General features: G+C 37.0%; 9 protein-coding genes, 1 long non-coding RNA gene and 1 pseudogene across 19 annotated transcripts; 3 read left to right on the top strand and 8 right to left on the bottom strand.

The window, feature by feature from the left end:
- The first annotated feature begins 5980 nt into the window (after positions 1-5980).
- On the top strand, positions 5981-14357 carry LOC103701969 (putative phospholipid-transporting ATPase 9). Of its 4 annotated transcripts, XM_008784204.4 has the most exons (12): positions 5981-7382; positions 8316-9664; positions 9777-9887; positions 10034-10310; positions 10404-10492; positions 10601-10709; positions 12128-12331; positions 12433-12558; positions 12726-12824; positions 12907-13098; positions 13349-13939; positions 14026-14357. In XM_008784204.4, the coding sequence occupies exons 1-12, from the start codon at positions 6996-6998 to the stop codon at positions 14065-14067; spliced, it is 3576 nt and encodes a 1191-aa protein (XP_008782426.2). In that variant the 5' UTR covers positions 5981-6995; the 3' UTR covers positions 14068-14357. The 4 variants fall into 4 exon arrangements, with proteins under 4 accessions (XP_008782426.2, XP_008782425.2, XP_017697041.2 ...); XM_008784203.4 differs by having other exon boundaries at positions 13349-14357; XM_017841552.3 differs by having other exon boundaries at positions 7068-7382; positions 8465-9664; positions 13349-14357.
- A 691-nt stretch (positions 14358-15048) lies between these two features.
- LOC113462401 lies at positions 15049-15635 on the bottom strand. The gene is made up of 2 exons (XR_003384663.2): positions 15374-15635; positions 15049-15248 (listed from the first exon to the last, which is right to left on the bottom strand). It is a non-coding gene; the product is annotated as an uncharacterized LOC113462401 (long non-coding RNA).
- Positions 15636-16525: 890 nt separating this feature from the next.
- LOC103701970 lies at positions 16526-23094 on the top strand (annotated as a pseudogene).
- Positions 23095-23873: 779 nt separating this feature from the next.
- Positions 23874-29028, bottom strand: LOC103701971 (39S ribosomal protein L41-A, mitochondrial-like). Of its 3 annotated transcripts, none has more exons than XM_008784207.4 (4): positions 28871-29028; positions 27047-27194; positions 26010-26074; positions 23874-24269 (listed from the first exon to the last, which is right to left on the bottom strand). In XM_008784207.4, exons 2-4 carry the CDS (start codon positions 27189-27191, stop codon positions 24180-24182), a joined length of 300 nt encoding a protein of 99 aa, XP_008782429.1. In that variant the 5' UTR covers positions 27192-27194; positions 28871-29028; the 3' UTR covers positions 23874-24179. The 3 variants fall into 3 exon arrangements, with proteins under 3 accessions (XP_008782429.1, XP_008782428.1, XP_008782430.1); XM_008784206.4 differs by having other exon boundaries at positions 27047-27203; positions 28871-29006; XM_008784208.4 differs by having other exon boundaries at positions 27047-27200; positions 28871-28987.
- Positions 29029-30014: 986 nt separating this feature from the next.
- Positions 30015-33156, bottom strand: LOC120110980. The gene has a single exon (XM_039127067.1). The coding sequence runs from the start codon at positions 31641-31643 to the stop codon at positions 31266-31268; it is 378 nt and encodes a 125-aa protein (XP_038982995.1). The 5' UTR covers positions 31644-33156; the 3' UTR covers positions 30015-31265.
- A 258-nt stretch (positions 33157-33414) lies between these two features.
- On the bottom strand, positions 33415-40582 carry LOC103701972 (proline-rich receptor-like protein kinase PERK8). The gene is made up of 8 exons (XM_026802570.2): positions 38754-40582; positions 38146-38559; positions 37934-38020; positions 37752-37822; positions 37583-37659; positions 37313-37460; positions 33908-34069; positions 33415-33821 (listed from the first exon to the last, which is right to left on the bottom strand). The coding sequence occupies exons 1-8, from the start codon at positions 39754-39756 to the stop codon at positions 33621-33623; spliced, it is 2163 nt and encodes a 720-aa protein (XP_026658371.2). The 5' UTR covers positions 39757-40582; the 3' UTR covers positions 33415-33620.
- A 6886-nt stretch (positions 40583-47468) lies between these two features.
- Positions 47469-75088, top strand: LOC103701973 (ubiquitin-like-specific protease 1D). The gene is made up of 13 exons (XM_017841534.3): positions 47469-47835; positions 48620-48671; positions 52211-52305; positions 52384-52661; positions 56442-56490; positions 59707-59780; positions 59905-59934; positions 63060-63162; positions 64667-64761; positions 66792-66914; positions 72309-72423; positions 73777-73884; positions 73970-75088. The coding sequence occupies exons 1-13, from the start codon at positions 47518-47520 to the stop codon at positions 74123-74125; spliced, it is 1596 nt and encodes a 531-aa protein (XP_017697023.3). The 5' UTR covers positions 47469-47517; the 3' UTR covers positions 74126-75088.
- A 740-nt stretch (positions 75089-75828) lies between these two features.
- LOC103701974 (serine/threonine-protein kinase STY13-like) lies at positions 75829-83568 on the bottom strand. Its single transcript, XM_008784214.4, has 6 exons — positions 82691-83568; positions 80325-80446; positions 77807-78003; positions 77450-77624; positions 76500-76634; positions 75829-76422 (listed from the first exon to the last, which is right to left on the bottom strand). The coding sequence occupies exons 1-6, from the start codon at positions 82926-82928 to the stop codon at positions 76213-76215; spliced, it is 1077 nt and encodes a 358-aa protein (XP_008782436.1). The 5' UTR covers positions 82929-83568; the 3' UTR covers positions 75829-76212.
- Positions 83569-86334: 2766 nt separating this feature from the next.
- On the bottom strand, positions 86335-98529 carry LOC103702057 (deoxynucleoside triphosphate triphosphohydrolase SAMHD1 homolog). Of its 5 annotated transcripts, none has more exons than XM_039127064.1 (19): positions 98052-98529; positions 96744-96781; positions 96631-96653; positions 95303-95409; positions 95153-95204; positions 94995-95061; positions 94078-94168; positions 93069-93107; positions 92894-92961; positions 92731-92796; positions 91215-91270; positions 91021-91094; positions 89359-89451; positions 89160-89261; positions 88419-88499; positions 88247-88338; positions 88133-88148; positions 86835-86945; positions 86335-86742 (listed from the first exon to the last, which is right to left on the bottom strand). In XM_039127064.1, the coding sequence occupies exons 1-19, from the start codon at positions 98208-98210 to the stop codon at positions 86641-86643; spliced, it is 1437 nt and encodes a 478-aa protein (XP_038982992.1). In that variant the 5' UTR covers positions 98211-98529; the 3' UTR covers positions 86335-86640. The 5 variants fall into 5 exon arrangements, with proteins under 5 accessions (XP_038982992.1, XP_038982993.1, XP_038982990.1 ...); XM_039127065.1 differs by having other exon boundaries at positions 94995-95079; positions 95303-95385; positions 98052-98528; XM_039127062.1 differs by having other exon boundaries at positions 94995-95079; positions 98052-98527.
- A 4201-nt stretch (positions 98530-102730) lies between these two features.
- LOC103701975 lies at positions 102731-110997 on the bottom strand. The gene is made up of 5 exons (XM_008784216.4): positions 110678-110997; positions 109450-110167; positions 109162-109359; positions 103930-104021; positions 102731-103811 (listed from the first exon to the last, which is right to left on the bottom strand). The coding sequence occupies exons 2-5, from the start codon at positions 110158-110160 to the stop codon at positions 103112-103114; spliced, it is 1701 nt and encodes a 566-aa protein (XP_008782438.1). The 5' UTR covers positions 110161-110167; positions 110678-110997; the 3' UTR covers positions 102731-103111.
- A 1370-nt stretch (positions 110998-112367) lies between these two features.
- LOC103701976 (transcription factor bHLH167-like) lies at positions 112368-115544 on the bottom strand. The gene is made up of 3 exons (XM_008784217.4): positions 115176-115544; positions 113327-113665; positions 112368-112775 (listed from the first exon to the last, which is right to left on the bottom strand). Exons 1-3 carry the CDS (start codon positions 115326-115328, stop codon positions 112707-112709), a joined length of 561 nt encoding a protein of 186 aa, XP_008782439.2. The 5' UTR covers positions 115329-115544; the 3' UTR covers positions 112368-112706.
- Positions 115545-120082: the final 4538 nt, after the last annotated feature.

Below are 120082 nucleotides of genomic sequence, written 5' to 3'. Positions count from 1 at the left end.
ACAAAACGAAAGGAAAGATAATTTATGTGCTAGCCAAGCATTTCCAAGAATGCTGGTTGGGTTCATTGTCTTGATGATTTTGATGGGCTATCCATACTGTTTTATTTTAACCCATGGTTGGTGTCGCTGGCTTGGTTTTTCTTTTTAATACATGGTCACTAAGCCAGTGCCCATCAAAGCAATATGGTAATCCATGACTCATTGGGAACCCACAATTTGGGTCAATGACATTGCTAAATTCTTTATTCAAACGTTGTTGATGGGTAGCTATTTTTTCTATGTCCATTGATGTCATTCATTCACATACAGAACAATAATTAATAATAAAGGAGAGATGGTGGCTTGGGGGACCGCCAACCAATCCGAAGGGCGTCCAAAAAATAAAAGTTCTCCAGTAAAGTGCCAATCCATAGCTAGAAAAGATAAGAGAGCATCTGCTTAAATGAACGCCATTTGTCATTTAATGAGTTGTTCCTCCTTGAGACTACAATTTCTAAAAGCAACTTGGGATGTGGCTGCCTTTGCTGTTGAACAACGCAATAAATGACGCAGCTAACCATCTGGCTTACTCAAAAGTTGACACTATTTTAACAATGCTAAGATGCAGCTGTCTTTATTCAAGATTTACTTCATGCAACCAAAGAGATTGAGGCACGAAGGAGATGTGCGTGGCCTGGACTGGAGCACGGCATTCAATGGTGAGGCTCCAAATGGCAGTTTTCCGTCGGACAGAGCAAAGGCATACCTCTCCACAGGCCAAACCAAACCTATCGGGATTCCCAAGTTTTCCAATCCGAAGCCAAGGATTGGAAGGTGAAACTTTCTGGTTGTCAAGTGATCAGCTTAGCATTGTAATGAAGGGCATTTTGATAAGACTGGCTTCAGCCATGAGCCATGCACGTATCTTGTGAAATTAGATACTTTTCTTTTGCATGGCCATTATCAGTGAGCAAGAAGATTTTGTAATGTGCTCATGGATGATCAACTCGAGCTCATGACGAGACACCGCGGAAGCTAGATATATGCTGTGAGGTGGCAGGATTTATCAAAAAAAAAAGAAGAAAAAGGTAGCCCAAGGGCAATCTCATGTATGGACATATACACAAGCAAACAATTATGTAGGAATTAGTTGTTATTATCCACTATCTTATGTTTTCCTCAAATTAGTTGGCTAATAGCATGATAAAACATAATTATTTTTGATCTATTTATGTGGTTGCCCTCATGATAGGTTTTTACATAGACATGCAAATTTTATGATTATTAATAATATAAAAGAGAGTTTAAGTTAATGTCTCATTAGATATGCCAATTAAAGCCCTCACTAAACCCCACCCAAACACAATCCAACCAACGAATTGAAAAATTTATTCTCTTCCAATGTTTCTTTCTTGTGATCCAAGCCATTAAATTCTAAGCAAATAATGTCATATCTTGCCACTGTTTTGATACCAATTCCTTAAAGCAGACTCCCACGCAAGAGGTCCATCGATCTTGACCGCCCAACGTTCTTTCTTCAACGAGCTGAAATGAGATGAGCAACAGATCAGTTGAATGACAGTTAGCAGAAGCCAGTGGTAGAAGAGTTTGAGAAAAATATGAATACTCTGTTGCATCTTGCAAAGATATCCAATTTAATCATGTAATTTTGACTTTTCCAAAACTTTTGTATTCCTGTGTGTGAAAGTGGACACCTATAAAACATCTGAATGCATTTAGCAAATAAACTCCAATAATAAGGAGACCTAATTATGTCATCCTACATAATTTTTTTTATGCTAACCTATCATAGGACTCTTCAGACGAGCGTTACCTTGATGTTAGGTGCCCCACCCATCCACCAAAACTACAACTTCAATGCCCTCACTTTCGAGACATCATACATCACACAAAAATATTGCAGACCATGACATCATGTCTATGTGACTTCCATTGTCTTCCCTTTAATTTGTCTACTAACCGAAAAAAATCATATGAGATGGACACTAGAGAAAGAAATATGGGACGGACTTCTTATTTTACCATATTTTCTTTAATGCGTCTCTTAAAGAAGAAACTTAAAAAATTGAAGACTCCTCTTGCTAAAACATTTGTCAGCCCTATGATTAAAAAAAAAGTGTGGGATCCTCGTTCTTCATCATTATCAAAATTTGCTTTTTATCAGTACATACTATATATTCGGATGATACACATAAAGGAAATTAATCATTTAGCAAGTCAATACACACTTCTAGATAAATCAATATATAATTTTCAGAATATAGTGTTTATCAGTACGTAGTACACGGCCAGGTGATGCATACTGGAAAAATTAGACGGCTAGAAACTTGTGTCCTATATACTGATACTAATGAATATCATGTTATGAAAACTGTGTTTCGATTTATTTAGAAGTGTGCATTGACTTGCTAGATGATTAATTTGCTTTGTGTGTATCACCTGGCTATGTAGAATGCATTGATAAAAAAATATCTTGAAAACTATGTATTGATTTATCTGGAGGTATGTATTGGATCACTGGTGGGTATATATCAAATAGGCTTGCAATATGTATCAGAATGTCGAGGAGTATGCATCATCTGGCAATGTAGTATATAGTAATAAATATGATATTCTATAAACTATATATCCTTAGATATCACGAAGGCACTAAAGAGCATTTAACCGAATCGGCGACCATTGATTCGTTAGATATGCCCACTCTTTCAACTCGTTCCAAAAAAAAGGGATTCAGTATAATAAGTTTTTGATATTCAACATTTGTTTGGAGATGTGTATTGGGTTACTTGATGACTAATTTGCTAGATATATAGCACCGGGTTACGTACTATATATACTATGTTCTGAAGATTATGTATCGATTTACCTAAAAGTATATATTAACTTACAAGATGATTAATTTGCTTGGTGTGTATTACCTGGCCAAGTAGTGTATACTAATAAAAAGTACGTTTTAAAAATGAGAAAGAAAGAGAATGCCATCCTTTTTTTGTAATCACGAGTTCGACTACTCCATTAGCAAGAGAAGCCTTTGACTTTTAAGTATTTTAATGGAGATGGACACTAGAAAAAATGTGGCAAAATAGGAAGTCCACCCTATATTTCTTTCTCTGATGCCTACCACATATGATTTTTGTTCACTATCAACACAAGGCAATGAAAAAAAAGGTACACTGTAGACACTTGATTAGGAGAGTAAATCCATGCAATGGAGTGGTACAAGTTGGAAAATGGATCTAAGTCTAACAACCTGCGGGATCACAAGTGAATCCAGATATCCTGCTACTAACATCATTTCCGAGTTGGATCAGAGAATGCTCAAGAAATTTAGGTTTTCTCATGCATGCAAGATTTAAAGAACCAAAGGCAACCTACTGCCACTCTTTGAATAGGTAAGTCTCAAGGAAAGAATCCTTTCCCCTCCCTACAACCACCTCTCTTTTTTTTTTTGTCCATGGTGGGGTACAGATTGGTGATGGGGGGAAGGATATTCCTCTCCTGAAGTCTGAAGGGAATGGTATACCTTACCCATTGCAAGCCCAAGGTGGCTTCTTCTCTTGTCAATTTGGGGTTTTGTTTTGCCTGGGGATTATCCGGAAATTTGAGGGCTGGAAAGTTGAGGTTGCCTCCCATGAAAGTTAAATATGGTTCTCTCAGAAGACTTCTCACCTTACATGATCCCATCACCAGACCTTATCTATTCCAGTGTTCTATTTGGTGCTTTCTATATGACCCAATAACATACTGATGGTGATATTTTACCTCTTCACCATCAAGGGGGGGAACTTCTGTTAAAAACAACAACAAAAAAATATATCTATATATATTATTATTGTACTGAAGCAGGAAGTATTGATGTTATTTGATTAACGAGGGTAGGTGCAATTGAACAAATGTGAATCTAGATGAATAAGAAAGTTGGGAGCATCAAAAACTTTGTACTGAAGTAGGAAGTGTGCTGCTTGAGTTTCAGCTGGTTATTGACATGAGTGTTGACCAAAATATTGGAGCTAACATTTTTCAAAGGTGGCACGTTGGAGATAAGATTGTGCGCATATAATATATATCCTATATATCAAATTTATTCCTGTATCTTGATAGCAGACTTAATTTATACTAGTTACAATCATAAGATATGCTAATATAATTATCATTTTTGATATATTTTAAATTTAAATTGTACCAGAAATATTAATCATACTGGCATATATTGTGATTATAGTATGCATGAATCAAATCTATTATCAATTTATTCAAACCAGCTATCACATCTAGATGACCTAGATATGCTTCATATCAAACTATTACAATGAAATAATGGCTATTATTTGCTCGAATTAGTGCTTAATTGCTTTTCTATTGAGTTTTAAATTTAAAAGCATTACTTTACCATGCTTTTGAGAACTAGAAAGTATTATTTCAGTTATCATTCATATTTAGATTTTAAAACTTTTACTTTAACATACAAATTTATATTTAAACTTATTACTTTGTAACATTCTCTCCCTTTCTAAATGTTACAAGTCTGATTTTTGGGAGCTAAATTTGTGAACAACGTTGCATAAGATCGGGTAAAAGGGGCAAAAAAAAAAAAAAGGGAAAAAAATTCCAAAGCAACCCCACCACTTCCAAGTTCCAACCCTCACGAGAAGCCGACAAAGTTTCTACCTCATTATTCCCTTTCTGGCCCTCCCCAACGACTCCACGTTCCCCCGGCCGTTGGCTTTAGCTCGCCACGTGGTGTCCCACAACCAATCCCAAGTCGTACTTCTACAAGCTCCTTTCAGTCTGTGCTTCGAGAAGACCCGCGATATTCCCAATACGCCCTCGCGATATTCCTGGAATAACGAGAGAAAGGTGAATAAAGGGGGTATTCTGGGAACAGCACTTGGGGGGTCTTTTGGTCCAAATCGATTTATAGCCACGAGGGTCATAAGAAGTCTATGTATGGTGGATAAAGATTCATGACCCACGTTAAGGGCATTCTCTGCATAAAAATTTGTTCTTTTTTTTTTTTTTGTATTGATTTAGTCCATAGCTTTGTACTTAATGAGTGGAAAACTAGATGGACTCAATAATAAGTGTGTTTATATTTAAGCAACTTGTTACCATGTTTGACCCCAACACACAAGCCAACCTCTTTTCCCCTCCTTGGCGCCACCTTTCCTGTTCCAACTTCCATGTTCCAAATATCCAATTGTATAATCAATAAAAAAATTATTTTTTTTTGTTTTAGTCCATAGTTTTGTACTTAATGAGTGGAAACTAGATGGACTCAATAATAAGTGTGTTTATATTTAAGCAACTTGTTACCATGTTTGACCCCAACCTACAAGCCAACCTCTTTTCCCCTCCTTGGTGCCACCTTTCCTGTTCCAACTTCCATGTTCCAAATATCCTTCTATAATCAATAAAAAAATTTTTTTTGTGTGTGTGTATGGATTTAGTCCATAGTTTTGTACTTAATGAGGGGAAAACTAGACGGACTCAATAATAAGTGTATTTATATTTAAGCAACTTGTTCCCATGTTTGAACTCCAACCCACAAGCCACGCTCTTTCCCCCTCCTTGGCGCCACCTTTCCAGGAAAAAAAATTAATTACTTTCAGATATCTTTCTTAATATGAATTTACCTGTGCAAGTTCTGGGTGGGGCCTGGGTTGCAACCAACCAAGATGTTCTTCGCATGTTGTCTCTATGGATAGGTAAATTGATATTTTCTTGGACAGGTGGCAATTAATGTATCATAATTCGCAATGCCTATTAAATACTTTGTCCATGCACAATATGAAAGGGATTGTTGCTGCTTGCAATCTAAACCAAGTTGATAAATATGTTACTGTCATTTTATTTTTTTTCAAAAATATCATTTTATATATATAGATTTACTCCTGATCTCCAGATTAAAGTTCAATTTTTATCCTAGATTCTACGCTTCTATTTAAGGTTAGGTTTTGCGTCTGGAGTCGTCTTCTCCTCTCCCTGTCCGACCCCAATTCAGACGTATGCCAAATATAAAAGCTAACATGCTCGCGCTCCCCCATCGCCTCCCACCGTCTGTTCTCCTGAGAAGCAGCTTCGAGAGAGAAGAGAGAGAAGAGGGAGAGAGGAGGGAGAAGGGGGAGAAAAAAAAAAGAAGGAAAAAGACCGAGCTTTTGGGCACCAAACGGCCGTGGCGGGCGGGGGGAAGTCGTCGGATTTGCTACGTTGGTGACATTGACGTTCTCGAACAGGGGATTCCTTTTTTCGCCCAAAGTTTCGACTTTTATTCGTTTTCTCGGGCTCCTGCATGAGATATCCGAGGGATTCTCCGGTCTCTTCTCGCTTGGGCTCGAGTCAAAGAGGAGACTTCGCGCTCGGTTTGGAGGTTCTGCGCGATGCCGCCTGCGTCAGCAAAGCTCTCAAAGATGGCTTGCTGCTTCCTTCTCCTACCTCTTAATAGCTTTTGAAAGACTCTGATGTCCGGAAGATAGAGAAAAATTGGATTTTTTTTGGGTTTTTCTCTCTTTTTGTCGGATTCCAGCTGTTTGTGGGACTTTGGATTTGAACGTGCGGTAAAGGTGGGATCTTTCGTTTCCTCTGGGCATTCTTTTGGTTTGTTCTGGGCTTGGTTCTTTTGTTTCTCTTTTAATCTTGGAGAGGCAAGCTCTGTTTTTCTTGTTATTCTTGCTGCTCGGGAGTGATTAGGCTTTGGAGTGCTTGAAAGGAGGAAGCTTTTGGAATTTTTCTATTGACCGAGGCTGTTTTTTTTTAAAAAAAAATTATGAAGTCCAGTATCTGCTATCCATTTGAGGATTTTCGGAGCTTCACTTGCTGAAGAGATTGTGATTTGCGATTTTTCCTTCTCCTTCTCCTTTAGTTTGCAATTCCGGGTCCCTGTATTTAGTTGGCTTGATTGGAGATTAGATTGTTAACTTTCTATCTCCATTGTTTGGAAATTGGTAGTGATTGCATTTAAGGTGGCTTCACTGCTTGGGATTGGACAATAAGACAAGATGGCTAGAGGGAGAAGAAGGAAGTTTCATGTTAGTAAATTATACAGCTTTGCATGTGTTAGGCCGAAGTTTGAAGAAGACCACTCTCAGCTTGGAGGCCCGGGCTTCTCCCGAGTAGTCTCTGCCAATGACCCAGAAGATGCCATCAACCTAAGCTATGGATCTAACTATGTCTCTACCACCAAGTATACGTTAGCTACCTTCATTCCCAAGTCTTTGTTTGAGCAGTTCAGGAGGGTTGCTAACATATATTTCCTGATCTCGGGATGTCTCTCTTTCACCCCCTTGGCTCCTTACACTGCTTGGAGTGCAGTTTTTCCACTGATTGTGGTGATTGGAGCAACCATGGCAAAGGAGGCTGTTGAGGATTGGAGGCGCAGCCAGCAGGTAAATTTTTGGGCTCTTCTTGTTTAGGGGAAGAACTTGAATCTGGTATGATAATTATTGATGTGTGTGTGTGTATGTATGTATGTATGTATGCTTTCTTATTGACTTTTATGATCAATCTACAAAACTCTGCCATGTAAAATAAGAATTCTAGAGCTTGGTAACCATATCGTTAGATGATTGCAGATCTCCCTTCATTCTGAACTTTTTCCAACAATCTTTTTGGGTTTCCTGATGATTGACAAACAACCAAAGGAAATGCTGATATTATGAAAAATACTCGGTAATCATTACAGTAGTAGTAATAGTTGTATCACTGCATCTAGATATAGTTGCAGAAATTGGAACATTTTAGCCTTCTTAAAATTTGACGGAAGAGGTTTTAAAATAGATGTTTGACCCCATTGGTTGTTTAGGACCTGGAAAGCATTCAGTATCTAGTGAGTAGAAAGTTCCTTTCACTAAAAGAATATGAGTTTTCCTTTCTTGAAATGGTGGGAATGCTAAACGTTATCATGGATGCTGGCGTCTCAATGGTAGCAATTATGTTAGACTATGTCATCTGTATAAGTTTGGTTTTTCTGAAGGACATGAAAGTGAAATCAATATCTTTATAATTGTCCAACTGGACTTTTCTAATGATGAGTAATAATCTTCTATTGGTTGATCCAGACAAAGGAATACTGACATATTGTTACTTCTAAGAAAAAGGAAATTTGCTTACTTCATTTACAGATATTTAACTGATCATTATCATTTATATCGCTCTATTTTTAGTTCAGTTTTCTAAAAGATATATATATTTTTCCTTCTCCTAAACTGTATCTAAGTGTGGTATTATAATTTGGTTGCCAAAGAAGTGTAATTCTCTCATGTCGGCTTGCTTGTATATCTTAATTTAATGAACAATTCTGTGAAAAATCCCTTTTCCAGGATACTGAGGTGAACAATCGAAAGGTTAAAGTTCATCAAGGGGATGGTAATTTTGATTATACAGAATGGAAAAAATTGAGAGTTGGGAATATAGTGAAGGTGGATAAGGATGAATTCTTCCCTGCTGACCTTATTTTGCTTTCATCCAGTTATGAAAATGCAATTTGCTATGTCGAGACCATGAACCTTGATGGAGAAACAAATCTGAAATTGAAGCAATCATTGGAGGCAACTTCAATTTTTCAATCTGATTCTAGCTTCAAAGATTTTAAAGCAATAATCAGATGTGAAGACCCAAATGCAAGCCTCTATTCTTTTGTTGGAAGCATGGAACATGATGACAAGCAATACCCCCTCTCACCTCAGCAACTTCTTCTCAGGGACTCTAAGCTGCGCAACACTGATTACGTATATGGGGCTGTTATTTTCACAGGTCATGATACAAAAGTCATGCAAAATGCCACAAGCCCACCATCCAAAAGAAGCAAAATCGAAAGGAAAATGGATAAAATCATTTACCTCCTTCTGTCTGCTCTGGTCTTGATCTCAGCTGTTGGCTCGATTTTCTTTGGTATTGCAACCCATGATGACTTAGAAGATGGCAAGATGAAGAGATGGTATCTAAGACCGGATCAGTCTAAAATCTACTTTGATCCTAACCGAGCTCCTGCTGCAGCAGTACTGCACTTTTTGACGGCAATGATCCTGTATGGTTACTTCATCCCCATCTCCCTGTATGTATCCATAGAGATTGTCAAGGTGTTGCAGGCTATTTTCATCAACCAAGATATTCAAATGTATCATGAGGAATCAGACAAGCCTGCTCATGCTCGTACATCTAACTTGAATGAGGAACTTGGTCAAGTTGACACGATTCTCTCGGACAAGACGGGAACACTGACTTGCAATTCAATGGAGTTTATTAAATGCTCCATTGCTGGGACTGCTTATGGACACGGAGTTACAGAGGTTGAGAGAGCAATGACTAGAACAAAAGGAACCCCGTTGATTAATGAGTTAGACGATGAAGATCACGAAGAAAATCATGTGGATGCAAAATCTGCAATTAAAGGGTTTAATTTTGAGGACAGACGCATCATGAATCAGAATTGGGTTAATGAGCCTCATGCTGATGCCATTCAGAAATTTTTTCGGCTGTTGGCTATCTGCCATACTTGCATACCTGAAGCAGACAAAGACTCGGGGAAGATATCGTATGAAGCTGAGTCACCTGATGAGGCTGCCTTTGTTATTGCGGCAAGGGAACTAGGATTTGAATTTTACCAGAGGACACAGACAAGCATCTCTCTGCATGAACTGGATCCCATGTCGGGCAGGACAGTTGAAAGGTGAGAAATGTTTCATTCAACCTCTGCTTGATCAAACAGTTTCATGACCTGCTGGTAAGTTCTAATCAAACTTCAACTTATAGCCGAATGTTTTTCTCCTTTTTTCTTGCAGGTCATATAGGCTCTTAAATATCTTGGAGTTTAGTAGCTCTCGGAAGCGGATGTCTGTGATAGTTCAAGATGAGGAGGGGAAATTGCTACTACTCAGCAAAGGCGCTGACAGGTTTAAAAGTTACTACACCAATCTGCTTAGAAGTATAAGTTTAAAAGAAAACCAGGTTTCTCATTTCTCATGTTCTATTTTGAAAAAGATATGCAATCAAAATAACTTTTGTCTTTGCCCACTTTTTTTTACATGGATATAAACAGTGTAATGTTTGAAAGGCTTGCAAAGAATGGAAGGGAGTTCGAGGAAAAAACCAAGGAACACTTGAATGAGTATGCTGATGCAGGTTTAAGAACGTTAGTTCTTGCATATCGTGAACTTGATGAAGAAGAATACATGACTTTCAACAAAAAATTCATGGCGGCCAAGAATTTAGTTAGTGCTGATAGAGACGAAAAAATTGAGGAAGCTGCTGATATGATAGAGAGAGATTTGATTCTTCTTGGTGCCACTGCTGTTGAAGACAAACTGCAAGTCGGGGTGCGTAGAAGGTTCTCAAGGAATATAGTACATGTGAATCTTATAACCATCTTGTATATGCTAATGCTCACTTCTTCTAGAATGGGTCAATAGGTACCTGAGTGCATCGACAAACTTGCACAAGCTGGAATCAAGATTTGGGTACTTACTGGTGACAAGATGGAGACAGCCATCAATATAGGGTATTCCTTTGAAATACATATTTTCAGTTTCAAATGCTTGCTGTTTGTGGGTGTTTTTAATCTTGCTGGACACTATTCTTACCCAGTTAACTTTATGAATTTTTGCAGCTTCTCCTGTAGTCTACTAAGACAAGGAATGAATCAGATAATCATCACTTTGGAAACACCAGAAATTATAGGATTGGTGAAATCTGGGAACAAGGATGCCATTGCTAAGGTAAAAATTACGATTTATTGTTCTATTATCATGACAATATTTCTTATCAATGAGTAGTTCACCTTCTTATTCACTGAAAATAATCCTCATATCAGGGTATCTGAATCAGGACAACTTTAAGTGGTCAAGATACTATTTGAGTACCTAACTTGACAGCTCAAACTTCTAAACACTGAATGATAATCCTAATAACTAATAAAGATATAGAAGGAACATAAACAGTTTAAAGCTTAATTGCCAAAAGCAAGAGCAGGTATGACCAAGGTTCGCAATTCTGGTCTCAGTACCCGTTCCAGCACCATGTTGCTACAGTATCAGTACAGTTCATTTTGGTGTACCGACAGTAGGTTTTCCCCTGCACTAAATATTGGTTCAGCATGGGTACGGTGTTGCCCAGTATGTGCTAGTATGCACCGATATTGTGAACCTTGGATGTGATGGTGGCTTCTGCTGTAGGTGCAGCGAAACGGGTCTATCAGTAAAGATTAGCATGGGGAACATTAGGAAAGTGGGAGCATGGATGAGGAAACGTTAAGGAAGTGAGTATGCCGCCCTAAGACGAAGTTTTTAGCTAATAAGGCTTAAAGCTTGTCTCTTATGGCTGGAAATAGAAGTCAACAGTTGCTAAGTTGCTTGTTAAAGATTCTCCATTTCTTCAGCCTATATGTCTAAATGGTATCAGCTGATCATAAGTGTTAAAACAATGTGATTGAGAATATAACTGAAACACAGGGCAGTAGCACTGCGAATTAAACATCACGGGTGACTCCTTCACAACCACCTAGTTATGCCCAAACTTGTTTTATATGTTCAGTGCATGTTCTGAACTTCTGATGATATTCATTTCTTGGGACACTGACCAGATTTATCTCTACAGTTGCCATCATGATAGAATATCCAAAATCCGTGCTTGAATTACAAGCACTCAGAACAACTTTTGCATTTAAGACAATCTTTAGCTACAGTTCCGTATGTTAATATAGTACCATCTCTTGTAGGATGAGGTAGAGTTGGGGATGGAAGGTATATAAGTAATTTTAAATGTTAACAAATCATCTCAGTTAGATACTCCTGATTATCGACTGTATAAATATACTGTTCTTCCAGTTGTTTCTATGCTTTATTTATTCTCGATAGGCTACATGTAATGGGGAGGTTCATAAAATTGGAGAAAGTTTAGTGAATTTCCTTTCACTGCATTTTGATGACTATTATATAAAAGAAAAGATTAAAGATTAGTTTAACTGCCTTAGCACTATAGCACCTTGTCTAACCTCCTGATGAAAGTTAGAAATATTATTATTTGGACCTACATTTTAAAAGTTTTCTGTATTCTGATGCAACATTTCTCACCTGATTACTGAAGTTGCAAGCTCGGTCCTTACCAACATATTTACAGTTTGTTGTTGATACTTTAGGCATCAAAGGATAGTGTCATCCATCAGATAAGGGAGGGAAGGAAACTTATTAGTTCATCAAGTGCTGAATCATTTGCTTTGATCATTGATGGGAAGTCACTTACATATGCTTTGGAAGATGGTGTCAAGGACATGTTCTTGCAGCTGGCAATTGGCTGCGCATCAGTTATATGCTGCCGTTCGTCGCCCATACAGAAAGCCCTTGTGAGTTTTGGCAAAATTTTTAATAACATTATTGACCTTGGTTTCTCATCATTTAGTCATCCTCGCATTGAATCTAATGAAGGCATCATGGAATTGTCCAGGTCACACGACTTGTTAAAACTGGCACACGTAAAGTCACCTTAGCAATCGGTGACGGGGCCAATGATGTGGGCATGCTTCAAGAAGCAGATATAGGGGTTGGTATCAGTGGTGCTGAAGGAATGCAGGTCAGTCACATCAGAAAAAAATACTTGCAAACATATACGAGAATCTGATGCCAGACTGGACGTTTCTATCTGAAGCCTTTTTATTGTAATATTTTCTGTTGCACGAATTTCTGGTCTTCTTAGTATTAAAAATCTATTTTTTTTCCTGGAATGATGCTCAATTTCAGGCTGTAATGTCAAGTGATGTTGCCATTGCTCAGTTTAGATTTCTGGAGCGATTGCTACTTGTGCATGGGCATTGGTGTTATAGGAGGATCTCATCAATGGTATAGCCTCTGGACTTATAAATTTTATACTTGAATCTTCTTTGCAGCTGGTGTCTGACATGTTCCTCGCATTGCTTTGCAGATATGCTATTTCTTCTACAAGAACATCACATTTGGTCTCACCCTCTTCTTGTTTGAGGCATATGCATCATTCTCCGGTCAACCTGCATACAATGATTGGTTCATGTCATTCTATAATGTCTTCTTCACATCACTCCCTGTGATTGCTTTGGGAGTATTCGACCAGGATGTTTCTGCCCGATTTTGTCTCAAGGTCTGTCTTCAGCCCATCAGTCATAAATACATTTGTTTTCAATCAGATATATCTGTTTTCCCCAATTGTCCCCATGGTTTCACCAAAATATGAACTTTCGTCCCTGAAGAATGTAACCCAATATCCTATACACATGAGAATCAACAATACTTTGCTTCAATGAAGCATTCTAAACTTCCATAATTTCTTATCTGATATTTCATGCTTACTTTATGAACTAATCCTGAATTTGATCTCGGTTTCAATGCAGTTTCCCATGCTCTACCAAGAAGGCGTGCAAAATGTTCTCTTCAGCTGGACCCGCCTTCTTTCTTGGATGTTCAATGGCATCTTGAATGCAATCGCTATCTTGTTCTTCTGCACCAGTGCCTTCCAGCACCAGGCCTTCCGCAAAGGTGGCGAGGTCGTGGGCTTCGAAGTTCTCGGGGCCACCATGTACACTTGCGTGGTGTGGGTTGTGAACTGCCAAATGGCACTCTCTGTCAGCTACTTCACTTTGATACAGCACATCTTCATATGGGGCGGCGTTGCTCTTTGGTATCTCTTCCTCCTGGTCTATGGAGCCATCATCCCCACCATATCCACCACTGCCTTCATGGTATTCGTTGAGGCGCTGGCTCCTGCGCCTTCTTATTGGATTGTGACACTCTTCGTGGTGCTGGCTACTCTCATTCCCTACTTCGCCTTTGCTGCAATTCAGATGCGCTTCTTTCCAATGTACCATAACATGGTTCAGTGGATACGGTTGGAAGGGCGAGCAGATGATCCTGAGTACTGCCAGGTGGTGCGCCAGAGGTCGGTGAGACCAACGACAGTTGGGGTCTCTGCGCGCCTTGATAAGGTTAGTCAGTTAATAACAAGGAAAGTCCACCATGCAGTTCACTCGCTGTAAAAGCTTCTGTCGTCTGAGTCTCACTCCTTGTACAGTTACACTCTCGATCCGCTGCTTCTAAAAGAGGTTCATGTTGAACTCGCTGAGCAGCTCAAAGATGGTTCCTTAATGAAGGAAAGCAGGTTTGGAGTGAGATTGCTTCCCATGGAGGGACGGCATTGACTCAAGTTTTTACGTTCAGATGCAGGGTATCGCTGCAGTATAATTTGTTAGTCAGGTGACCAAAAGCAAAGTCCACAGAAGAGTTGTATATTTCAACCACTGGCCCCCTTTTTGGGTGCATTATTTTTTTTTTAAATTTTTGTGCCTTACAATAACCTCTATATAGTCACATAGTGGAAATACATATAGTTTCGTTTTCATCAAATTCCTCTCTTTTGCTGCTTATTGTTCCCAATATCACAGAAAGCTGCCTGCTTGTGAAGCCATATTATGAGAGCTTGGTCGAGGTAGACTGTAGAGCATGTTTATCTCATTAATACGATATTTTGGCACTTCTTGAAAGGAGAACATAGACAAGCTCAGAAAGTTTCATGGGGGAGGTGGCTATTGGAAACTAGCTTCTCCTCATCGAAGTAAGATAAAAATAAATTGAACTCTGGAAACTTTAGAGAAATATATGCTCCAAAAATTATATACCAAACAAAGACATTGTAGCATCTAGCCTCCAACAGTGGAGGAATTAAAATTTGTGCATAATGAGTGAAGGTTGAGACAGATTTTGGTCATTGGTCTGTGCTTGCTTAAAGAGATTAGAACCACAGATTTTCGGTTCAAGATGGAGTATTTTGATCTGCTAGAGTGGAGTGCCTAATGTTACATGGCATCTCAAATGATTGATGACCAACTTAAAATTTAGGTCTTCGCACAGGCAAGTGGCTCTTCACCCCTTAAAACTAACCACAGCCTTGATTTTTTAGGGCTGTTTTTCTCTTTCATGTTAGTTTAGCATTTGTTGGTCAAAAAACACTCGACAGACTGTATGCTTGCGAGCATGAGATGAAAAATTATGAGCAGTTTAAGAGGTTTCTCATCGAATCATGACAAACAAGATTCCAGGACTAGATGTTCATATACCTCCATAATACATTTAAACCTGCAATTCTGCCATTTGTTACTTCACAATTAAACTGAAAAGTTGCTGGTTATGTTCCAGCTAAAGATATGCCATGACAAGTTATTAATGTATTGCAGGGATGGGCATCCTATAATAAGGTTCACAAGTGGAGCCTGTTTTGATGGTGAAACAAGTTGCCTTCTGTTCATACGAGTGGAAAGGTGTCAATACTCAAAAGTAAAAGATTAAAGAAATTTGAATGATCATAAAGATCCTGCAATCAAAGATTGGTTTTTGGGTGGAATGGAGGAAGAAACGACCGCTACCGATTACTGCAATGAATGATCCGATCGGTCCGAGCCATGCACGTTGAGGCCCTGCAGGCATGGGCTCCTTGTAGTGTGGCAATGGTGTCGTCGGTGTTGCCGTCGAAGCCATCCTAAGATGCCGAAATGGAGCAAGAGAGGAGGAAGGGAAAGATGGGCAGAGAGAAGCTAAGGTCCATGTTGTTGGATAAAGTTCCTCTTTAGAAAATAAGGGACAATTTAGGTGGCAAGGCATTCTTCCTATATGACCTAGCCATCGGTGCCTGCATTGCACCTAAATTGAACCTAAATTGCTTGTGTTAATTACTTGTTTAAATAATGGAGATGTACATCTTTCTCAACTCGAGCACACTTTAGACATAGAATTGCTGTTGTTTTTCGAGATAGCAAGTACGTAGAGAAGCATATAGCTAAGATTTTACTTTTTTTTCTCATTTCTTTCCTTCTCTTTATATGTTCTCGATAGTGGTCTACGCCATCATGTAGAAGCAAACTCTCTCAATTTATGATCAATCTTTTCTTCAATAATCTTTTTATATATAGATAAATAAATATTTCACTGAGACGTTGGTCAATCAACGAAGCATAATAACTTTGTTGCGATGGTTCAAGTCGACAAACTTCTAGATATTTTTTGAATTCTAAATTTTTACCGTAATTAAATTGATTCGCAGCGTTCGCTAAACTGCATGCCTCTTTAGAATTTGAAACAGCCATTGTAATTCGACTGTTAGTGTGCTACCCTAGCAACTATTACTAGATGTAGTTAATAAAGTTTACTGTGACGTCATATCTTGAAATTGTAATATTATTATTTTTTTATTTTTAATATGTTTACATATTTTTAATTTCTAATACGATAGAAAAGGGCAATCATAATTGTGAACGTTGAAAACATCTTTCAAAACAAATGAAGATGCTGTACTCCAAGTACAACTAAACTGATGTGGCACTATATGCGCCACGTTTTTGATAGTCACATGAACAAGTCACTTATTAGCGTCTCTCTAGCATATAGTCATTCTTTCCCTGAAATAGAGATCAGCCCAGGTACTTAATGTACGGCACACGATAGAAGCCCATTAGAAAGATGCCACGTTTCCATTTTTTGACGTATAAATGGACCTGGAAAAGGACCTGGCATTCGCACCTTGCTCTTTTCCCTCATTCCCTCCCCTCTCGCCGCGCTGCGACGGACGTGAAAACCTAGGGTTTCCGAATGGCGCTTTCGGGGCGTCTCAGGTCTGCCCTCCCTTTCGTCCACCAGATCCTCAGAGCCGATGGAGGCTTTGGAAACCCTAACATCGCCGCCACCTCTGAGGTGAATCGAGCCAATATGGTTTTATGGCACTTCCACTTTCCCGCTTAAATGTTTTTTTTTTAAAAAAAATGATCACATGTTCTTGATTCGAGTGAGATCTTACTGTTTTCTTGGAAGAAATCTCTAAAATTAATTGACATTTGATTTCGAGGTTATTACACTTCATTTGATTGCTTCCTTTGCTCTGAACTTTGAAAAAATTATGATGATATTTCGGAATTTCAGATATTCTTCAATTTGTTATCTGTGATGGAATTTGACCGTCTGGCATTCCCCTATCGCAGTGTTTGAGGAACTTTGCGACTCAGGCAAAGTCAAACGAAGCAAACGTTAAGGTAAAGGAAATTCCTTTGGACATCCCTCATATTCTGTGATTGAAGACAAGGAAATATTCGGGTTGAGTTTTTCTAATGACTTTCTGATCTGTCTGTGTATTAACTTTATAAAAGAAGATTGATAAAGCTACTTTTGTGGATTGGATTGTTTTTTCTGAGTTCGTATACTGGTAGAATTATTTGGCACGTGTGTGTGTATACCTACGCGCAGACATAACCTTTTTAACCAGTATCATCACCTTTTATTTTACTCTTATCCAAATGATAAGTCTATTCAAGAACTGTTGATTTGACTCCAAGAAGCAGGGAAATGATATTCATAAGAAGTAACCAAGCATAAATGATGTAGTTTAAATAATCGGGAGGCATGTCTTTCCAGCAGCACCAACAATAAGAGAGAGAGAGAGAGAGAGAGAGAGAGAGAGAGAGAGAGAGAGAAGGGAGGAGGCTGGGGGAGAGGGTAGTCCATCTTTTGAAATCCATAAACTTGGTCACGCTTATATTGCGATTTATATTTTTTCCTCTTTGTCTATACTTTAAGATAAGTTAATATAGTGAAGACCTGTAAGACATGCAAAGCTTGAAGGAAACCAACCAATTTGATAGTATTTATAGATATTGTTGAGCTAAGTTGATATGGGAGTTGTTTCTTTGGATGCATAAGTACGTGCTCAAAGTATGCTAACATTTAGGATGAGCATTTGCAGAGTTCAGGAGCATAAATTGATTGTTTTTTTGTGAGTTAACAATTAACAATTAAACTAAAAGAGTAATTGTGTGTGTGACATTGCTTGAAAAAATTAGCACTTCTTGAAAGCGATTAGTTTGGTATTATGATCAGCAAAGTTCGCAATCTCGATACTATATTCCGTACTGATACTATGCTGGTATCATATCGATATGCCTAGTACGAGAGTCAGTTTAGCACACTAACTCTTAGTACGTCTGCTGAGTCTCAATTTGGCACCGATAGGGTATAGTATGGCTGGTACGGGGTGATATGCACTTGTATGACAAACCTTGATAATAAGAATGCTTTTTGCAAAAACAGAAATCAAAATGCTAGCCAATTTTTGGCTTATTCTTAAGTGTAACACCTACCTTGTTTCCATAAAAATAATAGGTCAATGTGGACCTAACCCAAATTCAACTTATGATTTGCTATGTCAAACAATTATGGTCTCTGAAAAAATTACAAGAATACAACAAGAGAACGACATTATGTGAATTTGTATTATGGTCTCTGAAATTTTATAGTCTCACTAGTTTTGACTAGTCTCACTTTCTTGTAAGTTTTATTTCTTGGTTTTTTCATGCTGATTTTTGCGTGCAATTACAGGTGCCATTGTCGTTATTTGGAGGTTCAGGAAACTATGCATCTGCTCCGTTTCTTGCAGCCTCCAAAGCAAATATGTTGGACAAGGTTGAATCTGAGGTTCTTGACATTGTTGAGGCATCCTAGAGGAGCCCTCTGTTCTCACAGTTCATCAAGGATTTGTCAGTACCTAGGGAGTCTAGGGTAAATGCTGTAAAAGAAGTATTTGCTGAAGCTGGTTTTTCAGATGTCACAAAGAATTTCTTGGGTATGTCCTAAATAAGTTTGCTTTTTCGAAATTGGTTTTCATTTAATGATTAATAGACAATTTTGGGGTGTAGGATGCAAATGTCTTTTCTATTTATGTGACATCATAACGAAACCTACAGCATGAGATGTGCTCGGTTAACTGGTGCTATGCTTCAAGGATTTTTTAGTTTTGCATAATTGGATGACATTGCCTGAACAGCTCTACATTATGTGTTGCTACCAGTCTTTTATCTGACATTTTGTGTACGGCATGTAGGTATTACTATGGCATGCGTTCGTGATCCAGGGATAGAATTGGGATGAGTTTTTAATATTTTTGTGATATTTTTCATCTGTGTCTGCTTATCCAGAGGGCATATGCCTGGTGCATCTGTTTAGATTCTGCGTCATATTCTAGTGATGTCTTAAGTTTTTCACAGATTATGTCTGCCCGAACTAATGGAAAGCTTAACCAATTTATGAAAACCATAATTACTTTTCCACTTTTTCTAGCCCACCCAACTAGTCTGGAATTAAGGCTTAGTTACGTATCAACTTTTTATTTACCAAAGCTTCCTTTTGTTATGCATGATTTCTGGAGCACTCTACCATCACAAAATGCTTTTCTCCAGCTTGGAAGTTGCTCTATGACTGTTATCATTCTGTTGATTTATATTTCTTTCATGCATAGGTAGATGACATACATGCTCTTATCCATCTTACATTCTTATTGTGCATATCCTCATGAATTATGTCATCTCATAATGCTCATATCATTTTTGAGATATTTATTTTATCACGTAAAATACCATATTTCTCAATTGTTGTATACTGTATATTATTTTTTTTGCCCAAAGTTCATGGGTGTGCAAGCATATTAGTATTACCCGTTGCCCTTTGGCTTATAACTGCAAGTTTTTATTTATAACCGCCTCCCCCCCGCCCCCCCAACCCCCAACCACCACCACCAAAAAAGAAAAACATTGACTCCCTTATCATTATATTGACATTCTAATTTTTGATTTCCTTTTTTGGATCTATACTAGCTGTCTTGGTTGATAATGGAAGACTTAGACATATAGGGCGTATTTCTTGTCACGCCCCCGCCTCTGCGAGGCACGTGAGGCACCTAGTGCCCACGTGGGGGCCACATGAGGGGGGAACACGGGGCTCCCCTGCCAGATATTGTCCGGTTCTGGGGCTTCACGCAAGCGTCCTTCACCCCTCCCCGGTTTTGTTTTCCACCCAAAACGCGTCTGCAGGATTAGGAGACACCCGCCTCATATGCCCAGGCTCTGGAACGAGTCTTTCCGATGTGGGACTATTGGGCCTCACACCCTTCCCACCATCGGACAAGAGTCGTCCTCGGCTCTGATACCAAATGTCACGCCCCCGCCTCTGCGAGGCACGTGAGGCACCTAGTGCCCACGTGGGGGCCACATGAGGGGGGACCACGGGGCTCCCCTGCCAGATATTGTCCGGTTCTGGGGCTTCACGCAAGCGTCCTTCACCCCTCCCCGGTTTTGTTTTCCACCCAAAACGCGTCTGCAGGATTAGGAGACACCCGCCTCATATGCCCAGGCTCTGGAACGAGTCTTTCCGATGTGGGACTATTGGGCCTCACATTTCTAAGAGATTTTTTGAATTGGCAATGGCTCACAAGGGTGAAGTGAAAGTGATTGTCACAACTGTTATTGTAAGTTCACCTCTTCCTTTTTTGCACTATTTATATGGATGATAGCTAATGTGAAGTTCATTTATCAAGGAAAAGTAGAATGATGAGACCCTAAGTGAAAATGAGTCAACAAAAAAGTATTCCTTGACCCTTTATTTTGCAAGCCACTGTTGGATTGAATAGCATGCTTTCTGACTGGCAATTACATTGTGCTGAAATATGTAAATATTTATGTAGAGTTTATGGTTATGTGTTTAATAGTTCTTGCTCGCATGCAAAATTAGGAATAGGAAGAAATCACATTTATTTTGACTTAAAAATGTTTTTTTTTATCCTATCTTTTCCCCCTTCTAGTAAGGTTGCTTATTGCTACAGGGTGTCCAACAAAATATGTGCTTCTAAGCTATTTTTTATAAATATATGTACACAGATGTGCATACGTATGCATGTTCATGTATGAGGTTTTCCACACCGGTTGTACTATTAACTTGTCTGAATTTGCAATCAGCCATTTTTCCCTTTTGGAGTGTGTCTGAGTGTTTTCATATGGCCTGGGCTGCTGCCCACGTGAATATATTGTTTTAAAACTTAGCTTGTAATCATGGTATCAAACAATCATGAACGTATAGGATACACTTGGGTGTTAAACTTGGCATGATTCATAAAATCAAATTCAAAATTTGGATTGGTATAGCATGCAGAGTTTGTGTACAGATTTGATCCAGTTTTATCAATTTCTTTCTGGCAAATTAGATTTAATTCTTGCTCTGGTTGGAGATGGGCCTGTCGGCCAATTTTCATCTTTACCTGTTGAGTCTGGTATGGTCAGGCAAAGTTTATTTTAGTTGGATCTAGTTTTGCATTACCCAGTTCCTAAATTAATTGGACAGTTGTGTCTAGGCTTGGAGCCAGTACCAGATTCCAGAGTTTAGATATCAAGACCATGTTGAGGTTGTGTAGTTTGGTTCCATCCTACCCGCTTGCACCTCTACTTGTTTGACTTCCTCAGAGACATCTGTACCCTTTTCAGGAGCAGTGTTGACATGAACATCATAAATCGGCTGGCACTTGTGTGTTCAGATCAATTTGGCCATTATGATGGCTGTGTGTGACATATGTAACATCAACCATTACTGCAATGGCGACAAATTAGCTATTTTGCCCATTATGAATTATACCTTTTCTCTTTCATTCTCCGCTGACTGATTATTTACTTTTCTGTCATGTTTTAAATTAAATAAATGGTTTATTATTTGTTATTCAATGTTCATGGTACCTTTGGGCCCACATTCTTGAGACTGGATAATAAATAGTTCTGTAGCTTCGTTGGTATAGGTTGGAGTCGGTATAACATGGATCAACATTCTTTTGGGAAAATGATGTAGAGAAGAGGAATAGGCGGCAGGGATGTAAGATGGTTGTAGAATTAAAGTAGAATAAGGTTTGCATTTCGTTGAATCATCTAGAGCTATAGACATTTAAGATGGGCAGTTAATATTGCTAAACTAAAAGAAGTGGAAAAAAGAGATCTCTCAGCCAATCCTTCAAGTCAATTGTTACAGCATAGTTGCCATTCATTCAAGATGTTCTTTTGATAGTCTTTTAAATTATACTTTCTAGTAGTTGAAATTTACTTTCTAGTAGTTGAAATTTTAGCTAAGTTAATTGTTTTCTGCATCTTGTTCGTAGCCACTTCCTACTGAAGAGGAAAAAGAACTGAAGCAAGTATTGCAAGAAATTCTTGGACAAGGGAAAACTGTAATTATTGAACAAAAGGTAACTCCTTGTTGCATAATGAATTGCTTATAATTTGCTTAGGTGAATTTTTGTAAAAGTTGGCCTTTCGAGATTCAAAGATTGGTTAATGGATTTCTTGATAGCTTCCCCCTTCCAAGGGATGCAGCCTCTTTGCTTTCAATTCTCTCTTTTCAGAAAAAAGAAAAAAACTTTTTCAAGTATCTCACGCTTTATCAATGTTCCCATATTGTATGCTCTGCTGCTGTTTGGACACGCTTGTAACTTTTGCCATCACCATGAGCATAACCGTATTTCGAAATTGTCTCATGTAGCAAATTATCATATTTACTCAAGGAAAATTGTGATACATTAGTTTAGGAAATTACTTTATTTTTCAAGAAAAAAAGATTGAAAAGGCATGTCCCTAGGACATTGAAACTGTTCCCATAAAGGCCTAAACTGAGCAAACACTTCAAAAAATAAAGGAGCAGCCGTTTCCCTCTCGAAGTTGGATGTTGAATGATCTTGGTGGCTATTGAGCATCCTAGTATTTTTTGTGTTTTCCCACGAGTTAGTTGTCTTTATCTTTATCTTTTGGTGTCATTTTTTTTGTTTTTGTATTATTACTAGCTGTATCCAGATGACTTTTGAGGTTTACTTGATTGACAATAAGTTGGTGCAGTAAAACTTCCTTCTCTTTATATATTGGCTTTGCAGATTGATCCCGGCATTCTTGGAGGTTTGGTGGTTGAATTCGGGCAGAAAGTATTTGACATGTCTATAAAGACCAGGGCAAAGCAAATGGAGAAGTTCTTGAGGGAACCAATTAATTTTGGCAGCTTAAGGTAACCCAGATTGGTAGCTCCTAGCACAACAACTTACCTGGTGGACCGTTCGATGGAATTCCTCCTCTGTTTCTCTGGTTGGAATAAAATTTTGAGAGAAGAGCTCTTACAGGGCGTGGCCCTATATAAATCTTTCCTTTTTTTTCCATTGCTTGTCTCTTCAAATTTAAGCTTTTAAAAAACTTATATTAAGAGCGGGCAATTTATATTTTTTTTTCAGTGAATGGATATATTTTTAGTTTTATTGTCGGCGTATTATTATGCTGTCCTAACACAGGCATGGTTCTTCGTTAATTTGGTGTGATTTGACACATCTTCATGTGTCGACGGCTTTTCCAGTGCGAGATGATGATGGCGATGATGATAGTGATGGCTCTCGCATAACGAAGCATTCTTTATGCCAAAAACTTTGTAATGAAAAAAATAAAAATAAAGGAGATTGTTCTTGGATAATTTGATTGGACCCGGTTAGCATTTGAGCGCAAAGTTATTCTGAGTGGCGCTAAACCGTTAACATGCGCTATCATACAAGTCCCAGAATCCGGTATTTTCTTCACACTCTGATTTGGTGGGCTGTGTGACGTTAAGCGCCAGTTCTCTTCTTGTATTTTTCCTTGAAAGTTGGTGAATAGCTGGTTGCATTTTTCTTGAAAGTTGGTGGCCCTCGCCCAAATCTATGACGAAGTATTGGACCCTCAAACTTTCATCTACCTGTCCTTTGATGATTCATTAAAACTTATCTTCATCTACCGATCCTATCATGATTTATTAATACTGAAGAATGTATGGATGAGATTTTATCGCAATGCTTGCCATGGATGAGGCAAGAAGCAGAGCCGGATAACAGAGCACCAAAATTTCTCATGAACGGTTGCATGATAGGATCAGGTGGCATCCAGGTGCCGAGCTCTAACTCAGTAAGGTGTAGTCTCATCATGAAGATTGCCCGGAAGGAACAACCACTGAAAATTTATTGAACAAAACCTGGGAGCCTGTGGATCAACTGCAACATTTTGGAACCACTGACACCAAATTAACCAACGTAATTGCCATTTAAGGTATGGAATCATGTGGCCATTTGAAGCGCACCATGGTATCTTTCTGTATATCGAAAATTGATAACCCTCCTTTCATCAATCAACAGGGCACTTCATTAGTGTGTTGTTGATGGCACAAAAGCCTAAACCCGAAGATGCCTAAAGAGCTTGAATCATTCTACAGAGAAAAGCAAGCCATCAACTTTAGTTCCACTCATTCAAGAATTTCTTCCATTGCCAAGCAATCATCCAGCCACAAAACGGGGGCAGGAACCACAGATATCAGATGCCCTTAGTTGGCAGTATCAGCGGACGCTGCCGAGTCAGCTGAGGTGGAAGTTGCAGTTGCATCCCTTGGGCATTGAGATACATAAGGCTTCAGCTGCACCAGTTTATATAGAAAAAATTAGAAAAAAAAATGGAAAAGATGAAGAGCGATAATTCAAAAGTTTTTTTGTCATAGGTTTAGCTGATTGTCACCAGTGCAGGTACAAGCTGAAGATGCTTTTACAAAATTTGTTTTACAAATGATATAAACTTCTGTATTTGCTTTCTAGCCGTATATATTCAACAGGTAACTATAGTATGGTTGCATGTAAGTGAATTGTCTCTTTACTGACATTAGTCTTATGTTAAAGGACGAATGTAACTTTAGTTGTGAAAAAAGAGTGGCCCACATGCTGCAACCTGGATTAAGGCCATAATTACCATAGGTTGTACAGTAATTGCAGACTTGCATCGGGCTATCGCTACTCACACTAGCCACTGTTCCTTTATTATACATTCCCTCGGTAACTCTAGTTGCTACGGTCTTATACCCTGAACTTTCATGCAGCTACAACTAAGTACAACCTCTAGCTAGGTGATTTGGCATTTAGAGGGAACAAAAGAGAGAATAGATGGAGGATCAGCTCATTTCCTTGGTAACTCTAGTTGCTACAGCCTTATACCCTGAACTTTCATGCAGCTACATCTGAGGACAACCTCTAGCCAGGTGATTTGGGATTTAGAGAAACGAAAGAGGGAAGAGTTGGAGGATCAGCTCAGAGACAGGCAGGAGAGGATGCCATGGGATCACAATGCTTGGGAGGGAGGGGAAGAGTCAGAAGACTAGAAGAGCATCAATTTGTTTCTTTGTAGAAACAGAAATATACCATTACCAGAAACAATTTAATCAAATACTTGGTGACAATTCAAGAAATGAAAAATGAGTATAGATATTATGGAACCATATAGTAAACGAGTACCACCAAGTGCTATGTTTGTGTTGTTTTAACCCTTGGTTGTGTTATGTATAATTCTAAAAACAAATCATACTTTTCTACCGCAGCTATCTTATCCTGAATTGTAAGCACAAGATCTTGCTCAGTTTCTAAAAATTTAAGATATTAACGTAAAACATAGTAAAAGTTTATGTTTCCTCCAAGTCCCTTTCAACACCTACATGCCTTTAATCTACTTAAAACTGCAAAGTTTGAATTCAAAAGATCAATTTTCACCAAAAAATTCAAAACAACATTAAAAATCTTTTTAGCCTTATATATGCCAATTTTGGTTGAAACCAGTCCATTCCGGCCAATATCTTTGTAGCTGGTAGAAACTTCCCGCTGAAACTAACAGTATAACTCAAGCAGGTTGGGACCAGTACTGTTTCAGATAGAACTTCAGAACTGGACATTGAATTAGTGTTATTGAACTACATTTAATCGTACTGCAAGGTACTATGCTATTTTGTTGGTACCTTACAATGTGTGTGTATGTATGTATATATGTATGTAGGTATGTATGTATGTATGTATAATAAACTAGTATGGCATGTCATGCTTTAGTCATATGCCATATCGAGTGTGTATTAAGATACATCATCACATATTATATACTATATGGCACAAGATAACAGTATATGACCACAAAAAAACAATACGTTATATTGAAAAGCCATATAATTACAAAAGGAAATCCATAGTATAGCACACAAATTAGCTTTTCTATAATAACCAACAAGTAATTTTTCTTTTCCCAACATGATCACTTGATCAGATACTTAATTAAAAATCAGATTACAGGCATCAACAAATGCTAATGCCATTATGAGTTATGATGCTAGAAAGGTAGAGGTTACCTTAAAGTCAGTCAAATCTGGGACCACATAACGCGGCAACTTTTCATCCATCACAACATACCCACCTGTTCAAATGATTGACTTCAAACAATCAAAATCACATTTTGCTAAATTTGACTCCAAATCAGACTTTGTCACAAACAAAGTTAGTGATTAGAGAAAGGAAAATAGTCTTAAAAAACATTTATGCTAAAATCTTACAGCTAGAGGTGCAATTGGGCCGAGCAGCTCCCGAGTTGCTCGAGCTTGACTTGGGTCCAAGCCCAGCTCGACTATTACTGAGCTCGAGTAGCTCGAATAATTTTTTAAGTTAAGCTCGAATAGCAAAACTCAACTCATAGGCTCGCAAGCCTAGTTGAGTATATATCTTTTTTAATAATATTAGATTTTATTTATACGATATTATTAATTTAATATTCTAATATAATATTATATATATATATATATATATTATCGGGCCTAACTCCTAACTTTTAACCATATTTTTTTAATTATGACGAAGGCTCAAATTCGAGCTCGAGCATGGCTCGGTTGATATTCGAGTCAAGTCGAGTCAATCTCAAGTTTTTTTTTTTTTTTTATCAAGTCAAGCTTAATTTGGACATTAAGGCTCCATAGATCTCGAGACGAGTTTCACGCCCAAGTGTTTTGAATCGAATTGAGCTTGAGCCTCTAGCTACTCGGCTCTGCTCGATTACACCCCTACTCACAACACCACTTAGCTTTAACTTTTACCAATAGGGCCAATTCCATTACTTGGGACCGGTATTGTTCATCAATTTTTAACCAACTCTCGACTTGGCTTTCACTATCTATGGAACTGGCGTGAAATTATTTGGCCTAACCAATTTTTTAGCAGATAGGAATGCAATGAATACTCGAAAACCAATGATCAAAAATACTACTAGATTTCTTTACAACATTACTTTGAAGGCATTCATGTTTGTTTACATACAAATTACATGGCACTGTTCCTCAATTTCCCCACAAGTTTGAGTAAATAAAGAGTGGGAATGAAGTCAGAAGATAGTGGTAACCTTTACGAGTGTGGAAACCAGTGGGCTTGCAATTCTTTCCCTTGTAATAGTCTCGAGGCCCTCTTTTCGAAGATAATATATTTAGTGATGAAGTTCGTTTCCTCCGCATAGCCCTCCCTAACCCTATGATCAATCCCAACGGCATTTTCTGATCCTCCTCCAACCAAAAGAAAAACACGACACAATTTTAGACATAAGAAAAAATTATGTAGTGGCAATAAATAGCATTAATGTAATATCAGTTTCTATATGAAACAAACTCAGAAGTTAATCCATGCAGGTAATAATGAATGCCAAATAGCAAAAAACACTTCATTGATAAACAGTAAGACTCGAGAACCAAGATGAACAGATACAGCTGTCAACCAACAAAAATGAAGAACGTAAAAAAAATTGAATGGCACATTGCTACTAAAATGTTTCACAAGGTTATGCTGAAGCAGAGTGCTTTTGTGGTCAAAACAAACTCTTGGTTGTTCTTTTTGTGCACGATGTGTCAAATCTTGGGCGCAAAAAAATAAAACTTAGTCCACATTTTTAATAAAATAAATGCAAAAGATGGTATGACCATCAAAATTCATTAACATCATGAACAGATTATATCAAAAGGGCAGCATAAAAAGGCCAAACAGGAAAAAGAAAAAGGGAAGGGGGTGGTGTGGAGAAATTATGAAGGTGGGGAAACAAACATGTTACAGCCGCTGTAACAGAGTTACATTGGACAAAAACCCTGAATTCTTCACCACCTTAATTATCTTGCCCTGCCCTTTTCCCTTAAGACTCGAGATCCACAAAGTGGTGGCCACTTCGTTAAAATTGACTTAAAGAAGGCATATAACTATGTGGAATTAGACTATCTTATCTCTGGTAGATGAATTTGGTTCTGGAGTCGCATCAGATTAGCTCATATTTTACTATTAATTAATAAAATTCTCCTAGTTTCTTTCAGATTTTGATGAAACTCATGACAAGGCCATCCATTCTCTTCTTCGTGTTTAAATTCCGAAGATGCCATGGTTCGAACAATGAACCAGGTAAGGGTTTTGCTAGTAGATTATTTAGGCTATGTTACAAAATGCAGATAATATGATTAATTTTTGCTGTCCATTAGTTGATGAAGGAATTTTTAAATATCTACCTGAAGCTATATGGGGCCAAAAGGGAAAATGATGCAAAACTAATTAATTGGAGTTAGTACAGCATTATGGAACTTATCATGGGCTAACTCATGATGCTGAAAAATTAAAGAACAGGAGTAGTTATAATTCCAGAATTAAGAAGTTCACACATAGTTTTGGCTATGTATAAAAAACGCTGCCTCCGTGGGGAACTCATGTCCTGATTACCACTATCCTATTCGCAGGTGCTACTTTTTCCTAATTGATTATGCCGGTATCAAGATTCCTAACTCCATGAAGGTTTTTTGTTTAAAGAAAAGAAAAGGAAGAAAAAGAAAAACGTTATCTTACTCGATATCAAAGAAGTGGTGGTGGAAGTTGTAAGTAGATGAAACATCCGTGAAGGCACAACATTGGCCATAAGGGAATGTAAATTGGCAAAATCAAGGTGGATTCTGGTGCAAGGAAAGGAATTTTCTACAACAAAGAAATCATCAACGCAAGAACTCGCTCCATCGGGAAATAGCCCGAAGGGCGGTGGGCCGCGACGACTAAGGTCGGGATGAGGGCCAGGCATAATAAGGGTTAGGGTTCCGGCGTGAAGAGGGTTAGGGTTGGCGCTTCGGCGGCGATGTTTCGCCGGAGTCCGACTTCGAAGGGAATAGGAAAGAAGTAGAAGGGGAAAAGGAGAGGGGGGGAGACTCACCGGAATCGGAGGAGGGATCGATCGGAAGCGTTGGCACGGGATCGGAGAGATGATGGGAGCGCCGGGTTTTGGAGGTTCTTGTTTTTTTTCTTCAAGGAAAGAAAAGAAAGAAGGGTCTGGAAGTTAAAAACGATGCGACTCATTATCAAACTTTTAACTTAGAAAAGGTTTTTTTTGAGAAAAAAAAAGAAGCTTGTATCAATTGGATTTTTTTGTATATTTTCTTTTTGTTTTGATCTTTTTAAAAAGTATCATGAAACGCATTTCTCTCTTAAAAAGCATGATGAAAGGCTTGAGCCAGAAAAGCCAATTGGTTCGAAAGGCTTTATTAGGACTCAATTGGTTCGAAAAATATTTTTTTACTAAAATATTTTCTAAAAATATAAATAATATTCGAAAGAAAAATATTGCATGTTTGATTCATTATGAAAAAATAGTGTGCTTTCTTGAAAAAATTATATAAAATACTTATCATATTTTTAATAAAAAAATTATTCTATTTTATCTTAAAAAAATATTTGAAAAAAATAATTTTCAGCTAATAAATATTAAACCTTTTCGTATCTCATATAACTTTTTTTAAATATAATAATTTTATTCTCATGAAAAAACTACTTTATTTTTTTTTTTTTTGTTGATCATGCTTTTTCTTCTTCTTCTCCCGCAAATCAAATAAATTCTAAATGAAAATAAATCGACTTGAAAAATTAGCCGCTTTTGGTTTTCTAATGCCTTGTGTAATATTTTTTTTGTTTTTTTCACCTCTCCCTAGACTGTTAGCCTCTTTTGGTTTTAGAATGCGTTGGGTAATGCGGTTGCTTTTCCATTACCTTTAATCATTGGTATTTGACTAATATGAGCTCTTTTTCTTGAGGAGACATCTTTCCCATGTCCTCGACGACTACAAGTTTTGTCACCATTTTCTTGAGAAGAAAAAAGAGTTGCAAGTTGCTCGAACTTTGAAAAATAGAATAGCTTATAGACTCTTCTTAATTCTTATAAAATAAAAAAAATTGCATTATATCAGTTTTTCTCAATTATAACGACACGTAAGATCATTAACATAGCAACATTACAGATGATTTGTCATAAAAAATGCATGCTTCTGTCAACATTTTAGTAGATAATTAGCTCATTTGTTATGTTGGTGCAACTGCAGGCAACTAATGACAGTGCTAAGTGGATATTCATATTATATTTCTATCAAATTGTGCTTATGAATGGAGACAAACATTATCCATGTTACTAATCTTAAGACAGCATAAACACTACTGAAACATATATAATTGCATCCCTCTCCTCAACACAAGTATTGCAATGTTCTTCCAAGTTTAAATCCTAAAATTTGCATGCCCATCATTTTTCCTAAAGACTAAACATGCAAGTTTTTCCGAAGAGATCGCGAAAAGTGTGATGCCTAAGAGAATTTCAACCAAAAAAAAACATAGAGAGAGGGAGAGAGAGATTATTGAGAAGTGGGAGTCTAATGGTGATTATCATGATAATAGTTTATAATTTAGAGATCATATTTCCTCAACTTGACTAGGGCATATAGGATTAAGATATAATATCTTAAAGAAATAAGATGGTTGAATGAGGTCCAATTTGGCACATATCTTTACAAATTGGTTGTTGAATTCTAAAATTTAGAGCAAAATCATACTCATTTTCATGTAAATAGTTTCTTTGCACTTGACAGATATTGAAACATATTAGACCATGCTTATAGAAATTGATTGACATATCTAATATTTGTTGCGATCTAATTATTCTTCACAAGCTAGCATATCGATCGACAGATTCTTCATGGGCATGGCATGTGCACTATGCTAGTATGCAATTACAGATAAAAAGACTATTCCCCCTTCAAGTCCATGATGTACATCCAATTTAATCTCTTGTGACAATCTTGAGCTGTCCTTTATATTTTTTTTTTCCCCTCTCTCTCTCTCTTTACATGGATTAGATTCAAGCTCATTTCCTACATCTAGTTTACCCAACTCACCCTCCCTTTTTACCTGCATGGCAATTTAGCTGTTGCAAGAGCCTGCCACCATCCTCAGCCCCACATTCAAAAAGCTATTATAGTTGAGCCTTCATAGATTCTAAGAAAGCCTAAACTTGAACCCAACCACGCACCTGAACGATGCCTGAGCATGCCACACTTGCACCTCATCATGCTCCTGAGCCATGTCCTGGTCTCACCAAAAAAACTCAAACTTATTGTGCCACCAAGATCATAAAAGCATCAGAAAATTCTTCGACTTCGAATGCCCTGCATTTCTAAATTGACTCAAGCAGTGAATTACAAATTGGAGTTGGCGTCGCAAAGGATTCATTCATATAAATAGATTTGGAATAGCTTCATGTACATGAAAACAAAGCCAATCTGACATCAACTTTCTGTGCCCCAAAAGCTGCCAAACCAGAACAGACCTTCTTCCTCAACAAACTCCTCCCACATCTTCTCAGATTCCAAGAAAGAACTCCTATCACCAACCCAACTCTTCCCTTCAATAATAACATCATTCACTCCTTGAACTCCTAATGCCTCTCCTCTCTCCAAGTCGTCGCTCTCTCCAATCACATATTCATATTTCTTCAGTCTCTTTCGGAGCTTTCGCAGCACGATCTTCTTCGACTTCACTGCCATTCTCTGCGGTAATCTGATGAAGAGGAACACCGTGATTTGGAGGAGCAAACAAGGGCAGCAACAGCATACCACCATGCAATCCACAGCGAATAGGCTGCAGTCTTCCAGGGTGTCGGACATTGGTTCTGGGAGATTGAAGGAGAGCAAGAAAAGAGAAAGAGGAAGAGAGGAGGGGATTGATGGAAAGCAATTGCTTAAAAAGTGTTAAGGTGGTGCAACAAGGAACACAACTTGTTGAAGCATAATGGCTTGTCGTGGAAGTGACTTAAGAGAGAGAAGCACGGCTTCAAGCATTGCTTTATTTGAAGAAAAAAAAGGTATTGCTTTATTTGACTCTTTTAAGCCAACCTGTTTGTCATCTGGAATGTTGGGTGTGGACATCACTAATAGATCCCAAAAAGAAAGAAAAAAAAAATAATGAGTGTGGATAATATAAATATGAGGAATGTTTCCTTAAGCTTCAAAGATGTCATTAACGGTTTAGTTTAACTAATAGATCAAAGAAGACATGAGATCGTACTAAGCTAACCATTAGATTTGAGTTTGCAAAAAACAAGATTTCCTCTCCACATTTTGACATGCTTGGTGTAAACTTATGCTGTCAAATTTGATAATGAAAGGTCATGCCGACCGTGGCGTTGTTGCGCAGGACTGCAAGAGCTCTATGGGGTGATCTTGGGTGAGTTAGGCCAAGTAAATATAAACCTAGCACAATCCAACTAATAAAATACCTAACTTTAATGTAATCTGACCTGAAAATGAACCCACTTGCCCAGTAACTAGTGTAATCAGGTCAGGTTGGCAACCTGCGAAATATGGTGTTAGCATCAGGTGGGAATCCCAACCACAACAATCATGGCTAGGTCCGAGTAATTGGTTTTGGCTTTCTTGCTAAAGGGACTTGGTTGCAGTGGCAAAAACAGCAATTGATGTTATGTGACTTCTAATGAAGGATCCATGTTGATGATGGGTCACTGAAGTGCATTACTGGACACAACAAATGTCAAATGAGGGATGATTGCAGGAATCTCAGAAATGAGACTTTAGGCTCGCAGGCTAGCAATAATCATGCAAGGAAGACAAACATGCAGGCTAGATATCCAACAATTGTAGTCAATAAAAAAGAACATCGAACCCAAAAGCTATGTCGGCGATTTATACGTTCGCATGTGAACTTGAAATCAAGTCTCCAGAAATTTATGAAAGCAAGTTGATGACAGGATGGATCTTTACTGTTATGCACTTTGAGATCTTGAGAAGGAGAAAAAATGATTATTTGAAGCCACATTCATATTTTGAGGCAACGATCAAGTTCTCAAGCAGAACATGAATTGCAGAAATAATATCAAGTAAAACAGGAGTGCGGTGACAGGTCTTATTGTAACAAGTGAAAATTCTCAAAAGTCTTGCAAGGAGTGAATGCCAAATGAAAATGATGATGTTATCAAAAGATGCTAGAGAAACTAATTGTTAAAGGGATCTTTTTTGCATAAACGTCATTCAAACTTTTGATAAAACACTAAATTTCACTTAAGCCTCTGATATTGCTGAAAATTCTCATGCCGCCAAAGTTGGAACTGTTTTACTGAAACACCAAGGGCTCAGTAAAGTCATAAGCTCCCAATCATACTCCACCGTAGCAGTCCGTACCAGCCGGTACAGGTCGGTATGTACCGGTCCGTCCTAGGACCGGTACCGGATCAGTGTGGAATCCGGTACCGATAACTTATCATTGGAGAACCGATATGGAACCAGTATATACCGGTCCGGACTGCCACCGATACGCCAACCGGTACCGGTATGACAGACCTTGATCCCAACACTATTATTCAGTTCAAGTTCTGGCAACTGCAGTTTGTAATACTTCAACTTTCAGAATGACAGTATAAAGAATTGAAGGAGAACAAATTACATATAGAATCATTAATAGTGCCTGGCTGTATGAAAAATTCAAAACCCAAAAATTCGTTTCACTATAGAAAGAATAGGGAACAAATCCATAAGGCATCCATCTCCGTTTCTGTATAAAAGAATAACTACACAAAAAGAGAAAAGGGGGGAAAAAGGTCACACCGTGAAGGCCAAAGAGTAACCTATTTACAACTCCGATCGACTCTTCCAACTAGCTTGGCTGAAACTAGTTTGGCTGAAATCAGTGCTGTAATCCGGGCTTCCAAATGCCATCCGCCGAAATAGTCTGATTTCTGATGATTGTGGCGCATTGAAGAGTTCGCTTTGACCCGGTTTCAGACCATTGCTAAGGTCAATGTCGGCTAAGCTATCAAGAACTCTCACCACCTGAGAGATAAGACTAGATTAAAATAGCATGAAGAAAATTGATGAAGTTCTTTTCGCAATGAGATTTTTTTTCTTCTGTTGTTTACCTTACTCATTCGAGGCCTCATTGCTGCCGAATGACGGACACATGCTGCTGCTGCTTCAATCATACGAAACATCTCAATTTGGTTATAGTTATTTCCAAGCCTAGGATCGGATAATTCTTCAAACTCTCCCGTTTCAAGTGCATGGCTAAGCAACGGTCGTGCCTGGAATATCAAGTTTGCAGTTAATTAAGCCAGAGATTATCATTTTGAAAAATGATATAACAAAGCACAAGTTAGAGAATCTGATGAAAGTAGATTACTATCCAAGTAATCCACAGTGGAAATGAAAAATAACATGTTTGGGCAGGACAATCGATGAGCAGTATTTCCGTTGGAGTGGAGAATAGGTGTCAGATTTTTCACATGATGTGCTTCCACAGATTTGTTCAGTTTACAAGATCCCGACCATATTGTCTAGTAGTTTACTCAAAAACTTTGTTGCTTAGGAAGACAAAAGATATTTAAAAAAAAAACTTTATCCATGCAAAATTTATGATGTTACATAGCTAAAAGCCTAAAAACACTGCAGTGCTCTCACGCAGGAGGTGGAGCCTGAGCTATAGGTGTCAGGTTTCAAACCAGTGATATGGTTTTCGTTGTCCAATACATACAAAATGTCCAATCTCGATCATACACAGGAGAAAAGTCTATTCATTCTCTATTATGAGCTCCATCTCAAAGAAGGACACCGTTACATCAGATAAGCTGCCTTACTTGATAGTATTTCACATCTCAAACTCCAAATCGTACTCTTTTTTTTTATTACATGGCCATAAGTCATAACTCATAAGGTTAGTTCATAATTGTGATAAGTTCATTAGGCCCAGCTTCATTCCTCAACAGCTAACCATGTGGTGGTATCCGCAACTTAACCAGTTAACAATGAAGCTGAAAAAAAGCATTGTTTGGCTTTTTCTCAATTAACTATACCTTTTTGCTGAGATGAACAAATGTTGTTTGGTTAGAAAAAGCATGGGTTAAGTGATTAAGCGCCACTTTTTGGGTTATATGGACAAAGAAAAGGTAGCAAGAAAGAAAGGTTAAAGGTGAGAGAAGGTAAAACAAAGAAAAAATGAGGAGAGAGGGCTTACTAGATGGTTAAAGTTATTTCTCCTACCCTCTAAAATATCTTTAAAAAGGTTATCTAGGTAAGCAGGCATTGAGCTTAACCACCCAAAAAGTAGTGGTGTTTGGTTAGCTAAATGGATAACCATTAACTGGTGGTTATCCAGGAACAAAACTGGCCTCAGTGACCTCATGGCCAATGAAACACGATATGAAATATGGACATATGATGATATAAATAAGCTGATACAGTAAATCTTGAAAAAATATGCTACAAAATGGATGGGGTAGAACAATATATAAATATATATTTCTGGATATGTGTGTGTGTGTGTGTGTGTGAAAAAAACATCCATAAAGCATAATGATTAATCATAATACATGTCCATATTTCATACAATAACATTAATATCGACAAAATGCATCACTTAGTCCTCACTTGAATATAGAGACAAAAATCTGTATTCTGTACCACAATGTAACATCACAAGCTCTAAAATTAATCATCCATCATTGAAAGGTCAACATTCATCAAATAAAAAGAAAGCCCTCACCCTTATCCCCAAATGTATCAGAAAAATATCCCAAGTGCTTCCAGTAAGTAACTAGAATCTTTTCATTTAATTTTTTAAAATAAGATAAACTAAGTATGCAACATATCTTCGAAGTCACTATCTAATATATGTGAACTGGAAGTTGGCATGGCATGCAATTTGAAGGATCTGTACTTGTTTGTATATGTGGCGGCAGAGTAGATGCCTGTCTATAAAATAGTAGGAACTTCGAATTGAAAGTTCTTAGATAAGTTTGGGCTAGGATCCAACGTTTCCTAAAACATTAGACATGTAAGACAGTTGAGACTGAGAGACGTGTGTGGAAAAGCCTTTCAGTGAGGACCTAGGGATAAAAAATGTCTAAAGAGTTCAGAAGCTGATACATAATGGTTATGCATAGCCAACTGTGTGTAGAAAGGAAAAAAGATATTTTTAAAAAAAATCATCTGCATGTGCCTCCTAAATTAGGGGGTTTGAGAAAAGGTGATCCTCATTCTCATTATGACTGGATGTTGACATTACAAAAGTTTTTGTTCACCATCTATTAAGCATTTTGTATTTGTAGAAGAGGAATTAATCTTCAATATGGCGAGCAATAATCATGAAGCTATAACACATAGATGATGCTCAACAAAAATATCTACCAACTCAAGCATCAAAGAGGCTAGAACACTAATGAAGCAATCTGAACAGCTCATGCCTATTTTCAAATCTTCTGAAAAAATAATTGGCCATTAAAAGATTGCAACCTATCACATATTTCTAGAGCGTAGCAGTATAGTCTCCAAAACAAGGAGATCGATGCTTTCATGGTCCAGTAATATCTCCCATTGTTCTTGTTGAATTGAACTTGCTGTCAAAAGAACTTGGTATTACGGGGACCATGAGGCAAACTCTTTTCAGTTTTTGGTGCCAAGGAAACAATATGTCAGTCTAATCAGACAAGAATCCTGCTGCTTTCTGCTTTTACTGACATTTTGAAATCCACATCACATCAGTTTAATGTCATCTCTCAAACTAATAGAATTTATGAAATTTCTTCTAGGTCCGAGGAAGAGATTTATCCAACATGAGCTTGCTGACCTGCTGAAACTTTGTAGTGCAAATCTTTCAAAGGGTAACACTGTGAAGAACTAAAAAAATCAAATTATATCTAAGTGAAAGACCGACACTTGTTTGACAGAATAAGACATAAATGGTGAGAGAGAGGCAGGGGAATGAGGGACAAAAGACATATTAATTAATGCTAGATCACATTAATTAGGATCAAATCACAAATAAAACTTATGTGCAAACATATTGAAAATATGATTGTATTGAGTATATGGATTTCAAGGGATCATGAAGCCACGGCACAAGGCAACATGACTTCAGTCCAGTGGTTGGCAGCTGTCTCCCAAGAGCTTGTCAAGCAAAAGGCCTAGGGTTCAAACGTTAGCCGTGGCATTGCCACCATATTTCTCGAAAATGAAGCCGCAGCACAATGTGTTGATACAATATGGTATGATAATGTCAATACTTTTTAACCACACTCTCAATAAGAAATCCAGCATGAAGTTTTAATTCCATCTTCTTTCAGTGCCTTGATATAAGCTAAAGATATCAAACATGTATTCTAAATTCAATCAGATGACAAAACCTGGCTTGCTCACTCAAAGCATATTCCTAGATACATCTGAAAATTGCATGCTTCCTTGTAAAATGTGAATTATCTATATTAAAACCCCAGCTGTTTTGAGCTACTGTAATGAATTTGCAAGAGGAATGGGACACCATTATAGCTTACCCACTCAACAAGGCTCTCATCACCCAAGGGCTGTGATGAATCAACAGGCTTTCGTCCAGTAATAAGCTCAAGGAGCACAACCCCAAAAGAATAAACATCAGATTTCTCAGTCAACTTGCCAGATGATGCATACTCTGGAGCCAAATATCTGCAATGACAAAATCAATTCAGTTTGTCCTAAGCCAAAAGCATCATAGAATTCAGATCAAACCTTTATGAGGCCCTATATCCATCACATATAGAAAACACCATTGTATGTGGTTCACCTACCCAAATGTTCCCATTACACGTGTAGTAACATGTGTACAAGCGTCCAGAGCTAACCTTGCAAGCCCAAAGTCAGAAACCTAAGTCATAAATATGAGTTAATCACAAGGCTAACAAAAGTATGGTGGGTATCGAGAATATATTTCACATATCCCAGTTATATTGAGGCTACCTGAGCTTCAAAGTTGTTATCCAATAGAATATTCGAGGACTTTATATCTCTATGAATTATTCGTGGATGGCCTGACAAAAAAACAATAAAAAGAGCAAGAGAAATAAACAAGTGACCGAGGAAAATAAATGTGTATATTCTTGATGGCAAATATGTTGAAAGCACATAGAGGGAAATTTTACAATCTTCATGCAGGTATGCTATTCCACGAGCTGCACCAGCTGCAACCTTAACCCTGGTTGCCCAATCCACAACTGGCCTTCCTTCCCCTGCAAATGCAAATTCATAATCAACAAAAGCGCTTCACATAATTTGAAAACTGACAATTCCATCACTCTCAAACAAGGATCAGTTACTTTTGTAAAAGGAGTACACTGAAAGGGCTGTATCTTACCATGAAGATGATAATGAAGTGTATTGTTAGGCACATAATCATAGACAAGTAATCTTTGGTTCTCTGCGATGCAGTACCCTACAAGTGAAACCAAATGGCGGTGGTGCACGCGGCTGATAATCTCAACTTCAGCCTTGAACTCACGCTCACCCTGTCCCCCACCAACTTTGAGTTGTTTCACAGCCACTTCTCTTCCATCTGGTAAGCATCCTTTGTAAACACAACCAAATCCACCCTCGCCTAAAATATTCTGACTTGAGAAGCCATTGGTTATCTCATATAGTTCTTTATATGTGAACCATGATTTTGAATTGCCCAACCCTGCTTCAGATGGTGAATTCATGTACACTCCTTGACTTCCAGTACTATGGTGAGATACTAGAGGAGCTGATGGGGATCTTGGATAGGATGAATCTACAAAGAAAAAAGTAAGCATTGTTAACTAAATGACCATAATGGCATAATAATACATATAAATATTTCTTGGTAATTTTTTTAACAATACTATGAGCATTTCTTCATGAGAAGGATTGTGACTCACAAATAAATTATAGAACAACGGTCAAACAAAATGCTAAAAAATGACTTAGGAAAGTTTTAGGTGTTACCTGACATTTGTGAAGATGCAAACTGTGAGGGTAGGAAAAGGCCTGAATTATATCCACCATCCCGCTTTTTACGCTTCCTCATGAACCACAAAGCTACTCCTACTAAACTAAGCATCACAATAGCTGATACCACAGCAATAGGTATTGCAGTACTGGCCTTAATCCCACCACCTCCTCCGGAGCTGCCGCCCCCATTTGATAAATCTGAACTCGGATTGGATGACTTGTTGGGACTTGGGATAATTGGAGCGGCTGGATTCTCTGGAGTGGTGGGAGAGGGTAAGGGTAGACGACCAGCAGGAGCAGGAATGGAGGGTGAAGCTGGGGCAGATGGAATTGCACCACTTGAATTGTTAGGAGGAGGAGAAGGGGTAGAAGGAGTGGAAGGTGGCGGGCTTTTCGGTGGTGGTGCTGATGGATCAGAAGGAGGAGGTGAATTCTTGGGTGGTTTACCCGATGATGGTGGTGGAGATAAATCTGATGGTGGCGGGGAGGGGGAAGATGGTGGAGGTGAATTAGGAGTTTGTGGAGGTGATGAGGGCACGGAAGTTTGTGGAGGGGAAGGTGCAGGAGGCGGCGGCGGAGATAATGTTGGAGGTGAGGGAGAAGTAGGTGAAGGCGACGACACTATTTGTGGTGGCGGAGGAGATAATTTTGGAGGTGAGGGAGAAGCAGAAGGTGGAGGCGACGACACTATCGGTGGCGGCGGAGAAGTGGAGATGGTTGGAGGGGAAGCGGGTGGGGATGGTGAGGATGAAGGTGGTGGTGGGGAAGATGGAATAGATGGAGGCGGGGAAGGGGGAGGGGCAGTGGAACCGGTGAGAGGGGAAGTAGGCGGAGGCGGCGCATTCGATGATGTCGGTGGATCAGAGGTGGCATCAGGTAGAGTTTTGGGTGGTGGAGAACTAGCGGAAGGAGGAGAAGTGGAAGAAGGTGGTGGTGGAGCAGAGGCAGATGTAAATGGTGGGAGCACTGATGGAGAAAGTGGAGGAATGGAAGCCATAATTCCACCAAGTTTCAGCCCCTCCTTCCTCCCCTTGAACTAAGATCCCAAGGGATCCATAAACCCTTTTAAAGAACTCAAGACACCATGGCCCAAATCAAAATTCTCTCATTTTACAAACAAAGAAACTCCAAAGCTCCCTCCCTTTTCACAAGATCTCAAGATCAGAAGCACCCACAGATCCTCGACATTTTATGGCACCGAATCGAACTTCTAAATACACCTTTCTTTGTAAATATAATCCAAATCGGTGGAAAAATCAAAAAAATCTAAAAGCCCCCCTAAAAAACCCTCACTTTTTCCCAGAAAGGACCAGTCGACAACAGATAAATCTCCTAAATTTGATGAAATCAAACTTTCTATTGGGATCTCAAACTTCCACCTGTTCTTTTCCCTGACTGTAACTCCAAAATCCCGGATTTCAAGAACCCAAAGCTGAAAACTACAACCCAAATCTTCCAACAAAAACTCAGTACCACATTCCAAGACGCAAGATGGCGAACACTTCACCCCAAAAATCTCAACTTTTTGCCGGACAATTCCCCAAGATCCCACCTTTTTCAGAAAATTCACGCCAAAATGGAAACTTTAGAGAGGAACCAAGATCTCAAGAAAGTCTAGGCAGATAAACCCGAAGCTGCCAGCCTGACGGCGACCAAATGCCAATAAAAAAGGTCAAAATTTCAAGAGCTGAAGAAAGGGGACCCACCTCGCTACCTTTTCTCCACCTCCTCTCCCACTCCCTGCTTCCTTCCCTGGGTGCTCTTGACGGGAACGTGGCAACGACTCAATGAGCTTCTGGGTTGTCCAGGGTGAGAGAAGAAAGAAGACTTGCTTACATACCGTGAAGAATAATATCTTCTAAGTAATAAGACATTACCCCTAAGTATCGCTGATCACTTCCGGGCCTCGCGCCTAAATTTTATTTATTTTTAATCAAATTTTAGGCTGGGACTAATTGAAATTTGATTTTTTTTTTTTTTTCTTTTGCTCCAAGTCTGCCTCATGATCAATTCTATTTCTAAGTAATAATAAGATTTACCAAAAAATAAAAATATCTTATAAGTAATAAAAAAAATTAATGATAAGATAATACTTTATAAAAAAATATATATTTTAAATAACGATGTAATACTTAATTTTATTTATTCTAAAAAATAATTAGCCGACAACTTTGCTGAATTTTCAATTAAGTGTAACCATAGAAGAAAGGATTTATCCAAAATGCTTGTTCTTCCTTTGTTTGAAGGAGATGTGGGCTTACCTCCTATACTTTTTCATCCATATTTAAAATACGTAATAGCTTCTGGCTAAATGCCTAACACACTTACAAGTTTCAAATAAGCATATAAATCCTACTACTTTCCTTTTATTTCATTTTATTTTTCTATACTTCCTTGATCAGCTTGCAAATTAAACTCCTAGATCGATATTTCTTGGAAGAAAAATTTTCTTTTTTACTTTTCTACTTGCTGTTGCCATCTGTCGCTACTGAGTTTGGTACTTCAAACTTTTAATTGAAGCTAGTAAAAAAATACTTATGTTAAATTCAATAGTTAAATACGTATAAAAATAGTATTTATTTTTAAATATATTGATCTTTTCAAAATTTATCTCTTAAGCTACTTATATAGCTTGTTCAGATAGATTAGTTGAGTTTAAGATTTATGCAGCTCACTTGTGCTCGATGCAATTAATTTGAAAATATAAATAGATAGATAAATAACATAATTTTAATATTTTCAAAAATCATTTGTATATGTAGATCCATGTGCTTATTTATTAAATACTAAAAAAGATTTACATAAAAAGAAATTTAGCTAGATTGCGGGATAAATATCTCAAACATTAGATCGACATCTAACAACATGAATCGGAACCGACAAGCTGCAATTCAAAAACAATTTTACTTGAAATTAATCGAGCTAGCATGGCTTGGCTAGGTGGATCATAACATGTTTGCAACCCTAGCTAGAAAGGGTTCGTAACCTTTTGGAAAAGGTGTGAGTGGGCCTCAAACTAGGCAAATTCAAGAGGCAATTAGTTCCTTACTTTCTGGACTTTGCTTTCTCTTAAAAAAGGCAGATGGGGTTATGATCGCCTCTCGGTCAACCAATCTCTGTTTTTTAGGCTTAAATTTGTTCAGTTTGTCAAAGCAGCATACACATCCACGTCGAGACTTCTATAAACCGACAATCTAATATTTTAATAATATTTGTATCCTATCTATTATTTTAGAGATCAATGTACAGAGATAAGATTTACTTTTACCTAAAAGATGCATAAAAAAGCTCTAATATCCATCAATTAACACTTCCTTTAAATAGTAACGTGGACTTCGATAGGTCAACGGCCTCACCATCATACTTGAAAGGTATTGCAATGAAGAGAGGCTGCCGACCTGGATACTACATCCGCCCTAGCTTATCAAATGGCCTATAAATCTTGACCCTTTTCTAATTGGTTATGGGTCGGAAACATGTAGATTTCAAGGGCTAATGCTATATAGTGTTTATCGGCTCGTCAAATATATATATATATATAAATATCGATCACTTTATTGATTGGATAAAATTTCGATAATCGAACAATATATCTACCAAGTGCAATAAAACATATCAAGCATCATCGTACAAATAATAGGAATCAGTTCGAGCCAAAGCTTGATCAAGAAAAGATGCAATGCTCGTGAAATCAAATAGATCGATCGAAAGTTTAATCATGTAAACCAACCATAGAGATGTGGATCCATGGATCTTATAGACCTACTCATTGACTATTTTTGAACACGGCAAGTATTGGATCAAGTCAAGTAAATGAATCCAATCATTTCAAACACGAATAAAATTGCTACCACCAGCTATTTTCTTTAATAAGGCAGACGGATAATACATGCCTAGTATGAACATATCCAATAAAATTAGAAAATAAAATATTGCTCAATGTAGTCAAAATAGATAAAAAGTTGGTCCAAAAAATTCTTCTAGAATGCTTCGCGATAAAAGAAGCAATCCAGTCAAACGTACTATTTATACTGTGATGGTGTATCTTTGACAGAAGGGACAGGATCGGACCTACCCCACCAACCTGAATCGATCCGACTCGGATCCAAGTATCTTAGAACAGAAGTAACTTGGCTGAGATGTGAAACCTTCTCCTACTTAACGAACGGAGCTGCAATGGCTCCAAAATGCGTACTTAAAAATAGCTTTCAACGCACTTAATGATTGCTTGTTTCGATGGTGAAAGAATACAAATCCTCTATGGACCATGGACCTAAATAAGTGGACGGTCAGGAGGTAGCGTGTGGGTCCCACAAACTTACGCGTTTTCTCAGGGGCTTGCTTTGTCAGTGGACCAAACGAGCGGTGCGTCCCCACCACCACCTTCCATGTCATTAGAGTTGAAGAATCTATCATTATCTGCAGTAATAAATTATAGGAAATTGTTTGCTATCCTGCCTTTGGTTTTAACAACTCGGAAAAAGAATTGGCCACCTTTTAATCATTAAATCATTCTAAAGACATCGTTCGTTGAATCTTTGTCGTGCATTTCTATCCTATGAAGACAAATACAAATATAGAGTTTGGATTGGAATGGTGTAGCCCTTAGACGAAGAAATTATATTCTAAGAAGTTCGCTGCGTCACGCAATCGCATAGACTCTATTTATGATGCATTCATCTCAAAAAAAAATTATTTTCTATACCGTATGCACTATAAAGCTGTATGCCCATCAATTATGACCGTTCGTTTATGTAAGCTTCATTTATCAAATATGCATCTTAATGCATCTTTATAGAAATGAGTGGTTTGACTGGTCCCATGCATGGCCAGATGGTGCATACAATGTAGAAAATAATTTTTCCATCTTTATAAAAAAATATAAAATATATAAATAAATCTATCTCATTCTATTAGCTTATGTTTTTGGAATAAGTGGTGATTTTAACATGGTATCAGAGCAGAGATCGTGACTTCGAACCTTGTCTTCGTACTCTTTAATCTTATTATCAAAAATTTTACATGTTGGGCTCATCTATTAAAGGAAAGTCCGGCCCATATGTGAGAAAGAGTATAAGAAAATATAAAATATATAAATAAATTTATCTCATCCTATTATTTTAAACTTTTAGGATAAGTGGTGACTTTAACATAGTATTAGAACAGAAATTCTAAGTTCGAACTCGCACTCTTTAACCCCATTATTAAAAAATTTTAAATGTTGGGCTCACCCATTAAAAAAAAAGTCCAGCCCACATATGGAGAGAGGGTGAAAAAATATAAAATATATAAATAAATCTATCTCATTCTATCGGCTGAAGTTTTTGAAATAAGTGGTGATTTTAACAATCTTAATGAAGCTAATTGGTATAGTGCACTGTTTTTTACTCTATTCCACGAGCATAGGGCCTTAGGCTTCAGCTAACTCATATAAGAATGGTGTTGATATAAGATGGTGAAAAATAGCCCCTCTCAATTCTAATAAAAATATAAAAAAGAAAATACAAATGATGGACCATACATCCAAGTTGAAAATCTTCTACAACCAGCTTGACAGAAGTCATTGTGATTCATGACATATAAGATGATAGTTTAAAGGCTATAATTTGTACTTTCTTTTAAAGATTCTCATTTACGTATAAAGTGGTTTTAGATACAAAATAAGTCAAACACATATAGATCCAACCAGAACCAACCTAACTATACTTACCATGCATACTGAATTTAATAGGTTCTGCACGGCAGAATGAAGCCTAGAACTCATCGATTGGACTTGTTCGTGGGAATGTAAAATGATGCATGGACTAGCGTTCGTATTTGCCGGTTGAAAGCTAGTTTGGATGTTTGTCTCCACCAACCTACAGTGAGTCTGCATGTTTTTGGACAACGACGTATGTGGGTGAAGAACGTCCATGCAACGCAGGGACCCCAAATGTCCAAGTTTTTGATTTCTTAACCCCCGTACCAACCGTCAGCACCAGCCCTATTCTAAAATCTTCCGCCGTGATTCACGTAGAACGAAAAGACTCCCCTGTGCCAAACTTTTTGTCCCCTCTCACTTCTTCTTGATATCCAAATAGGTATCATTTCTCCATAACATGAAATATTTACCTGAGAGAAGTCTTGGAAGATATTATAAAGAGTGAATTGCTTCTTCTATTTAAAGCAACCAATGTGCAGTGTGCTCTATATACAAGTTAAGCTCTTTGGTCATGGAAAAAACACTGACCAGATACAGTATAATACAATAGTAGAATCTCATGATTTGGTAGTGCTATCTAAGAATATTGTACATGCTATAATGGACGAGATTATGCATAATTTTGATAATTGTAATAAAGAGAGTGAGAAAGAAAAAAAACTATCCTCATGACATCTCTATATTGTCTAGAAGAACAACATCATGACAACAAATGTGATGATTTATCCAAAAAAATAAGATAATAAATAATCCATATCCGCCGCGTGAATAGCGCTGTATATGCAACATTGATCTGTTTTTCCCCCTCACTCTCTAAAAAGAGAGCAAAGTGAAAGTTGCCTTCACATATTAAGTGAATGCATCAAAGGATGCAAGTTGACTTAAGAAAAAGAATTATAATTTATCTTCAGTATCAGATACGAATTGATTCATGGCGAGCGTCAAAAATAAAATTACTGTTTTTAAAGAATAAAGGAGCTACGTTTTTGGCATTGTTTTAGCACGAATTTTAAAACATATCCCATGTCATATGCAATATTCCTGTATCAAAAAGCTTAAGCAAGAGTGGTGTGGTAGCCACACCGAGCACAATCTAAATCTTGCTTGCTATAAGGACAGATGGCTTATTTTAGGGCTATAGCTCTGTATTTGGCAACTAGATGTTATGGATTTGAACATTTAGGCAAGGGCAGTAGTTTGCGCTCTCTCTCTCTCTCCCCCCCTCTTCAAAGAGTACAGAAAGTCCGTAGTAGATTTACCGTCCTCATTATAATTTTTACTTTCTTGTGACTTGTCAGGATGTACTTACGTTAGAGCTATATGAATTGCCGTTTTCATCAAAAGAAGAAGAAGAAGAAGAAGAAGAAGAAACAAAGAAAGAGTAAGTGCTACTCATCTTCTGACTTACAACACCATCCCTAGTGGCACTTCAGGATTGGTGGAGTGGTGCTGTTTAGCTTTTTATTTATCTCAGAAGTTTGATATAATATAATTACTTTTCATCCATAGAAAATACCAATTGCCTTATTAGTATTCAATGCTATGAATGTTGGAGATAACCATACACGAACAAAAATCTCCTGTGTGAGATCATCTCAAGGTGTTTTCTATTTTTATGATGTATTATAATGTATCTATCTTAAAGTGAAAACCAAGACATTAAAACGGAATAGGGTTTCTCTTAGCAACGGAATTCATTAATTCCATAACTTTAAAAAAACATAAATATTTATCCATCCGTATCTTTTCTTCTTCATTAAGCTGTTCTTCTCTCTTGGTTCATCAATAATACTGATAAATAAATTGGGTCAAAATTCAAGTTTGTGTCGAGAGCAATTTAAAACCATTTTATTGGATTGAGGGTCAAGATTTGGCTATAGATTTGATATAATCAGAATTGGATGATGAAGATCTTGCACCCCTCCTCTTTTCCACCGGCATGATGGGAACAAAAAGATGGATTTTCAAGTAATATATGTTATTTGCATATGTTGTTATGTTTGTTTTTTTTTGTATCGTAACTTTCTATTTCAACATCTTCGCAAATTATAATATCCAATGCCATGATATTTATATTTTAAAAATAAAGCATCTGAAAGATACCTGCTCAAAGATTTATATTGTTCGCCATATATTAGAAAGAGAATAAAGGTGGACTAGATAATATCCGTTCATATTCATTTTTGTATATGAATTTATCCAACAAACATGAATAAAATTTTAAGCATCCGATTAGTATCCGTAACTATATCCATATCCATAATATATATATATATATATATATATATATATATATATATATATATATATATATATGTATGTATGTAAGTATGTATGTATTTGATTTTATTTATAATTTTCTATTTTATTTTATATAGCATCTATAAATTTTTTAAAAAATAAACAACCATACGTACATACTATTCACTTAATTTACTTTTCATTTATTTTTTTTAATTTTATAATTATAAAATTTAATTTCTGATTTATTTTCTTATTTATATCTATATTTTAGTATCTAATTTATATTCATATCTATTTAAAATAAATACGAATATTAGTTTTTGCATCAAACTAATATTTATATTCTATCCGTATTTATATTTATTAAATAAAATGAGTGTGAATATGAATATATTAGTGTTCCATCTTATAATTAATTTTGATATTTAAAAGATTATTATTTTTTTATTTTTATTTCTGTCATTTTTCATTTGCTCCTTGTTTATTTAGCATTTTGTACATCGCCGGCCCAATACTCTTAATTGGATACAATGAAACCGCTTTGAATGCACTCATGCAGTGGCTTGCTAGCTATTGGAAGCACCATAAGTGCTACAAATAATCTGCTCCCATGTTTCTCCCATGCACCTTGGCACGGTTTTTAAGCAACACATGTCATGCCCTTGTCGATCCTAGTTTCCGTTACCCTCGGCGTGCATGCGTCGGTGGGCCCCAAGGCCAGTAAACCCCAAAGCACCTTCTGGTTTTCTTTCGGACCTCTCTCTCTCTCTCTCTCTTGCTTGTTTCTTGCAGTCGCTCGGGTTTTTGGCGAAGATGGCGAACGAGCGTCTCCCTCTCCAGCGGAGGGATTCGCTGCCTGGAAAAGACGACGCGCCGACGCCGGAAGTCGAGGTGGTGGAGGACTCCGCGGCGGGAGGCAGCGGGGACGGCGGCGGCAGTGGAGGGGAGTCGGAGGCGTTGATGGTGGCGGAGCTCTCCGATCACCAGCTCCAGGAGAAGATTCAGCGGTTTGTGGGTCATCTCTCCTACGGAATAGCAGGCAGGCTGCCCGACAAGGGCGTGAAGCTCCAGGCCCACCTCCGGCTGCTCCAGGAGGAGCTCGACCGCCGGAAGCTCGCCCCGCGCCGCAAGGTATGCGATCGGTTGATGGGTAGGTGGGAAAGATTCGAGATTGGTTGTGTGGGATTCGGATTTGGGGTTTTGGGTTTGCGTCAGTTTGGAGGGAAGAAAGGGGAGGGATGGAGATGGGGATCAAGAACGAGGTGGATGATGATTAAATGAAGAGGGAAAGGAAACTTTAGTGCTCCAGGGAATGAAGAGGATAGATGATGGTCTGGTGGGTTCTAGGAGTGATAGGAAGAGAAGCCACCCAAGGATGGAGGGTTTTGGAGCGGAGATTCTTGAGAAAGGGTTTTTAATTGAAAAATCCGATAAAATGGAATAGGATGGAGCATGTGAGAGGGGGAGGGGGGGGGGGGGGGGGGGGGGGCAATGGGAGATTAATCCTTAATAAATTGGTGCAAAGAAAGGAGAACAACAAAGTACAATGAGAAAACGAGAAGATAACGTGAAAGAAAAGCAGAGTGAGGGATTCTTGAGAAGAAGCAAGATCTTACTTGAGTAAGATAAAATCCTTAAAGAAATTTGCGCGAATGTGAGAAAAAATAGAGTAGAATGAGAAGGTTACGAGATAGATCTTGCAAATAAATCTCCTTACTTGGCATAAGATAGTAAGATCGTTACTTGAGGGGCTGAGAAAATAAGACAAAATAAAATCTTGCTGCATAATTCTATTTTAGGAGAAGAGTTGCTATATAGATCATCATATGTCATGTTTAATGCTTTACCTTGTTTTAGCTTAATAATTTCTCGAACATAATGCTGAAAATTTCTTCCTCTGCTTCACTTTTTTCAGGATGTTGGAGAACATGACAGGGCTGCACAATCAAGAACCACAGAATCATCTGGTGGGCTTCAAGATTTTTCCACATAAGTTAAAATCATTAATGACCCTTTAATCTAAAAAATAGCATTCGTATTTGTTTATTCCATGTTAACTGGAGTAGCATGTCCTATTTACCTTTGTGTATTTGTCTGGAAATGTCTTAAATTGCTATTTCTTCTAGGCATTGTAGTATCCTGAGCACTCATCGAATTCATATTGGTTCCTGATTCATAAATAATGTACAATTATGGAATCTGGAAATTTAATGCCAATGGCATTATCAATTATACAAGTTTATTAGTATATACTCAATATTTTAAAATATTGTTCTTATAAAATGCATCGTTGTACAATATGCTATTTAAGGTTTTCTTAGGTCGGTTAGGGCTTCCCTTGCGTGACAACTTCTGATAGTTTTACCAATGAGCTCATTCTGGAAAAAAATAGTGCACACTCCCTGGAGTTTCGATAGGTTAAAATTTTATTATAGCATCAAAGAAATTACATATAATTCTAATTTGTGGAGAGTGATATTGAAATATTTGGACCTTGATATGTATAGAGAAAGACGTGTCGGAGTTGGAAGAGACTTTAAAGACTAATAAGTTAAAATGGCTATGGTTGATTTAAGCAAAGGCAGTGTAACATGCTAGATGAATTTCCTTTGTTATCATGAAATCTGGGAGGTAATTCTAGAGATACTGTAGTTACATGAAATCTTCCTGCTCCTATATTTTATTTGTTAAATTGTTGAGTGCAACAAATTTCCAAGCTCCATTCCTATCGAGGAAGTGGAGTGCATTTTGATTCTACGACAATAAGTTTACTAATAGGGTTTACATGATTTTCTTGTTTGTCTATGTAACTAGATTAAGAAAAGTGCTCGGGCAGTTGATCTTTACTGCCAAGATCTAGTGTTAGTGTATTCAAGCTAGAAATAGAAGTGATTTTAGGGGTTTTATTTATAAAATGGGTTAAGCAAAAGCTAGTGTTATGTTCAACAAGGAGGTGCTACCCATGTATCTTATGACAATGGAGTTCTATCCAAGATTGGGTTATGTGAGCTTAAAACTACGTTAGGACAACATTTTTTTTTTCAATCTTTATTGAAGATAATTAGACAGATTTTCTGATTTTAGTATCGTTTATGGGATATTCTCTCTCCTGATCTTTTTATGCTGGTGGCTGGGAGTTTAATCAGATATCTGCTGAAGCCCAAATGGTTGTTGTGTCAGGTTTATCTTTTCATTCATGCTCAGATAGAGGTGAAGGTGGTTTGCAAAGATCCAAGTTTGGTCCACACGTGACTTGAACTGGACTTGACCCATACTAAAGTTTAGACTCATGGGTTTGTCTTTGGTACCAATCTAAGACCAGTACTTAGGTTATAGGTCATGCCTAAATGGGCAAAGTATAATAGATTTGAATGGACCAACTAGACTTGATGAAAAATAACTACAACCAATCTAGGTTTAGCCCTCTTAATTGAGAATTACCTGGACTTGACACAAACAGAGACTCGATCCTAATCCAACTCATACCATTTGGATGGTTCAGATGAGGGCTTAAGTCTTAGATGTGAGGCCAACTCATACCAGATTTGATCTAAGCTAGATGTAGACCCACTTGAACCAACTGCAACCCTAATTAGGGGGTCTAAACTTGGCAACTTAGTTGTGGATTGTCGCAATAATTTTGACTTCGTATGGTGTTGAATTGGGCAACAAACCAGTATTAAATTCTACAATAAAATCAGAGAATTGCCTTTGCTCCACTGTCAATACTTACTGTCTCTCATAATTAATTTCTTAGAGAGGATGGAAATGTTGTAGGAGATGTATGATAAAACTATCATTGTTGTACATCATGAGGAGCTCAGAATGTTGACGAATGAAAGAAACCAAATTTCCTTCTGACCTATGAAGTGCTTTGCTTACTATAACTAGGTTGCATATTAGCAGAGCTAAGCTAACTACTAAGCTGCTCAGGCATGGCTTGTTACATGGAAGGATAGTTGAGCCCTAGTAGAGTTTGACAACATATTATGAAGCTCAGCCTTATTTTTGAATTGAACTGGGTTTGAAGGAGATCGTTATCCAGCTGACCCAAGCTGGACTTAGCTATATTTATTTTTACAAGGCTAAAGTGTTCGTGCTTAGCATTTTTGTGTAGTTAGCTTCTAAAGTTTCTTGACCTTGGCCCATTTCCTAGATGAATGAGATGGTTTTGAATGAACCTATTGTCAAGTTGATCTCAAGTTGTTCATGTCAATGTATGTTGTTTCGGTATCGAGCTCCATATCGGTGCCACACTATCACTGTGTCGGTATGGTATGATATGGGGCTAGTTCGACATACTGAGTGTCAGTTCATTCGCCATACCATGTACCGATACCAAATTGGTATGGTATGGTACGCCCCACTGCCTTGTTTGGTATGGTACGACACTATGGCGTACCATATATTCATGAATAACTAAATTTGTTCGCAGCCCTATATATGTCAAATTCCAGAGACAACCTCTTGAATCAAGGATCTGGATTAATGTATGAAGAGGATTCAAAGGGAACTTGAATTAATGGACTGGACATTATTGGATAATAAATGAGGAAATGATATTACTATATGAATTGACAAGGTTTCATGGTCATTGCTTTAAAACAGAAGCAAACTTATTTTAAAGTTGATTTCCTCCCTGATTTAACTAAAACAATGTATGAAATGAGGAGGAAGGGGGGAGGAGGTTGGGGGAGAAAAAACCTAAAAGATGGTGGTGTTTCCCGCTTCACGATTGATGCTATGTGTTTTCAAGTCACCGTCTTCATGACCATGAAAATGCAATCCAAGGGTGAAGGCTGATATTAGGAAACTCTCTTTGCTGTATTATCTAGACTTACAAGAAGTTATATTAATGAAAATCTTGTTATGTATTTGCTCATGTATTTTATATTGGATGGACTTCCTGAAAAACATGATGCTTTTTCGCTGCATTTATCACTTTATCTTTGATTTGTTATGTTGTTTGCTTTTTGACTGAATTACCATTTTCTTGTTCATGTCATTTTCACATACTCTCAAGTGTCACTTTTCTCCTTTGTCAAATTAATGCTGAGTTCGCCATCAGATGTCTTGAAATCCATGTTATGTGGACTCGGTTACTCGTTTCTGGTGGGGACAGTGCTACCTAGACGTGGCATTTATGTTGAGTTTCTATATATCCCGAAGAATTTGAATGGCAACCTCAAAGAACTCAAACATGAGGAGATGGCCATATATTAAATAACTAAATAAATAATTCTAAATAAGTGAACTAAAGAGGGCAAAATAAACTTTCAGCTCAAGTGTATTGCGTTAGCAGGGGTGCATTGCATATTTATAGAAAAAAGTAAATAGCTGGAAAAGATACATCTCTGCCTCTACTATTGGCAATAGGTTTCTTCTCTGAGTTCCATTTTGTTTGCTGAACAGGAAAACTGTTATTTTTCAACTTTCATCTGATAATATTGATATTGATCATATATTTTGCTTTATAATCGAAATCGCTGTGATCTCTTACTCTCAGGTACAGTTAAAGATTCCAATGAAAGCCTTGAAATAGTTGAATCACATTCACAACCCTCATTTGCATTCCAATTTCCTCAGAAGTTATTGAGCAAGGTAAAAAGGTTATCCTTGCTTAAAGAATTAATATTTCCAGCTCGGCTAGAGAAGGCATTTTCACTTACTTTTCTTCAGGCAGATGCTGCACCCAACAAGGACTTGATAGATATTACTCTGAACAAGTGCAAAAGTTCAAGTGAAGGTGAATGCCAAATGCATGAGAGAAGACAGCCAACTGAGATATCAGCACAACCGGCTAGAATGTCTACCAGAGAATCACCTTTCCCATCTGCTAGAACTGTTGCCAACAAAGATGAACGAAGATCTTCTAATGGTGATCTCAAGGCTTTTGAATCTTTCAGCACTTCTTTGACTCATTTGGTGGAAAATTATTCCAGCCTTTCTACTAGAAAGTGAGTTTTTGGTTTTTAGCTGTTATTTGATATTTATCTTTAATGCTTTCTTTCATTGCCTGTACAAACTTATCCTATGTGATTCCTGGTATGATAATCAAATATATTAAGATCTCTAGCCTTTTCTACGTAATTTTTATTGCCAAATAGGTGGGTGAACTGAATGTTGGCTTTTTGGATGTAACTTAACCTTGCTCCCTGTCTTGTCTTACTTAAGTGTTGAAACAAGATGTGTATGTTGATTAGGATTTATTGCTCTTTTTCACTTATTGGTATTGCTGTATGAATTGGAATTTTTCATACTTCTCTGTTTTTCTTTATGTTGATCAAGCAAAAGTGGAAACTTTTGCAATTCGAAGGACCAGAAGCAACATTCTCAATTAATTACTTGAATTTCAGATTGTTATATGAAATTTTTTGATCTCCATTCTCATGAAAGATAGTAGCTTCAAATTTAACAAGGAACTTATAAGGTAGGTGGCAAACTTTAGAAGGGGAAAGGTTCTGGTTATTTGGTTAATTTTATCATTGCTTCTTAGGTCATGATCTGTTATCCTTGTGGTATTTAAGGTTTGGGCTTCGCAAATGCCTCTAAGAAAGAGGTAATGTTTTTATATGTCCAGCAGGATATAACGAGATTGTCTGTCACGTTATGCTTCTGTGACATTTCCTTTTGCATGAATCTTCCTTTCTCTGATATCCTTATCATTGTTTATACCGTGAAGAACCTTTTAAAAAAGTCTTGAATTTTGGGTGGACCATTCTCTGCTGTTTTCTCGTTAACTGATCTGTTTTCATGTTTGCTGTGATGGCTTGTATAAACTTGGGAAATGCTCTGAAATAGGTGTTAGAGGAAACTTAGAGGGAACTTTTGAGTTACTGATTGAGGATAAAGTAATGGTAAATTGATTGAAATTACTGGTGTGTGAACAATAAGCAAGTGACCCAACTATGAAGGTCCAAAAGTTTGCACTGAAAAATAGGAGGAAACATATAAAAATTTTATAGGCTACAGAGGTATTGAGAAATAACCCTTGATTGGAATTACAAGGCTAACATTAGATAGATGTATAACACATGTTGATCATGCTTCTATCTATTTTATTTTCTTTTATTTAGTGATTATACTATTATCAAGGTAATATGACAACTATGGCTTGTTGGATCATGGTGATAGTTCTAGCAGTTAATAATTTTTTTCTGAATATACAATTCCTCTGAGCATGATAAGCCCCTCATTATTAATCTGATATAGGAGGCAGGCCGTCTAGCATGGAATAAAATGTCTCATTGAGAACTATAGCAATGTTGCATGTCTAACTTTGATGCTCATCCGATATAGAGGTGATCAAGCTTTTGTTGGGAAAGGTAGGGATGAATTTGAGATGTGTGAATATGATGAATGGAGGGATCGATACACAAATCAAGACTATTTTAGGGTCAAATATGTAAAAGACTTGAAACCACCCGAACCACCCTTGAGGGTAGATTGAATAGTTTGAGGGCTGATCGTGGTTGGTTCCCCATAAACCTACCTTAGTTCACTCCTAACCCTGTAATATGTTTGTATACCATTGGAAAGTGGTTTAGAGGGTAATTCTCTTTTGTTTTCCACCACTTGTAGGTGGAAATGAGAGGTAGAAAGAGAGGACAAGCTATGACGGGGGCTTTCACATCAAATCAACCAATTCACTGTCATTTTTTGAGCTAGAAATTCATTCTAACTAGATAGTTTTCTTCTATGTACCTTTTTTTTAATAAAAAAAATCATCAATAGGGAGTAGTTCACCTAACTACAGGACTGCCGATAGAACAGTACATTCCTCGCGTTAAGGTTGATCATCAAAGTTCAGTCCTTACAGCGTAGATCTCTATTGTATTGAGTCTCCTTGCAATGTACTTACATCCATATAAACAACCTCAATCAAAGGGTCTTTCTTTGCATTTTTTCCCTTCAATACAAAGCTTTCTGCTTTGTTATCTGGCTTGCCGGCCTGCCTTCAGTCTGTATGGTGGGAAACTAAACTCACTTCAGCTACAGCATTTCAGAGATCCATAGGAGTTCTTTGTCTGGGCCAATTTCGTCCATGGCGAATTAGAAAGGCTGATCTATTACTTATTATATCTTTTTAAGGCGGGTTTACCTCTTACCCGTTGACTATGACGGAAGGACCAACTCCTTTGAAAGTTTTTTATCGATGAATTCGATTGACGTGGTTCTAGCTCGTTTTAAGGTCAACCACTAACTCATGACTAATCAAATGGAATTAAGGGGAAGTTCTGTAAAATTGAGTATGAACCTTATTTGATCATCAGGTTCATATCTTAGAGCATGAATCCAGATCAAGATTAACAAATTTTGTGGTTTTGGTTTGATCACCAAAATCTAAACCAAAATTCATATAAATTCAAAAATAATCTGAGCAATTGGTGTTTGTTCAGGATAATCCTTGAATATGTTGCTGAGGAGGGACCTGTCTACTGTCCCACTGGAATAATTTTTTTGGGCTATTTATTTTTAAATTATTTTTTATAAAGTTTAATTTTTGTTAAAAATAATTATTTTTTAAAAAAGAAAGCATGTTTTCATTAGTGAAGTGCGTATGCTACCAAAATTTCATCCACGATGATGCAATTTGGGTATGTTAATGTTCCACAGAGCCAAGGCCCAAAACTATCATGAATTTTAAATCAGTATGAAAAAGCACCTTTAATCAAGTAGTTTTTTTGTATATGTTGTGTATATGAGGCCAGTTTTAAAATCTCTCATTTAGAAATAATTTCCAGAATTATTTTCAACTTTAAAATTATTTTGAGTTAATTGCTCATAAAAATGTTTAAAATATAAGTACGTTAAAAATATAGGTATAGTGTTAGATAACTAAAATGTATTCTCTGATATAGGTAGTGCATTTTCATAAACAGTTTATTTTTATTGATTATCTATTTTAATTAATTAAAATATATGTCTTAAAAATATTTTAAACAACCAAAAAAAAGATACATTGATGAACTAGGAGAAATAAGGTGAATACTCTGAGGAAATGCATCAATGAACTTGCACTAGAGGCCATGCTATGGAAGATTTGGAAAATTAAGAAACTAACAAAACTATGCATAAGTAAACTAGCACCCTGATATGTGAACATTAATGATAGTAGGAACCATTTGAATGATTTTGAATTGCAGGTGTTACTATTATTAAATATTACTATAAATATACTCTTTCTTTTTTTGCTTATGTTCTAATTATTAATCTTAATACATATACCTTTTAAGTATACTTTGGAATGTAATTTATGTGATTATGATTTTTATGCATGTGAATGACTTTAGAACATGTAGAAAACCTTGAATGGGGCACTTAACTTACTTCTGCTTTGTTTCATGTAAATTTATAGTACTCAGACAAGAAAATACGATAAAAAATCCAAAACTAGAGTATGGAGGTCAAAAAAGACTGTGCCATTGGTATTTGGGGCGTATCCATGTGTATCTATTGATTCTGTTTGTAAGCATGATCCTCAATAAGGCACATCCATACCCACTCTTTTAAATATGCATCAATCTTTAGTATTTTGAACCTTCATATTTTATATAAATCAAAGTCAGATTTAGTTGATATTTATTTATTTATTTATTAACTCTTGAGGTTATATGTTGCATGAACATGGGTGACAAAATGTTGTCATGTATATATGTGCTGTTGAAAATTCAGTTAGTGTCCATTTATATCTTATTGTGATACTTTTCTGACATGATGTCTGACACCCTTTGTAGGAGGAGAATTTCTGAAACTAGAGATTCATTGCAATTGAAGTCAAAAAAGGTTGTTACAATTTTTTTAAGCTGTGCACCGTTATATTCTATTTCAGTCTTGCTGTTCATGCAGTTATTGTGTGTCAAGCTTATTTGTATTATTGATTACCAGAATTTATATTTATAATATTAACAAAGGTGTTTTACAGATATTGTTCTGTTATGGTTGTGGTGAGATGCAATTTTTTTTGCCTTGCTTGTGGAATATATTGATCTCTATATCTTTTACTTGGAAAAAAAGAATTTATTTCTCTATGGCCTAAATTCTTTCATACTTAATTGAACATATTTGAACTCTATTTGATCATTTTCATGCTGTAGCTGCATCTATAGATTTTCGCTGTCTCTTGCAATATCCAAACCCTGCAAGGTTCTACATTGACATGATTATATCACTATTTGCTGTGTGTTGATGTACATTTATGACACTGGTACAAAATGTTGTCTTACCACTTATATGCCAAGTCTAATTGTTGGTTTTGGGGCTGTGACCTATCATTTGTCGACATGTGCCTGGTGTTGTCTAGGCACTTATGATTGATAAGAATCCATTGATAGCTTTATTGGATAATCTATATGCATATTCATGGCAATGTTTGGAGCACTATCAAAAAATGACAATCTAAACAACTTTATTTGATTTTTTAAGCTTGTGATCTAGTTAGTACTTTTTTTCACCCTTTTTTCTTGAAGATATCTCTGAAGCAGAAGTCAGTATTTTTTAATTGTTTTTTAAACATATTAGTTTCTTTCAAAGAATGCGGAATTATCCTGAACCGTTTGGTTTAAGGCGTACTGAGCCGTGCCGATGGCAGAACGAGATGGTTTCGGCATTCAAAATGGTAAACTAGCAAGTGGGGGAAGAGGAAGAAAGAAAGAGAGAGAGAGGGGGGGGAGGGGCTCCGAAGGGTCGGAGCAGAGTCTCCGCCCTCTGGACCTCTATTTCGTTCGAAACAAGGATCTATCAGGGCTTCTTTTTTTTTTTAATTTTGAAAATTTTAAATGAAGTCGCCAAACTTTTTTTTTGGAGCCTCTTTGGCACCCTCTGGAGGCCTCTGGCAGTCCTCCTTTACTCTCTCTCTCTCTCCCTTTCTCCCCCCCTTTTCTCTTTTCCTCTCTCTCGCTCCCTTGCCCTCTCTGCTGTGTTGGTACGGTCCCGGCACAGAACGACACAGGGGTGTATGGAACGTGCCACCGGTCGACCGATATAGACTCTGGTACTGGCACTATAGACCTTGGTTCCCTTATACCTTTTGTAAACCTAACTGTCTAACTAATCCACTTCCTGTCTAGTCTTTATTCTCCTCTGCACTCTAATTTGGGGATCATAATAATGTTTAGCATGTACATTTGAGGGGTTGGACCTACACATACCTAGGGATGCAAATGGGTCATGTCGGATCAGGTCATAAGTGACCCTGACCCAATCCGGTTTCTTGTTTGGATCCTAATTTTGGACCTAGACTCGACCCGATAGAAGATCGGGTCGGGTCGGGTTCGGGTCCGATCCACTGTTATAATTTCTGACTTCATTCGGGGCGGGTCGGGTCCGGGTATAGCCCAAAAAATTTGGGTCTGGTTCAACCCATTTATGGCTTTAGAACTTGTATTTGCACCCCTGCGGGCTGCAGCCCACGGGCCCAAATAATTTTGCAGATTCAGGTCGGGTCGGGTCGGGTCATAGGATTGAAAATCTAAAATTACCCAAATTTCAAATAGGTTGGGTCGGATTGGGTCTGAATTTAGTAAACCCAGACCCAATCCGGCCCCACGAGTCCTCCAAAATGGGTCTGGTCAGGTCATGGGTCAACCCGACCCATTTGCAGCCTTACACATACCATATCACAATATCACAGGTCATAAGTAATTATGTCCATGTTCAAATGTGCAAAGTACTGCTGTTTTTTGCTTATGTATGCATAATTACCATAACTATCACCCTTCCTATAACCTTGCTATCTAACCAATCTGTTTGTTGTCTGGTCCTTGTTTGTCTATATACTCCAATTTTTTGGGGATCGTAGTAATGTTTAACATGTAAATTTGAGGGGTTCGACCTACACATACCATATCACAATATCACTGGCGCCAACTAAATAAAACACTGCTGAACTAAATATTTCCATGTTCAAATGCATAAAACACTGCTGAAATTTTTGTTTATGTATGTATAATTACTATAACTATCACGTTTCCTAAGTCTAACCAATCCACTTGCTATCTAGTCTTTGTTCTCCTCTATACTTCAATTTGGTGATCTTAGTAATGTCTAACATGTACATTAAGGGGTTGGACCTGCACATCTCATATCACAATATCACAGGTCACAACTAAATATATCCATGTTTAAATGCATCTTGCACTGCTGAATTTTTTATTTGCACAGTTATTTCTGTGCTTTATTTCCATGTAACTTGCATATCACTACTACTATAAAGCACTCACCTCCATCTCCAATGACCAAATACCAAGGAGAACTTATTTATTTCTGCTATTTCTTGTTGTGGATTGGTAAATGCAATCTCCTTTCCATATAGTTGCACTCATCAGAGTCTATTAAGATACAGAAAATATGAAGAATGCAACAGTCAAAAGGAGTAGCACATTTATCAATTGTGAGAACAATGTTCTTACAACTTTTTTTGCATGCATAATGCAAATGCCTCTGGCAAAAAGTGGCAGTGGGCTGGGAAATCCAGCTTTTGTTGAAGTATGTGTTTCTACAACTTATGACTTTGCCATCAAGTTAGCTTGACTAGATCATTGTATCTGTTCCTCAGTGATATCGTGTTTATGAATGGACTCCTAAATTATGAACTATAAATTTTGTCCCATCAGTGTATATTCATGGATGTATATATAGTGTAGACATATGATTCTATCAATGGTGCTACTCCATCTCTTTTGGAAGGAAAAATACATATGAAGACTAGATACTAGAACAGACTTTGAGACACCATTTTGGGCAATAAATCAAGTCTAGTTGATACATTTCCTATGCTTCTCATTTCTTTTCTGACTTTATTTCTTATTTTTCACTTATTGAATTACTAACATATCATGACCATTGTTTTAGGCTTCTACCTTTAGTTGATACAGGTTTTATCGATAGTTTAACTCAGATTGACTTAGAGTATGGTTGGTCATTAATAATTCAGCCTTTGTCATGTCTAGAGTTATAGTTGCATTTAGTTTGATTGTATCATTTTTTGACAATGTAAGACAGGTTCAGGAGGTGGTGCTCTTGGATGAAGAAATGCAACCTGTACAGCCAATACAAATAGATGACTCTGATAAATGGTGAATCCATTATCCTGAGTAGCATCCTCTCTACATGTTGTAGTTCTCTCTCTCTCTCTCTCTAATGTTCAGTAATCATTTTGAGATCTGGCTGTTTCATTAATGAATGTTGTCCCTTCTCTAGGAAGGAGGCGAAGATCTATTATCCTTCAAGGTACGTCTTCTCTAGAATTGGAATCATTGCTGATTAATGGTCTCAATAGCAGCTCCAGATTCTAACATATTTAAAACTATTGTCCTGTATTTTTCTCTTATCAAACAATATTTTCTCATATTGCTAAAAGTAAAGAGGGATAAAAAAAGTAAGCTTCATATTGCATATCATTATGGTGTGTTTTTACATAACAAGTTTTTGACAATGTTTTTTTTTATCAAACAATATTTTCTCATATTGCTCAAAGTAAAGAGGGATAAAAAAGTAAAAACAAACCATTTGTTGCAGAAACTGGAGCCACGTTGCTGAAAAAATGGTTTTTTTTGTGTGCATATATACCCTCCTAAATATACAAAATCACATGAATATCTTTGCAAAGTTGCTATTAGCATGTATACCCTCATAAAACACTTGTTTTGCATGTATACCATTTGTTTTCTTTCTTTTCTTGCATATGTACCTATGCCATCTAACACTGTTAAAATTGAGCGGTTTAAAATTTAAATGACTGAAATACTCTTAATGGGTAGACGTGGAAAAAGAAATATATCTAAGAGTATACATGCAAATAGAAACTTTGCAACAATATTCATGCAATGTCGTATATTTAGGAGGGTATATACTCAAAAAACTCCTTAAAAAATGATCATAACTCGGTTAGAACTTGCCAAATCTTTCATGACTTGATTAAATCAACAAGTCAAAAGAAAAGGCCAAGTCACATTGTAAATGTTTCTTTGTTTAAGATCTTAACTCAGTGAAGTTGGAATATTGGATTATTATTTTGGTGATGCTACTCTCCCATTTTATGTTGATGTAATTATCATTATTGAGTCTATGATTCATTATTTTAAGAAGATTAAACCATATTGAATTTAAATTAACTATAGATCTTTAGATCAGTAAAATATTTTTTAGTAATTTATAAATGATGAGCTGTTGTTCATTATTGAGATGAGAATTTCACAAAGGTATCGGGATTTATTCCATAAAAATTGATATCAGCATGGATTATGCAGCACTATAATATTGATCTTTTTTGGTTACCCTCAATTAAGAGTGACCGAACTATCTTCATTAGAATTGACTTCGACTATTTCAGTATGCGCTCCAAAGCTTGTTAGATTAATCCCGCATCTTATTTAATTTAATTTGAAATGAGAATATATGTGCCAAATCTACATCCACTTTTGAATTAAACAAGTCGCAGGATTAATCTAACAAGCTTTAGGGCATATGCTCAAATGGCAGAAGTCAATTCTAGTGAAGATAATTTAGTCACTCTTAATTCATGAGGATGACCAAAAAAGATTGGTATTATCATGCTGCATGATCCCATGTTGACATCAATTTTGATGGAATAAATCAAGATTCCTTTATGAATTCTCACCTCAACAAATGAACGAATCACCATTTACAAATCACTAAAAGATATTTTACTGATCTAATAATCTAAAATTAATTTAAATTTAGTATACTTTAATTGTTTAAAAATAATGAAGAATATATGGATGTCATAGTGTCAATAATGATAATCCATCAAAAATGAAATGGGAGAATAGTATTTACGAAAATAGTCATCTAATATTCCAACTTGACTGAGTTGAGCTCTTAAATAATAAAAAATTAACAATGTGGCTTGGCCCTTTTTTTCTTCTTTAGACTTGTCGATTCAATCGGGTCATGAAATACTTGGTAAGTCTCAGCCAAGTTTTGATCTTTTTTTAATGGGTTTTTGAGTGTATGTCTTTCTAAATATGCAAAATTGTATGAATATTCTCGCAAAATTGCTATGTGTATGCATATCCTTATAATTTTTTCTTTTTGCATGTCTACCCATTAAGGGTATTTTAGTCATTTTTAATTTTTAGTCTGCTAATTTCTTAAGGGCATTAGAGGGTATGGGTACATATACAAAAAGTAAGAAAAATAAGGACATACATGCAAATAAGTGTTTTATAAGGATATACATACAATAGCAACTTTGTGAGGCTATTCATGCAATTTCGTATATGTAGGATGGTATACACTTACCCCCCCCCCCAACCCACCCACCAAAAAAAAGGAAGGTTGATGTGATGGGTACAAATGTCTTTTATTTTTAAAACAGGGGAAGATTTGTCAAATATTGCTGGAGATCTTCACCTTTTTCATTTTTAGCAAATCACACATCATTAGAAACATGCCACCTGTATTCTTTAGACGCAGAGAATAAAACCTAGCTTTAAGGCTATTGCCAGCCCTTAATTATGGAACCATTGTGAAGAAATCATCTATTCTTTGATAGAAATGAAAGAAATCTAAACTAAGAACACCTTAGGTTTAAAAAAATTGAAAAAGAGAAATTTAAGAAATTGTGACAATATTGTTATTTTTAACTTAGAGTGAATGGCTGAGGTTTAAGTTGAAGATGTCAGGCAATAACCATGGATACCAATAAATATAACCTTGTGCAATATTCCTTTTGTCATTCTATGCTCTTAGTTTTAATCGCACCCCCTGAGCCCCCGTCATTGTTTGCTATTCATTGTTATGTGCCTTTGCTATAATAGCAACATTCTGTTTCCAGTGATACTGAAAGAGTACTAATGAACTTCATGTTTTAAGTTTAGACTGAATCAATATCTTAAGCTTTTTCAGTTTATTCATTGGATTATATATATATATATATATATATATATATATATATATATATATATATATATATATATATATAGATGAGATAAAATTCACATATTCCAGTATATTTTGACATGGATCTTTGCATGTGATCCACCTGCACCATGTTGTTAAGTGGTGAGTGTGAAATTTTATCAGTAAAGCCTTACAGTTAAGATTAATTACTGTTGCTGTTAGTCTCTGAGATAGCTATCTTGTATTATTCGACTGATCTAATATTATTAGAAATTGCACATTAAAGGGGGCTTATCTTTCATTTCCTGGCTTACTATATTCATGCATCATTATTTAACTTTTACTTGATGCCTACTTTTTTAAGTACTTCCATTATCTTACATTTGCCTTGGATATATTTATGCATGGAACTGTACTGTAGGTTTTGCACATAGACAAACATGTGTGCATACACAGACTTATTTCTGTTTAACTAATGCCTTGTTTTGTAGGTACCTCCAAAGGTCGATATCTCCGGTAGGTAGACCAGGAGGGGAATACTATTTTTTCAACACATACTTTTATAAGAAACTTGAGGAGGCTCTTTCGTGCAAGGTAAACTTTTTTTTCTCTTCAATCAATACATCGAGGCAATAATGAATATGTTGCATTTCAGCAGAAGGAATGCAGTAGTAGGAAGTATGATGTGTATATATTGGTATGTCATGTGATTGCCTGATGGAAGATCTGAGTAAAATCATGAAGGCCCACGGGAAAGGTTTTTCTGATACCCAGTCAGGGAAAGGTTTGAGATTAGACAGTTGGACATAAACATCCTGATAGAAAGGCAAACTGGTTGTTTTCTTGAAGTGGCGTACAATTTGAGGGTTTAGTGCTAGACATACTATGTCAATATTATTATGATTCCAACCAGAAGCTCAGTTCTTATTTTACAGTATAGATCCAAGGATCTTCAGCTTCTGATTTTTTTAAAAAATATAAAATATGCACGTTCCGCTCATATTTGACTAGGAAATGGGCTTTTTTTTCCTCAAAAAAGAAATTTGACTTTTTTGGGGTTGTCAGTTGCAAACTATACACTACTGTTTCTTGTAGTACCTCTCTTTTTACAAGTTAAACAAGGAAAGTCTTAGTGCTCATGTTTCAATATAATTTGGTTTATTTTTTCCATTCAGTTTCGAGGCATTTCTGTTCTCACCTCTTGACTACAATTGTCGGGGCCATGCATGCCTTTTTGTCCAAAAAAAGATTCTGTTCTAAATCCATTATATTTTCTTTAAATCTCAGATAATTCATGTTTCATTCCATATCCTCTGGAAAGAGGGGGCTAGAACTTCTGCTTTGTGGTTTTCTTTGTTCCTTAAGAGTTTGCTGTTAACTAAGCAATTCATATAAAGCAACTTTTAATTCTTAGCTTGATGGTGCATTAAGAATATTAAGACTGAATTTTCATAAGAAATCTTTTATAGAAAATCATTAATACTTGGAGAAATCGTTTGCCTTGCATATTATCATACTCATGCCCTGTAGATACATTAGGAAGGTGTCTCTGTTCATTAATAATATTAAAACATTCTTTCTTTTCATATTTTTGGTAATAATCCTATAGCTAAATTCCACAGTTTAAAGAAACATAAATTGCTTTTGTAATTTAGGTCTTCAAAGTTTTAAACCTGTATCAAATAGAATTTGGTGTCTCGGTCTTTTTTTTCTTTAGTTTTCTTTATCTCCCCTTATCTTAATTAATGCAACTTATTACTCCTAACTGTGTTAGGAAGGTATCTCCATTCATTAGGAAGATTAAAACATTGATTTTTTCCCCAACATTTTCAGTAATAATTCTATGGCTAGGTTCTGCAGCCTAAAGATTCATAAATTGTTTTTCTGATTTAGAAATTCTTCCAAGTTTTAAATGTGTACTACTTAGAATATGGTGCCTTGGTCTTTTTTTTTTTTCTCTAGTTTTCTGTAGCTGTCCATGTCTTAGTTTATGTAACTTATTGTTCCTATCCTTACTTTTTCTGTTTCAATATCATTAAATAATTAAAGCAAATTTAATCATGGTATATTTCTAATTTTATATTTTTGTAATTTGTAGGGTGATAGCAATGCGTGTTTCTTAAAATTGAGGAGGTGGTGGAAAGGTGTAAATATATTTCAAAAGGCTTACATCTTCTTGCCAATACATGGAGAGTAAGTTCCCTTTTATCAATATGATAAGTGGCACATCTTTTTCTATTTTTGTAGGAATTTATATTTTAGAACATGCTTGCTTTTTTTATTTTTAAATCTAAGGCCAGACATACAACTATACGAGAATAGATGAGTGTAAAGATCTAGAAAGATTGTCATGAGGCTTCATGAAGAGTTCGAAGGGAGTTTCTCCATATTTATTAGCTTTTAGGTTTTGCCTGATTGGTGGCTTCATAACACAAAACATAACTAACAATTGCAATATGACAGAGAATTCAATGCTGGATAGAGTTGGCTGGACTTTATCAGTATTTGGCAGTTTCCTTCCTATTTATGATTATTTTTTTGATGCATCTCAATCACTGCAGAACTTTTTTTTTTCAAATAAGAAATTTGATGCCATGACTACAAGTAGATAGTGATTTCAGTAAACGATAATCTAATTTCAATGATATTTCCTTGTTGTTCAGGATAACTTCTTTTGTGCTGGATGAGCTGCTTTCCTATTAGAGCTGCCATCATATTATAACTCCTCCTATATGTGGGAGTTGGGTCAAATGGCATGCCTCCCTGCTAGCCTATTTTCCAATCTATTTTCTCATCACAAGAGATGCCCATAGCAAAATTGCCAAGTCTCCTTCAGCAAATAACTCTATCCATGCAAATTATGCAGTTTCTCTTGGAAGGTCTCTTGAATTCTAGATGCGACTTTGCAAAATAGGTTGCTTGTTCCTCTCGTCTTTCATTCATGCAATGTACTAAACATGCTGTTGCTCTGCCTGTGCTTATTGTGCATGTAACAGATGTGAAACTTCTTGGCTTCTGTCAATTCTTGAATGAAAATTCTCCACTTAGGCTAAATTAGTGGCACCTTATGCATGAGTTTTAGGCTTAGTTGGAGTTCTTTTGATGAACCTATATGAACTTATGATTGATGAATGTTTTTCCCAAACCACCACCTTGTAATTTATGCAATCCTGTGTCAATGTCGTGTCAAATCAGACATATGCAGAATGATGCTGAGGAAAAGCATTCTCATTTTCCTGAAATGGTCATGCTCCATGTTACTGTGTCTATGCCTGGGAAATTTTGAAACTAAAGCCAATTTGACCACTGACTATGTCATATTATCAAACGCCCCCCATTTTTCCAGGATACTCACGATATGAGTTTATCTTGATCCAAATTTCTGAACAATCCTTGCCTTATCTGTTGAGCCTTCTTCATGGTTCACATTCTTTCCCTTTGGCGTCCCCAGTTTTTTTTCCCTCCTTAGCACCCACCTATGATTCTCTTAATATTATTCTGTAACTGCATTTCAATGTCACCCTTTATTTAATCTCATCGGTAGCATTTTGTTAATTACAAGCAGTATGGTCCCTCCTATTGAGAATGCAAAAAGATAATGCATAAATAACTAATATAACATAATTATGGTAAATCAGACAAAGTTGACCCTGATGGCTCATTGCCAGTTAAAATACTTTTGGTCTCTTCACAAGAAGTTTCTATGCTGACTGCCTTGTGCATGTCTTCAACGTTGTGATTATACCCATTCTGTATGCCTCTCATCCTCATTATTGATTAAATAAGCTTTCTTGATTGCCTCTGATTAGCCTTCCCCTTTGCTTTGAAGTATTCCGTCATTTACCCGATTAAAAGTTTTCTAAGTGATTATCCTGGCGTAAAGCCACTTCTTTATGGATGTCTATAAATTGAACAGCCCTTGTATTTTAACTCCCTGAAACGACAGCGGAAAACGATCCATTGCCGCCGACATTTGGTTTTCCTCTCGTGACTCCAAATACGACATTGAAGCTTGATCACATGGAAGTTTTTTATTTCTACTTTCCTACTTTGTTATTACTGTACTATTGTGATGTTTCCCTTGTAGGAACCTTTTTTTGTATTAATTAATTCTATAGACATGGCCTGACAATTGATTAGAACTGTGCTTGTTTCCTCTGACAGAAGTATCATTGTTGATATTTCAGCTGACTTCTTTGGTAAACTTGGTTTTATGTGATCAGTTGGCACTGGAGTTTGGTGATTATTAGTATACCAGCAAAAGAAGATGAATCTGGTCCTATTATACTTCATTTGGACTCTTTGGGGATTCACAGTAGTTATTCAGTTTTTGATGTCATTGAAAGGTAACGTACCTTAGAAGTTTGCAGTTATTATCATTGTGAACTTTTATTTTAATATTGTGCACTTTCCTATATAAATAATGTATGTATATTATCCTATAGATATTCTTTATATGTGTGTATATAATATTTGATGTCACTGAAAGGTAATGTACCCTGGAAGTTTGCGGCTATTATCATTGTGACCACCTATCTTAATGTTTGTGCACTTTCTTATGTACATATGGACATATGTATTTATAATATTATGCATATAGTTTTTTATATTTTATTGAATTTAACAAAAAAATTTGTCAGTTCTGATTTGTGCCCTTCATCCACCAATTCTTTCTTTCAAAGCTCAGATTTTTGTTTGTTACTTTCACGTTCCATATGGGAATTGATCGATGCACTTCCCAAGTTCCTGTATCTCAAAATACATACCAAGATAGAGAGACAAATTCTCGAAGAGAAAAAGGTGGAATAATCCATTCTTAAAAATATTAAAAACAGTTAACTCAGCAGTTGTTTTCCAACACATGTTTCTTTAGAAGCTTGATGGAAAGCTAACCTAACTTCCAAGGAGGTTTTCCATCTCAGAATTGGACCTCATATAAGTACCATGCTGGTACAATGCTGGTATATCCTGTATGGTGGTTGGTTTGGTGTACTGAGACTCGGTATGTTCCCTGTACCGAGTCTCAGTTCGGTACTGGTATGGTGTGGTATATGTTTGGTACACCCATTATGGTAAACCTTGCTAGCCCCTATCAAGCAGTACTAGTGTATTTCTGTTTATCAACATCAATCATCTCATTCTTCTTGCAGTTATATGCTCAAGCAATCTCAAGTGACCTGTTTGATGTGAAAATTACTCAATCAATTCCATTCGTTGCCCCAACATGGGATATCAACATAAATTTTTAACTAAATGGACTAAAAAAATTTAAGATCCCAACCAGATTCTAGCACCTCATTAGACCCTAACAATTGATGAAGACATGCATGCATATAAATGCATGTAACTTGAAAGTCATTGGATTCTTTTGTCAATGTTACCAACCTGTATTCTCTAGACATGTTGTCCTTCATTATCCAACTTGACAAATTGAGGCCACAAGTTTAGTATATAAAAATTGATCATGTGAGCTCTTTCTTAACTAAAAAAGTGAAAAATTTTGCATTACATGGACGTATATAAATCACTTTGCTAGACTTTTCTTTACTCAAATGATTACCCCTTTTGATTAGGTCAAACGATCTTTTGATGACTGATATATGGTTGCCTTAAGACTTTAAGGCTATCAATATGATATAAAAAGTTGGTCTTTTCAGCAGAGTTTGCATATAATGTTGCCAAGTGTACATAGGGGTTGCATATAACGTTGCTAAGTATACATAGCAAACATTGCCAAGTGTACATAATAAAAGCCTGCGCTATCTTTTCAGCAAGAAATCCTTAAAATAAAGCCATCTTATGATCTTTTCTTAGAAAATTCCAGGTACCTTCATCTCCTATGCCGCATAGATTGAAGAGATCTATTTAGAGTAATAAATAGAATTTTGATTGAAATAACCGAGAGATATATGGGAATAAAATCAAATTCCACATGTGATTGTTTCAGAAAAATTAAGAAGCCCCAAAAACCTTCATCTTCTGTGCGGCATTGATTGAAGAGATAGATGTGATTTCGGCAATCAGATTGTTATGAGATCACAGGGCAAGAGTGTGACATTTATGAATAGCTATATGTTACCAAGCAATAAGAAATTTTACGTGTTCTTTGCTTTAATCACCCACATATCTAGGATACACATTAATCAACCTTAATCAATATTGGCAAAGAAATGGAAAAAGTTTTATCCTATAATTTAGGATTGGTTTTATGGATTGAAATTTAATTATAGCTTAATAAGTTCTAGAGTGTTAATAATTTTCTTCTGTTAAAACATTGGTCTCATTCTGGCATGAGGATCTACATAATATGTAATAGAAAAGTTGGTCTTTTCACTAGGGATTGCATATAACATTACCAAGTGTACGTAGCAAATATTGCCAAGTGTATTTCAGCAAAAAATTCTTAAGATAAAGTCATCTATTACTCTTTTCTTAGAAAATTCTACATGTGAGTATTTTAGAAAAATTAAGAAGCTCCAAATATATATGTCTTCTATTACCGACCCGAACCAAACAATATAGGATGTACTGTACCGTACATGTTCGGTATTGGTACCAGGTACTGGTGGCATATCGACACTCAGTATGCTTAAAAAATTTCGTACCGTATCGTACTAATCAAGGTACGCAGTACCGACTGTACCGACGTACCGGTGGGCATCGGTACCGGTACGGTGCCGAACCAAACCGAGCCGAACCAGTACTCTACCAATGGGGCTAAAAACCAAAAAAATTTTGGAGCCGGTACGGATTGGTCGGTTTGGGTCGGTATCGGTCGGTATGGGCCGGTACGCATCGGTATCGGTTGGTACGGGCCGGTACGGTTCGGTACCGAAATATGTAGCTGTACCGTACCGGTAAGGTCCGGTACCGGTATGTACCGGCCCGTACCGACCGGTACGGCGGACCATGGTACTAATATTGTACTAGTGTGACATCGGTACGGAGTCTGGTGCCGAGACGGCGAACCTTGCTCTTGATATTGATGACAAAAAAAATATTTAAGGAAGTGAAATATAAAAAGGCTACTATAATCATGGGAAGGCTTCTACATTTTCAAAATCCATGTAGCCAACAAGCATTACGATATGTAAATATCCATACATATTACATTTACAAATTTCCTTCTTTATTTTTAGTAAGGCATGCAGAGTGTACATTATAAGCTTGTCATACCATGCTATTTTGGGGTAAGTGGCGGTGAGAGGGCTAGCTAGAAATTGCAATTCCCTTGAAGTAAAAGCAAAGCAATTGATTGGGTGATGGTTGAGAGAAAACAAACTATCTATAAAGCAAAACAACAACAGTAGAGAAAAGATCTCTAAAATGAGCAAGTGATGTGACCTGGTATACAATACATGCAATCATCATTAATATATGGGACTGAGTAATATGGATACAATGACGTGCAACACAATTGTGAACATCACCTTTTCATTTGGTGGTCCACTTGAGTAAATTTTTGGTCCACAAATTTATTTGTGGTGCTTCCTACTTATTTCTGGGAAAAGTATATAAACAAGACCTTTTTTTATTCACTTTAATCTTATTGGTTTATTTTCTGTGGGATGAATTAGATTGGGCCTAGAATCTATTTGATCTGTTGGATGTAGATGCAAATGGTATAACAGCTCAGGACCTCATCCAAAAAGGCTAGCCAGAAGGTATTATTTGGATTTTTTGGTTCTATATAAGTATCCAAGATCTATCCAGTGTATAGTTGATGTGGGACTAAACACATATCCGCGTAAATTCTCCCTCTCTCCATTTAAATCCTGACATTTTTGTCATGCTAAGAGTTCAAATTCATTCAAATCTAATCATAACCACCATGACCGACTTGTGGTTTGCCCCAATGGGCTTGAGCTGCAGTGTCCCTAGTTTATATAGGCCATGGGCTAGGTCGGCTTTGATACCATTTTCCGATTTGTGCATGTTATCCTTGTGCATGTTATCCTTATCTTCTCTATATCATTCACAACGTAGGACCTTACTTAAAAAAGCTAGCTAAAAAGTATTATTTGAGTTTATTGGTCCTGTGTAAGTACCTAAGATCTATCTAGCAAATAACCGATGTGGGACTAAATACGCCCGTGCGAATCCTCACATACTCTCTCCGTTTAAGCTCTGGCGTCCTTGCCAGGCTAAAGATCCAAATTTATTCAAATTGAATCATAAACACCACAACCAGCTTGTGGTCAGCTCAATATATCTGTGCTGTAGTGTTTTCTAGTCTACATAGATCATTGGCCGGGTCTGCTCTAATACTATTTGTCACAACCCAGGACCTCGCTCAAAAAAGCTAGCCATAAGGTATTATTTGAATTTTTTGGTCCTGTATAAGTATTCAAGATCTATCCAGCGAATAAATCGATGTGGGAATAAACACATACCCGCGTGGATCTTCACACCTGCGCAAGGATGATGCGCACAAATCGAGAAATGATATCAAAGCCGACTCGCCCTATGGCCTGTATGGACTAGGGACACTGCAGCACAAGCCCATTGGAACTGACCATGGGCTAGTCATGGTGGTTATGATTAGATTTGAATGGATTTGAACCCTTAGCTTGACGAGAACGCCAGGTTTTAAATGTGAGGAGTATATGAGGATTTGTGCGGGCATGTGTTTAGTCCCCATGTCGGCTATGCACTGCATAGATCTTAGATTTTTATATAGGATCAAGGAAGCCAAAAAAAATCTTTCAGCTAGCCTTTTTGGGTGAGGTCCTGAGTTGTTACAAATAGAGTATTGCTGATATATGTATATCTGCATCTATCATCTTGATCACATGGATTTGATGCAGAGCTGGAATTTAAGATTTTGATTCTATTCTAGCTATTAGAGGAGAGTTCATATATTATCACTGAGCTTTATTGATTAGTTGCATTGCTATCATCTATCTTTTTCCTTTTATTTGCTAATTTATTTGTTGGAGTATGTAGGAGATTTCCTTTTCCTTTTGGAGAAAATTTAAGGTGTTGTTTTAGTTGCTACGACAATTGTATCTTGTACTATAATTGTTTTGGTATTTCAAATCATTATATTTGAATGATTATGCAAAAAAAGTTGCATATTTTTACATATTTTTCAGGTTTACAATTGTACCGCACCCACATTTATGAGTTTGTTTGATACTATAATTACTAATATCCATGACTATGAAAGCATTAGTTAATGATACGTGCAACATGTAACAAATCATGAAAATGTCGTTACACTACTAATTATTTACAATAAAAAAAGCCATTCTTTTGCAACTCAATCAAAACTTACCAACATTCACAAACTTTGTATATGCATACCAAACTCCGTGCATCGCACGTCTACCGCTAGTAATAATATTGTTTTTATGTCTTCAGCATCATGCATGTGCACTTTGCTGGTAATATATGAAGATCATGTAGCATTTTCTTGATGCCTCGGAAAGGAGGTCTTCTCTTCATACTACTGTAATACACAGGAATCTAAATTTATTAACATAGTTGAATGAAACTATATCCATGGGGACTGTACCATGCTTGACATGTTTGCCATTGCTGTGCTATTTTATATTCAGAAAACATGCTATAGAGGAAAATATTTTCTCAAGTTAGATAAGTTTATGCTGTAAATTACATGTTTTCACATTCTTGTTTCTATATTCATAATGTATTATATTCTTTTTTCCTTGTTTACGGCAAAGTGAATGTTTTCAAACCTTCTAAACAAACCTGAGTTAGGATTTTTTTCATTGCAGATATTTAAAAGCAGAATGGGACTACATATATCAAAATGCTCCTTATCCAGATGTTCCAATTTCAGAAAGGATATGGAAACATCTTCCCCGAACGATTGAGAAGAAAAAAATTGATGTAAGTCTCTACACTAATTCATTCATGTATTTATCAATAGTCTCTATAAAATGACCTGAGCTGTTTTCTGACAATGATTTGTTAACAAATTTACTTTTTGAGGGAACACATAAATCATAGTCTAGGTGGGAAAATAGCTTCAGCAGTTGCTTCCGAATACTAGGCTGAATATATTTTAAGAGGTTGCTATAAGATGGATGTCCTTTCTCATAGTTATAGTAGAGCTGATTGTTTTCAGGTTTATCCTGAGAAGTGGCATCACCCTTATAGGGTCCCTGATCACCTTATATTGATGAGCTAAGTTGACGAGATTGAAAATATTATACATTTCTGTAGATAGGAGGGAGGGTAGAAAAAATAAGCCATCAGGTCTTTCTTGACCAGAGAGAATGTGGAGAAGGTAAAAAGTTTTTGTATCAGCAGCTGCAAGTTAACTTTAACATATAATTTCAGGTCCAGGATTTTAAATGTGAAAGTGCAATGGCTAGTCGAAATTAATCATTTCGCATATTGAGCTTAACCTTGCAGCATTGCTTAGGCCTTAGGTTGATTACTAACTTTAGCTAGCTCAAATATCTGCAGTGCTTGCCTGTCGGTGTGTTCATATTTATCATTACCTTGAGGCCTTTTTTGTCCATTGTGGATGCTCTTTCATTTAACAGTTCTCATTTTTTCTACAATCAGCTTTCCTTCCTTGCCTATTTCAGCTGGGCTAAGCATACATGTGTTACATGACACATGCACATTTTGATGCAGTTTTGTAACTATCTGTTGGATATCTGGAGGACTAGGTACAGATGTAAGCTGCCACATGCAGCTGAAAAGCTCTTGTTGTTCATATGAGACGTACATGCTACCACACATTAATAAAAGAGCCATATACAATCTGTTTGGGGTCAGCTTTCATTTCATGCTTGGCCACTCTTGTGACCTGCTGTTAATTGTTTATGAACTCTATATGCTTTTTTCCTCCAAGCCTTTGGCCAACTTAAGCAGTGCTACCTGGTCATAGACAAAAAAAGCTATAATATCATTAATTATATGAGACAGCTGGAATATTTTTACTGTTAGAATGGTTTGATAATCAGTTTATGGTGTGATTGATCGACACATTTATCCATGAGTAATCCACATTATATTTCTTTGTACTTGGTTGTGCAGTGTCTGATTGTGAGCATGCTTGTTAAATTGATACCTAATCTCATCAGTTTCGTAAAGTTTTTCCTCCTTCAATAGGTGATTAGAAGTGCACATGCAATCACATTTCATCATGCTTTTCTCTAAAGAAGTTATGAAATTGACTGCCCTAGTGATAACTACTTACAAGCGATAATACCTGCCTTCTCCCACCAGGTTCCTCAGCAGAACAATGAGTATGATTGTGGCCTATTTGTACTTTACTTCATGGAGAGATTTATCGAAGAGGCTCCTGAAAGACTAAGAAAGAAAGATTTAGCCATGGTTAGGCACCCACAATTCATAATGTTAAAATTTTTTAATGTTATGTTTCTTCGATCATTTCAATTACTGGCCCTTTGTTTTATAGTTTGGTAGCAAGTGGTTTCAACCTGAAGATGCTTCTGGCTTGAGAAAGCGGATACGGAATCTGCTGCTTGAAGTATTTGAGAATGCTGAGATGGAGAATGGCAGAATAGAACCAACACATCCTCTGGTAGCTGCGCTGCAGTGTGAAAACGACTGACAGCAATGCATTGAACCTTTGGGCCCTGCTTGGATGTCCAATTAATAGATCCGAAGATAATCCCCAGAGTAGGATTTGGGGCAGGGTTAATGAACAGAAATGGTTGAGGTCCATGGACTTGCCAATTCAAAGATCCAGGCTGATGTACTCTCCCTTCTGCCAATGTCTTCTCACTGTGCTCCCACCTTGTTGAAAGAAAAGTAGGCATGGCAATTTTGCTCTCAGATAATGAATCATTCAGTTAAGCATGACTTTCTGCATGAGTCCATTGTGGACAAACTAGGTACTTGGTACAAGCCCAGGTATCTGGGGGCTGGTTCAAGCTTAGAGAGGAAATGATGTGAAAATGTTTGATGAAAGCTAGCAAAACAAATTCTCATTGGTGACTCAATTTGCTCATGATTGTGTTGTAATAGAACGGAGTGAAGCTGCAGCATAAACATGGCTGGCAGCCACTGCCAGTGTCTTCTCACTGTGCTCCCACCTTGTTGGAAGAAAAGTAGGCATGGCAATTTGGCTCTTGGATAATGCTAAATCATTCAGTTGGGCAAGACTCGCTGCACGAGTCCATTGTGGACAAACTAACTACTTGGTAAAAGCCCAGGCGTATGGGGCCTGGTTAAATCATAGAGAGGAAATGATGTGGCAATGATGAAAGCTAGCAAAACAAGTTCTCATTGTGACTCAACTTGCTCATGATTGTGTTGTAATAAAACAGTGTGTAGCTTCAGCACAAACATGGTTGGCAGCCACTGCTGAGCTCAGCAAGTCAAGCATTGTGCTAGCATGACCTTTTCATTCATTTGATAGGCTTGGTTGGGGTGGTCTTTAGGCTCCCCTTCCGACCAGGTACATTTTGTAAAGTGAAGAATCTGATAGGCAAATGTACAGTCCATGTATATGCGATATTTAAAACTGATAAGCTTTATAGCTGCTCATAAAACCCTACCATTGATCTGTTTCTTTTTTTGAGTTGTCTCGTTTAGGCATTTGCATACATGCCAATTTCCATGATCTGGTATGGTGTGAGGGAGTGCATGTGTTTTAATTGTGAAATGTGAATTGAAGCTCCATTATTTATTTATTTCCTAGAAGTCGGTACCTCGAAAGCTTGATATGATGTACATATGGAGGGGGACTGGTACTTCTTATAGTGTCTGTAGCATGAGGACCAGGGTAAAATTATGTCCTATATCCGGGAACTTACCCTACTGGCTGCTGGATGGTAAACTGGGAAGAGCATTGTTGGAAGATAATACTTGATGGGGTTCATCCCTTTGTTGGAAGATAATATCCTGAAGGGATGCTAATTCACCAGTGGAAAAATAGTAGCTCATCTGAATTTGCGGAGCTTCTGTCTTTGAGAGGAAAGCAGAATGTTTTGCATCAGCTAGTAGAAAAAAGAAGGGAAAACAAGAACAATGATTTTTTGGGTGGCTTTCTTTTCTTTTCTTTTTTCTCAATGGATGGAAAAGACCTATAGAAAATTGGGGGATGACATTCAGAGACCCCGTCGGCCCTTTGAGAAAAAGATAATGTATTATAGAGATTCTAAGGAGCCAAGCCATGTTGAGCAGCAGGCTGCCCGGACCTACCCCTACTGTAATCACAACATATTTTGACCTAAACAAGTTGCTACAATGTAATCACAACAAATGAGCATTAAAACCTAATTAGTGGCATCTTGCCACAGGCCATTTTCATGGTACCCACCAGTCAATTTTATTCAGAATACTAAGAAACATGCAAGTTCTTGCCTCATAACATCTGCTCCATCACCGATTAATGGTTCTACCATTAACATTCACGTACAGAGATAATTATGAGATATACCAAACTGAGGTATAGGGTCATTTACAAAACATGTGGAGACCAGTCAATCCAACAACCGACTAGTTACCTATAACAGATGAAAATTAGAATATTTACATTATCCTATAAAATAAAGGCGAATGTGGAGATGACTATTATATCTCAGCACTCTTGCCTGTTTTCACATTCCTCGAAACATTTTATCCATTCTTTTGGGGCTTTATGTTCTTTTCAGCAACCATCATGGCAGCGTTAGGCCGAGGTAATACGCCTCATCAAGGGCCACGGTACCTGCGGAAGCACCCCAGACATCCTTGAGGCTCATCAAGAGGAATCATACCTCCACCCTTTGATGTGTCAATTGCCTCCAACATTGCCACCACCTCATCCATCTCGGGTCTCTTGTCAGGGTTTGCATCCCAGCATCTCCTCATCACATTAGCGAGAGAGCTCGGACAGCACCGTGGTATCTCGGGCCTCAAGTTCTGCAATTTCAGAGAAAAAAGTTCAATTTTCCTCTTGTAATGCTCCTATCCTACATGCAGTAGAAAGAATTGTATACCTGCCGCACAACTGCTGATGTAATCTCTGAGAAGCTGAGATCAGGATAGGGCATATCACAACAGTATATTTCCCATAAGCAGATACCAAAACTATATACATCACATTTCCTGTTGTAGGGACTGCCATTGAGCACCTGCAGTCAGTTTGGATAGACACAGTCACTGCTGATCGTAGTAGAAATTTATTTTCTAGGATCTAGCCAGATGACAATTTATGGGACCAATTGCGGCCAGTGTTTTGGGTCACTTTATGCCGAGATCACGAGAACCTCAAGTTGGTAACTGTGACAAAGATTATGCACCTTCCATGCTCCACTCTGCCACTCATATTAACCATATGTTCTACAAGCTTACAAAAGACATGGTAGAAGATCTTTTTCTTTTTCGTTTAATTTTGTTCTTTTAAAAGTTAACACAGCTGCAGTAGAATTCAAGCCACCACTCCCCAACAGGAGAGTCGGCTCTAGCAATCAGTATATAAAAACTATCTCTGCCTATTTTCACCATTTACATTGAAAACCCAACTTCTTGGACTCATCTGGCAGTCATCTGCCATCTGCTAAGCCATACTAACAACAGAAGTCCTTTATAAGCATGTGTGTTATGCCACATATCTAGCTATTCTATTCTTGTTACAGAGAAAGTGCCTTATTAATTTTCGACTCCCAAAGCATGCATCTTATCGAAATGGTCTGTTGTAAACTGAAGTAAAAAGACCGTTTATGTGGCATCAAGGCAGGAAAATATTATTCCGCTGTATACTTAAAAAGAGCTGAAAATTGTTCTAACTAATGTTAGCCCAAGCCAATGAGATTAGCAAGTAAAGATTTATAAGTCATGAAGAATAAACAATTTAAGCAGCTGAAAAATGTGTGAAAGATAAAATGGCAGGGGAAGAGAAAAAAATAATATTTGCACAAATATATCCACTTTAAAAGAGGATGGTTACCTCTGGTGCCATGTAACCAAGGGTTCCTGTCTCACCCGTCATGTCATTGGGGTTTTGAGCTTCGACACGAGCAACACCAAAATCAGCAATTTTTACGGTTCTTGTCCTATCAAGAAGCATATTCTCTGTCTTCACATCTCTGTGAACAATCTTCTTTGAATGAAGATAACTCAACCTACAGAAATGAAAGCACATTGCTTAAAAGTGGTTAGCCAGCAAGCAGCCTCTAAAAGGCTGAAAACACTGAACAAGGTAATTAGGAACCAATAAGCTTTGAATTCGGAACTGCAAATGAAATTCAAATAAAGATATACTTCAAGAAACAGCACTTATCAAAGAAAATAAGCTAATGCTTACCCTCGTGCAAGATCAAGAGCCAGTTGGATAACAACTTTAAAGGCTAGCTTTTTTCTCCGATTTTTTATCAGATATGACTTCAATGCACCACCAGGAAGATATTCAACAATGACACAGCATACGTTACTTGGCATACCAAGTTGACCATTTTCTGTTTGTATACTCAGATCTCTTGCACCCATTTTAGCCCCTATAAACTGTAAAAGAAGTTTGAAAGGAATGCCAATAATGTTGTTGAAGAAAATTTAGTGAAAAATATTACCAAACAAGTAGAAGCATGGTCAACAAATCAAGCAAAAAAAGATACTGGCATTTTGTATTCAAATTTGGGGAAAAAAAATTAATGCAGGTATTGGATGCCTTTTTGATCAAGGTCATATTCTATGATATCAAAAGATAAACTTTTGAATTTGCAAAATTAAACAATAGCTGTAAAATCCTTAAGGACAATTCCACATATGTGTTATGCAAACAGAGAACACGACAAACTCTTGGACACAATGGTGATGCACATATTATGCCCTTCTCAAGTTTCTTAGATATGCAGATCCATAACTAGTTCAAATAAGCTTGTCAAGATGTTGTCTCTAAATCTGTGGCTATACGCTAGATCTGACATCTTGAAGAAGAGATGGGCAATGACTCAGATATCAAAGTTAAATATAACAACATACCACAAACTTGTGTGGTGAAGATCTGAAAATAGGTTGGAGCAATGGAGTTAATGAATATTGAGCATAGCGTATGCCAAAAAAGTTACTACCAGACCAGTTACATTGAGACGTATCAATTAGCAAGGTAAATTTGGAACATGATTGAGCCAATAATTAGAAACTAAGCTAACCTCCACAAATGATACCAAGGAAAAGCGTTTAATACATGGAATGCCATACGGGCCGGTACGTACCGGTCCGGTCCTAGACCGGTACCGGAACCACAAAAAAATCGGAATTTTCCGGTTTTTTAGCCGAACCGGCCGGTTCAGAGCCTGTACCGACTGGTGCCGGCCTCGTACCGATGCGAACCGGCCGGTTCGCACCGGTATGATTTTTTTTTTTTTAGAGGCGCTGTGGTTTTTGAAACCACCGCGTACCGGCCGGTACGTACCGGACCGGACCAGTACCGTACCGGTCCGGCCGGCCACCGGTACGCCGACCGGTACCGGTACGGCGGACCTTGGTTTAATATACTACACAAATTACTTTATGATTTGGAAACTAAACAACCTTTCCAGATTGAAAAAATTAAAGAGTAAAGAGAATAAAAAAAAATTTAATTCTTTCTCCTCGAACACAGAATATATTGCAAATCTTTATTCAATATGCATCATGCATGTAACTTATCCTCATCTCAAAGAAGGTGAGACCGCACCCTAATAATGAACATATAAAATGGTGCAGGCAGAACTGTCTTAAGATTGGTTCATGACAAGGACAACACCAATTATCACTCATAGAATTGCAATCAACAGCAATGGGGATTAGCCCCTCCTATGTTCATGTTCAATGGTATTTTCAACCAGAGCAACACATATGTCAATTGTAATAGCAAGGGAAACATATCCCACATGCATACAATGTGCATGAAAAAGCATGCTCCCTCTTCACAATAGTACTCATACTTCCAGAATTAAGATAAGTTTGTTGAATAAAAGACCATTGGATCCAATAAAGATTCCACATGATACTGCAGCAAGAGAGAGAGAGAGACCAAAAAGAAAAGTGGAGATAGATCGGCAAAAGAAAGGATGATAAAAGGATACAGTGTTTGAGAGAATCGGGGATAAACTACTTGGACCCATTATAAACTTGATGTGGGTTCCCTTGATATTTATCAGAGGAAACAGAGAAAATACACCTGTTAGGGGTCAACCAAAGGTTTGCTTATTATTTTAAGTATAGTCTTTAAATATGGGTCCAAATTTGTAATGGATATTTGCAAAGTACGCCCAGTGGCTTGCTAGTATGCGGTGAAAAGAAACTAACACAAATTAAAACCAAAACTTGTTACAACTTTCTAGTGAATCAGCATTTTGATTCCTATTATAGGTGTCAGGCATTTAGATTTCAGCTTTCCTCCAACAGATCCAGAAGTTATGCAACAATTTACAGAGTAACAAGTATCTTTTTACCTATGAGATTCCTAGTCAGTTTCATGTATAGCATAAGATAAAAAGCTGAAGCTGTCAATTGTAACTCTCATTACTTCAGAAACGTGCTCCACTAAACTGACAGAACCAAGATTTGAATAGACTAAGGATCAAGGAGAAAGGCCAGTCAATACTCGAAAACTTATTGACTTTCAATTTTTTTATATTACCCAACTGATTTTTTTTATTTAATTTCGAATTGCATCTATCATCAGTAAACTATTTCCCAAGATAAACATGATACTTGCCATGACAACCAACGAAATTACAATATATAGCGAAAAGAAAACAATTGTGTGATAGAACTATGTGATGTTGACTGAAGTCTAGTTACAACATGGTAACACTAATATGTGATAAGAAATGTACCTTAGTTACATTGGGATGATCAAGCTTATGCCAAACAGAAACTTCCTGAGTAAAGGCTGTCCTAAGCGCAGCAATTTCAGCTTCTGTCCTGTGCCCCTCCTCACCCCAGTCAAGCAACTTCACTGCAATACAAGGAAACTATGAGGCTAACAATACCTAAAAGAACAACACCACTTTCAATATAAAAAGTTCTTCTAATAGCTCAATGTCAAAAAAAGAAGAAATCCAGGTGCAATTTTTGCACATAGTTAGACTTCTATTCGGACAAATTAAACTGTGGTAAAGGGGGAAAAAAGAAGCAAGAGGATGTAAGTTCTGTAAGTTGCCTTTGGCAAAAAGGTTCAGCCAGATGGTGCATGTGTCAATATTTGCCTCTAGTTATATTCATGTGCATAAATGAAGGTGAAAACCTACTCGATATTTTAAACCAGGTAAACAGGTAATGGAGCATGCCAGTGAAGTGGCAAAAAATGCAGATTAAAGTACATTAATCTGAAAAGCATGTGAATATGGATAAAAAAGCTAAAACTACGCATCATGTAGAAGCTTTCTATTAAAACAAACGGCAGAAAGAGGAACTACAGCTAGTTACTTAGTCTAAACTAACATAAGTCCAGTTTGAGTGGTAAAGGAGAATGATGCAGGTATTGAAATTCCACAGAAGCCCAATAATAATTCAGAGGGAAAAATGTTGAACTTAGGTTTGAATTAGATGCTCATTTATCATTATTTGTTTAACAAGAGAAAAACGGTACAGGCAATGAATGATACGTAAAAAAATGTTCAAGTCGGCATAAGGCACTACAAAACTCAAATATTTGCCTTACTGGGAATATATTTAAGAAAAATGAAGCAATTTCTATTTTATGTGGAGCTTAGTTGCACGGTAAACATGAGATGCTTCAATGGAAATAAAACTACATATCACGAAACAGAAGACATCGGTCGATTGAATTTTAATTCCAAATCTGATTAGTAAACAAGTTCCAGACTTAGCTCGAATGTCTTTAGGGTAGAAGTAAGCTACCCGTGAAGTTTGTTCCATAGTCACAATTTCATAACAATAGGATGACTGGAAGAGTTACAGAGAAACAGTGATTGTCACAGCTGTGTCAAGGAATTGTACTTATTTCGCAAATGGATATTAAGAGCAAGTTAACAAGTGACTACTGCAATTCCTGAATCATGTTCAAGAAGAATGTATAATTAACTACAACTTTATACTGTTTGGACCCTGGCTTGCTTGCTTCTTAAGGGAAAAAAGACACTTCAAAGGTGATGGATTCAGCAAGTAATTTTGACTTTTGAAACACAACTTTCAAAATCAGGTTGTGAAAGTGATGGCTTCAACATCAGGAGTAGATACAAAGATATTATGTACAAAGATAATTGTATTCTAATGGGTATGTTTAGAAATTTGAAAAAAAAAATATAGAATAAATAATAATATCAGGTTACTGCATGTTGTCGACCATAGCATCATCATGGTTATTTTTTCCTTCAACCCCTTCCCCTGAAATGTGGCTTTTTGCAGCTAGTTGGTGCTTTTTCAGTAACATTCTGGCTTTCCACCCTTCAACTTTAGGTATCACAAGACAAATAATGGCAGCACACCAGGATTTAATAAGTCGTCAGTTGGGATCACATGAAAGTTCAAGAGAAAGAAGCCTACTCCAACAAATATCATGGAAAGGACCTAACCAAACCCGTGAAACTCACGGGCCTCCATCAGGACAATAACTATGAGTTGGGACCAGTAACAACTGCAACTGGAATGTACACAAATCTAAATGAGGTGTCCTACAGACACAAATCAGAAGTAATAATGGATAGACCAATAGCCCGTTTAGCAGGGAAATGCACCTTCCTTCCGTTTTAAACTTGTCACTAGATTCAGCTGACAGATAGTATACAGGACATCAAATAGAAGGAATGCAGTGTTAGATGACTTGGAAGAACAACAGTTGGCAGCATTCCCTTCAGGGATTTTTTTTTTTTCCAGAACAAAAAGACCAAATTAATCGGAGGAAACTAAAATATAGAGTCTCTGAAGTGATCGCCTGAAACAAGATTACCAAAAAAAGGACCAAATGCTCATTGATAACAGGTGAAAAAAAAAACTAAACTAAAACTATCCCTCCCCCAACTCCTCCTGGTACAATCATATTGGTGATTAAGAGAAATCCCATCGAAAAACAAGATATAACAAGCTACCCTCTCAATGAGAGAAGAACGCAAATGTGTATCTTAAAATAGAAGAAAGGAGAGATTTTTCAGCATTCAAACCAAATCACAGGCATAATAATTCCAGAAGAGAACAAAAATGGGCATCCAAAATCCCCTTCTTCTCGTCGTCTCGGGCTCACCTGCGACGTCCTGGCCGTCATAGACCCCACGGTGGACGGTGCCGAAGGTTCCCCGGGCGATAGCCCCCTTTATAACTAGCTTCGAGGTGTCGATCTCCCATTCCTCCCTCTCCCTCTCCCTCTCCTCCTTCTTCTCTATCGTCCGTGCCCGGCTTAGATGCCTCTCGAGATGCTCGTCCAGGCTCTTCAGATCGATCTGGTCCGCCCGAACGAACCCATCTCCCCCTCCTCCCTTCATCTCTCTCTCTCTCTCTCTCTCTCTCGCTCTCGCTCTCTCTGTCACTCGGCTCAAGAGGACAAGAAGAAGAAGGGGGAAAAGGTGGAGTCTTTGGTCTCTCTCTGGCTTCAAAAGAGCAAGAGAAGGAAGCCAAAAAGGTGGAGTCTTTGGTGGCTTTCTGCTCTTCTTGTCTCCTCACTTCTTCGCCTATTTATACCTTCTACAGTGAATGCTACTAATACTCCTCTTCCCTTCTCGCTTCTTTTTTCCTTTCCCTTCTTCCCTCTCTCATCCCTTCCCCCGTTCCTCTCCCTTCTATGATCCATGTGAGCACATGGATCTTTCTCTCTCTCTACAGTCACTCCTTTTATGTATGTATTCTCTCTCTAGAATCTATCTATTTATGGAGCACTTTCTGAATGCATGGTCACGAGACTCAAGCAAGCTCCCATCTTTTTGATTTTTTTTGGGGGGAAGATTCTCACCTTATTTTCCTTTCATATTTCCTTGTTCCTTTGATTTGAGGAGGTGATTTTTGTTTTTTTTTGGGTGATAGATTTGGGAAGGTGATTGTTTATCTTGGAATGCAAAGATTGTCGAGGAGAGCATGTACAAGCTAATGAATTAATGGGTCTTCCGATCCCCTGTAATACCAAAAATAAGGGGGAAAAAAAGCTGATTAATTAATGAAGCTCCTGTTGCCTTTGTGAGGCTGACTAATTCTATAGCAGTGTTATTAATGATCATGCACAATGTTCCCCAAAAATATCATGGACGGTAAAAAGGAAATAAATTAACTCTACAGTATCTAATAACAATTCTATGATTTGGCCAGGATGTTATTAGAGAAATAGTGATTTTTCTTTGGTTGGTTCATGGTTCTTTATAATGGTAGAATAAAATACAATTAGCTGAAGTCTCCTACGCTCTCGAAACTAAAGTTTTTGGATAGGTTGTATGTATAGGTGGAGAAGCTAAAGAAAAGAGTCCATATTTATAAGGAAAGTATTTAGAATTGGGAGGTATTATAGCTTTATTTTGAAAGAACTCATTATTAATCATTAAAAAGAAAAGATAGGTTTTTTTTTATTTTGGTGAATAGATAGACTTTTATTTCATTTTCACAGTTGAGAACAGTTGAAGAGAATATCCACAAGGATAATCAACCCTATCTTTGAACATGATCGCAATGGTCCCTTGCATATCTACATAAAGAAAAGGCAAGATTTTCTCCCTTATAGTAAACCCTAGTCTTATTCATAACGAATGGAGCCAGTAAATATCAATTTTTTATTTAAAAAACATATTTTGGTTATGTTTGCTTGGAATAGCACGCTACTGTTTTCTTGAGCAAGCGGGATCTGCAAGTTAGAGAAATAAAATGCCCATGTCCTCACAAGAAAAATTAAAAAAAAAAAAGGCCTTTTCCTCTCGCTTTCTCTCTCTCTCTCTCTAAAAATAAATTAGAGGAATAAAAGATCACATGACATAGACCTTGGATTTGATGGACCCGTAGCCATTCCCTTGGAGCCGTGCGAGGGTGATGATTCGCCACTTTTCAGAAGACCTTGCCCGGAAGGGCTTGATGATTCGCCACAACAATAACAACTAACTGAGAGGCTATGTTCTGTCGAGAAGCCCGCACAAATAGGAATTTTAGATGTGCAAATCAAGTTGAGTGTCAAAAATTTATCAATTCAAACCTGACATATTTATTAAATAAATTAAAAATTTAGGTATAAAATAGATAATCCGATCTTCCTTATATAACCTGTTTACTAAATAGGTCGAGTCAGATTAAACAAATTAAGTAGGTTTTTAGCATAATAAGTGAATTTAGACGAGTTAAATAGGTTAATTAGCACATAAATGAGTTAAACATGTTAAATAGGTATTATATAGGTTAAATGGATTAGGCCATAATCCAGCCCGATTATTAAATAAGTCAAAATGAATTAAAAGGTCTGAACATGAATTCAACCTATTTAATAAACAAGTCAATATAGATTGATTTATTTATAATCCAAACCTATTTATGTTAAATCTGAACCTACTGAAACCATGTAAATTGTCACTCCTAAATGGAAGTCCGATTGACTTTCGAAACAATAGTCATGCACACATGAAACTGTTTCATGCTATATATCTTGTTGGTGCTTAAATAGAAGCATGAAAAGTGTAGCTGAGTTAATTATGCTTGAAATTAAACTGTAAATTTATTCTTCTTTTGGATGGTTGTTATATGGCAAGAGATTTTTTTTTTTTTTCACAACTGAAATCACTGTCACGTTACTTCCAAGGAATCTTCAGGGACTTTTATTTGTTGCCGCTTCGGTCGTGTTTTAGGGTATTGGAGGAGTTTCACGCTTCTGACTCAAAAAGATCATAGCTTCAAAGGGCGGCCATTCAGCTTTTTTAATGTCACTAGATGGTTATAATTTTTGCCTCATTCTTTTGCTAAGAACGCTGTCAGATTGGATACAGGTAGGTAAATAAGTTTTGCCACGTTCTTTTGCCTAAGAATGCTGTCGGATTGGATTCAGGTAGGACACCAGCAGGCAACACAATAGAATTGTGTACATGCTTGCAGCCCTTTCCATTTTTTCCCTTGCATCTCTGTTTGGCTAAAATGCTTGTGTAAGTTGTTCAGGTGACGATTGGGAATTACCAGGATGAATGCTTGTTCTTATGTTGCCATGTAACATTATACAATTCGAAATCCATAAACTGCAAATGAGTTGCATTCCCAAAATGCATCAACGTTACCAAATATATTATTTCTAAAGCAGCTGGAGCTTCACGGTTGTCGTGTGAATGGATGGGACTGCATCAGTAACTTGGGTAAACAAGAGGGAATAAAGAATAGGAGGCCATAATCTAGCAATTCCAGAATTTTAAGGATACTGAAAAATAACCGTTTAAAAAGGAGTCAGATTCATAGTGAGAAAGATGGTTTCCTCAGACCTCATCAACTACTAAAGATGCGAGATTGTCATGCTGATAAGATGGTCGACCATACAAACAGGCCTGAAATTTTAAGGTGTCCAAATTACTTGGTTATCTTACTGCCATAATTCATCTTATAGGAAACATTAAGAATCCATGAAAAACATAAGTCACATTTTACTAGCTTTTCCAACCATTAACCCCTCATCCACCGATCACTATGTTAGAAAGCCAAATCATTGTTAATCACCAGCCAAGTGCTGTTTGTGGAGTGATGGATACAATACTCATAACTTAGTTCACCTTAACTCAATCAAGTTTTTGATCCAAAACTGATTGAGATTGGCAACATGAATCTTTTTTTTTCCATTCCACTTGGTTTAGGGTTAGTTCACCTTAAGATCATTTATTATTTGCAGTTCACATAATATAGGGCTTTTGAATCCACCTTCATCACATCAAGACTTAGATCTCCCAATGATGATGCTCAACTGCACATCTCAGTTTACCATCATCATTTTTTCGTTGAGACTTATGGCTTGAGATTTCACCCTTATATGTCCAAACAAGTTGCACTTGTTGAGACACAAAAACTACAGGCAGTGCTACAAATATACTTGTTTTATTGCTATATGAAAAAAAATGCATTTCCCCTATAAAGCTTACCAACCAATATGGAGATATAAATGTTGCACCTAAGAAGCCATTCCTTTCCATGTAAAATGAGAGGAGACCTGTGTAACAACGCGCAAGGACTGAAGAAAAGCAAAACATAACAAGGGAACCATTACTTGCGATGTCTCTTCTTCTCTGGTGTCTCATGTACTTGTGTTTTGACCCCATATATTTTCAATTGGAAGTTTTCAAAGGCCTCCGAAATTGCTTCTACCTATAATAATATTGTATAGCTGTAAATTAATGTTTCAAAAAGTGCAAAGATTACAAAGATTTCAAAATAAGTAAACCATATATTTCACTAACCAATTCAGGTTTCTTGGCATACACCCTCACTATCTTGTCTTGACAAGATGCAGGCAACAAGTGGCTGATGCGATCATCTGAGATTGTAAATTTCTTCTCACTGTCATAATCCTGGTAAAATAATTTTAGTGAGATGGATTAATGATGCTTCCATATGGCATAAGAACCGGTAGCCGGTAGGGTTTCTCAAGATCACATGAAATCACTATTGTCCTCCAAAAGTAATGCACTTAACCAAAAATACTTACTGACAAAGGAAAGACATACGGTAATTACATTAATCAGTCACAAGGCAAAAATGTTGGCTTGGACTTAAATAATGCAAGTAAAATTAGCATATTTACATTTTTTCTGAATTATTTGTATTTCCATCTGATCCTATCGATTATTATGTGTGCCTCAATGGCGAAAGCAGTCGGTAATCAAACCTTAACACCATCTTTGTCTAGATTTTTCCCAAGTCCAGGAAAATTTTGTAGAGCTGTTCTCTACTTGCATGAGATTAGAATGTCACAAATGGGGTAGAGTTTGAATATGATTGTGAGGACGACATTTCTCTAAGATGGTCATTCCGTGGTACTTGAAAAAGCCAGGATGTGTAATATCAAAAACATTAAACTGCTGCATCAATGAAATTCGCACAGTTTACGACTGCAGAGATTGTTTACTATGTTATTTTCTTAATGACATGGTAATAGTGTTATACAACTTACAGAAACAACAGGAGAGAATTTGAGGAATGCAGTTTCTCACTTGCAAACAAAATATTCAAGAAACACCAAACATTCTTTATAGTACTTTTGTCAATACAACTTTTTTTCCCATATCATACTGAAGTTTCAGCTTACATACATTTCCAAAAAAAATTCGACAATGATTAGGTGGCCCTCTTATGTGAAAATCTCTATGAAAGATAATGATAACATCAAACATACAAAAAGAAAAATTGTATTGACCCTAATTAAGGTTCAGATAAAAAGAAGATGGAAAACAAAATTTAGTTTGATACTATTTTATTATCTAATACAAAATATGCTTAGATGAAAATGATTAGATCATCAAGCAATTTCAATTTTAAAAGATTATCAAATAGGAATTCATGTAATTGTACAAAAGCATGTGTCAAGGAAAATGCTTTTTTCAGTTATGTATAATTTGATGAATAAATCAGCACGTTTCCTATGTATTATTCTTGGTAAAGCCCACAGAAATAGTACTTCCTGCAAATAGATATAATGAGATACGTTTCCTCTGTAAATATAAGTTTAAGCTGGTCTTCAGATGAGAAAATTTATTACCTTGAAGAAATTAATGCTGCATAGAGTACATGTGCAACCCACAAAAGGAAGCCATTAGTATCTGAACAAGGGAGTGTGGAAATCATCAGCTATAAACAAGCATGTGCAGAGTACCTCTCAAGAGGGTTATCCTTTCCACGAGTCAAATCAATCCTGACATTGCTAACAACAATATCCTCTTCCTTTAGTTCTATTCCATTAGCTTTCTGCAAAGATAATGCAAACTCTAGTTAACCAAGAAAATGATATTAAACTAGCAAATCAGTTTCATAAGAACTTGGACCACCTGTGAGCAAACAATATCCTGTGAAGTGACGTCTTTGAAATACTCTAGTTTATCCTTCGGAACAGCATACTCGTTGCAGAACTACAGGAACATAAAAATATGAATTGCTAAAAGTCATTCAACAAGAACCAAACGTACAGTAAATGAAAACATCTTAATAAATTGCAGTACAAATGTGATTTACTGATGACAAAATATTTCAAATTTTATACAGCATAAAGGAAAAAATGACATGATCACTAGAGTGGTGAAGCATATGATTATGCCATGAAAGGAATAGAATGTACAACACAGAAGACAGTCAAAATGTTTTATCATTTGACAATACATATATGGGCCACAGCCCAGCATGATGCATCTTATCATATTGTACTTTGCAGTTGCAGCGATCAGCGGAAAGAGAGACACAACTTTGTCCTCAAGTCCATGAAATCACAAAGATGTAGGAAATCCTAGCTGTTGGCCTAACAGGAATAGAGCACACATTTTATGCTTGCCTTCTACAAGTTCTCTCTTCAAGTTTCATTAGCTAGAATTCAACATATAAAGCAAATCCCTTTTCCATACAAACACATTGTTATACCCAGAGGTATGCCCTAATAGAAACTACACGTAGTATGGTACTTGGGCTGTTTCAAATCTTTAAAACCGTAGGCATATCACAGAAGTGAACAAATGATGTTGAAACTGAAGCTGGCTGGAGGGAAGGTGTAGAAAAACTTTGAGCATACAGGTTGCTACCTGATACAAATCCCTCCGACGAATCCTTCGGATTATATCCCTAGATTCCTTCAGCTGTTTCTTGTCAGCTGTTTCAATGGTTTTCAGTATTGTATCATCTAACTGCAAGTCAAAAAGATGGATAATCTTAAAATATTGTAAAATATGAATAGATGGTTCCAAATATAAGGATAAAATATAACATAAAAGTAAAAGGAACCTTCCAAAATTGAGCTGGGTCAAGAGTAAAAGAAGATATTTTTAAGTAGCCATCTGCTGCTAGAAGTGCATCTACAAGCATGAGCTCTATAGCCTGGAGATGAAGAGTTGTTAGAAGGCAAAAATTGTAAAATAACATTTATTTACATACAAGAGGATTGCTACCTTATGAACAAGACTATGAAAGATCCAATGGTACATGTGACCGAGTATGGGGGAAAATATCCCATGTAAAACAACACATTATCATAGCTATCCCTCAAATACTTGGCAAATAACTCTAAAAAAGTTTGCCATGAATGAAGAAACACTGAAAGTGCGGGATCACATAAAGAGGCATGCAAACTGTAATGTAAATTTTAGGCAAAGCAAACATCAATGCAGGATAATTATGAAGAACATGCCAAAGTAGCAAAGTTCATTGGTTTTTAGCAAAAACATTTTGGTTGCATATGGAAATATAAACCTCCCACTTGGCAGGTAGATGCCTAAGGCTATAGTGTCCACTGTGTACACTTGTACACTTGGCCCTGGCAATCAAATGCAAAATCATGTCATGCTTCTTAAATCTTAATTTTTTCAAGCTATAAGAGAATCGATTAGACAGGCGTGATCAAGGTCAGCAGAGCTGTCCCGAATCGGATGGTTCCGGCCGATCCAAGCTGTACAGGTGGCTCACCGGTACGGTTCTGGTAACGAAAATGAGATCCGTTGCCGGACCCGGAGAAGGAGAAGAAAAGAGAGAGTAAGTGAGCAAGGGAGAGGTTGGGACACTGGCAGAGGCCACAGGGGGCCGGCAAAGGCTGCGGCAGGCGAGGCCGTGGCCGGTTCTCCTGTTTCAAATGAAACAGGGGTCCGGCCGCGACTTCAAAAAAATTCGCGATTTTTAAGTAAAGTCACTTCACTTAAAAATCCCAAATTTTTTAACGTCGCGGCCACTTCTCCTATTTCAAACGAAACAGGAAAAGCAGTCACGACCTAACTTCCTGCGGACTCGGCCGGCCTTCGGCACCCTCCTCCGGCCACCATCCTTCTCTCCCCCTTCTCTCTCTCTCTCTCTCTCTCTCTTTTTCTCCTACAGTACTGTCCCTCTCTCGGTACAGGCCCGGCACGGTCCGTACCGAGTCGTGCCATCGGAGAACCAGTACGGTGCTCAGTACCGGTTCCTCTGACTTGGGCGTGATGGTGGTAGAATGTAATTGTCAATATAGCCATCTCGGTAGGCATTAGAGAAAACTGAAATGGAGAAAGTGGAAAGGAAAAGGGTGATGTAATTGCTTTGCAACAAAGGATGATGCTGCCTAGACAATAAGATCATGGATCGAGTTACAGATTGTGAGATTCCTTTGGATTTATTTTAAAAAAATAAAAAGAGAAATATGGAAAATCATCAAATATGGTCAACAAAAGAGATAGTAATGCATGTAGTCTGTCATAAAAAGCAATAACCTAATATACACGAAAACAATAAATTGATATATGTGAACCATTATGGTAAACATGAAACAATATGGCAGTTAGTTGTCGTGAAAAAAAAAAGAGGTGTATGCATGTGCAAGCATGCTGCTCACTCTCGCACACAAAGAAAGGCTGTTTTATGTATGTACTAGACTAAATAATTATAAAGATGTAATTGTTAAAAACATGTATATATTCCACACACCTTTACTTTTGCATGGGTATAGACAGTTCTGTGAAGGTCAGCACGCGTTGCAAATAACTTGTGGATGGTAAGATCTGTGCCAGAAATAAGTAGAAGCATAATCCCAAGTGAAAATGCAACAGATCCATACATACATGCATACAAATATAAAATAGACATTTGCATGCATAACATATACTCAATAAGATACTAACATTCTTTAGCTGGATAGCATATTTCATTATCTATAACACGCATGGCTTCCAACAATCTGCAGGACACAAAAAAGTTAAAAAGAAGGGTAGCAGAATCCTCTAACTAAATTCTTAAAAGCAATAAATTCCAAATTTGGGAGTATATCCTTTTCCAACATGAATAAAAGAGGAAGAAACAACAGTGCTTCAAATTCCGATGGGTGTGCTTGGTTCATTTCCATAAACTCAAAGTTGCATTGCCAACCAGCGACACATGCATCTGAACACTACATAATTCTTCTTAATTAAAATATTTCACTTGACGTTGCCCAACACTTCTACATATGCATGCAAAGTCACATAATTCTATCATGTTCTTCTGAGCATAGTCACAAGTTCGGTGTTTGGCAATAATTTGGCAAAATTGAAACTCTCAGAATACCCTAAAAAGGGCAGATTTGGCAAAAAGTTCTACAAGGGCGGCCTAGGGCCCGAAGCTGTTTCCGTGTTTCAAACCTGTGGCCTCTAAGTCACAATGGAATAATCTTACCATTGCACCAAAGCTCGCCCTCTAGGTTGGCAGAAGTTCTAGAGTTCAGAAAATAAAAATGATGATAAATAAATAACAATCCAAGAATAATTATTTAGATGCAAAAATGACAAACACATAAATTCATGTCAATTTATATGCTTGCATGTTACATCTCTAGGTGCCAAAGAAATCTAACTTATATTATTCCAAACCAGAAAGCAAGAATTTAGGATTTCTAAATATAAGAAAGTAAAGAGAGTACAAAATCACTTCTGATTTGACTGTGCTGAGAAATATTTGACGGTATAAAATAGCAAAGTCTAGCATTTGAGGAAAAAGAAAAAAAAGAAAAAAGAAGGATGGTGAGAACTCCCTTCACAGAAGGAGATGCCTAAAGGAACAAATCATTGGCTGCGACACCGAGAAGAGGCATTTACATATGTATTCCTTTAAAATATTCATAGATTTTACTGGACATACATCTCATCCACTTATTAACCCACCTCATCAATTCATTTGCAAGACCTAATTATTTTAACTTATTACACTTCCCTAGGCCCCAAGATGTCTGTAATTTATTTTCATTTCCTGCGGGCCAGCCACATGAGCTGCAACTCTATATTGTGCAACAGCTGAGTGCCCTCACAATTCAAATTTTTGCAATTTATTCACAAAATTCATAGTTTTCATGAATTTTTTGCAGCCCTTCCCCTAACAATTGAATAATACCAAGAACAATTTGTCCAGATCTCAAGTTATGAATAATTCTCGACTGTGTGCAATAAAGTCTGCTAATATTGCAACTGTGCTTCTGAGACCAGTGCCAGCAAAAGAGATTCACCTTAATCGTTAAACAAGCCTTAAGCATTTAAAAAAGATATACATATTTTCCTTAAAAATCCTGCTTCATCCATTAATAGAATGACATCTGCTTCATGAAAATGGTGTGCATGGGTTACTCTACTACCAAATTATCACAGGAACATGGAATGGTTCAAGACATACCTCTGGAACTGGAAATTGCAGCCAAGACCACAAGCCCGGCAATCACGGATAATATAATCAAACCTGCTTTAAAATGCTTTTAGCACAATTAGTACCTTGAAGGATAAGAGTGACATGATTACAGGATACGGACAAACTGAATATTGTCCATACACTCCCTTACTTGTCAACATCTATCCCATTGCGACCATTAGCCACGATATCATACAGAAATTGTTTCTCTTTTGAACTCTGTGTAGTAAAAATTTTTGAATCATAACAGAAAAGGAAAAAATTGTTACAGTACATGTAATCTTTTTAGTGAACAAAGTGGGCCAGCAAAAGGACAAAGAACTTACTCTTGCCAGGGCAGTCTTAGAGCTGGCAGTTATCATTTCCTGGAAAAATTTTCCAGATGATGTTTATAAGTACGATTATGCATCCCCAAAGTATTTCACGGCAAATTATCACATAAACTCTTATGAACAAACATGGATCACAATAGTCAAGCAAAAGAGATATGCATGCAAGAAGTGCATAACACCTTAGATAAAGCCCCTTTGCATGAATATAATTTCTGAAAGACAGAAAGAAGCCTAATTGCCCAAAGAATTGAAGAAGCAAATAAGCATACATGTGCATTTAAATAAAAAGAATTTATCATGGTTTACGTAAGGTGTGAAAGAGTAGTGGCTACTTCTTCCATAGTTAAAGCAAAAAGGAAATAGGTGGACCGTGACAAATCATAAATAAATATCAAAGCGAGGTTTTTGAAGCAGATATATAGAAATGACAAGAATAACACTGGATATATAGAAAGGCATATATTTTAAATCTAATGTGAATATGCTCAAAAAGAAAGTGCACTAACTATAACCTTATGAATCCAATAGAATGCTTTCTGCTCAATTGATAAGATAATTCATTATTCCTACTTGTCGACAAATACACTATCATATTAACAAGGCCATCCCTGCAAGCTGTCTGCAGTCAAATGAATCTGCCCGTGACCAAAAAAAGCCTGGTAAGAATTAGTTGGTCCCCATATAGTCGAACCAGTGAGAGTTGCTTTTTTTACTTACATATGCATGAAATTTAAGATTAAAAATCAACAAAGAAAAGTTGGCAAAACTACATAGTTTGGCCAACTTTGGTGCATTTTGACTATAAGTGCTTTAAACTTGTTTGAAACTATGCATTCTAATACCTTTAAAGCAGTTAATAAAGACAGAATTAGATCTTGAGGATTGTATATTAATAATCAACGAGAATCATGTTTGCTGACCATAAATTAATCGATAGATATTATTTTTCCCAACTTCATGTTCTCAAAAACAGAAGAATGTTGAGTGAAAAAAATCATCTTACTTTCACTTTTCTAAGGCTGTTAGGGTCAATTTCAATGTGGTGTTCATCAACAATATAGTCCACCAACTGCGCCGACATTTGCTCATGAGACCTAAAAAATGACAACCATGAGTTTAAAACCAAATAAAGAAAATGAAACAATACATTGTATATTCAGATATTTAATTGGTGCCAGTCATACACAAAGTTATCATGGTGAGCATCTTAATGATAATAGACCAAACACTGGTTCCTTCATTGTGAACAGAACCAAGCCACAAACAGAAGCTAGTAAGAAAAAACAATTTCATCTTGTTTTATTTAATGGCCAAAAGTCAATCAGAAGCTCTCTCCTCTGGCATGATAATAAAATGCATGTCAATGAAAGTTTGGTGATACTTTCAAGGACTTAATAAGCTTTAAATTTGGAGAATTGGAATTTACATAAAGAAATGGAATTGAAAACAAGATAGTATAAATGCAATATTAAAATTAACTGTAACTGAATTGCTCCCTGAAGGTGCAAGGTCAAGCATTTTTTTCTCTCATTATTAAGAATATATTGCCACAATAAAAGGTGATAGAGTCAAGTGCAGCTGAATGAATAAGTGATAGAAATTAGAAAATAGGACAATGGAAACTTGGAATATCTTTACTCATGGATAACATGGCATGTTTCATGCAAACTGATTACAACTGTCTCCAAATGAAGACAAGAATATAAGGTATACAAATTTGAATAAACCCTACCATAGAATTTCTGTTATATTAATTCTCTGACCTTCAACTCTTAAATCAAATTCTATGAAATAAGACTATGAGAGTATGAGAACATCTTGTATAGTCAGTTCAAGGTATCTGCTGGACTGCAAAGCTTAGAAAGACATTGAGTAGAACTTACGGCTTTTAAAATAAAGACTGGTAGAAATAAAAATTACCATTCTGATCCTGGAAGGACCCGAGGAAGAAATTCACGCTCAAACAGGTGACTGAAAGGTCCATGGCCTATGTCATGCAAAAGGCCTAGAAGACACATCAACCACAGCAGAAATTATTTGACTGATCAAAACAAATTGATCCAAAGAAAATCAGTTACCTGCAAGTTTCACCGTTTGCATATCAAAATGATCTATATCAAGCTCCAAACCCTGTATACATGACAAATGTCTCAGTGGAGTTCCAGAAATGTTGATATTCTGCTATAAGGAAACCAACTAATTTTTTTTTAAAAAAAAAAAACTCAGACTTGGTAGGTTTGAAGACAACGAACAGCCTCCCCAGCAAGCCAGTAAACCCCTAATGAATGCTCAAATCGAGTGTGCACTGCGCCTGGATAGACCATGGATGTAAGACCTGAGATGCATAGAATCTTTATGCTTGGCACATGTCTTGTCAAAATAATAAGAACTTTCTGACTACTGAATCATTCTATGATAGGATATAGTGACCAAATGAGTAATCCACATTAAAAAAAAACATTAGAACTGGTAACAAATTTATATGGAGCCATTTCTTTTTTGTCATTATGTGATATCATATATGATGCAAATATCAACGTACATATATAAGACCTACCAAAATAAGTTCCATGCAACTATTGCTAATATTAATTATTTATATGGATGATACAAAAGAATGAAGCCCTACTTACAGAATAACTTATTGCCTCTGTAACTATACATTTACTATATTAGATAATTTTAAAATATTGTTTCCTTATAATATATATGTTATTATTTTTTAAAAGACATCTAATATACTATTGTTAGTTTATACATATCACTTAATCTGTTCCTGACATGCATTACAACTATATTATTTGACAAATATGTATCTATAACAACCATGTTCTTATTTTTGTACTCTTAACTATAATAAAAAGCCGCTATTGAGTCTTTGGGTCTATCAAAATTAAGGCTGTATATTTTGCATTATTTATTGCAATCTGAAAAAATTATATTATGGCATATCAAAAGTTACTATGCTATAAGCAAATTGTAGCAATCTAACTAGCATTTTTGTCATCTTGAGAAGTGCAAAATCCAAATTAATTACAATAAACCAGGTGAACTTGGTTTCATCTATGTTGTTGCAAGATAATGGGCTCACTGCTAATAGGATGAAGAAATGACTTGCTGCCAGAAGACCTTAAATGCATATCAGCTTTTTTGGATAATTTTTTTATTTTTTTAATTTTTATAATTGATATTTTTATTTATATAATCGATTAATATGCTGCTTCCTTTCCTGGATCAGAATATGTATTATTTCAGCTACAACATGCACTTATTAGATGATGCTTATATCATAGATTAGCAATTGTGAGTAAATTGTATTTTAACTCATTTCAACCAGACCTTTCGCAACTGAAATAGCCTTTTCATTGTATATTTCTTCTAGTACCGATACAAAAGCAGAAATTTTTCTAATCATCATTATACATTTAATCAATGACTGAAACAACTAATAAAACCTTTTGGTCATACATAAATTTTGAACCTAAGAAATTATAACAACTTACAACAGATCATGTCCCTACGATGAAAGACCACACAAACAAGCAAGGAAACTTACCAAGTTGTTTTAGATCCCGTAGCCTGCATAATGTTATAAATACAAAATCAGCATTAACCTATTGAATTCAGTTAAAGAATCAAGTATCATGCATATTGACAAGTCAAGCTAACCTCTGAAACTGTTCAGTGTCTATGAACTTCAAGCTCAGCTGCAATTATCCAACAGAAAATTAAACATCTAGTTGCTGCAAAGTCAACAATCTATGAAACAAAAGAAGCTTTACCTTAACAAAAAATAAGTATCCGTAATTCATAAGATGAGAAAAAAGACAAGATAATTACCACTCTAATGGAATTCTGCTCATAACTTCAGAAAGTATTGTTAACGCACATATGAGCATATAAATTTCTTGCCAGAAGTACTGAAATCTCCACATGCTGAATAAATTAACTAAACTTACTAGCCAAAACTAAGATGAAATGTATGACCAAAAAAATAAATTTGAGTAAGCATATGATCTCTTTCAAAAACCATCAAACTACAAATTCTTTGCACTGCAAAGGGAAAAAAGAAAAAGAATAAAAATTAAAGGTAGATTCTTCACATGAAGCATTTAAATTATGAGCCAAATTTTTCAAAATTTACCATCAGAAACTAAATGCACTAAACTGCAGAAGATTAGCTCGAGTCTCCCCCTATAGCTAAAAATTTCGAATATTCATACTCCATGCATATTCTAAAGACGCAAATTTGAAAACACCTGGAGTAGATAGCTCATACTTCATATCGCAGAGAGCAGGAAGAAAAACAAAGGCGGCAAGAACAGAGTTGAAGAATGAGTTTTCCATGAAGATCGAGAAGGACAGAGGGTTGGGTTATGAGAAGAAACGATGGTAAAGGACATTCTCTTCAGACATGAAAGACCTCCAGCAGAGCAAGAAAACGCCAAAAGAAGTCTAGAGCGCCATCAGAAAAGCAATCTTGAGAGACAAGTACCAAACTGCAAGACAAAAAACCTATTTATCCAGCCAACTTGGATGTCAACGTTGATGAATTTTCCACTAACTCCACAAGTGTCCAAACCCAGGAAAGTATCGCAAGACAAGGCATCAGAACCAGAATAGAAGAAAACACAACTTAAGAACAGCAATAATAACAGTTCAGAAGAACAGGTAAAAAGATGCAGAAAAAAGTAAAGATCGTGCATCATAATAGAAAATTTCAGAAAAGTCAAAAAAAAAAAAAACAGAACATGGAAAAATCAGCATCCAGTTCGAGTTCTTGCAAATAGAGCACCAACCAAATCAAACTACTCTGACATCACAAACCCCAGACGTCCAATCCGCGAAAACTCCAGGAGACCCAAACGACAAGAAACCACCAAAGAAGGCATCAAAATCGAGCAAGAACCAATTTCATGGCGACGTAACGAGCAAGAATCCAATACAAACGGATCGGAGCTAGGTTAGAGCCTGTACCGGATCAAGCGAGATGTTCCCATGGACGTTATCGAAGACGTGCTTCAAGAACCGGCGGTCCACCATCGCCCCCGGGCTGAACAGCGCCGGCGGCCGCACCGACATCGACACCCCTCCTCCTCCTCCTCCTCCTCCTCCTCCGTTGCAGCACTCCCCCATCCCTCTCCCCGACTTCCGATCGGCGGAGAAGAAAGAGATAATACTAAGACGTTAGGGTTCTCGGTGTATTTAGGGAGTCGCGCGAGGGGATAGGAATGGGAGCGATCTTTCCCTCTTCCCTCCCTTCTTGACGGTTAAAAAAGAGAGAATGATTTCTTTTAAAGAGGCGAAGGTGGACGTGGGAGGGGGATGTATTACTGGAGAGAGAGAGAGAGAGTGCGGGATTTATTATGAAGTAAAGAGAGCACTAAATTGAGAGATTGAATGGAGGGAACGAAAGGATGAGGTTAGAATAGAGGCAAGAAAGGGCATCTTTACTCTTTAGATGGAGATTGAAGGATCAAACAAATGGAGACCACTTGTCACATTTTCCATGCTTTTTGAACCCCTTGGTGGGTTTCTTAAGTTCACGTAGTTCAAAAAATAAAATAAAAAAAATAGGGGCAGGGCATGTGGGGGGAGAGAGAGAGAGAAAGAGATTTTATCAGGATTATCTAAGTACAATTAAGTAATGACTTAGGTCTTATTTGGAGGAGTTTTTAAAAAGCCAAAAATAACTTTTAGATAAATTAGTAATATTTGATAAAATTTTCAAAAAGATGTTTTGAATTATAATATATATTTTTAAAATAAAATATTCATAATAAAATAGAATAATTATATAAGTCTGAAAAATTAATTTGCATTAATAACCATAATATTTTATATCTTTATTATTATGTTATACAATAAATATAATATAATATAATATTATATGATAATATATTAATATGTTATGTTAAATAATTAAATATTATTGTGATAAGGAAAGAATTACTATAGTAATATAATATTATAAGACCGGGAGACTCGAGAGTCTTTTGAAACTTAAATAACTTCTGCACATCCATGCATTGCGGAAGACGTTAAACCGAGGTGTTAGACTTACTTTAGCATCAAAGTAGTGCACTTTGCCAAAATATATAGTGCACCAAATTGGATTGCTTTATTCCCGCATTAACCTAACCACTTGCTGTTCCTCTTTCTCTTCATTTATCTCCATTGGTCAATTCTAGTACTATATGATCACTTGTCTGACTCCTAAGTCGTGGGTGTTATCCAAGCGTCAACAGTGGAGAGGATTGGCCATGGGACATGGGAAGATTCTAAAGATCGCTTCTTATCCTACGCTAAGGTCATTTCCCACTTGACGTGTGGACAAGCAATTAAAGGGCTCGACAGCATCATTAGATTCCGCTCTCTTAGAGCAAGGTTTGCTCCCACTTGCTTGCATTTCTCTCTTGTCTCCTATGCAGCACAGTACTTCGGAGAGATTCTCTGGACACACCAAAGGAGTTCCTTCTTCATAGTTATGCCAGATTGTCGCTCTTGATTTTACTGGCTGCACCTATATCAGAGTAGGATGAGCAGCCGTTGTACCAAAAAAAAAAAAAAAACCACCTATCTTTATCCTTTCTAATGAACTTCCTGCTGTTCCTTTCTAATGTACTGAAATCATAGGTGCTTGCAGGCTAGAAGGAGAAAGTTATGTACCAAAGAAAAAACAAACAGAGAGAGAGAGTTGGCCAGATTCATGCAGCATGAAAAGAATAACAAAGGAAGTAATCGGTCAGATGAGATATCTCCTTAAGGATACATGTTGACCATCCATTAACCTTTAGGCATCCAACTCAGTAAAGAATCAAATCTTGATATGAATCTTTGAGTCTCATGATTTTTTTTATATTTATTTAGGTATATCCAATAAATCCTTATATTTCAGCATAACATAAAAAAAGATTTGATATCAATCTTGATATCAAATCTTTTGTTAACTTTGAATTAGTAACAAGCGACATGAGAATGAGATGAGAATACTAGGAGTGCATGCATATGACGCACGAAAAACTACGTAAGAGAACAAGGTGTAAATCCAGTTCTAAATTACTGAGGATTGATGAGAGGCTTAGAGTGTTTATTATAGATAAAATATCAATTTATGCTTGATGATTGACAAGGAAACCATGCTTGCACCCATTTTGGGTGGCTTTGAAAGGTATGCCATTATCCTTTGGTTATCAACCGCGATCATCGTTTCATGTTAGATTAGGCATTCTTTCCAGTAAAATTTAAGCTAGTCAAGTAAATTCACAAGATAGTGTCTATGAAGTTGAGTCATGCGAGTTTGGTCACTTAAATAATTGGAATGCTACAATTGAGGTGATCCATACTTCATGTTTGGATTAGTGTCATGGCTTGAGTCATGCATGCTTTGTTGATTCTATATATATCTATTGGTATAAGTGGTATATCCACTTTGGCTAATACATGCATGTACAAGTAAAAATAAACTGCATTCCTAACAATATCAATGATTCTGGCATTCTCTTGTATATTTACTAGTGGTCTATAATCCTTGGTTAGAAGGAAAGATCTAATCATAATTATGGCAAAAGATTTTATGCTGTTCTGTACTCTTGAACCATACCTTCCTTTCATTGCGAGACAGTAAAATAGGATAATAGAGGCCCTCGAATGAATACATCCAATAGCATCAGAGTACAATAAGTTATACAATTGGAGGGGTACCACTCGAAGGGACTCCCAAATCACTGAACCGATGTGATTCGCCACATGAGAATCTATTTAATTCGCAGCACTATTTGCCTCCCTATAGATATGGATTGCCTTAAACTGTCTCATTGTGGAGACCAGGTTCTTCAAATCCTCCAAAAAAAAAGCCATTTTAACACTTTTGGAGGCCCCCCATTAGGTTAGACAAATCAACACCGAGAAATTTAAATAATGCTCGTCATGTAGCTGTTATTCCATTATATTGGCTTATCCAACAAAAAAATAATTCCAATGTTGAAATATCTTTCCCAATAGGTAAAAAATTTTTTTTATTCATTAAATGGTGATTTAAGCAAATAACACTTATTTTTCTGCTGCAGTGTTACTGCCTCTTATTCTTAACTACAGCAACAGATAATAGCAGTTATAACAGTCATCTTTGACTCTCAGGTCTAGAAGATTTAGATGGATAACAGTAATCGTTTTCATTCTAACAGTAAAATTGTTAACTTCTTGTTAAAAGGAAAAAAAAAAAAAGTAAAATTGTTAATGGAAGAAGCATGTTATCTGGGAATACCAGCTTGCCCATCCCTATTGATGCAAAAAGATAGTTATCCTTGATTTATTAGCCTTTATCAGGTCTAAAAGCTAAACAAATTATTCACTTGCTTACTAATCTATATGTTTCTCTATATTCTCTGAGTTATTAACAAAAAAAAAAAACAATTTGATTATGCACAATTCATTAATTGCCGAATTATTTTTATTTTTCCTTAATAATCAATCATCTTACCAATTTTGTCTGAGTTATGAGCAAAACAAATTTCTGAATAACTCACAATTTCATCAATTTCTGAATTGTTTTTTGATTTTTTTCCAAAATAATCAAATCATTCATACAACATTGAATAAAAATTGACTTTATATCAAACCCTTAATGAGTTTAACTTTTTATTAAGTTTCTGACCTTCCAATATCTAATTTTGACCAACAATGTTTAATTGTAACTCACCATCTATGAATCAAAATTTCGATATTCTCTTACTCTTAATATAGAAGTCCAAATTCTAAGAAAATCCAATTATTGTAGATAACAATACCGACCAGTCACCCATAACCATTTCTAACTCTACTAAATTAACAGATTCATGTACTGGATGTATGCTGCTAGAACTTTTTTCTGTTTTTGAACCATTAGATGCATTAGACTAGCAAAATAAACTGCCAAGACAAATTTAGATGCCATCGTAAAGGCAGCATAAAAAAGAAAAAAAGGAAGCATGGATTCTTAACTACTTCTTTAACTATGGTCCACAATCCATCCTTAGCATCACGCAACTCCATGTCATTGTCAACTAAGACAAATCGTAAAGTTTCAATGATGTTTCCATGAATCTTGCACCATTTATTGCCTCGAATGGCCTTCTGTGTAAAATCTGTGCATGCAGCTAGGAATAGAAATACATCTCTGAGTTCTCCCTCTGGTTCGTTTTAATGCAGATTGCCAGACCTTCCAAATTGGAGAGATTCTCAATCAGAATCCAAAGAGAACATTTATGCCATGATAATTTGAAGAATCATTAAAACTCTGCTCTCAACCCTGTTGTGGTGGCCACTATTTTTTTTTTTTAAAGCATCATCTCTTAAGATCTGTTCAGATTGATGTCAAGTTTGCAGTTGAATCCTAAATTTTGCTTATTCCTTCTGATGTAGTATGACTGACTTGTGCTTGGAAAGGCATGGATGATGATAACAGTAACATAATATACTTAGGAGCATACCTACCATCCTCTTCATCTTCTTATTGACTCTTATGGCAGTGGATCACCCATCTCTCCAAGCTTTGCTGCAGACTTCAGCTCCATAAGATAAATGACACCATTCCAAGAGATCTTCAGTTCAATCATTTTCATAACTCAGTCACCAAGTCACAAATAATACATTCAAAAAACCAACGAGGAATTATGAAAGATATGAAGATTTTTGAGCATTCTACAGCTTGTTACTCAAAACTTCCAACAGAGGAAAAATATGTTACCAACTCAAGTTACATTAATTTTAAAAAATCCATCCTGAACCCATCAAAATTATCCTTTTCGCACAGGTTCTACACTTTCTCTACCCCATTTTTCCTCATGAAATCTTTATGTACTACTTTGCCCATTTTCTTACCAAAAACCAAATTTTAAATTGTTACCAGTTCAGTTTTCACAGCATTGGGTCGTAAAAGAATTGTACATATTCCTTCTAAATGTAAACGTAGTGCTATATGGGCTCACATCATTACACAAACAGAGGAAATCCAAATTTAGGGAACCTATTCTCTTTCTAGAACAATCAAGCTCAAATTAAGGATTCTTTGCTTTTATCCTTAGTTTTCTTGCTATCTGTGCTACTCGAGGATGAACAGGCCTCTTGCTGCTATCGCTCTGCTCCACCTCTACCCAGTTGATAACCCTCAGTATCGATGACTGTGGGCAGCAACCTGTTTTCCATCCACCACCACCCATGGAACCTTTTGCTTTCTTCAGACCTGATTCCAATGCAGCTTCAAGGAATTCCATAAACCAAAGCGCACCTTCATTCCGTATCTTCTTTGCCAATTTTATCGAGCTACCCAAGCTAGAAGTTGGTGCTTCGTTCTCATTATTAGCCGCAGCATCCACTCCCTTCCTTTCTGAAGAAGCCTTTTGGCTGACACTCGATCTTGGGTGCTTACCAAGGCTTGGTTTTACCTCATTAGTTTGAGGGGCAAATGAAACCGATTTAGATACTACTGCAGCTCTTCTCTTGGATGGATTCATATTTGCCTGCCCATATTGGTCGACTGAGTTATGTACTATCTCTTGCAGGACGCCTTGATAATCCTTCTCACTTGCCTTTTCTATTGTTAACTCTTTCTCACTTGTTGTGGCAAATGAAGTGGCTGCTTGAATTGTCTCCAAGTCAGTAACTGCCTGCACAATCTCTTGATGAAAGCTTAGGAACTGATCGAAGCAAGCAGCTGGAGCTTCTGGTCTTGCAGCACTGCTCAAGTCTGAGAACATCCTGCAAGTAGACAGTAGACACAAAAAATTTCTGAAACCTGATCTTCAAGTCATGTTCAAAAGCAAAAGTGTGAAGATTATGAACTTCAGTCCCAAAGTGATAGTCTTAAATAACTTACTTGAGGATCCGAACTACAGTTTCGGTGGCAGAAGCTTCTCGCAGTGCTTGAAGAGCTACCTTCTGAGCAGCTTCCCTATGCTGTGTAGCTTCCTGAAAGTTTCAAAATGCATGCTACTATTTTATATTGGAGTTTTAATTAAAAAATAATAATTTTTTTATCCCCTAACCTTTTGTTGTTTTAAATGCTTTAAAATACCATTTGTGAGATGCCTGTTTTAGAAGAATTGTGACTCTTTGGAAAAAAAATGTTGGTTTCCAAAAAGATATAGCGATTCCAAAATATTACGTATCTTCGGAACCATTATGTTGAGTTTTTAAATAGACATGTTGAGTTTTTAAATAGACTCCTTTGAAATTAATCAAAAATCCAATCCAGTCTCTCTCACTCACTGGTACTCTGTCTCTCGCGAGTTTCTTCCACAGACAAATTCTTTTACTCTTCAACTTTTTGCTTTCTATCTTTTCTTCTTTTCTAGGCAAATGAAGGAGTCGGTCAGATCAAGCCTCCCTAGTGATCGTGCTCGTTAGAGGAGAATCGGGCTGAGCCGGATTGTTGTACTAGATCGCCGCAAAGCTGCATGTAAGAGGCGAATCACGTTCTTAGGGCAGTGTATATCACACGCCTTGACGCCCAGACAAGCTCTTTAAATCTTCTGATTTTATTCTGCTAGATTATTTCTTTATAATACTCCTATTCAGTTTCTAGGCAAAATATTTTCAACAATTCTGAAATGTAGTGCTGACGGTTTAGTAATACTACTATAGGTTGTTAACAAGCTGCAGACCAAAAGGCAGAGTTAAACTCTGTCAAGGACTCTTAAAAGTTACGATCTAATGAGTCTCATGTCTATGAGAATGCATTGCATTCAACAAAATGAAGTTTTTGCAAGCTTAGTAAAGTAACATTGTAGTTTGAAAATAAAATGACAAGTATAACAAGGAAGTCAAGTACAAGTCTTCAATCCATTTCTCTTCGAGTTCGTGGCAAAGTACCCGGAACAAACGAATACTGTTGTCTGGGCGTGCATCTTTCTAAGTCGAGTTCCATAGTTCTCAGCATCATCTCGATGATTAACGATGTTAGCACATTTGTTATGTATATTCAGATCCAGAAAAATTGATCGCAGAATCGTGCCCAGATCGGAGTAATGTGAGGATGGCAAAGTACATGCAAGATCTGAAGTGTTATGCACATTCTCAACCTTGTAAGTCCACCAAGCAGATTTTTGACTTGACTCAAGGTTCAACATCTTTACAAAAAAGTCGTGCTCCTTGAGAGTCGAGATGAAGGACAAGTACTCAACCTCAGGATGAAGTGAGTGGGTCATTTCTGGCCCTGGAAAGTCTCCGGGGAAGATCATTATCATTTTAAGGTTATAGAACTGATTTAACTTTTAAGTTAGCGTCATTTTCTACTAACCGACTTCCTCAGGTGAGTGTCTAAGTGAGATCCATTGCTTATTAATTTTATAAGTAATCTAAGTTGGCATTATACGCAAAACTTTACAACATTTCCAAATCTTACGGCCATCATGCTACTTGCTACTCAAGTGCCCCTGCTTACACTAAGGACATTGAGCTTCTGTTGCCATTTACTTTGGCAATTCAGGAATTAGGTGCTTTTGAAATGCATATATTTATGTTCCAACCTATCCTAAAGGAACGCTAAATGAAGGAAGGGAGAAGACAACTTTTCCTACTGCTGAGTACTTATCCTTCGTTCCGACTCTCAAGGAACACTATTCTTTATAAAGCTGTTGACCCTCGAGTGCCCCTGCTTACACTAAGGACATTGAGCTTCTGTTGCCATTTACTTTGGCAATTCAGGAATTAGGTGCTTTTGAAATGCATAGCCTGAAGACTAATTATATTTATGTTCCAACCTATCCTAAAGGAACGCTAAATGAAGGAAGGGAGAAGACAACTTTTCCTACTGCTGAGTACTTATCCTTCGTCCCGACTCTCAAGGAACACTATTCTTTGTAAAGCTGTTGACCCTCGAGTCAATCTGCTTGGTGCACTTATAAGGTTGAGAATGTGCATAATAGATCTTATATGTACTTGGCCACCCTCGCACTACTCAAATCTGAGTGTCGTTCTGCGATCAGTTTTTTTGGATCAGAATATACATAAGGAATGTGCTACCATCGTTAATCATCCAGATATTGCTGATAACTACGAAACTCAACTTAGAGAGATGCGCCCGAGCAGCGACATCCGTTCGTTTCTGGCACTTTGCCAAAGACTTGAAAAGGAATGGAGCTCTGGAACAAGCTGAAGACTGGTAATTAACTTTAAGCCTTGTTATGCTTTTGTCATTTTATTTTTAAACTGCAATGTTGCTTTTGCCAAAAACTTCATTTTGTTGAATGCAATGCATTTTCAAAGACATGAGACACATTAACTCGTAACTTTTAAGAATTCTTGACAGAGTTCAACTCTGTCTTTTGGTCTGTGGCTTGCCAACAACCTATAGTGGTATTACCAAGCTGTCATGACCACATTTCAAAACTATTGGAAACATGGTCTGCCGTACCGGTCCGTACCACCGGTCTGGCCTGAGACTGGTACCGGATCAGTGTGGAATCCGGTACCGGTAGCTTATCGTTGGAGAACCAGTATAGGACCGATACGGAGTGGTACGGGATGGGTACGAGACCGGTAAGGAACCGGTACGTACCGGTTCGGGCCACCATCGGTATGCCGACCGGTACCGGTACGGCGAACCTTGATTGGAAATGTTGCCTAGAAACTAGTAATAGAATAAATATAAAAAATAATCTACTAAAATAAAATTAGAAGATTGAAAAGTGCTTGCCTGGATCGAGGCGTATGATATCCACTGCCCTAAGAACGTAATTCGCCCCCTACTTGCAAGTTTGTGGCGATCTTATCCTCAAGGTACAACAACCCGGCTCAGCCCGATCCTTCTTTAACGAGCATGATCGCTGGAGAGGTTTGACCCAACCGACTCTTTCAGTTACCAAGAAAAGAAGAAAAGATAGAAAGCAGAAAGTTGAAGAGTAAAAGAACTCTCTGTGGAAGAAACTCTCGAAAAATAGAGTACCAGTGAGAGATAGAGACTAAATTGAATTTTTGATTAATTTTCGAGAAGTCTATTTATATACTAAACATTATAGTTCTGAAGATACGCAATATTTCGAAAACACCGTATCTTGTTGAAAACCAACGTTCTCTTTTGAAGAGTCACAACTCTTCTGAAAGAAACGTCTCACAAAGAATATTCTAAAGCATGTAAGACAACTAAAGGTTAAAGGATAAGAAAAATTAAATCTTTTTTGGGAGATTGTTGGAGTTTTAATTTAAAAAAAAGATTTAAATTTTTTTATTGTCTAATCTTTAGTTGTTTTAAATGTTTTAAAATACCCTTTCTGAGACTCCTCTTTCAGAAGAGTTGTGACTCTTCGAAAGAGAACGTTGGTTTCAAAAAAGATATGGTGTTTTCAAAATATTATGTATCTTCGAAACCATCGCGTCGAGTCTATAAATAGACTCCTCGAAAATTAATCAAAAATTCAATGCAATATCTCACATACTGGTACTCTATCTTCCAAGAGTTTCTTCCACAGACAAAAAGTTTTTTCACTCTTTAACTTTCTGCTTTCTATCTTTTCTTCTCATTTTTAGATAACCAAAGGAGTTGGTCGAGTCAAGCCTCCCCAGCGATCATGCTCGTTAGAAGAAGATCGGGCTGAGCCATATTGTTGTATATTAGAGACGAGATCACCACAAATCTATACGCAGGGAGCAAATTACGTTCTTAGGACAGTGTATATCATATGCCTCGATCCAGGCAAGCTCTTTTTAATTTTTTGATTTTATTCTAATAAATTATTTCTTTATAATACTTCTATGAAATAAGGATATACCAGTTTCTAGGCAAAATACTATTTTCAACAGTTTAAGAATGTGATCTTGATTATACTAGAAATTGCTATTTGATCATTTATCAAATTTAGTTTAATTGCATAAAACTAAATTTGGTTTTAATTGTATAGAATTAGAAAGCTGTAAAAAAAAAAAAATCTTCACAAAAAATAGTCTTTTAGGAAAGTCATATTGCTCTGAAAATTATACAAACAGATTTTTTTTTTACAACTTTAAAAACCACATAAAAATTTTCTACAGATTTAAAATATTTGCAGAATTTTTCTGCAACTTTAAAGTCTATGCAAAAATTTTCTATAGATTAAAAATTCATGTAGAAAATTACTACAACTTGCAGATTTTTTACAACATTAACTTCTGTGCAATCTATTTTCTGTAAAATCTTTAATTTCTGTGTAGAATTTTCTGCATCTTTAAAATTTATGCGAAAAACTCCTACACTTTTAAAAGATATGCAGAAATTACTGTTCTCAAAATATATAGTGTTGCTTTGAAAAATGCACAGAAATTATAAAGTTACATTACTTGTTATATTTCTTAGTGTGGTTATTTAATTATATTAATATTATTGCTTTTTATTGTATTTATTTGAAAATCTAGAATTTGACTCAAAATCTTACGAATCAAAATGGTACTAACAAAAAAATGAACCGGCATATCCAGATTCATCATAAATTTGTAACACAACTCAAAAAGAGAAGTGTCATTTTCTTGAAATTTGTCACGTATGAGAAAAATTTAGTAGATCATTTAACCAAGGATTTGTTTAGGAGTGGAGTCTTAGATTCATCGAAGGGGATGGGGCTTAAGCCCACTATTTGATCACTGACAGTGGATACCCCCAACCTCTGTGATTGGAGATTCAATGTGGTAGAAATGAAGCTGATTGAGTGATCGTGTCAGAGCACATTTTTTGGAATATATCTCCTTCCATCCCTGCGATGAGTGCTCTTATCAAGGACAAAATATATTTACTAGAAAGGTTAAGTTATGCTAATAAAGAGTTCAAGATAGAAAATCTGCAAGGTATTAGGTCACAAATATCCTTGGAGGGCTTATCTATGTGCGAATTATCATATAGGTCGTGATTAGGGGTTTGGGCTAACTCTAATAAAATTCTCATAAAAAATCAAGGTACTAAGCGCAAGGCTTTTAGATAGCGCTAACCGCATAAAGACCCAATTGATCTCTTTTTAATCCTTATGGTAGATTATTTCTTTATAATACTTCTATTAGCAGTTTCTAAGCAAAATATTTCCAACAGTTTAAGAGCTAGAACACCGATAAAACCTTCAATTAATTAAAATATTTACATCTTTACCTTTCCTAGCATGCTGAGTTTTCCAGGTAATGGCATGCAATTTCCTGAGCTTTGCTTGGAAGTGGCACTACTTCCAGAGTGCGAGTATAACCGGTTCGATATCACTGAATTGTCTTCTTGCTCATCCGATGTTGAAGAGAAGTCTTCAACTTTAGCAGCGCTTCTCAATCTAGCAGCAAAAGTTGTTGCGTTTTTCTCCTATCAAAAGAAACCGAGAGAACTTGTTGTTATATAGTCAGATGATAACCCCACAAATTTTCAGAAACTAGTGTTGGTTCAAGTACTTACAGTGGGGAAGGGACTCTTTGGGATTTTAGGATCTCGTTCGCAGAGGCTGTTGCTCTTAGAGAACTTGGAAATTACACAGCTTTTCCTTACCGAAGTGCTCGCTTCCTTTAAGTCTGACATCTTGGACAAAGGAGTTCCAATTACTGATGATCTTGGGGTCACCCATGAAATCCCTTCCTTCCCGGTTCTCCTCCATGCTCGGTCCTTGACAGGTGTTTTCTCTTCAAAATCCAGTGTGGTTGGCTTGACAACTTTAGGCGAGGAAACACCGCCGGCTGGGTTCTGCTCCGGGCCCCATGAGCCTCTTCGGTGGTGGTTTGCTGATTTCCCTCCGTTCCCTTTGGCTCGGACGATGGGTTCAGGGGTGCCCATCAAAGGGTGTCTTCCAGGGAGTGGCTTCGCCCCCATGATGACTGGAATTGGTGAACTCGGCTCCAATCTATCGACATGGATGAACTGGCCAAGCTGCATCTTGTTGCTGAGAACAAGGTCATCTTGGTCGAATGGTAGGCTGACATAGATCGAGTGGGACGAATCGGATACTTTGATGTAGAATCCATGCTTCGGCCAGAGATCCTTCTCATCGAGGTCTGCCGGGACAATGTCGGTGACCTGCAAGAGAGCGTTCCGGTGCTCTCCAACTGGTTTTGAGGCTCCAGTGTTCATGCCATCGAGGAGCTTCAATAGAACCCCTGGCGCCAGCGTCGCCATGGAACCCCTGGAGAAGACGAAAAGAATCGTACCAACCATCAGAATTCTGGCAACTGGGATAGAAATTAATACAGCCAAACTTAATAAAATGTGATGCAAAAGATAGGCCTAACAAGAAAATTTGCGAGGAAGGCGATGGAACTCGCAGACAATTGAGACAAACATACGGTAATACTGGAGAAATTCAAGACTTAAGAGAAGAGAAGAAAAAACAATAGACTTGGAGAAGATCGATCAAGAAAATCCACCAAAAAGCTGCATAGAAATTTAAAACAAAACTAAGGTATAGATCAAATCGGACAATCCCACAGTGGCTTTTTGTCAGAAAGGTGATGGTTGCCACTAAAATGCCGATTGGATACCCCAAATATCATCAGGAAAAAGTTGGAGAATCCCGCAAGAAACAAATTTCAGAAAAACCACTACCCGTATAAAAAATAACCCTGATTCTTTGAGATCTAAGAGCTAAAAAGATTAACAAAAACCACGAACTGAAAAGACCCATACGTATATTTACCTGAATGCAAGTCGATTTCCTCTGTTCTTGATCCACTGACCTCAAAACTAGCCTATCTCTTTCGTTCTTGATCCAGGATCAAAAACCAACTCAAATATCCACCATAGAAGCCATGAGATCTCGATCAAGAAACAGATACAACGATAGAATATCCACAAAAGAAGAGAGAACCCGTTGAGAAGACCGAATAGGAAACGAAGGAACCCTCAATTTAGAATTCCTGCTTCGCTAAAGATCGCTGGAAGAGAGGAGAAAGGAATTGGTGCTAGAGAGAGAGAGAGCAACAAAACGGAGGCTGCCTAAGTGCCTATCCTACCGTAAGGGGGAGGAGCGCAAGAAAAGAGCGTATGAAGTTTGGATTTGGAAAATTGGAACGTTGGGGCCGCAACGGTCGAATTTTCTCTCTCCCCAACGTTCCAATTTTCTCTCCCCTCGAAGCTGAAATGACGGAAACACCCTTCGGCTGTGGAATCCGGAAACAAAAATACGGGGTCTTTTACGTCCCTGACGAAGCGTGCGAAATTGGATCTCCAGGTGTCAACGGGTGGACCGGGCCCAGCCTGGCAAAGATTCTTTTTATTTTCCTTAAAATAATTAAAGAATTTTTTTTCCAAATGATATTACATGTGCTTAATTAGTTGAAGTGTTTGTACCAAAAAATATTTGAAATGGCAAATATCATTAGCATAATCAATCAATTTTGGATTAAATTCTCATTAAATGATATAATTGTAATATAATATCCAAAATTATTCTTCTCAAATCTCAATGACAGTACTATACATCTCAGGGAAAGTACTATGTACTCAAAATTATTCTTGGGTAAGGCTTTCAATTCTAATGTTTTGGCATTCACCAAGGTGGAAATTAGTATTTGTCCTGTTGGTTCCAAATTAACAAAAAAAAAAAGTTTAGGTTGACATAATTGATGACTGCAGGAGAACCTATGACATGGTGTGAAATAATATTCCGACACCATATATAAGGGTTGTTGTCACTACCCCTCACCCTAACCTCCTTGCGAATCACACACAAAAAAAAAGTTACATCTTTAAAATGTAACAAATCTTCTTTTTTTCTTGATTTTATTTTATTTGTTCATAAAAAAATTTGTTCTGAGAAAGGTTGAGAGGTTTGTAACCATACACAAAGCCAGCTGGAGATCGGTCTCCACCCGATTTGGGCGCTGGCCTCCTAGCCCAAACCCAAGGAAATATATTGATTAAATTAGACCTAATCCACCTTGGAGGAAAAAATGAGTTGACCCGACTTTGCTATGTGAACTTAGAAGCCTCCTAGTCCAAGTCCAACATAGGAATTGTTGAATGGAATTGACCTAATCTAAGCAACCTCACATTATGTTCCTAGTGTTTACTGCATTGCACAAATAGTGCTTTACAAAGTTATGAGCCATTACTTAAGTAAGAAGGTTAAAGTTGACCGAGTAAGCAAAGAGCCGAAGAGCCAAGCGAAAATGATTAAGATTATGGATATCCTCTATGGTGTCCTTTAAAACAATCAGTTATCCAAACTAGTGTGGCATCTCTAATGTAGATAAAAACATCTGCTTAAAGAAGCTTGTTACATGTCTGTTATTTTTCTCCAATGTAAGGTTCATGCATATGATTGAATATGCCTGAATTAATGCACACTTAAGCACATGATCATTCTCCAGATATACTTGAAGCAATTGCTTTAACAATTCATTGGTCATGCAATACCATAGTTAAAAAGAAAAGCTTCAATGTTGGCATTATATCTCGAGCACAGAACTGCCAAGGCAATCTTAGAAAGCTAATTTCTTAATACAATAGCAAGACCAATAGCCTCTTCAGAGAAAGATGCAACCTCCTAGCATAACCATGTTCTAAAGAAAAAATAGATGAGTCACCATTGAAGCCAGAGCAACCAATACAAGAGAGTAATCCCTTTTCTATCTTCGATGCTAATAACTGCTGTTATCAACAATATTGAACTTGTTTTTCACTCTGGTTTCGAGGGTTCCAGCTTCTTGAGGATCTAAAATTGCTTATTGAACCAACTCCTCTAGTCTCTCAGATACCCTTGAAGCTTCAAAGCCAATTCTGGAGCTAACTGCCTGCACAAACCAAGAAGAAGTTCATTGTATTTCTATCCATTATGTTGTTGTCTTTTAGGTTAAAATCCAAATAAGGAAATTACGATTGACCTTTATATACTTCTGGTCTTTTGTCCCCATTTCTATGCCTCTTTTTCTTTGAAAAAAAAAAGATTCTGATTTAGAGTGCATAGTTTCATTTCTAAGGTGTGGTTTCTAGAAACCAAGTTGACTCAAATATTTGAAACTTGCTTCCTGATTAAATGCCTTGCTCATGACCTACTGAAAGGATTGGTGGAACAAGGACTCGGAAAAGTGCACTTAATCTAACAAACAAAGATAACCAATCCAAAACATTCTGAGATGGAAATGTAAGTATTATTGCAAGAATTCTATAGCAGAGCCTCTTCAATCCAGACATAGGGTTGCCTTAAGATTTATGCACTCCACATTATCCATGAGACACATCTGCGGATTCCTATCATGTGAAGGGTTCCCTTCTCTTTGGGATGGCTTTGCGAAGCGTTCGATTGGAGTGAAAAATAAGCAGAAAGAAGGCAATTGATGATTACCTGCGAGTGAATTGTGTGAAAGATCTTGTCACCAACAACAGAGAAGCTGGCATTGACAACTTCTGCACCTTCTTCCTCAAGGATGCTGATCACCTCATGGAATGTGAAACTCCTGTTAAGCCCACTTATCAAAACGACCTCCAAGTTTGATTCTTGGTGTCTGACTTCAATCACAGGAAGGCTCATGCCTTTTGCCATCCCATTGCTAATGCCCTTGTTGATTCCGACGTCGGTACTAGTTCGCAATTCCCTCCTTTGCTTCAAATTTTCAATCCTTTCTCGAAGGCTTTTAATATAAGATGCAGCTAAGTCCAAGTAATCTTGCTGCGTCAAAGCATCCTAAAACACACCAAAAAGTTAGAAGACTAAAAGCAATTTCCGGTATAAATATTCAATTCAGAAAACTTCAAGCATGAAGCTTGATTCTTTTACCATCTGATCGCATCTAGATAATTATTTTCAAAAGAATTTCTGAACATTTCATAAGATTTTACAAAAACAATTAAAATTTTACGTGAATGCGAGATATAGCATTACAACCACACAATCTTCGTAAAATTAGGATACAAGTTTCTTGTTCTAAATGCTATCATAATTTATGGCAGTATACTATGTAATCATATGTGTTATTTACTCACTCATGAATCATCTTGGCTTTGTTTTCATATGCTATAACTTTCTATTGAGATTTTCTTGAAGAAAAGCTTGAGAAATTACGAAGAGTATCTACGGCGTGTTAGCCACTGACCGGTGAAATGGTTGTAGAAGTAAAAAATGTTCTTAGACATAATTAATTTGTAAAACTCAATGCCAACTTTTTGTTGGCTTTGTGCATATAAAGAACTTGATGAAGTATAGGATATCGTGGTCAACGATGAATATGTTTGGTCAATGGTGGTTACACACCGACACCTCTTATAAATCAACTAGAAACAATTCATGTTCCATTACAAGCCATTCCTCAAACAATTATGTCCCACATAGCAAAACCTATAGCACCGAATCACTGATTTCATATATTCCCTAAATACTTTGCATTCTATCTCTATGATCGACCTAGATCCGACTCAACCAACCAAAGTACGCCGTATCGGCCCGAACCGGGCAATACGGAAAGCACCATACCAACACTAAAAAAAATCTGTATCGTACCATATCAACACCGTGCTAGGTGGCACCGAGACGACGAACCTAAAGTAGGAACTTTTTTTATTATTTTTTGATCTAATGTTAACACTCATGCCGTGTGGGATGGTTCAGTTTACTATTTTGACGCACAAAAAAAGGGTCATATTCAAAGATGAAATAAATTATGTGGGGATTTAGTCTACAAAATGCTTCTCAAGTTATTATATTATTCAGATAAAAACAAAAAAAAAACATATGACCTGAAGAAAATAAAGAAGGGAGGGCTTGACGGAGATGTATACACAGTATTTTGGTTGTTGCTGTTCCTCTTAATTTAATGGAGAGAGCACTAGAAGGACATAAGATTCTGATAATCTTCAAAATTACCAAATCCCATTAACAAAGTTGGGAAAATTAATTAGCATGTGGGTGGAGAACAAAGAGGACAATAACAAGCCCCTAAAAATTCCTACCCTTCCCAAGCCGGGGACTTAATATTTATATAATGGATAGAACGCCACCCCAGTGTTCACTCTTTCACCAAGCTAACCAAATGGAACCATAAAGCAAAGGATGGCGTTGATGCCCAAATTATAGAAGTCCATTTCTATAGATGCAAATAAGGAACAATACCATGAAGAAAAAGGAGAGAAAAAGTAGAGAAAAAAAAAGAAAGAAAGAAAAACTAATTAGAAACATAAGATGTATTAATAGTTGCTACCTTTGAGGAGGTGATGTGTTCTCTTGGGATGAGAGAGGAGAGCTTGAAGCAGAGTCCCTTCATGTGCATTCTCCTGTTCTTCTCCACCATCTTTCTCTCCATCTTAGCTGCTGATCGACCACCAGAACTCTTCATCTCTCCCTTTCTTTGCATATCTCTCTCTCTTCCGGCTCCCCCCTTCTCTCAATCACACCACCACCACAGCGTACAGTGAGAAACTACTCAAGAAAGGAGAAGGAAGGAGGAATCCACTACTAAAAGGTTGGAACCTCACAGTGAAAGAGAGAATTTTTCAGGAGGCAAAAACAATGGAAAAGAGAAGCAAAGCAATGGAGGAGGTGAGGTGTCTTTTGGAAGGGTGGTGACGATGGCGCTCGCGTATATAAAGGACAAGGCGAACCGTGTCTACGCGTGGGACCTAAACGTCATGCTCTCTCCCTTGGATTGGAGGAGCGACGAGTGCGAGGCGGCTTTTACTTGGTACGTAGCGAGTAAGAAAGATAACCATCCCTTTCCTTTGAACCGCGCTTACACCGACCACAGGTATGATTTTTTTAATGTTTGGTTTCAGCACTGCTGCAATTATTGTTGGTTGTGGGTCCCCTGAACCAAGGAAATATTTATGGGAGATTGGGAGGAGAGATTGCATGCAATCATCTCATCCACTTCCACTCCTATCAATTATTTTTTATACAATATATTTATTTTTTATAAAATTTAACGGACCAAACTGATACTGGAACCTCAGATCTCAAAAATACCTGAGTCCTATCATTATCACTTATCACAAAGCTACAAAACTAATATATATATAAATTATTTAGTAATTACTATTTTTATTTAATATTATTTTTTTTTGTAATTTTGGGTTAGATATCCGACCCGACCCGAATTATCTGATGGAAGTAATGGTTAATGGGGCGGTTCGGATACCCAACGAATTTCTTATTTTTTTGATAGGATGGATTTGAAATTTTTAGATAAATTTTTAATCGGATCTAAAATGAATTTGGATAGTAGAGTTTTTAGACGAGTTCGGATACAGATAGGACAAATTTTGAGGATGCTCTACTGATTGCCATTCTTACCTATCACATTATTGGCATCAAGATTCATGAAAAATGCAAGTGGATAAATCATAAGACAAGCTTATATGATATTTGTAAAATTCAATCTTTGTAGCTGCAAATGAATCAAATTGTTAGTGAGCATGCAATATATATTTGGCTCCTGCATGGTTGACAACTAAACGAAAACTTATATGAGATCAAATTGTATTACTAGATTTGGCCGAGAATATTTTGCTTTTGTTTGGGCTTTTCCAACGAAAAAACAAATGTATTACTAGCTTTGGCATATGAACAAGTATTGCTCAAACAGTTGCTAGCTCAAAAAATAATCAAATAGATAATTAGGTTCCAAGAACTGGTAGTTTGAGTGGCTGAAGAGTTAAGCCGGGCAAGGATCTAGCTTAAAAACTTTTTTGACTGAATTAACCTCAGAAAAATTGAAGTTGAATCCAATTCACATTGCTTGCATTATGAACTATAGAAGATATCTTAGTTCTCGTACCCTAGTTTGGATTGTTCCTTCATTTTGCTAACATCCAGCTGCTTGATGTCTTGTTTATATATATATATATACACACTTTTAATCTAGACTTCAGTTAATAATCCACGACATATTTTATCTCAAGCCAATTAGGGTTCAATAGCAAAGACCTAAAAAAAAATAATACTACAAAAAAATCGAGCATTGCCAACGCTTTGTATTGCCTATACCAACGCTTATAAGTGCCATTAATTTTATTAGTGATGCTTTATAAAGCATCGGCAATGTGAGCGTTGAAAAAAAAGATTGCTGACGCTTCTACCTAGCATCAGCATATATACATCGGCATTTTTCTCTTTTTCTATAGTAGAAAGACAAGATTAGAGGATACCCATTTTTTTATATGAAGGGGTGGTTTCCCAACTAACAATTTAAGAGAAGTAGCTTGAAGGAATATTAACCGATACTCTTAATGCACTTGTTTAAATTGATTATGGTGAACATACACAATAAGTTCGTTTTGTTCACTTCCAATTCATATTTTTCTATCAATTGAGGAAGTAAGACAGATACAAATCAAATTAATTGTGATCATGCCGAGCTTAGATTAGAAGCAACTAGGTGTGGCTAATCCTTGCAAAGGCTTTGCCTAGAAGATTTTGCTTGTGCAGCAAAATTAAGGTAACCCCATCAGTCTCAGCTTGTGATACAAACTAAACCATAGTCAACTGCATGGTTTCCACGGATGTATCTACACACACACACACACACACACACACACACACACACACGTATATTGGTAGAATTTCCTCGAATGTAATTGTCGGTTGGTGAGGGTGCAAGAAGGCACATCTTCTGAGCTCAAAATTCCCGTGCCCTCATGTCATTGTATAGTAAAGAATTAAATACAGAGCAGTACCTGCAACTCCTAGTAACTTGAGAAAAAAATTACAATACAATGCAATATTGATCACCTATTGCAACCACTAAATGAGCGTGGAGGATGAGATTGGGTTCATGATGGACAGCAGTGATAGACTGGGTTGGGATCCATCTCCTGGCTTGACTTGACTATCAAGATATCTGATTTGTATAGCCTTTTCTTATTTAAGCACCAACCAAATCAGAATATTGCTTGGGTGTGGAGGATAGGTGTTCATCTCAAAGTTGCTCTATTTATGTAAAAAATAACTTAGCATCGGTTACCATGTAGAGAGTTATTACATCAACGTCGATTTTAGATACCGAGACACCATGATTTACATCTTGATGTAGAGGAGTCTATACCTCATGTTGTACTTCAATGCGGAATGGCAGCCCAAAGTGTGGAGACAGGCTCTGTTGATTCATCTACTTTCTCGACTCTCTCTTTGGATGAGCTTCTCCGTACTATTAGAGAGAGATCTGCTAGTAATGATTCATATATTGAAGTAAATTTGATTTGCTGTATTGTGTATCATATCTAGCTGGCTAAAAATGATGGTATTTTTCAAGATATAAGATAGAGTGCTATATTGATTCTACTAAAAGATTTTACTTGGGCTCATGAGTTTCTGATTTAGAGAACCATTGATAGTAGGGGCAACTTATGGCCTTTTCCATACAGCTTTTGCATCTTCACAAATTATTCATTTTTCTTGGGAGCCACCACCCTCCTACTTCCTCGAGATTAACCTTGATAGCTGCATACAGAAAAGAGATGCTTATAGTGGAGCAGGCTTTGTCATCAGAAGTGCTAGTAGTGATATATTGGTCCTAGGTGGTGTCGGTTTCTTTGACACTACCATTCCAATAGCGGAATTGCATGTGGCATAGGAGATGCTGGCTTATACTACACGTATATTAAGGGCTTTCCATGTTTATTTAGAGGGAGACTCTTTGATAGTTATCAGATAGTTTTCAATCCACCTTCTATCGATGTCAGACTCTATCTTTTTTTACAAAATTGTTGGTGGATGACGAACACGTTGCTCTCTATTAAGGTTGCATATATTTACAGAAAAGCTAACAATGCAGCTGATTAGATGACATCTTATGTCACCAACCATACTCAGTATACATTATGGGATTCTTCGACAAATAATACCAATTCAATTGTTAAATATTTTATTTTTTTATTTTTTATAGATCTATCTATATTCGAAGAGTTTAATTCATCCGATACACAAAAAAAAAAAAAAAAAAAAAAACCTATATGCGATTGTAAGAAATGAGGGATTTATCCAAATAGTGAAGCTAACAATACTAGTTTGAGTTAGGGATTTATTTGGCAATGACTAGCTCGGAATTGACCTGAAATAGAAGTCAATATGGAGGATGACCATGAATTGGAGCGGCAGAAGTACACAAAAGATGAGTCATCGTATCCAGAAGCCTCGGGATCTTCTCTTGTGTCAAGCTCCTAACACAAAACTACTTAATAACCCATTTACTACCTGACACGTGCTTCCTCGACCGCCCAGGAGCCGAGCAACGACGTTTTTTTCCACGCTAAAAGTCCATGATTCTATTGGTTCAGCCTTGCAGTCGTGTCCGGTCTAACGTTTTCCCACCCTGGCTAGCCGGCTCAGGCTTGGGACATTTTATAATCAAATCAAACCTAAATTAGTTTGTTTAATTTTGAGCAAAACATGAATTGCTCATCAAGAATTCATTCAAGGGATTAGGTGAAGAGCTCGTGTTTTCATTTAAATAATTTGAGCTCTTTCTCATAATAGTTTCTCAATTTTATATAATTTTTTTTAGCATTTAATGAAGAGAAATAAAATACTTCTTTAATTATATCGAGCAAATCTATCTAGAAGAAGATACATCACCGTTTACCAAAAGACGAATCTATGTATGGTGATGAATTGTTATGTCAATGGTCATCGATTCGGGTCTTGAATGGTGTATGTTGCGGGATTTTTATCCCGGCAACAGCCCGCACACCGGCCGAGCAGGAAAAGCGGCTGCGTCCCTCCCGAGGTATTGTCCGCTCTGGGCCCCGCGGGCGCGGAGCTCGTACAGGGGGCTTGGGCGTCCCTCACGGTTTTGTCCCACAAAAGGGCCCTCATGAGGAAAGGTTTTAGGCCTCCTCATTATAAGGCACAGACCTTTCCGCTGATTAGCCGATGTGGGACTAAAGTTCGGAACCCCATCCCACAACACAGCCCCCCCAGCGGGAAGGTCTGTGCGTGGCCGGGACCCTCCTTCTAGCGCCAACTGTTGCGGGATTTTCACCCCGGCAACAGCCCGCACACCGGCCGAGCAGGAAAAGCGGCTGCATCCCTCCCGAGGTATTGTCCGCTCTGGGCCCCGCGGGCGCGGAGCTCGCACGGGGTGCGCACCTACCTGCAGGCGCGGAGCTCGTACAG

Source organism: Phoenix dactylifera, chromosome 6, assembly GCF_009389715.1.
Source record: "Phoenix dactylifera cultivar Barhee BC4 chromosome 6, palm_55x_up_171113_PBpolish2nd_filt_p, whole genome shotgun sequence".
Taxonomy (NCBI): domain Eukaryota; kingdom Viridiplantae; phylum Streptophyta; class Magnoliopsida; order Arecales; family Arecaceae; genus Phoenix; species Phoenix dactylifera.
This window is presented reverse-complemented; position numbering and strand designations above follow the sequence as displayed.

Bases quoted from the DNA above. Each gene is read 5' to 3' on its own strand.
- LOC103701969 (XM_008784203.4), top strand. From the start codon at position 6,996: ATGGCTAGAGGGAGAAGAAGGAAGTTTCATGTTAGTAAATTATACAGC. The intron at 12,332-12,432 runs GTGAGTTTTGGC...GGAATTGTCCAG, and splicing joins CGCCCATACAGAAAGCCCTT to GTCACACGACTTGTTAAAAC. The intron at 12,825-12,906 runs GTATAGCCTCTG...ATTGCTTTGCAG, and splicing joins ATAGGAGGATCTCATCAATG to ATATGCTATTTCTTCTACAA.
- LOC103701971 (XM_008784207.4), bottom strand. From the start codon at position 27,191: ATGCCGTTGGGATTGATCATAGGGTTAGGGAGGGCTATGCGGAGGAAA. The intron at 26,075-27,046 runs GTTACCACTATC...TCATTTGAACAG, and splicing joins TGGTTTCCACACTCGTAAAG to GTGGGTATGTTGTGATGGAT. The intron at 24,270-26,009 runs GTAACCTCTACC...AAACTGGTGCAG, and splicing joins CAGATTTGACTGACTTTAAG to CTGAAGCCTTATGTATCTCA.
- LOC120110980 (XM_039127067.1), bottom strand. From the start codon at position 31,643: ATGTCCGACACCCTGGAAGACTGCAGCCTATTCGCTGTGGATTGCATG.
- LOC103701972 (XM_026802570.2), bottom strand. From the start codon at position 39,756: ATGGCTTCCATTCCTCCACTTTCTCCATCAGTGCTCCCACCATTTACA. The intron at 38,021-38,145 runs GTAAGATACAGC...TTGCATTTGCAG, and splicing joins ACTTCATTATCATCTTCATG to GGGAAGGAAGGCCAGTTGTG. The intron at 37,461-37,582 runs GTAGGTGAACCA...TTGTCATTGCAG, and splicing joins CGTGTAATGGGAACATTTGG to ATATTTGGCTCCAGAGTATG.
- LOC103701973 (XM_017841534.3), top strand. From the start codon at position 47,518: ATGGCGAACGAGCGTCTCCCTCTCCAGCGGAGGGATTCGCTGCCTGGA. The intron at 52,662-56,441 runs GTGAGTTTTTGG...CACCCTTTGTAG, and splicing joins TCCAGCCTTTCTACTAGAAA to GAGGAGAATTTCTGAAACTA. The intron at 73,885-73,969 runs GTTAGGCACCCA...TTTGTTTTATAG, and splicing joins GAAAGAAAGATTTAGCCATG to TTTGGTAGCAAGTGGTTTCA.
- LOC103701974 (XM_008784214.4), bottom strand. From the start codon at position 82,928: ATGAAGGGAGGAGGGGGAGATGGGTTCGTTCGGGCGGACCAGATCGAT. The intron at 77,625-77,806 runs GTAAGCATTAGC...TCATTTCTGTAG, and splicing joins GCTCTTGATCTTGCACGAGG to GTTGAGTTATCTTCATTCAA. The intron at 76,635-77,449 runs GTAACCATCCTC...AACTGACTGCAG, and splicing joins TTGGTTACATGGCACCAGAG to GTGCTCAATGGCAGTCCCTA.
- LOC103702057 (XM_039127062.1), bottom strand. From the start codon at position 98,210: ATGGGGGAGTGCTGCAACGGAGGAGGAGGAGGAGGAGGAGGAGGAGGG. The intron at 92,797-92,893 runs GTAAGGGAGTGT...AGCATTTTAAAG, and splicing joins AATGGGATAGATGTTGACAA to CAGGTTTGATTATATTATCC. The intron at 86,743-86,834 runs GTTAGTGAAATA...ATATTATTATAG, and splicing joins ATGCCAAGAAACCTGAATTG to GTAGAAGCAATTTCGGAGGC.
- LOC103701975 (XM_008784216.4), bottom strand. From the start codon at position 110,160: ATGGCGACGCTGGCGCCAGGGGTTCTATTGAAGCTCCTCGATGGCATG. The intron at 104,022-109,161 runs GTAAAGATGTAA...TGAAACTTTCAG, and splicing joins AACTCAGCATGCTAGGAAAG to GAAGCTACACAGCATAGGGA. The intron at 103,812-103,929 runs GTAAGTTATTTA...GTCTACTTGCAG, and splicing joins ACTGTAGTTCGGATCCTCAA to GATGTTCTCAGACTTGAGCA.
- LOC103701976 (XM_008784217.4), bottom strand. From the start codon at position 115,328: ATGCAAAGAAAGGGAGAGATGAAGAGTTCTGGTGGTCGATCAGCAGCT. The intron at 113,666-115,175 runs GTAGCAACTATT...GGTGTGTTTTAG, and splicing joins AACACATCACCTCCTCAAAG to GATGCTTTGACGCAGCAAGA. The intron at 112,776-113,326 runs GTAATCATCAAT...TGGTTTGTGCAG, and splicing joins TTCACACAATTCACTCGCAG to GCAGTTAGCTCCAGAATTGG.